The sequence below is a fragment of the Spermophilus citellus genome (assembly GCF_964194105.1).
Source record: "Spermophilus citellus genome assembly, chromosome: 6".
In the NCBI taxonomy this organism is placed as follows: Eukaryota; Metazoa; Chordata; class Mammalia; order Rodentia; family Sciuridae; genus Spermophilus; species Spermophilus citellus.
The window spans coordinates 82,560,481-82,704,659 of record NC_138187.1 but is presented as its reverse complement, the minus strand read 5'-3'; the positions used below and the strand labels follow the sequence as shown (position 1 = coordinate 82,704,659).

Genomic DNA, 144,179 nt, shown 5'->3' with positions numbered 1-144,179 from the left:
TGTCTTTTCCAATCAGATGTGTCTCCTGGAGGCAACATATTGTTGGATTTGTTTTTTTAATCCATGTTACCAGCCTATGTAGCTTTATTGGAGAGTTTAAGCCATTAACGTTTAGAGTTACTATTGATATATGGTTTGTACTGCCAGCCATGTTTGATTATTTATCTTTTTTTTTAAATTTAGTTTGTTTCTCCATGATTAGCTTTCCCCCCCACCCTCTGTCATTACCGAGGCACTTCCCACTGATGGTTTTGGTTACTGTTTTTCATTTCTTCCTCGTGTAGTGTTTTGCTCAAAATGCTTTGCAATGCTGGTTTTCTGGCTGCAAATTCTTTTAACTTTTGTATATCAGGAAAGATTTTTATTTCATTGTCATACCTGAAGCTTAATTTTGCTGGATACAGAATTCTTGGTTGGCATCTATTGTCTTTCAGTGTTTGAAATACATTGTTCCATGACCTTCTTGCTTTCAGCGTCTGTGATGAAAAATCCGTTGTTAACCTTATTGGTTTACCCCTGAATGTAATCTGCCTCCTTTCTTTTGTAGCTTTTAATATTTTCTCTTTGTTCTGTATATTGGATATCTTCATAAAAATGTGTCTTGGCATTGGTCTACTGTGGTTTTGTGTGCTCGATGTCCTGTATGCATCTTCAATTTGTATATCTGTTTCCTTTTTTATTTCTGGAAAGTTTTCTGTAATTATTTCATTCAGCAGGTTACTCATTCCCTTGGTTTGAATCTCTGTACCTTCTTCTATCCCGATGACTTGTAAGTTTTGTTTTTTTATGTTATCCCATAACTCTTGGATGTTTTTCTCGTGATTTTTTACCAGCCTTTCTGAGTTGGCTAGACTCTTTTCAAGATGATATATTTTGTCTTCATTATCTGACGTTCTGGCTTCTACTTGCTCCACTCTGTTAGTGATTCTCTCAATTGAGTTTTTAATTTGGTTTATCATTTCCTTCATTTCTAGAATTTTGTTTGTTTATTTTTTATAATCTCTATCTCCTGATAAAGATGCTTAACTTCTTCTTTTATCTGTTTATGTAATTCATTCTCAATGTGTTCTTTCGCTGCTTGAATTTGCTGTCTTGTATCCTCTTTAAGGTTCCATTCCATCTGTCTAAGGTGTTCCTTGAGTTCTTTATATGACCATTTTTCTGATGACTCTAGGTCCTCCTGAATATTTAGGCTGTCCTGCATTGTTTGTAGTCCTTTTCTTCCTTGCTTTTTGAAGCTGCTCATGTTACTTCTTGTTCTGTTTGACTGCTGAGTTACTGTTTACTCCTATAAATTTATTTGATGCTTGGGAGGAAAGGTATTAGAAGGGAAGGGAAGAAGTCACTAAAGAGAATGAGAGTAAGCAGGTAGAATTCAAGGAAGGGGGAATAAGAAAATTGAAAAGAAATGAAAAGACAAAAGAAGAAAAAAATAAGAAATAAAAAAGAAAAAAATTAAAAAAAATAGTAAAAAAATAAAAATTAAAATTAGAAGAAAAAAAATTTTTTAATTGAAAAAAAAATTAAAAAACAACAAGATAGAAAAATGAAAATGAAAGAAAAAACTCAAATCAAAAAAAAAAACAACAACTAATAAATGTAGTCTTAGAGTTTGATTAACTTCCCTTCCAGTAGCTGGCGCTGTGCCCACCAGGCCAAGTTTCTCCTGTCAATACGCAGGAAGCAATCACTGTGCAGCAGCTCCTCCTCCCAGACTGGGCGGGTCTCCAATCCTGAGTGCCTAGGGCCTCCTCTCGTGTCTAGTCACTTCCCCACTTTTCCTCTAGCCAGGCCCCTCTCACGGGTGCCGCTCACCACAATACCGGTTACACGCCCGGTCTGCTGCTCCTGGGAACCCTGTTTTCACGAACGACTGGGCACACTCTCCCTGTTTGCCATTCCCTCAGACCCTAAGTTTGTAGAGCTTGGGGCTGAGAATCCTCAGCGAATTTTACTTGCCCTCTGGTAGCCACGCCCCCAGTAGCTGCTGCAAGAGACCTCAGTTGTCAGCACTGGTGGGAGCGGTAGCCGGTAGTTCCGTGCCACGGGTCCCGCACCAGGTCTGATTCCCTCGGTCTGGCTATCACGCTCACGGGAGAGCTGGGAGGGGCCCTTATGGGAGAGCTGGTAGGGGCCCTTAAGGTTTCCCGGATGTGTGGAGAGGGAAGGCTAGGGAATTACACACCTGTAGCCGCAGGTTTCAATGAAGTTATCTCCTCCGCCGCAGTCTGGTGACGTCAGTTCTCTGCCATGGTGGTATCTCTTGCAAATGGCGACAGTTTGTTTCCCTTTGCCGGGTGACCAATGCAACGGGTGGGTCCTTACTGTCTCTCCCAAGCCCCGTTTCAAACCTGTGGCCACTACCTATGAAGGCTCGGTTGGCATTTACCTCCGTAGGAAAAGAAGGGCCAACCAGTTGTTTCAGCCGGATGGATTAGTGCTGAGTCACAGCTATTTGTCTTCGGGAAGCAGGCGAACAGGAGCTTGAATTCAGCTGATCCGGGCTCAGTGTGTGTTCTGAGAGGCCCAGACTGTTCGCCCCAGATTCACGTCAGCTCAGCATTGCCTAGTGATCCTGAGCAAACAGAATTTAGATTGTTTACGACTCCCTATGCCCACACAGCTGAAGAGGTCAGAGACTTGATCTCTCCTCGCCCACCGCCATGTTGGAATCCTGAAGTATAAATTTTCAAAATAGTTTTTAATTGTCTTTTGTATTTCAATAGTGTCTGTCATGGTGCTTCTTTTTTCATCACGAATTTTAGTAATTTTAGTTTTCTCTCTCCTTTGCATTAGAAAAGAATTGACTAAAGTTTGTCTAAAGGTTTGCAGAATTGACTAAAGATTTGTCAATTTTATTTAGTTTTTCAAACAACCAGCTTTTTGCTTTGTCAATTTTTTGAATTGTTTCTTTTGTTTCAATTTTATTGATTTGAGCCCTGATTTTAATTATTTCCTGTCTTCTATTACTTTGGTGTTTGTTTGTTTTTCTAGGGCTTTGAGATGTAATGTCAGGTTAAGATGAGTCTCTTGAGATGAGTCTCTTGAAGGCAGCATTTTGTTGTGTCCTTTTTATTTAATCCAATCTGTCAGTCTATGTCTTTTAATTGATGACTTTATACCATTTACATTCAGGGTTATTATTGAAATATGTTTTGTATTCCTGGTCATTTGGTTTATTTTGTTTTTTCACTTGACTTGGGTTCTCCTTTGAAAGGACTTTCCTTTAGTGAAGTTCTTCCCTTTGCAAATTCTCATTGCTGATTTTCATTTCATCCTCATGGAATATTTTGCCAAGAATGTTCTATAGTGCAAATTCTTTTAACTTTTGTTTATCATGAAAGGTTTTCACTTCCTCATTAACTCTGAAGCTTAATTTTTCTGGATATAAGATTCTTAGTTGGCATCCATTTTCTTTCAGAGCTTGGTATATGTTGTTCAAGGATCTTCTGGCCTTGAGGATCTGGGTTAAAAAAAATCTGCTGAGATATGAATTGGTCTCCCCAAATATGTGATCTGATTCCTCTTTCTTTCGACCTTTAAAATTCTATCCTTATTCTGTATGCTAATAATTTTCATTATAATGTGCCTTGGTGTAGATCTGTTGTCATTTTGTACATTTCATGTCCTTTAAGCCTTTTGTATTTGATTTTCCAATTCATTCTACATATTTGGGAAATTTTCTGATATTATTTCATTGAAGAGATTGTGCATTCCTTTTGTTTGAATCACTGTGCCTTCCTCTATCATGAAAAATCTTATATTTGGTCTTTTGATGTTATCCCATTATTCTTGGATATTCTGTTCATGGTTTCTTACCATCTTCACTATGTGTTTGACTTTATTTTCCAGATTATATATTTTGTCTTTATTGTCTAAGGTTTTGTCTTCCAAGTGATCTAGTCTGTTGGTGATGCTTTCTATTGAGTTTTTTTACTTGGTTAATTTTTTCTTCATTTCAAGGATTTCTGGGTTTTTTTTCACAATCTCTATTTCTTTCTTGAATTAATCTTTTGTTACCTGAATTTGCTTTCTTAACTCTTTGTTGGAGTGATCAGTTTTTGCCTGTATTTATTCACTTAAGTCATTCTTTAATTTGTAGATCATTTTAATTATGTATTTTCTGATCTCCTTCTCTGACATTTCATCTACTGCATTGTCAGTGGATTCTATTGTTATAGTATCTTGGTTTGTTTGGGGCATTTTCATCTCTTATTTTTTCATGTTGTCTATATGTCTTCCTCTCTTACAGTGCAGATCTGAGGTATTGCAGTTTCTACCCTATAATCTTGTAGTGTCCCTACATGTTATGAAAACCTCACCTTTTAAGGAGGAGATCAATGTTTACAGCACCCAGTGCAACTAGTATATAGCCATAAATCAATTAGCTTCTATTTAGACAATTACAGTTTTGCTGCTATAAACAGAAATGTATGGTTATCTTCTACTATATATCCAGTAGAAGATAACCATACATTTCTGTTTATAGCAGGAGGAGATCAATGTTTACAGCACCCAGTGCAACTAATATATAGCCATAAATCAATTAGCTTCTATTTAGACAATTACAGTTTTGCTGCTATAAACAGAAATGTATGGTTATCTTCTACCATATAGCCAGTAGGTTTGCATAGGTTTTACAATTTCTATTGGTGGACAGAGAGAGAAGAGGGGGTAGGATGTGATGTTTATGAGTAGGATGTGAGAATATAGATGTATTAGCAGGAGGGAAAAAAAGTGGTAGAAGCAACCCCATGCAAGTCTCCCTGTTGCCTCTGCAACACTATGGTGACTGTTAGCACACTTCGTATGGATGCCTCTGGTGCAACTGGGCCCATAGGAACCTTGGTGATGGTCTTCCAGGTCCTGGTTGTTTTCCCTAGATAGAAGTGGCCAAGTCCCTAGTTGGTGGCAGCAGTAGAGTCAAGTCTATAGGTACCTTTCTCTTGGGCTTCCAGGCCTCAGTTGGTGTCCCAAGATGGAATCTTCCCCAACTAATGGTGGCAGAGGTTGTAGTGGAGGTAACCCAAGATGGTAGGGGAGGTGTCCCAAAGATGGAGGCAGCTGCTTTCACAGTTGGGGTGGAAGGATGAACTGTGAGATGGCGTTGGATGGCCTGTTCAGTGATGGCACATTGTAGTGTGCAGTGCTGCAATGGGCAGCTGCCTCCTAGCCCTGTCCGTTGTTCCATGGTGGAGATGACTATGTGGGAAGGGTGGTGGCTGCAGTGTTCCAAGATGGAGGTGGTTGGGGTGCAGCCACACACTGGTGGATAGGGACTCACAGCAGGCACAGGGCTTCCTCCCCATGTGGGCAGGGGGGTTCTTCTCCAGACTTCATGTGAGGCACTACTTTTATATTCTTTGTATTCATAAGTTCTATCAATTTCATGTGAAAACAAGCAAGCTGCTTACATTCAAGTATTTAGAATGTATCATTTACATTTTAAATCAGATTAAATAATGGTTGTTTTCAGATTAATTTATATTTTTAATAGTACATTTTTTTCTAGAAACTATGTTTCCTGAATTTGGATCTTGTTTGGAAAATGACTTAGATAACATTATATAATTTTTTCCATAAGTATGTGTTTTTAAAAAGCAGTATGATGACAAGACTCCTGTCACATCCAGAAAACAATGTAATTAGCTATCAAGTCACCACAGCTTTCCCCAGTTGTTTTTACATGTTTTAGTAAGTTCATATGCTGATTTAGTTTAATTGTTTTAGTATCATTATAAATAACTGGGGTTTAACATGGTTTCAGTACTATTCTTTTTCTTGTTTGTCACATTTATCCATCTTTGGCCAGTGGGAGCTCCTTTGAATCATCTCATGGGTGAATTGATGAATGGTCAAATTTGCTGCATTTAAAAATCCCTTCAAATAACTTCTCTTGGTGTAGTTAAGCTACCAATTAGATTTATAGATAATTTTAAAAATATTTACATATTTCAAAATCAAGTCTACAATGAATGTTATATTCAGAAAAGTCAAGTTTCAATTTCTGGCCCTTCTCTTCTACCACACATAATCTTTAAATTTATTTAATGGTTTATTCTTTAGAAGTGTAAGTGTATATATGACTGAAAGTCATGTGTTTATTTTTATATTTTCCCCTGTTAGATAAATACCACATCGTGTGTGTGTGTGTGTGTGTGTGTGTGTATAAAAATCTCTATCTTGTCTTTTATACTCAACATTATATTTTGATGATCACTTTAAGTTGTGTATAGAGGTAATCTCCATTCCTTTTATATGGCTCTATGTGTTATAATAGGAAATTTAACTTATAATCTGTTTCTAATTTTGTATTAAATACATTTACATTTAAATTATATAGTCAGTTCTATTTTCTGCAACTGTATTCAAATTAATAAAATATCCTAGAGCAAAATCTCTCATATGCATAAATGAGATGTATGCATAGAGGCATTGTTCATAATGGCAAAAACTGGAAAGAACCTAAATATCCATCAGTAGTAGAAAGGATAAATATTCATAGAATAGCACACTGCACAACAATAAAATCAATAAACTACACTCATGAATTCAAATGGATGGATTTCACAAACACAATATCAAACCAAACAAACAACCTCCCCCCCAAAAAAAATCACCCCAACTTGCAGAATGTGAATGACATCATTTTTAAAGACATGAAATGTGCAAAATTAAAGCAGCTTTTGTACAGGGATATAACCATAGCATTAAAACTATAATTAAAGCAAGGTAATGATAAACACTACTTTAACATGGTGAATTACCAGCAGAAATAGAATGAATGAGGAGGAGGGCAGTGACATTAGACAGGGAACCACCAAGGACTCCAAAAGGACCAGTAATGGTCATGTCTTAATCTAAATGTGTGGTATTTAGTTTTAATTGAATTTTTTCTTTTGCCTGATGAGAAATAACTCATTCATATATTATAAATATTTTTATTCAATATTTAATGTGTTTTTATAGTCAAGGGTAATATTGAGAAATAAAAAATATGCACATATACAATGAACAAAATAATTGACATTGTGCTGTGAATGGTTATTTATGGTTTGAACTAAAGATTCCAGAGCCAGAATCATACCAGAATCATTCATATATATATACACACACACACACACACACACACATACATACACACATATACACATATATATTCAATCATATTATGTGTATGTAATATATATATAATATGTGTATATACACAATATGTGTGTGTGTGTATATATATATATATATATATATATATATATATATATATGAATGATTGAATCTATGATTGAATCTCTCTATATAGTTTGGATCATATATATATATATATTGTATCATACATATATATAGTTTTCTTTGAGACATGGCCTCACTGCTTTGATCTCAAACTTGTGAGTTCAAATGATCTTCCTGCCTCAGCTTCCCAAGTGCTAGGACAACAAGAATTCACCCTCAGCTTGGGCTCATACACATAAAATGTGAATAACAACAGTGTGGTCTGAAAAACTGCTCAGTGACTCCAAAAGTTACTCTAGTGATGGTGAAGATAATGATGTCAAAGGTACATGTTTTCTCTAAAGATTGTACCCAGAGCCTTATATACCCTAGACAAGCACCCTACTATTGAACCACAGCTGCAGCCAGTGTAATTTTTTAATGGAATATGAAAGTGAAAAAAATTTCCTTTCTTAAGTTAAAGGACATTTCAATAATATATAATTAAAATATGTATGTAACTAGGTTAAAATGAAATAATATAGGCAGGCAGACATTTGAGTATTTCATATACATCTTATAATGTCACCCAATGTTGCTTGGTTTTTGAAAGGGCTACTTTTATTCTGAACAACATGAGAAGACACTAAAGGGTTTTCTGACTGTGCTTGATCATGTAGGTCTCTGTAGTTCTTAGTTTCGTGTTCCCAAATTAATGGTTGCCTTCCCATCCTAATGCACTGAATTTTCATAAGATATATTTTTAGACTACTTCATTTTCTCAGAGCCTTTTTAAGTTCCCCTTCTATTTCAACATTCCCATGTTTACTTCCTTTTCTTTGTCTCCTGTCCACTGTATCTTTCACTTTATAGAGTCATCATTTTTCTTTTCCTTATTATCATTTTCTGCAAGTGCTCAACTGAATTTTTTATGTTCGTTAGCCGAATTTTATCATCCAACAATTTATCCATGTGTAATAATACCACATTGTATACCATACTACAAAATATCAATTAAAAATATAAAATACTTTAAAACAAATAAATAAATGGCTCTTGTCTCCTTGTAGATACCCTACACAGGAAATAGGATTCAAGGTCCCCCCTTTTGAATCTGAGCCTGAGATTCAGCTACTGAAAAAGAAGTGGTCATTGCTGGGGAATGGACACACAGGATTGAAACTACGAAGACAGGTCTCAAATGAATTTTTTTTGTATAGTTGAATATTATTCTGAAGCCTCTGTGTGAGTTGGCTTTCTGTTACCATAACAAACACCTGGGAAAAACCTACAAAGAGAACATGTTTATTTGGCTCAGTTTTGAAGGTGTCCAGCTCATGGTCAGCTGACGCTCTTGCTTTTGGGCCTGTGGCAGCCCATCATGGAGGAAGCACAGGAAGAGCAAAACCACTTATCTCATGGCCAGGAGCAAAAGAGAGAAAGACACCAGGGTCTCAAAAATATCCTTCAAGGACATGTCTCCAGTGATCTAAAACTCCCTACTTGGCTCCACCTTCTAAAATTTCCAGCCTGGGCTCTATCACTGAACAGTACCACCAGTTCTAACGTATTGATATTTCTCTTTTCTTAGATTCACTGTTCCATGGGTTTCCAAAACCAGAGCTGATACTAGCAAGTCTGTACTCAAATGACATCTGTTTGGACTGATTTGTTTTCCCTTCTTGAGCAATCAGTACCCATACAGTAGATACATTAAATATTTTATCACTTCTGCCTGTGATACTCAAAATTTCTTCTCCACTGCATTTTTATCTAAAAGTCAGAACTGAATATGGGACAGTTTAAGCATATTTTCAGGGCAAGCAGTTATCAGAATGAAATGTTCTGAAGCTGACGTCACCTCAGCAGAATTGAGGGCCACAGCCACTTGCAGCTTCTTGAATTTCTTCATCGGGTCACTTCCATGACCGGCCAAATTCACGGCAAAAATTGTGAAATAATTTCTCTAAACCTATAGGGGCACTCATGTATACATTAAGTACCTTAAGACAGCCCTGCTGTAGGGCAGCTAGAACTTTCACACTTACAAGCATTACCATAAATCATTTTGTTTCCCCAAGGCATTTCAAAACTGAATTATATATTGTAAGATGTTCTTCTTTTGGAATTCTGCTGCCCCCACTAAAGTTCAGCATGGAATTTTCATTTAAGAAATTCTGCAAGCTTTGGAAAAACAGATGTAGCATTAGCTTTTGTGCCAAGGGCAGCACAATCATAAACGGATTAAGTGCCTAAAGGGAAAACAGTCTGCAGAGCTGAGGAGGTGCGACTCCCCTGGTGAATATATTGCTTGCATGAATTCAGAGCTCTGAGGCCAGGCTCTCTGCACAGTTCTGCATGGAAGCTTCCAGCATCAAAGACCATGAAGCTTTGTTTCCTCCCAGTGGAGACTCAGAGCAGAGATGTATAGAAGCTCAGAGAGTAGCCCAGGAGGCTGGTACAAGGTCCTTTCATAATATGTGGTAGTAAACCTTCTTTAATTTGAAACTATTATGAGGGTGGTATTTTTTAAAATTTTGTTTTTCAGAGAGAAAGCTCAAATATAGGGGTACCTGGTTCAAAACCATACATTTTCCAAGAGGGTAGCTCAGTGGTAGAGAGCTTGTCCAGCATTCATGAGGCCCTGGGTTTGAGCTTCAGCACTGCAACAAAAAACAAACAAACAAAAGAGAATTCCTATTTGGCAAGTATTAAGGTTAAAAACTTTGGTTGTGGAAGGTAAACAGGTTAAGGGAAACAGGGTAAAAGAATGGAAGAGCATAGACTGAAATAGAGGAGACAAACAGGTTAAAGGAAATATCAGAAGGTGGGAAAAAATCATTGAGAGGAAGGAATAGCATCTAACAAGAGTTTTTTTTTTTTTTTAATGATGAATACAAAGAAATAGTGGATTAGGAAGAAAACAAGAGTAAAAAGCAATTGCTTCAAGGTGAGTTCAATGAAGCAATTGAGCAGATGTGAGGGAAATGGAACAAAGATTATAGGAGGGATTTCCCAAAGATGAAGCGCCTCATACTTACTGTTTTAAGCAGGGAGGGTGAAGAGAAGCAGGAGACCAGATAAGAAATGGACTAGTGTCAGAAAAATACTCAGAGGCAACGGCCAAATGATGGGCCTGGAGAAAGATGAAGAGATGGTCAGCAAGAAGACACAGAAACAGTTCTGCCCCAGCAGGGAGCCTCTCCTATACTGGCCTGAGTGTGAAACCAGCCAGCAGGTGGGAAATACAGAGCCTGGTACTGAGCACATTCAGATAGTCTTTCACTGACATTCTTCCTCCTGAAAAGTGGGATTGGTCCCAGTTGAAATGAGTCCATTGGAACCTTTCCACATTAACATGAGATTTTAAAATAGTAGTCTCAATGTAAATTAGTACAGCAGTTATTGAAAACAATATGGGGCTTCCTCGCAAAAGTAAAAATAAAACTACCATATGATCTAGCAATCCTGCTACTGAGTATATATTTTTTAAAAATAAAATTGTTGTATCAAAGAGATATCTATACTTCCATGTTTACTGAGGCACTATTCACAATAGCCCAGATATGGAGTCAACCAGGGTGTCCTTTGATGGATTAAGAAAATGTAGTATATATACACAATAAAATACTATTTGGCCTTAAAAAAAGACAATGAAACCCAATTATTTGTGACAACATGGATGGAACTGGAGGGCGTCATGCTAAGTGAAATAAGCCAGGCACGGAAAGACAAATAACATAGACTGTGGTACATATTTGTCTGCATCAGTTCTGAATAATTTCTCTTCACATCACAAGAGTTTCATGGTGGTGTGTTCACATTTTCTCACTTATTTTGTGGAAGCTGAGACAGTTGGTTGGTAGAAGTGGACCTTAGAACTGTGGTTACAAGAGTCCAAGGTGGAGGGGGAGGGAGAGAGAAAGAGACTAAATAAGGGACTAAATATTGACATCCCAACACAGCCAATAGGAGGAAATTGTTCTTGTGTTCAGCAGAGCAGAGTGAGGATAGACCACAACGATTTATTACATATCTTGAATGATCTAGGAAAGTTCCCCAAATCAGTGAAATGATAAACGTTTGAGGAGATAGACAAACTAATTTTGCTGATTTGGTCATCACACATTGGATACCTGTATCCCACTTTCATTCTTACCCTGTAAATGCATATCAATATTAGGTGTCAGTTAAAGATAAAAATAAAACTGTCATCTCTGATCATTTAAGTGTTAGTAGTGACAGTTGAGAGTGAAATACTCTGATGATTTAACTATATAATTTTAAAATTTATGCTTTAGGAAATTTAGGACTAAGGCATTGAGTTTAAGGTAAGTATTTAAAATTGTGTGAAGTTCTGTCTAGAGTTTATACCCCTGTTTGAACTCATATGATAAAGAAAAATGGGTTATGTTTAGAATTCAGGCTGGCATAAGACTGAAGTGCAAGTTTAAGTGAGAAAGCTTTAAATCAGACTGAGATCGGTGTGTCAGAAATGCTTGTGCCAAGCCTTCCAAGACAAGGAGAGAACAGGGACTTGTCTGCAATTGAATGTGGTGTTGAAAGTGGGATGGGGATCAGATAGACTTGGAACAAATGAGCAGAGCTCTCTCCTGAAGCATCCAGAAAGTGGGGAGGTTTCCCTGAGCCCTTGAGATTTGCCATGGAGGGCCCTGACTCACCTCCCTTACTCCCAATGCTGCACAATATTCCATTGGATGACATTCCATAATTTATTAGACTGATCCAAAACCCTTTCTTTTTCATAGTGTTAATAGTGCCTGGTATTTAATAGGCATTAAATCTTCCCAACAACGAAGGAGGCATTACAGATGAGAAAACTGAAGTTTGGAGAGCATAAGTAACTGATGGGAAGCCTCACAGCTTATAAGAAATAAATCAAACCTGGGGGGGGGGAAGAAATGCTTGTGCCAGTGTAATTGGGAATTTTACAAGAAGTAGCAGCTGATGATTATCTTCAAAGACCTTGGATACAAATTGAACCAGGGGTTTAAGTCTTCTGAAAAACCTCATAGAGGTGTTTAGAAGTATTTCAAAAGGCGAGATAAAGAGCAAGTGTGCAGGATTTTTTTAATGACCTTTCATCTAATAAATTCTGTGAGAAGTATTTCTCATGGATAGGTCTGTCTCACAGAGAGCTCATAAAAATTACAGAATGGTAGAAATGGCAATCATTTTCTTTAATTTTCAGCATTGACGATGGTGACATTGACCATTTTTTTTGTCCATTTGTAGAGTATTTCCTGCTTCCTTATTTAAAATAGTTTTATGTTATATATGTTATAGACTTATTATTTGCTAAGACCTTTCAAAAGAGAGAATGGATGTTTATGGTTTTTAAGCCCATGCACTCCTCTGTAAATGCAGGTGGGAAGTCCAGGAGTGGGGTTCTGTGAATCAGAAAAGTAAAGATAAGAAAGGAAAAAAATTCCTAATTACTGGGTATTTTCCCAAAAAACACCTGGCTGAAGAGCATAGGGCACGTACTCTCAAAGATCTCCACTCAAACTTGTTCATCAACTCCTTGAAAACCTCTCACCTTTCTTTCCCATTTTCCACCATCCTAAACATAGACCCTCTCCCCTGAGACATGCTCTCCCAGAAGCCCTCCATTATTTGGAAAGAGGCATTTGCGCAAAATAGAACTCTTGATTTAGGACACTTTCTTTCTCTCAAACAGCAAACAAACAACAAGGGTAATAAGAATGAATAAACAAGGCTAACATGCTTTTTTCTTTCACTGAGAGAAAGAGTCCTTTTCTTTACCAATTTGACCTCTCTGGGACTTCTTAGACTCACATGTAGGATTCTGACACTCATTTCTTACCCCACAAATATTCCTTTAGGGATGTTATCCATTTTGTTTTGATAGAAGCATTTTTTGGAGAAGTTTTAGATTTACAGAAAATCGAGCAGGAAATAGAATTCCCACATATTCCCTCTCACTCTTTAATCCTCTTTCTATAGTTCCTCCTACTTTAATAGCTTGCATTGGTGTGGTATACGTGTTACAATTGATGAGCCAATGTTGATACATTATTATTAATTAAACTGCATAGTTTTCATTAGGGTTCACTGTACATGTTTACAAGTTTTGACAAATCCATTATGTTATGTATCTACCATTATATTTCATACAGAACAGTGTTACTTCACTAACAGTCTCCTATACTCCACACTCTATACAGTTCTCCATAATGTTGTAGAGTTGGAATATACAAGATACAGCCTTTTCAGACTTAGATCTTTCACTCTGCAATATGTGCTTAAAATTTCTGTCTTTTCATAGCTTGGTAACATTTCTTTTTATTACTGCATAATGTACCATTGGACAGGTGTGTCTGAGTTTGTTTATTCATTCACCTGCTGCTTCCGAGTTTGAGCAATCCTGTATAAAGCTTCTATCAACATGTACTTTTTTTGTGTGAATATAAGTTTCAACTTGTTTGGGTAAATGCCTAGGAATGTGATTGCTTGATCCTATAGTAAGACTATGTTTAGCTTTGTAAAAATTACCAAATGGTCTTTCAAAGTGGCTGTACTATTTTGCAATCTCATCAGCAATCTAATGTCTTTTCCTACCCTTTTGGTCAGTGTGTGGCCACTGACCAAAATTTTGGATGCATATTGAATTGACATTTGTAAATTCTTGGGAGCCGCTATGCCCAAAGACCTAATGGAGTAGTCAGTTGCTTGTATTTGTATGTAGAATCACTGTCAGTGGCAGCTCAGATTGGTGGAGATGAATTATGTTGGTGATATAAATCCCATGCAGTGTTGCCACTCGTGACATGGTTTTCTGAAATATTGACCATTTTTTGATAAATTTTCAAACTAAAGAACATAATTGTCACAGACTGGTATTCCTGGAAAATTCAGTGTATATTAAAAACATGTAAAATTGCTTTATATATACCTAGACTTTAATTTCAGATAATTATATCCAGGTGTTTTGTCTATTTATATATCAGAGGGACAGTTTAAAATTGTTTAGGACTGTGTGGTGCAGGAGGATAGCATGCATTTAGGATGTGTAGAAGTGCTACTGCTCTTTTTTTAAGAGCTGTGGTCTAATGTGAACTGAATGTAGCATGATGCTGGGGCATCCATCTTTCTTTGAAAAACTGTAAGGAGGGCTTCTCTCTCGCTCCATGCTAAGGTGGATGTAGCAGTTGACTGCCACGACATGTGACTAAATCAGGGTCACTCCAGGCGAATTGGGTTGGCACAAAATAATCATACTGAGACAGAAAAAAATACCTTTTTCTTGGAGTTCCTCAGAGATGGCTCCTCTGCTCCCTCCCACAAGGGAGACAAGGGAGGCAGACAAAACATGGAGGAGCACATTCTGAAGCCCTTTTTATTGAGGGGAAGACACTGGAGAAAGTTCCAACCAAACAAGGGAAGGGGTCAGTTTTCAGGGGGTTGAGTCTAGCTTTGTGATGTCTTGCAGTCAGCAGATTGACAGACATCTTGGAAGGTTACACGCATCTCAGGTACTGTGTGGGGTCAAAACAGAGCGAGCAAAAAGGACACACATGTCACCAGCCCAAACAGAGAGGCAACGTCACTCTGGTCCCCTCATGTATTCATGCTCATAGTTCACACACATAGCCCATGGCCCGTGACAGTTGGCCAGCTGCCACCACTGTCTTCTGGACTGTTCACAGGGATACCTTAGATGCAACCAGCATTGCTCCTTGAAATTTGGGTTTGCTTCCTTGAGACCCCACTACACCTGCATTCCCATAATGCATTGTGCCATGTGGGTAGTGCTGTGGCACACAGAAGCTGACATTGCATTCAAGGCATTCTGGCATTTTCTATCAGGCTCCACAAAATTCTTCCAGTCTCTGACCATTGCCCAATTTCAAAGACACTTCTATATTTTAGATATTTGTTTAAGCAGTGCCCGGTTCTCAGTATCACAATTTGTATTAGTTATTTCTATGGTTTCTGTCCTCTCCAAAACTTAAGTGTTACCAATGTGATAATATTCAGAGGTGGGGCATTTAAGAGGTGATGAGGAGTTAGAGGTGTGGTACTTGCCTATCATGTATTAGGTCCTGGATGTGATCCTCACACCCACTAAATAAATAAATATGATTAGGCCATGAGGGGGTCCTCTCTCATGAATGGGATTAGGTGACCTTATAAAAAGGTTTGATGGATGAAGTTCATAACTTTTTGCTCTCTGCCTTCTGCTATATGATGTTCCTCCCCTATGGAGGATTCTATATTCAAGGCGCCATCTTGGAAGCAGAGACTGGAGATCTCAACAATTAATGAACCTGCCCAGTGCCTTGATCTTGGACTTCCCAGTTTCCAGGCTTGGGTGAAATAATTTCTCTTCTTTATAAATTACTCAATCTCAGATATACTGTTATGTAGCAGCATAAGGGACTGATAGCAGTTTTCTATTGCTGTTATAGACAAACTAACTTTGTGGCTTAAAATAACACACATTTGTTAACCTTTAATTCTGGAGGTCAGGAGATTGAAGTTGACTTCACTGAGCTAAAATCAAGGTGTTAGCAGGGCTTCCATCCTCCTGGAGACACTAGGAGAGAATCCATGGCTCCTTCTTCCATCTTTAAGCCAGAGGCTGGCATCTTCAAATCTCTGACTCTGCCTCCTCTTCTGCTTCTCTTCTCCATTTAAGGAAATTTGGATTATATTGGGCCCATTCGGATAATCCAGAATAATCTCTCACATTTAGAGTGAGAACATCAACCTTGATTCTATTTGCAGTTCTTAATTCTTCTTTGCTATGTATCCTAACATAGCCACAGGTTACAGGTAGCAGCACGTAGACATCTTTGGGTATTCTTAGTGTGCCTACAACTTTCTATGTCTTCATATTTATTAGGTGATAAGAAATTTTAAAGTTTTAAATCCAAATTCCCTGGATATTTTCGATGGAGTGACTTCTCTGAGTATATCCTGAAATACGAGTCAGGAGAGAGGAAAACCTAAACATAAACTGTTCCTGAGGATAGTACTACCCTGACACTGCACTGTGATGAAACTCTGTATATACACCAAAGGAGCCCAAGAACAAGAGGTGAGTTCTGTGCCTTCTGGAATTGTGAGAAATGTAACTTCTTTATCACAGCAACTTGCACTGAAAATTTGATAGTTAAGTCTCTGAATATCATTGGAAGGAAAATGCTGAATTTATCAAAATGAGCAGAAATAGCATCTCATTCAAATGCAAATAAACAACTTAATTTCAGATGAATGTTTCCAAGTTGTGATTTTTTTTGATACTTTCAAGAACCATTTCTCTTTAAAAAGGGTCACATCCTTTCAAAAAATGAAGATATGTGTTTTCTTATTTTTAAATCATTTTAAGAGAATCATGTAATTTGCAAAGCTTATGTAGTGAATATGGAAGAGAAATATTAAAAAAACCTGTGCATGTCTACGTTCAAATTTTACCCTTGAGAAAATTAAAACAATGTGCAACTCCTGAACAACAATTAGCATTACCATCTGTTAGTGCAGGCAGATGTCGTCAATAAGCTCGTTTTTGGTTTCCTGATTTTTAAAAATGTTTTTCTTCTGAGTCTATTTTTTTTAAGAGCCCTGAGCCTTACCATACTAGGAAGCCAAAATTCTATTTAAAATATTTCTATAAGTGATCTGAATATAGGAAAAGAAAAACGGCCTAGAAGATTCACATTTGATATTGAATTGGTTGAAACTGAAAGACCATATTAGTTAATTGTACTGATACTATAATATTAAAATACAATTTAAATAGAAATTGAAAAAAATTGAAATATAGTCACCCCCCAAAGGGACAACATTTGGGCTGGAGAAGTTAATCTCTGTCTGATATCTGTCTGATAATATCTGTCTGATAATCTGACTGTCCCCATACCCCTGAGGAGGTTTTCCTTTCTTTGTTGTAGGGGACAGATGAGGCAAGGCACCAAAGACAGCAGGAAATAGTTTTATTTGGCTGCAGCCAGGTTCATAGGATACAGCTTTCCCTGAAATCAATTAATCCCCTGAATCCCAAGTTCAGGTAGTTTCAGAATTTTATACTCAGCATGTAAGGGGAGGGGCTCAGAAGTTCACAGTCAGCAGAAATTTACATAAAAGCAGCTTTTTCTTTCATTGTTTTGGACAATTAACCCTTCAAGGACAACACCTGAGAAGGGGAGAGCTTCTTCTTCCTCTTCTTTCCTCCCCCTGCCAGCTGTTACCATGGAGCCTACTTGGTAACTTCTCTTAGAAATGTAGACATCTCTGTGAAGCTCCAGCTCAAGGCCAGAGGCCTTGTTAAAGGGTTTGTCTTTTTATTATCACATTTTGCATTTGCAAACACACTTCTACAAACTACTATACTAGATAAATGTTTGTGAAAAACTAGTCAAGGGGCATTCAGCACCTGGAGTGCTGATTTCTTCCAGGCCAGTGGCCAAGTAAAATAGAGCAACAGGAAAATAGGAAGATTACCTACATTGAACTTTTTTGTAGAGACTCTTTTGCTTATAGTCCTAAAATCAATTATGGTGAAGATTTCTGGAGAAGCTTAGTTAATGTTTTTTGTGGACAAGAGGGTGCCTCTACACCTTTGATATGACATTGACCCTTGTCCACAATGGGTTGGAATGAAGGTGATCATGGAATCCTCACCAGTCACCCAGATTCTCTCCCAGGGAAATCTGGAATTGCAATATAGAGAATAAGAGAATTTTGCCTCATGTTGTTAAAAAATATTTCTGAGACATGATTTCAGTACTAAAAGTGAATTTTATGAGGAAAAAAAAGAGCAATGAACAATAAAAGTTAAAGGATGGAGCAAAAATATGGAGCCTCACATAGGAAATGGATCTGGAGGGGATTTGATGTGCAGAAAAATAAAGACGAGAGATCACCTCTCCATCCTCTTTATTCCTTTATTCCTCTCATTCATCAGTGGCTATGGACGAGGTTACTGAAGAAGTGGAAGGAAACCCTAAGGCTTGACTACAGGGTGGTCTATGGACAAATTAAGGATTTTGAATTTTTTTCTAGTAATGGATAGAGAATGAGTTGGAGTGAGCAAAGAGTAGGAACAAATGGCCCAGAAAGACAGTAAAGATTGAGGGATGGGTACCAGGGAGAGTCAATTCCTGTTGGATATTACTTCCTGTGTCAACTTCCAGTGTTCTTAAAATAAGCTGCTACTTCTTCGGGCATATTTCAGTTCCTTTTTGTTCAGACACTAAACAATCCAAGTTTTCCAAACAGAATGATAAATAAATATTTATACACAGGTGTCCCAAGGTCACTTCAAAGGTAAGATGAATGTAACTCCAAGCCGACTTCTCCTGGTCCTAGGCTCATTTAGTGAATCTCATAAAACTGAAATTTGTTCTGTTAGCTCCTTTATCCTCTTTATCCCATTAGTATAGTCACTAAGTACTACCATTTTTTCCTCTTAATGCATTTTATTTATTTATTTATTTTTGGTATCAGGGTTTGAACTCAGGCACTGAGCCACATCCCTAGCCCTATGTTGTATTTTATTTAAAGACAGGATCTCACTGAGTTGCTTAGCACCTTACTTTTACTGAGGTTGGCTTTGAATTCATGAACCTCTGGCCTCAGCCTCTCGAGATGCTGGGATTAGAGGCCTGTGCCACCATGCCCTGCCTCTTAATGCATTTTAAGTCTGTGCTCTCTCCCTTTCCTGTATCGTGAGGGCAGTTGCTCTGTCCCTAACCTTTATCATCTCTCTCCTGAACTGCTCTCTGGTCTTGCCACCTCTTGTCTCTTCCACCTTAATCCCCATTTCCTATGGGTAATGAAGGAGTTTTTCAAAATGGAAATTCAAGTGTTCATGTAACTTCCTAATGAAAAAAAATACCTGAAATAAAATTAGCCCAGTTTTCCAGCACAGTCTGACCCTAATGAATTGCCCAACTTTTCCCATTCTCCAAAACAAGCCTTGCAACCCCAATAACTTTTCATTGAACTTGATTTATGTCTTCTTACTCCCTTCCTTTATTCATTCTATTCAGTGGTGAAGCATATTTCCTACCGTGCATGTTTGCTATCCAACTTCTCTCCTTCCTTCAAGGTCAAGAAGAAGAAAAATTATACTAACACTGGAGCATAGAACAAAAATATTAAAAAAATAGAAAATTATTTTTTGGTTATCAGGTACACTAGAGAGCATTTACAAGGTAGAATCCACCTTCAAGACTGTGACCTGGTAAGTAGATAACTTTCCATGTAGTAGAATTTCTTGGAAACTACTTTCTTTATCTTTAAGAAGTAGGTGGATATGTCCCTTAATACACCTGGGCTGTTCTAAAGGCTCCTGTCAAGAGACTCAGAGGCTTCTAGGAAACTGGCCTTTGTTCTGGTTCCCAGTGCCAAGCTCAGAAATGAGCTTGATGCAAGCTAGGGGTGCCTGGGGAGGTGGAGGATGGGGTGCCTGTTCCTGAGGTTGCACTGCTGCTTGTATAACTGGGATGAATGAGGTGATCTCAGAGCAGGTAAGGTCATCCCTAGCATACTCCAGATTAGACCCACCTGGAAGGGGACATTCAGGCTTCTAATGCCATCAACAGTCATGCATGTCCTGCTCAGGACTTTGGGCGTCCAGAAGCCTGAACCTGTTGTTGCCTGGGTGATGTTGTTAATCTCTTTGTTGTGTGTCCTATCTATACTCTGTCCTTTCTTTTTTTTTTTTTTTTTAAGAGAGAGTGAGAGAGGAGAGAGTGAGAGAGGAGAGAGAGAATTTTTAATATTTATTTTTTAGTTCTCGGCGGACACAACATCTTTGTTGGTATGTGGTGCTGAGGATCGAACCCGGGCCACACGCATGCCAGGCGAGCGCGCTACCGCTTGAGCCACATCCCCAGCCCTGTCCTTTCTTTTTGATTTACCTAAGTCCAATCTGTTCCCAAACTATGGAAATCTGTACCAATTATTGAGATTTGTCAGAATGATATCAGTATTATTTATTCCTTTGGATCTTTTCAGATTTTCCTCTTTCTTTCATGGTACTGGAGATTGAATCCAGGAGTCTTCTATCTTTATCTATTATAAGTATGATTCCCATATGTATGTGTGTATATGCATATATATGTATGTGTATACATATGTGTACTATGTCAGTGATATCTATTATCACTGAGCTACATTTCTAGCCCTCCCCCTCACCTTTTGAAAAATTGAGACAGGTCTCACTAAGTTGCTGTGGCTGACTGAGTTTGTGATCCTCCTGCCTTGGCCTCCCGAGTAGCTGGAATTATAAGCATGTTCCATGGCACCCAGCCTGTTCAGAGTTTCTAAAAGCTATGCCTTTCATAAGTACCAAGCCCCAATGTTTTCTTGAATGAATACTTTCAAATATTCAAGAAAGAGATAATTATGAGGTCTTTAAAACCATACCAGAGCATAGAGAAAATCTTTTTGCAAAATCAGCATGTAAACTCTGATTAAAATAGCACAAAAAAGAAAATTATAGACTAATTTCACATGTGAATATCTATGCAAAAATCCTAAATGACAAGGCAAATAAGAATCCAGTAATAAATTAAAAGAATGCACAAAACCAAATGGGGTTTATTCAAGAAAGGCTTAGTATTAGGATATTTGTTAATATAGCTCCCCAACCAGTTTAGGCATCCATCAACAGATGAATGGATAAAGAATATGTGTTATAAATACACAATGGAATTTTATTCATTATAAAGAAAAAAAATTATATCCTTTGAAAGAAAATGGATGGAACTAGAACTATTACATTAAGTGAAATAAGTCAAACTCAGAAGATCAGGGGATGTATATTTTCTCTCATATATAGAAGTTAGGAAAAAGGAGAAGAAAGGTATGAGTAGACCTTATGAAAATCAAGGGAAAATCAGTAGAGGAGAGAGATCAATAGGTGGAAGGTAGGGAGGGAGGGGGAAGTGGTGGGGAGTGATATTGGCCAAATTATATTGTTATATTATATGCATATATAAATATATAACAACAAATCCCATCATTGTGTACAGTTATAATGCACCAATAAAAAATGTGGAAAGAGAAAAAATATAACTCCCCCCATTTATAGTTTAAAAGATAAAAAGATAAGAGTACATTGATAAAAGTCAATGTCTGCTCCTGACTTTAAAGAAGTCATATCAAACAGAACAAATGAATACTTGTGAATATGATGAAAGTAGATCTATCAAACCAAAATGTAGGAGTATACTTATGGCCAAACATTGGAAGCAGTCATATTAAAACCATAAATAAGGGCTGGGGTTGTGGCTCAGTGGCAGAGCACTTGCCTAGCATGTGGCAGGTGCTGGGTTCGGTTCTTAGCACCATGTATAAAATAAATAAAATAAAGTCCATTGACAACTAAATAATATTTTTAAAAACCACAAATAAGACTGAGCTGGTATTATTCCTGCTATTTTACAGTAAAATACAAAAGTGAACAGTTTTCTTGTATCAGCACTAATTAGTTAGGAAATAGAGTGGATAGACAGGTCTTGTTTTCACGAAGGTATTTGTAATCATCCCTACAAAGAGCTTTCAAAGACGGTATTGTACTTGGGGAGAGGAAGCCTCCTTAGACATCAATAATGAATGGGTACTTCAGTAAGAGTCCCCATGCAAAATTATATTTAAAGGGAAATTTATAAAAAAATTCATCCAAAGTTCATCTAGAAAAATAAGTCTGAAAATATTCTGAAAAATTTGGTAGGGTGTCTATGACCTCACTAGGTGATAGGAATTTTTCAGCTCTATTATAATCTTATGGGACCATCATCAGATATTCAGTCCATTGTTTTCCAAAATGTTAGGCAGAGTACGAGCCATTCACACATTCATATGATCCATTCAGTACAGCACACACATTCACTCAAACACAAATACACCTAAAATACAGCATCATAAGTACATATGTATTTCTCAAAATTTACATAGTGTGTTTGCTTCTATGTTCAGACATGCAAGTAAATATAGAAAACATATATAATTTCAAATATTTTATGTATATACATAAAACATTTTTCTGCTTTATAAATCTTTATTTACTTTCAAATGTATAGAAAAATCTCTTCAGAGAGCTTATCTCTAGGGAGTGGCATGTTAAAGGTCTTCCAACTTGCTTTTTACCTTTTTGTATTGGTTGAATTCTCCCTGTCTTATTTTTTTTTTTTTACACTTAGAAATGAAAGCATGTTTGAAAGGACTGTAAAAGGTAAAATGAAGTTTGAAAATACTTCCAGGTTTTCGCCAAAATACTTAAAATGATTTTACCACCATCATATGAATGCTGAATGGCTTCTTGAATTTTGCACTGTCTACTTAAAAACAAACTGTCAAAACAAAAAGACCGTTAAACCAGTAAAATTCAACCTAGTTATTTCAGCAATTCTATAGTAAACAGAAAAAGGGAAAATAAAACAAAAGTAGGGCAGCCTTCAGAACCAGAACAGGTCCCAAGAATTCACACCAACAATGTGATTGGCAGTGTTTATAGAACATGGAAATGAAGTATAGAGACAACTTAATTGACCACAGTTTCATTGGGTCATGGTCACAGAGACTCCTGCAATTAACCAAGGCTCAGTGACTGTAATTAAATTCCATATTTGCTTGGTCTGTTGTGCTTAGTGCAGGGGCCTTGTCCAAGTGAATGGCCTCCTCCAAAATTTTGTTTAACAGAACAAACAGAAGGGACTGGTGACCCTTTCTCCTTAGCAGTGTGAAACATTTACAGGGCTGGTGTGTCCCATGGAGAAAGACAAAGCCCACATCTTCAACCTTTCAGGAGCCCAGGCTAGAGCTGTGGGTCATGCAGCATCTTAACTTTCCTCTCCTTGTTCTTGTTGATATTCTTACTATTTCTTATCATTTTGGGAGGATGGAAGAGAAAAAATATAAAACCTAATATTCTAATGTGCTCCTTCTGTGTGTGTGTGTGTGTGTGTGTGTGTGTGTGAGTGTGTGTACTTCCTAATTTATATTGGTAGGTGTCTATAGTAGACCCCCACAGAAGCAAAAGGTTGCTATTTGTAGACTTGGGCTCTGGGGAGTAATATAACACTTCATATATAGCATGTACTGACTACAGAGCATTTTACTTTTTCCAAGTACTATCAATTGTGATTTGCCAGCTTCAGTATCATACTCATCAGTGTGCTGGCAATGTGGCTCAGAACACCCTTTCTCTCGATTTAAATGTGCTCCGTTCTTGCTCTGCTTGTGAAAGGAAATTGAGGAGTCTAATTATGTATGAAGAATAGATAAATGGCAAAAGAAAAGATTTTCTCTCCCAAGAACCACAATAGAGAATTAGAAATGGAACAGGAGGAAATGGCAAGCATACCAAATAATAATTTTCAATGTGTCCTTAGAAATTGAGGTGAAAAATGTGCACAAGCCAGAAGTTTGCAGATGCTGAGAGAGCTCACAGAAACTGCCAGAGTTCCAGCTCTGCAAAGAAAAATATCATTGTGCTTCTTATTTCCTGCAGTGGGAAAGGAGCTGAAGAAAATAAAAATGAGGACCCAGAATACAGGTTCTATTACACAGGATGACCCGGGCAAAAGGTCCATTTTTTTTTTAAGTGAACGTTGGAGGAAAAGAAAGCAAGTATAAATGCTGTCTGAATTAAAAGGCACATGGGATTTAACCAGAAGGGCAATTATCAAGAATACAAGCAACAATAAATGTTGGTGAGGCTGTGGGGAGAAAAGGTACACTTATACATTGCTGGTGGCACTGCAAATTGATGCAAGCATTATGGAAATCTGTATGGGATTCCTCAGAGAATTTGGAATGGAACTACCATTTGACCCAGCTATCCCCCTCCTCAGTTTATATTCATAGGACTTAAAATCAGTGTGCTATGGTGATGCAGCCACATCAATGTTTATAGCAGCACAATTCACAATAGTTAAACTATGGAACTAACCTAGGTGCCCTTCAACAGATGAAGGGATAAAGAAAATGTAATACACACACACACACACACACACACACACACACACAATGCAATACTACTCAGCTTTAAAGAGAAATGAAATTATGGCCAAAGTTGGGAATATGCATTAATCAGAGAAGACAGCAAATGAATGGAGCTGGAGAATATCATGCTAAGGGAAGTAAGCCAATCCCCCAAAACCAAAGGTCAAATGTTTTCTTTGATTTGCAGATTAATTCTCAATGAGGGGTGGCAAAGTGCTTGCTTAGCATGCGTGAGGAACTGGGTTCAATCCTCAGCACATAAAAATTAACAAATAAAATGAAGGCATTCTGTCCATCTACAACTACAAACAAAAAAAAAAAAAAAAAGAAAAGAAAAAAAATGAAAAACCCTAGTGAGAAGCTTTCTATGAGGAAAAAAATAATGTGCTTTTCTGAAGTACCACTTCCTGGAAAAAGCTAGTGAGGCTCTTTGAAATTTTCTTATAGGGCTTTTAAGAGATGTCAGAATTTGGGGCATAAGAGAAAAGATTGATATATGAGGCAAATCTCAAGTTATTAATAAAAATCATTAAAACATTTCAGAAACATCTTAAATATTCGAGGGTTGCTTCACATAAAATCATGCTGTTTGCTCATTTTAGTGACACCATTAGACACACAGTCTGAGGACAAGTGGAGTGGCAGTTCTTGTTGCAGTTAACATGTTCTGTGGTTTCTCCATGATTCTGAATCTACGCAATGTCTAACAAGTCAGGTTTGGCAAAGCCACAACCTGGGTGCAAATGGGGGTGGAGAGGGAAGGAAGAGATGACAGGGTGTTATGGTTTGGATGTGAGGTGTCCCCCAAAAGCTCACATGTGAGACACTGTAAGAAGGTTCAGAGGAGAAATGACTGGGTTGAGAGAGCCTTAACTCAATCAGTGAGTTAATCCCCTGATAGGGATTAACTGAGGGACAACTGAAGTGGTGGGGTGTGGCTGGAGGAGGTGGGAACTGGGGCATAGCTTTGGGGTATACATTTGTTCCTATCAAGTGGAGACCTCTCTCTCTGCTTCCTGATCACCATGTGAGCTGCTTCCCTCTGCCACAGTTGTTCCTGCCTCACTTGGAACCCTGAGGAATGGAGCCGGCTGTCTATGGATTCAGACCTCTGAAACTGTGAGCCTTTAAATAAACATTTCCATCTCTACAATTGTTCTGGTCAGGTCCTTTAGTCACAGCAGTGAAAAACCTGACTAAAACACAGGGAGAGGGTCAGAATTGCTTTGCACATTGGCAGAGGTAATAAGCCTGTTCACTGTTAACTAAGAGACATTTGGCAGGGATATAGATTGCTGACTGAAATATCCTTTGGAAACAGAAAAAGGATTCTAAGTGGTGGCAGAGAATGGACCAGGGAATCTCACTGAGCAAGCAACAGCTTGCAGCAGAGTCCTGGGTTCCCTTTTATTTAATTTATTTTTTATGTTTATTTTTATTTATTCATTTATTTTTAGGGAAGTGACTTCTTATTATTGTGTAAAGATGTTAGGTAATCTTAGTGCTTCAGATCTTCTATTCCTGTTTCCTTTTGTAATTTGATGAAATTTGATGCAGCAATTAAGGCACCTGGTAACAGTTGGCCACAGTTGGGAATATGCATTAATCAGAGAAGATAGCAATTAGAGAGAAAAACAAAAACAACATATGAATATAATTTTTTAAAAATTGTGATGCTGGGGATTGAAATATTCTTACTAAGTTCTTTAAAATTTAGATTATCTTGAGCTTGCTTTAGTAAACAATAGAAGGTGTTTGGGGGCAAAATAATATGTTTTTAAGAATAAAAAAGACATGAGCTTTGTAATGTTTTGAACAACCAATAAAAAAAAGAGAAAAAAAAAGAATAAAAAAGATGTTTTCAATGAAACAGCTTACAAACTGATATAATGCTTGTCAAACTGTGCCAGATTTGTTCAAAAAAACCTGGGTTAGACAATAGGCAAAAGAAGCAGAAATTTAGGGTGACTGCTAAGGTGTTGAGGATCCTGGCATTCTCCAGGTGAAGGAGAGTGGCAGACCCAAGCCTGTGACCTCCATTAGGGGAGTTCTGCATCTGACATTTCTATCACGGGAATGCTTTTGCCCAAGTCCCTTCTCCAAATGTTTGACCCTACAAACATTTGGCACAAGTGTTATGTTTACTTTCATCACCAATTGTGACAGATTCTAAAATATATTTTTGTGACTGTAATAGTTGTCTGTAGGTGAGGTGAAATATATTTTAATATAGATTTTCAGTGTAATAAAGAAACTAGAAATTTTCTGTGGCTTTGGATGGAATCCATTAATTGAATGGAATCATTTTATATTGCTTATGTGAGTGGCTTTCTCAGTGGATGCAGAATTCATTAAAAAGTAATTGCAAACAGGCACATAATAAGAGGGTTAGCTGAATTATAAAGGCTACTGCTAAATTAATTATCATTCCGAGTATATTAAAGGAATTAGGGCAAGGTTTGGAAAGCTGGTTTAAATTGAACTTCTTAGAAATGACAAAAATGTTTGCTGACTTTGTCTACTTGAGGAAGAGTCAAGCTATTTTGTGTTAGAATCAGTGAGCAAGGTTTTATGCTGGGCACTAATATAAATTTTTTAAATGATTAAGACAGAATCACAGCTCTCAAATTAGAAGGAAGAAGTAAAGACAAAAGAACTTCCAAACTTTCCACTTTAGATGATTAACATCGTTCAGAACTAGCTGGGGTAGTGGGGTACGGAGGGGGAACATAGGAGGAATAGATGAATTCTAGATAGGATAGAGGGGTGGGAGATATTTTACTATAGTTCAGAACTATAGTAAAATATTATTGATATTGTACTATAACAACGTGAAGTCAATTATTGTTCTTTATTCTTTTTTTTTTTTTTTTTTTTGGTGTGTGTGGAGTATACTAAAAATTGAACCCAGGGGCGCTAAAATGCTGGGCCACATCCCTAGTCTTTTTTTATTTTATTATTTTTAAATTAAATTAATTTTTTTTAGTTCTGGTTGGACACAATACCTTTATTTTATTTTATTTTTTATGTTGTTCTGAGGATTGAACCCAGCATCTTGCATGAGCTAGGCAAGCAATGTACAGCTGAGCCACAATCCCAGACCAGTTTTTAAATTTTGAGACAGGGTCTTGCTAAATTGCTCAAGGCCCAAATAAGTTGCTGAGGTTGGCTTTGAACTTGGGATCCTTCTGCATCAGCTTTCCCAGGCTGCTGGGATTGCAGGCATGCACCACAGCACCTGGCTCTGTTCTACATTCTTTATTCCCTTCCCAACTTCATTTTTTAGTGCCTCCTACTGGATTAAGAGATGTTGAACTTTCTTATGTGATTGCTTTGGCCAACAGAATGTTAACAGACAGGACATATACAGAGGCTTGAAATGTGCTTGTCTGATATAACTTGGCCTTTTGTATTTCTGCAGTCCATCATGAAAAAACAAAAACACTCTAGGTAATTGTCAACCATAGGATCAGAGATATGTGAAAGAGCTGAAACCAACCAGAAGCATAGGGCCAAGCCTAATTAATACCTGACAGAAAAGTATTTCGGGGCAAAATAATATGTTTTTTACATTTTTTTATAATTGATTTTATTTTTTAAGTACATGACAGCGGAATGCATTATAATTCTTATTACACATATAGAGCACAATTTTTCATCTCTGGTTGTATATAAAGTATGTTGACACCAATTCATGTCTTCATACATGTACTTTGGATAATGATGTCCATCACATTCCACCATCATTGCTAACCCCATGCCCCCTCCTTTCCCCTCCCACCCCTCTACCCTATCTAGAATTCATCTATTCCTCCTATGTTCCCCCTCCCTACCCCACTATGAGTCAGACTCCTTGTGTCAGAGAAAACATTCGGCATTTACTTATTTATTTATTTTTTGGATTGGCTAACTTCACTTAGCATTATCTTCTCCAACTCCAACCATTTACCTGCAAGTGCCATGATTTTATTCTCTTTTATTGCTGAGTAATATTCCATTGTGTATATATGCCACATTTTTAATTCATTCATCTATTGAAGGACATCTAGGTTAGTTCCACAGTTTAGCTATTGTGAATTGTGCTACTATAAACATTGATGTGGCTATGTCCATGTAGTATGCTGTTTTTAAGTCCTTTGGGTATAGACTGAGGAGAAGAATAGCTGGGTCAAATGGTGGTTCCATTCCCAGTTTTCCAAGGAATCTCCATACTGCTTTCTATATTGGCTTCACCAATTTGCAGTCCCACCAGCAGTGTATGAGTGTACCTTTTTCCCCACAACCTTGCCAACACTTATTGTTTGTCTTCAAATAGTTGCCATTCTGACTGGAATGAAATGATATCTTAGAGTAGTTTTGATTTGCATTTCTCTAATTGCTAGAAATTATGAACATTTTTTCATATATTTTTTGATTGATTGTATATCCTCTTCTGAGAAGTGTCTGTTCATGTCCTTGGCCCATTTATTGATTGGGTTAAACCCCTATCTCTCACCATGCACAAAATTCAACTCAAAATGGATCAAGGACCTAAGAATTAAACCAGAGACTCTGGGTCTATTAGAAGAAAAAGTAGGCCCTAATCTTCATCATGTGGGATTAGGCCCCAATTTCCTTAATAAGACTCCTCTGATGCAAGAATTAAAACCAAGAATCAATAAATGGGATGGACTCAACTAAAAAGTTTCTTCTCAGCAAAAGAAACAATCTGTAAGGTGAATAGAGGGTCTACATCTTGGGAGCAAATTTTTACCCCTCACACATCAGATAGAGCACTAATCTCTAGGGAATATAAAGAACTCAAAAAGCTAAACATTTTTTAAAAAGTTGTCTTGCGTGTCTTGCAGATCTGTGAGCAAGATCTGCCACATCTAATTTCATGTTCCCCAGTTAATGATGTCTTGGCCATGTTCTACCATATTGAAGCTTTAGCACTTAAACTTTTACATTCTGGCATTAATCCTAATTGTACAATAAATGAAATCCCATTTTTGCCTGCAGGTTTTTCCCTCAACCCACCTTTCTGTAGAAGTAAGGTGATCATCAAATCACCTTGATTATCTTTATTATCCTTAATGGCCACAAAAAGAAGTCACAGCATACATACTTCATGTCAGTCCCTTAATTAGACTATCATATCAGAATTTCACATGGAACTTCTTAAAAATATACTTCCCTGGAATCTATCACCAGAAAAGAATGATTCAGCCATGGTCAAGGCTGATTCGTTTGACTTCACTCTTGGAAATAACATGGTTATTATAACATAGGACTCCAATATTTTAATCCATTTGGTACTTAATAAAGTCCAGTTGGGAGAAAGGTTTATGGGGCATTGTCCAGAAGACATATGCACATTTGCTTTTCTGTGTGGTCCAGGATCCATGAATCAAGTTGTACCATCAGGGAAACAATTTTGAAGATATATTCTTTCTTAGTTCTGCATCAAAATGTTTTCATTAGTTGTATTTTGGATTCTCTTACAAGAACTCTATCACTGTTGTTGAATGTGTTGTCCATGTGTCTCTCTCTCTTGTCTTTATTGCCTACTTGTGGGCCTTTAAGGAAACATTTAACAAGTGCCTGAAGGAGAGAGACCTGATATATAGAAACAAAAGTGTTTCTGTTGAACATTTAATTTTTAAAAATACTCTGCCTATATGTTATTCTCTATTTTCAAAAAATTCTATGAAACATACAAGCACATAAATGCACACAATTTTCTTAATCGCTCTTATTTTTAAGATGCATGCTTTTATGATTAAAAGCAACATATTATCTTCATAGCAAATTTTAAAAACGTAAAAAAGTATTAGGAAAAATTCATTATATTTAGCATATAGATTTAACATTTGGTATATTTTCCTCTACCCCTTTCTGCCTGCCTCTGTATCTCTGTCTCAAATTACAGACACATACACATATCATTATGTATATTATAATGGAACTAATAAAAAAACTGGGCTCATACTCATATATGGTTTTGGGTCCTTTTACATAATACATAATATTACATAATATATACATAATATCACGTTATTTTAATGAAAATGTTGTGGCCTCTTGTATGAAGGTGGAAATTTTTTTTTAACTCTTGCCTTATTGTTGGATATTTAGACTATTTTCAGTCATTCACTTATAAATCATGCTTTTATGTGTGTGTGTATGTGTGTGTGTGTGTGTGTGTGTGTGTATACACACACACACATGTATATGTATACCTTTGTGCTTATAAACGAATTGTTTCTGTAAGGCAAATTTCAAGAATTTATATTCTTCAAAATGTTCACATTCCAATTTTCAGTTATACTGAGCCAACTGAAATGGCTTTCTTTAATGCCCTTTCACTCTGGGCATCCATTTCTTATAAAATCCTATTGAATGAGCACAGGATCCTGAACCAATGAGCTGACAGAAGTTTAATGAGCCCATCCATTTGAGGAGGAATTGAGGAAGAAAGTATTCCACTGTTATTCATTGATTGTGCTAGTTATATGGGAAACCTTAACAACGTTTCATCCATTATACTGTTTTCCAATAATTTGATATCTCTATGTATTTACCCTATTCCTTTGAAAAGTACATGACCTAAAAGTAACATTATAAGAATGAAAACCAGTTCATCCTATTAAATGATAGTCTCCATGAGATAAATCCCTAATAACCCATGAGAGATAAAAGGAACAAAAGATGATATTCACCTGCTGAAATAAGAACAGAATGAAATTTAAGAGATGTTCTTAAGATATTTGAATATTAGTTGCTAGTGTGAGCCTTAAGTTTTTATGTAATTTGGATCAACTGAAATTTCAGTACCTATTTTGACTACTGTTATCTGACATGAAGTTTATTTTTGTGGATACGTCTATAACCTTGGAAACTGCTTCTGATTGTCTTCATCTCCAAAATCTTTGGGGTTCTTTGGGTTGACTTGATGTTTCAGTCAACTTTTTCACAGCTGTGACCCAAAGACCTGATAAGAACAATTAGAGTTTATTTGGGGGCTTATGGTTTCAGAGGTCTCAGTCTATAGATGGCTGACTCCATTCATTGGGGCTTGAGGTGAGAGAGAACATCATGGAGGAAGAGTGAGGTGGAGGAAAGCAGGTCAGGACATGGCCACCAAAAAAGCAGAGAAAGAAAGAGACTCTCCTCTTCATGATAGAATATACAATGTGAAGGCACACCCCCACTTACCTACCTCCTCCAGTCAGGAGGTGAATACACTGAATAGGTAAAATCTCTTAACCCAATCCTTTCACATCTAACCTTTCTTGCATGGTCTCACACATGAGCTTTTGGGGGACACCTCATATCTAAATCATAACACTTGGTGTGTGAGACAGATTTTCATTGCTATGACCAAAATGCCTGACAAAAACAATTTAGAGGAAGAAAATCTTATTTTGGCTCAGTTTCAGAAGTTCAGTTCATGGTCATCTGATCCCATTGCTCAGGGCCTCAGGTGAGGCAGAACATCATGGGAAGAATGAAGTGGTGGAAGAAAGCTGCTGAGTTCGTGGCTGTTGGGAATCAGAGAAGGAAGAAGGGAACTGGGATGGATAGAGTTCAAGGCCTTTTCCCCAGTGATCTTCTGCCAGCCCCACCCCATTTGCCTATAATTACCACCCAATAGTCCATCCAGTTATCAGTGGATTAATTCAGAACAGATTTTAGACTCAACTGCAAATAGAGAACTGTCCAAGGAAAGAATAAAATAATAAAATACTTCTTGAATATTTGGAAAATATTCTCCATAATAGAAAGTTTCATGTAACTCATTGACATCACTTCATTCTGATATTGACCACGTGGAGTCTTATGATTCTTTCATAATTTCTAAGAAATCATTTGCTTTGAAAATTTCCTTAGAGAAATGCTTTAAATTTTTGGCAGCAGATTTTGAGTAAGACCAAGGAAAAATGATTGGTGTCACTTTTACAGTTATTAAATTACTGATGGGAGGCTCTTCCAAGTTCTGGTGTTCCCAGAGCTATAATGTTTACATATTAAGGGCTGAACTCTACCAATTTGTGGCAGACAGCTCTAAATCAGACTTATACACAGATGTTTTTTATTGTAGATGTGTGTGGTTTGGACTATTGTAAAAAGTGCAGACTTAAATAGTCTCTGAGAAGAATTTTTGCAGTCAAAGTGAACCTGCCAGCATATAATACATCATCCATGGAGAAAGAGAGAGAGAGAGAGAGAGAGAGAGAGAGAGAGAAGAAGAAGGAGAGAGAGAGAAGAAGAAGGAGAGAGAGAGAGAGAGAGAGAGAGAAGAAGGAGAGAGAGAGAAGAAGAAGGAGAGAGAGAGAGAGAGAGAGAGAGAGAGAGAGAGAGAGAGAGGAGTTGTCAAGGTTGTGGCAGGACAGAAAATGGGAATCCATGCATATATAGAATTATTGGAGCTCAAAGAAGAAATATCTGAGCCACCAATATATCTTTTAAGTACCTTTGAGGATAAGAATAGTCAAGGCCTATCTTAGTCTGTTTTCTGTTGCTATGATGAAATACAGGACAATGTGTAATTTATAAAAATAGGAGTGCCATGAACAAGCTATGCCATTAACATAACCAGACATGTTTGTCTTTCCACAGTATCAGAATTTATTAAATAATAATAAATTCACAAGTTAACTTTTAGCAGTTATGATTCACTGAATATTCATGGGTCACCTGGTAGTCAGAAGCTGGGCAACCAGAAATTCTTTTATCCAATTTTAATCTTGATTTCTAATATCTCTAAGTTTTATATATATATATATATATATATATATATATATATATGACTTTCTCGCATTTATATATATATATGCATATATATATGTATATGTGTGTGTGTGTATATATATATAATCTCACAGAAAGAGCCCTGGAACAGAACCAAAGGTTCGTCACTGTGGTGATTTTCCTGGGTAAATCTCAATATCAAGGCAAATCTCAATATCAAGGCAAGAAACTAGGTGACAGGGTCAGTACCACATTGTCCAGTCCTTGGGTGGGTTCCTCCTTTTATGGGTAATGTCAGGTGAGGTTGATAAGCTCCAGTGACTGGTATTCCTGATATGATTATGTCTGGCCATGTGTCCAGGTGCTCCCGATTTATTTTGATAAGCTGGCACAAATAAGTTATCCATCAATTTATACCTTAAAGATGTGACTTTTTACATGTATGAACAAGGTATGGAGTTGCTCTACCTTGGCACTTGTACTGAAAATGGAGTAACCCAAGACTAACTGCCGCTGTACAAAAATGGAGTAACTTGGGGTTGGGTGAAGCCTGACAACTCCTGTCCTCCACATCGAGGAGTCACTCAGCAGGGCACAGCCTGCTCACAGCATGCCTGGCTTATGATTCTGGAGACTGGGAAGTACAACAGCATGGCACTGGCATCTGCTTGGCATGTGCTGAGGGCTTTATTGTGGCATCATAACATGGCAGAGGGTGTCACATGGTAAGATAGAGCAGGTATGCTAGAATAGGTCTCTATTCCTATTACAAAGATACTAATGCCATCTGGGCAACTCACCTTTATGACCATGTCCTAATGGCCTCCCAAAGGCTAATTCCACATCCATTAATGCATGATTTGGGGGATAAGTTTTCTAGCACATGAGTTCTGGAAGACACACAGTCCACAGTCAGAGCCCTAGCAAATAGCCTTGTAGGAAACACAGCTTCTGGAGGTAACCTTCATGTAGACTGGAATATGAGTGATAATCTTGCAGTTATGCAAAAACGTTCACTCTGACATTTTTGAATTCTAAATAAATGCCTGGCAAGCCAGAGGTAGACATCGAGTCTTCTCTAAATCAATAAGGGGTTTTGTTTGGCCTTTTAAATTTCCCAACAGTGTTGTCAATGCTTTTCTCTCATGAACATTTAGGCCTTCAAGGAGTTTCTGACAGAGTCATGATTGTAATGGGACATTTTAATATCTCTCTCTCTCAAAAATTGGCTTAGCGTGCAGAAAGTCTATGAATTTTTATCATTCAGTCAATAAAAAATGTTTATACCGTGTTCCAGAAATTGTTCTTTGTGTTGAGGGTTGTAGCAAGGAAAAAATAAACAAAACCCCCTTCCCTCATGGTATGAAACAGAAAAATTTACAGTTAGCTTATATCTTTGTATAAATATACAGATACATACATATATATAATCTATGTATATACATAGATTATATATATATATATGTATACATGTATATACACAAGAACCTATCTATCTATATATAAAGCTTGGAAATTATATATGTGTATATATATTAAATGGAAATTTTAAAAGTACATATATATGAATGTATGTATATGTGTATACTAACATAGGCACACATAAAAATCTATAATATTTACAATAATGAATCATGTTCAGTCAGCCCTACGTATCTACAAAATTCATCCATAGACTTAACCAACCACAGATAAAAAAAATTGAAAAAAAGTATCTTTATTGAATATGTATAGGCTTTTTATTTGTCATTGTCCCCTAATAATACATTATAACAGCTATATACAAGGCAAATGATATTAGATATTATAAGTAATCCAGAGATGATTTAAAACATACAGAGGATGTGTATGGGTCGTAGGCAAGTACTTTGCCATTTTATATAAGGGATTTGGGCATCCTTGGGTTTTGCTATCATCCAAGGGGTGTCCTGGAACCAATCCCTACAGATACCAAGGGACAATTTTACTTAGCCAGAAATTTAAATAATTATCATCTCACCTAAAAAACTCACTAAGTTCATAGGGAATTCATCATTTCAAGAGAATTGACAGGAATATTATTCTGCTTTTCAGTAACTAAATCACTTGCAAAAACTGTAAGGTAATTTAGGAATCCAACTGACATTTTATATGATACTATACGTGTCCAGCCTTTTCCTAAAATGATTACATTAAACACATTTCAATTATTCTTTTACTATTCAAAAATCAAATTTTAATTTAGGCCCTATAAATAAAATATAAATTTGAATTTGAAGAAATGAAATGCACTCTGGAAGAAGAACTAAAATATACACGTCAGGTGACAATAATGAAAAAGTAATGACCATGGAGAAGGTGTGCTTGTTTAAGGCACAAGCTTGGAATAAATTCCAGACAAGAGAGGCACAAATTGATCTTATAGTCTTTTAGTGATTCTGGCAGAACTTTAAGTACTTAAACTGTGTCATTTGTGCCTTTCTAACTACCACACTATGATTCTATGTGGAGAAGTGTTAAATGGAAAGAAAGCAGCAACGAAAAGTAAGGTTTGAGTAAACAAGCTTGGCTATGTCCTACATAAAGAAAACCTAAAGGAGGTCTAAATGCAATCACGTGTTCAATTGGATTGGAAATATTGATTGCTGCATGGGTGAGGGGCAGGGAGCACTTTTGAAATCAATGGAAGAAAGTGTGAATTTATGCCAACTTATTTTAAAGTGTTTTAGTCACTAGTGTATTAAAAAATGAGATTTGCTGGTATATGGTGCAAGTGGAGAGCTGGAAAAGATGTAAATAGCCATGCACCCAGAATTCACCTCAATCCTCCTGTGCCCAGATCATCCTTCTCTGAATATCAGATCTCATATGCTGACAATCTCAATTTCAAGAGTGGGAGAAAAAACATTTTCTAAGAAATTTGAGTGACAAATGCAAACAAGGAGTAAAAATAAGACATAGGATTGTAATTAATGAAAACACAGATTAATCTGCTTAAATAGAAATTTAGTAATTGACCCTTGTTTTATTTCTTACCTCAAAAAGTATCTTAATAGTACTTGGAAGGGTCCTGACTAGCAATACCTAAATTGGTATACACAATGCAATGGTCTGTGGCAATAATTCTAGTATTTTTGAGATATAAATCTTTTATCAAAAGAAGACGGACACATGGTAAAAATAAATACCATGTATTTGGGCAACAAAGAGTTGCAGTCTGGGTATACTGCATCAGGTCAGCTCTAAATGGTGTCTTCTAAGGCAAATGCAGGAAGGAGTCCACTCCTCCTCCACATAGGAGATTTCCTCAGCAGTTGTGTGTGGAGGCAGTTCAATGGTGAGCAAAAATCCTGAAATGCAAACCCATTCTGGTTGGTTAGTGAATTAGAGTAGTCCTGGAGGAGAGATGTTAAAGACAGGTAGACCATGACTTCAATGGTTCATCCAAGTCTATTGGAACATTCTGTGTTGATTCTTTAAGGGGCCAGTGCAACCCTCTTGCAATCCCCCAACACCATTTTTGAAAGTTTCTGCCTTAATTACTTCCTTTTCTTTCACAAATTCCTTTGTGATTGAGATTAGAACCATGAGACCCCTGCCTAGGAAAATGTATGTAAACAAAAGATTTTGTGAACAAAATATTTTAATGCACTAGATATTCATTTTCTTTAAAAAAATAAAAAAGCCAGGAATGAAATGAATTGTATTTTGGTACACAGTTCACAAAGTTCCAGAAACTGAATTATCAATCCCAGAGGGGTTGATCATGAAATAAATTTTGATCATGAAATAAATTTTGATTTGAAACTACAAAGAAGCTCAAGTTCAGAGAGAAGGGCCTTTTCCATTCCCAGAGCCTTAACTTTTTAAAGTTAAGAACTTACAAAGTAGAGGGAGCTCTTTGAAGAATCAATGAAGCAGATTCTTAAATTCTATGTGCATCTTAAATTCAGTTGAGCAGTCCTTTTCAATAGTAACTTACACTGCAATGAATATCCTTGCTTACACATGCTTGTACACTGGATTAATTGTTTTCTTAATGTGAACTCTTGAAGCTGACGTTTTTAATTAAACAGTAGGTGCATCTTTAAAGTTTTTAGTATTTACAGCTAGAATTTGCCACAGAAAGTCTCTATCAATTTGTGCTCATGTAAGGAGAGCCTGGAATTGTTCCCACCTTCCAAATTCTCACCAAAGCTTCTTAGATCTTATCCTGTTGCTTTTCTAGTTATTTCATTCATGTTTGCATCCATTTATCATTAATTTTAAGAGATCATGCTGGGAGAACCAAGGTCACAGCGCACTTGACAAGCCAAGGTGGCTGATTGAGGCTATAAACTTCTGAGAAAAATGAATGAGATAATTAGAGAGCTTGGGCATTAGAAAAGAAAGACTAATGAGGATAATTTATACTAGAAAAAGGAGAATCAATACCCCAGACAGAATAAGGCTTTAAAATAAGCCTTAGAACTGTCCATAAAAATATAAGGAATGCTAATAAGAAGAAATAGCCATGAATAAGAAAGCAGCTGGTAACACAGGGTAGTCATAATTATAGTTACAGGAAAGTCTTCAACAGAATAAATTAAAGAATAACTGGATATAGGTGAAGAACCAACCAGGGATCTGGAAGAATTAATTGGTCAAGGCACTGTTCCAGAAACTGTAAGAAAGAATTAAAGACACCAAAATAACAAAAGCAAAGTTAAGAGACATGAAGGGTTCAGGGGCAAGAACCTGAGAATGGACACCAGCATCCCTCACTCATCATGATGTACCAACTCAGTAAAAATGTATCCTCAGTTGCTCCTTCTGCTCTCTTTATAAACACACACACACACACACACACACACACACACACACACACACACACACCCTACATAAATTCATTTTGTGTTTTACTGTTGCTTTAAAAACTAGTTCTAGATGGTGACAAGAAATTCTTAAATATATTTTATTCAATATACTTTTTTAAAGTACACTGTTTAAGAAAATATAGACCACAGGTTTTCTCTTTAATATGTTACCATGAAATCAAGTGCATTTTCAGCATTCTCTTAACTTAATTATTTATAAAGACAAAAGGATATAATTTAAACATTTGGGATAAACGATAACCTCCAAGAGAAAGCAAGAGACATTGCTTTATAGTTTAAAAGAAAATTTTAAACAAATATCTTCTGGTTTTGTAGCATTTTAGTACTTCAGTGAATGTAAATATGCAGATTTTTTTATGTTAAAGAAAAAAAGCCTCTTCAGACAAAAAGTTGTTTTTGTTGTTGTTGTTGTCTCTAAGTATAATTAATCTCTGATTTATTTGATCCAGTACTAAACAGTTAAACAAGCACAAAGGAAATTGTTGTTTCCAGAATTTTTTTTCTTGGAACAAAGAAAATATAGGTATTTCTCTCTTTTTAAAAATTTATTTAAAAATTTTTTTTCTAACCCCAACTTTGTGATTTTTCTCTATTTTTATACTCGGGGTTTCAAATTGGAAATTCATGAACCATGATGTGTGGAGACTAAGGAAAATGCCTATCAAAATCAGCCAAATTTTCTTAAAGAGTTATAGGAACATCACGCTAATGAACAGGATACTAACAGGCCATGTATTTGTGAGGGATTTTCTCCAAGTTGCTGTACTGTCTGGGAGGTAAAGGACATTACTTTCTTCGACTTCCTTATTGATAAATGAGGAAACAAAGAAACAGGAAGACAAACAATGTCACCAAGCCATGGAGGTCCACATATGAACTTAAATCACAGGCCCCAAATTCCCTGGTCATTTCTTGCACCATTATCCATAAAGCTATAGTTTAAGAAATTGATAAATTATACAGATTTGCAAGAAAACAATTATGAAGTCTGAGAAATTTGCAGGGAAAAGAGATAGGCCTGAAAAGGCAGGTGACCAATATATATTCAAGTGATGATGGAGACCAAGGGCTGAGAACACAGCTGGAATGAGGGATGACTTCGCTAAGGTCTAGAAAGTTTCTTCATCCAGGGAAAAGTCTATGGAAGATCCACACAAAAAACCACAGGAAACCAATAAATACCTCTCAAATGTGTATATCTAAGGGTGTATCCAAAGGTAGATTCCCCTGGTTCAGTAGTGGAGAGTAGAGAAGAGCTGACCATGTTAGCCCTTCTGATATTGACTTCCTTTCCTCCTATTCCAACAGCCACCCATCACTCCACCCTTGGTTTCTAACTCCCAGCCATGGACATCACTTTGCATCCTGAAAGAGGTAAGTCTGGTTGACTTCAGAATAGGTCTTGTAAGTGGGTGTGGAATTATCTCAGGGAGTTTCTGTTCCTCTCCAAAGTCTTACTCATTTTCTTGGCTGACACCTGAAATTTCTTCCTCTGGAAATCTCTTTTGCTTTCCCAATGGGAGTGGATGAGAGCATAAAGTGAAAATGACTGATTTTATTAACATATTGGCTGGAGAATGTTTCCTTGAAAATTTATCAAGCAATGACTAATTCTTTCTCTTTTTCTCACTAACTCATCCAATATGTCAGTAACTCTATTGTCTTTATAAAATATAACCCTTTCCAAAGACTTCTCGGCACCACTGCTGGCAATACACAGGTCTCTTTTCACACAAACCACAACAATTACTTTCTCATGCTCCATCTCTGAGTCTTTTCCCCTTTCAGTTCATATTTTTAAAGTTTGTTTTAAAGTTTTGTACTGAGTGGCACTTCCCCCTTTCCCATATGTATTAAAATATTTTCATCGTCATTGACTTCTTGTCTATCATTTTAGTTTTATGCCTCTCTTGAGGCATACTGAATAGTATCCTTAATTTTCATGTGATGACTTATTTTTGACTATCTTCTTGTTTTTATTTTCTGCTTGTAAACAAATATAGTTGAAAATAGAGCATGTAAAATGGAACTGAGTGAAATTACAGTCGGCTAAGCTTAAGCACACAACTTAAGTCTTATATGTCCCTGTATGTCTAAAGGTGAGTAAAGGGAATGGGAAAGTTTGAGGCGAGTATTGTTTTTTTTAAATCAGTGCAGTTAACTTTATTTATCATTCGGACTTGGAATGTCACTCCAAAAGCTTATGTGTTAAAAGCATGGTCCTTGATGTGTCAAGGTTTGGAGGTGGGGCTTTTAGGAAGTGATTAGATTGTGAGAACTGGAACCTCATTCGTGGATTAGTCTGTTTGATTGTTTAATAATTTGAACGGACCACTGGGTGGTAACTGTGGGCAGGATGGGTGTGGCTGAAGGAAGTGGGTCACTGGGGGCATGACCTTGGGCATTGTATCTGTCCTAAGCCCCTTCCTCTGGCTCTCTCTCTTTCGTTCTCAGCTGCCACGAGCTGAGAGCAGCTTCCCTCCTTCATGCCCTCTGCCATGATGTTTGTTCAATGGAGTCAGAGGACCATGGACTCAGGCCTCTGGAACAATGGGGCAAAAAGGTATTTTGGTCACAGAGACAAAAAAGAAAAAAAAAAAAAACTAACAGAGAAATTGGCACTGAGAAGACAAGTGGTTGTTTTTGTGAATATATCTGTTGTACTAGTTAGCTTTTTGCTACTGTGACCAAAATATCTGATAAGAACCACTTAGAGGAGGAAAATTTTATCTTGAGCTTGTGGTTTCAGAAGTTCTGTCCCTGGTCACCTGGCTCCATTGCCTTGGGCATGGGGTGAGGCAAAGTGTCATAGCAGAAGCGCCAGGTGGAGGAAAGCTGCTTAGCTCATGGTAGTTAGAAAGCCGTGGAGGGGGCGAGGTCCAGGGACAGATATGGTTCATGCCACACCCTCAGTGAGCTACTTCCTCTAGCCATGCCCCATCTACCTACAGTTTCTACCCAGTAGTCCATTGAAATTATTAATCCATCAAACAGATTAATCCACTGGCTAGGTTATAGCTTTCATATTTTAAACACTTTACCTCAGAATATTCCTGCCTTGCCTAACACAGGAGCTTTTTGAAAGACATTGAAGAGTCAATCCATAACATTCTGTCCCTGGTCCCAAAAGCTCACGTCCATCTCACAATGCAAAATGCATTTAATCTGTCTCCAACAGTCCCGTAGTCTTAACAGTTCCAGCATTGCCCAAAGTCCAAACAAAATATCTTTTCTGAGACTCAAGACAGACACTTGGTTGTTAGCCCCTGTAAAAGTCAAAAGCACAGAATAAACGTTCCCCATTGCAAAAGAGGGAAATAGGAACATAGAAAGAAGGGGTGGGACCAAAACAAGACTGAAACCCATCAGGGCAAACAAGTCCTAGAGTTCCGTGTCTAGTATCTAGGCACAGGGAGTTGAGATGTGATGCCCAAAGGGCCAGGACATCCCCGTTCTGTGGCCTTGCCAATTGCAGCCCACATGACCTCTCTCTGGCTTGGCTCCACTCACTTCCTGCAGCTTTCCTCAGCAGATGTCTCACTTTCCTGGTATCTCTTAATTTCTGGGTTCTCTGCTGTTGCTCAAAAGACCTCCAGGAGCCGAATCCTATGCAATCACACAAGAGTCTTTATTGCAAGCTCCAGCCTGGACTCACAACTGTTCCCAACGCAGGGGTCCCAGGGAGCGAGTCCCGGTCCTTTGTTCAGTGAGATTTTATAGGTTTTTTTGGGGATACTCTATGTGCCACAACATCACACAGCAAATCATTCCACACCGCAGGAAAATCAAACAACAACTCTTAACATTGATTAGCACATTCATTGGCGGGAACAAGTTGGGTAGGAGTGGTTGGTTAGTACAAGAGGGGGATTCCTTTGAACTGATTGGTTTAGGCCACGAGGGGTGTACGTGCTGAACTACATGGTTTCCCAACATGCTATCAACCACCATAAACTACTGGGAGGTCATCTGGCATCCCAGGTATTTTCCCTGTCTCATGCTGATTGGAGGTTGCTAGGGGGGTTGCTATGGGTCTTCACCTAGCCTGAGTCAGGGACACCTGGTGCCATGGACCTCTCCTGTTATTTACAGACAAACAACTCAGCAGGGTGGGTATGTGCTTAGGAGTGCTCTGTGGGTTTTTTCCAAGGACAAAGGTCACACCCCCTTCCTTGGACAGGCTTTGCTCTGAGATAGAGGCTGGTTTCTCAAAAATGGAGTCACATCAGTTTCTCAGTAGAAGCCTCCACCGAGACAAAAAGACAACAAGTAGACTCAGGAAAATAACATGCTGTTTAATTTTATTAAAGGCTTATCAGCTTTTGTCTAGGCACAAACTTTTTAGCAGCAAGTTAACAGAACAGTGAGTGGTGAAGGTCACTTGGATAGCTGTTTGGGGACATGCACTCAGTTAATTACCCTGATTGCTGACCCCTTCTCACTGCTGCTCTCCTGGTCTGCTGAGTTGGGGTTTAGATGTTGCTGAGATTCTGCCAGGAAGACTGGCTCCTTCCTCTGCTGTAGCTTCTCCTGGGCCAGTTCTAGATTGCTATTTTCTCCACACTGTCCAGTTTCTCAGCTTTTCTTCTTTCACAAACCTGTAATTCTGGTCCATTTGTAATACCCCCTTCTGTTCTTAAGACTGTGTGACTTAATTCCTTACGTTTCCTGTCCTTTTAATGGAATCTGGCTAAAGCAGAAGAAATACATGTATCCCATCTATTATCTCATACTAGAATTTGAATAAAAGATTCTTTTCCATTTTAGAAAAGCAGTGATATTTTCTTCCTCTATCTTCTTTATATCCTCCCCTTATTTGACACAGGATGTATGGGTCCGTGGTTGAATGTGTATCCATATAGCACAATATAGTGGAGTATGACGGACTGGGGAGAAGGAGATGCTCTGGAGATCTAAGGCTCTAGGAACGGTGGACCCTGGCATTTCCTTGTCAGCGGTCACTTCCCTGGTCCAAGAAGTTGTCATGCTCTTCTGAACCATTGTAGTAGCCTCCCAGTGAGTAATGGCTGAAGGAAGGCTCTCCAGTCATTTCTCCACATTATGAAGAGTGTCCTTTCAATATGCAAATCCACCCCACCCTGCTTTCTCTTATCACAAAGGTACAACTTCTTAATATGCTCTCCAGTTCCCCTTGACAAATTCCTTCTGCTCTCCTCTCCTCTTGGAGACCTCACATCAGGTGCCAGTCCCCCTCTAGATGATGGGAGAAAGCAGGAACAAGATAGGTAAAGCTATTAATAATCTCTATGGTTTAGGACCCCCCAGAATTTTTTTCAATTTATTTTCTTCCTTTTTTATTTATTTATTTATTTATTTATTTTTTTGCTAAGTCATGTTCCCTCTTCCTGGAACACCAGTCCTTTCCCTTCTACCTGGGTCATTCTTTTTCATCCTTAAGATCTCAGTTTTCAAGTTAATTTCTCAAGAAAGGGATTTCTTTAGCCTAGGCTCTCATACATCATGTGTATTTCTTTCTGAAGTTGCAATTGTACACTTTTTATTGTCTTCTCTCTACTTAGGAATTTCCTCATAACAACAGGGACTATGCCTGTTTTTGCTTCCCATAATGATATAATGATATATCTAGGTAGGTCCAGATGTAATGGGCACTGAATAAATATTTGTTGGATGCTGGCTAGATGAATGATTTAGAAAATGAATGACATCACCTATGGATAGAGTTGTGGCACATTAAATAACCAATAGCACCTATTGGGGTGCCTGCCAAGCCTATGAAGTCCATGAACCAGACCCCTTTTCCTGACATTTGTTCATGATCTATAAGGGTAGGGCCTGGGGGCCATATTTGCACTATATGATACTATCATTTTGGACATGGCCACCTTGACTTCTGTCAGCTTGGGGTCCTCTGTCTCAGGTGGCAGCTATTCACCCATTAATGGGTGATTATCTTATCTGCCCCTTGTGGGGCCAGTCTAAATAGAATCCAATAAAGTCCTTACAAATGAGTTAAACAGAATACAACCTGATTCCAGTATGCTTAGACCCACAGCTCTTTTTGCAGAAGTACAAAGCCCCAGTTGATGTTTTGTCCCCAAACTCACTCAGTCAGATTCTTCCTTAAGAATTGGGGACAGAGACTGGGAACCTGGGGGCAGATGAGGTTACCGATGGCAGGGCTCCAGAGAGTACAAACATAAGCTCTGTGGCTACAAGTACCAATATCAGCTCTGTAGCCCCCTGGCACTGCCCTTTCCAAGTTCAGAGTTCTCAGGGTTCTTTGAATTCTATGAACTTTTTTACTTTTCTACCAATTTTTCTTGTCCTAAGCTATTTCAAGTTGATTTTTATTGCTTGCAGCCAAAGAACCTTATCTAACTTAGTATTACAAAATTCCAAGTCAGAAATGTGGGCTACAACTTGGATGAATGGCAGGAGTAATAGAGAGGAAGTGATAGGTTTGAAGAAATACACTTGATTTTGATAGAATTTGGTGATAAACTGGGCAAGATTCAATGTCTGAAATGGAAACAAATGGTTTTTAGTATGTTCTGTGGGAAACTACCCAGGAAGTAGTTCATATCCCTGAACATTCATTGTTTCCAATCAAATAGATTTAATCGCATAAAAATTATTTCACTAGATTTTTACTTTCTTAAAATATAATAAATCAAGTGTTTTCTTCCCTCTTTATTAAATGTGCAAGAACGTTTCTTAGAGTTTATGGCACTGATGGATTACTGAGCCTGCAGCTACTTCTAAAACTACTTGTTCTAATATCATCTCTCTGTGGAAAAATATAGTCCCTATAGAAGCAAAAATTTCCACTGCAGACTTCTCTATGTTGATATCCTTGGTAAAGAACCACCATTCTAGGCCTCTACTTTCAAGGTCAAGTGATGTGAAAATTCTCTGACAGGGATGAGCTGGTCTGAGGGGCTACACATCATCCCCACACCAAATAAATGTTTGTGTCACTATCCTTGGACCACTTGAACTCCTCTTACATGCTTCCAGGATAATAGCAATACTAACTTAGATAAGGTTCTTTGATTGTAAGCAACAAAAACCAACTTGAAATAGTTTAGGAAAATAAAAATTGATAGAATACTAGAAAAGTTTATAGAACCCAAGGAACCCTAGGAACTCAGAACTTGCAAAGGGCAGTGTTCAGGGTTCATTAGTTTTAGTGTCTATTAGTCAATGATATGTATTTAGTGCTCTATGGTCTGTAGTTCCCCACTGGGCAAAATGGAGGTCTGGCCCAAGATGATCTTGGGCTGTGAGTGGCTCATTCTCCTAGAGCTCTCCTGCTTGGAGTGGATGGACTTCTATGACTTTTTTCATACTCATCATAAGACCTAGAATGCCCGTCTCCCCTTGGCCCTCTTGGCACACTTTCTTCAAGTCCCAGACTTCTTGGTGCTCTCACAAAGGCATCATCACAAAACCATGAGAATCCATATGATGTTCTGTGTTGATTCACTTCCTGTCTCTCCTGCCACATTGTAAGTTTCTTGAAGCATGAGAGTATAATATATCACCTTTGTCTTCTAGCAGCTAACATTGCAAATACACCAGATTTATCCTGACTTGCTTTTCATTTACTCTTTCAGTAGCTAAGGCATGGGGCCTAGGAGGCAGAGGGCTGGAGAGGGAAAATAAGACCGTGGGCATAGGATGTTTATTATATAGTGTATACAAGTATATGATTGTGTGTGTGTGTGTTTAACATGGGGAAATATATATATATGAATATTTATGTTTCAGTCAGCTTTTTCACTGTGGTGACTAAATGACCTGACAAGGATAATTCAAAGAGAAAAAGTTTATTTTGAGTTCACAGGTTCATAAGTCTCAGTCCATAGATGGCGAACTTCATTCTTTGGGGTCTGAGGTGAGGCAGAACATCATGGTGGAGGAAATTAGTCAAAACATGGGTGCAGGAAAGAGAGGTAGAGGGAGAAAAAGAGGGAGAGAGAGAGAGAGAGAGGCAGAGCTCTGCTTAACAACAAAATAAATAAACAAACAAATAAATAAATAAATAAATAAATAAATAAATAAATAAATAAATAAATCCAGCCCTAGGGACCCACTTCCTCCAGGCTCACCCTGTCTACAGTTACTACTAAATTTATCCCTATCAGGAGATTAATTCTGTGATGGGTTAAAGCTCTGACAACCCAATCATTTCACTTCTAAACCTTCTTGCATTGTCTTACATATAAGGTTTTTGGGGACACCTCGTATCTAAATCATAACTCTCTCTATATAGAGAGATCTTTTACCCCTTAGACTTCATTATGTTTTCCTCCATTCCTGAAGCACATTGTGTGTTATTTAAACCTTCCTTCTGTTTTTCCCTTGGTTGAGCACAGGGAGAATGAAACAATTATGGTTCCCGTGCCAGACAGAAGCTGAAAGGACATGGTCCATCCTTAGGTTGTTCTTGGTTGTCACAGGTCCTTGTGTAAACTCCTGCAAAAGACCCTGGGGAAAGACAGGGAGATCAGCTTCCTCTTGTTTGTGTGTGAGGTGAACAAAGGCAGAATGAGATTCCCGCAGAGCAGCAGCCTGAAGGTGTGAGACGTGGAGACACTGCGTCACTGACTCCATTCCTTGCATGCCAGGCCTTCCATGGCCACATGACCCCGTTTTCTTTGCAGCAAAGGCAGCTGCCCTGGCTTCTGTCAGCTTGGGGTCTTCTGTCTCAGGTGGCAGCTATTCAGCCGTTAATGGGTGATTATCTGATCTGCCCCTTGTGGGGCCTGTCTAAATAGAATCCAATAAAGTCCTTACAAATGAGTTACACAGAATACAACCTGATTCCAGGATGCTCAAACCCACAGCTCTTTTTGCAGATGTACAAAGACCCAGTTGATGTTTTGTGTTGTGAACAACCAATAAAAAAAAAAAAAAAAAAAAAAAAAAAACCCTTAGTTTTCATGAGAAGCTACTCAGGGTAGCAAACAATCCCGTTCATAATGAATTGTTGATCCAGTCAAGTCACCAGCACTAGTTCATTAGGAGGCAGTTCTAATGCCATAGGAAGAGTGATCCCAGGGCACTGGAGGGGAACGAAGGGAACAATTCACTGGCTGTTTATTATTGCCAAGGAACTTGCTAGCATTTTCTCTTTGAATGTTTATAGCCCTCTCTGATAAGTTTCAATAACCCTATTTTATAAGTAGAGAAAGGACACTTGGAATTTATAAAAAGAAGGGACAATATATTGTTGGGCAGTAGAGAATTTTGTCATTAATCTAGGAAGTATCAAAGGGGCTTTGGAATTTTGGAGGAACTGCCTTAGATTCAGGGTGAAGGTAAGGTAAACAATTAGGCCATGACTTTGCAGGTTCATCCCTGAATGTCCTTATCAAATGTTGCTATAATTAATAGATTAATTATGTCAATAGGTCAGGGTCCTTCAGGCATTGGATTTACTCATAGACTAAATAATCTCTTATAATAAATGATTATAGGTCATTATGATAGGAGCAAAGATAATCGCTCAATGTCAGAATTTAATTTCTCACCGATGCCTGATTGTAATTGGTTCATTTTTGATACACATTTTATCTGAAATCCCACACACCCTTCTAAAAAAGTGACGTGAGAGCATGTTTTGTCTTTGCAAAATTTAACAAACACATACACACAGTCAATCAATCTTTCTTTACATCATGGCTGTTAAGTAATATTTGGAATCATCTGTTCTTCCTGAACATGTACCAGCCTCAGCCCAGCCGGCTATGAAGGTACACCATGAGCAATGGTTTTTCCCACTAGAATATATCTCCATAATACACAGGGAGTGAAAAACATATACAACAACTTAAATAAAATGAATAATTGAAACCTTATTCTTTACTATTGAATCATTATATTCCTAAAATGAACATGTAAGGATGTAAAAAGAAGGCAAGATTTCCTTTTAACTGACTAAAATCTGAATTGAGAGAAGTCTCTGATTCTCTCCTTTTTTTTTTTTAAGTTTGTTTGGGTTAGTCAACTTTCTGTCAGTGTGACATAATACTTGAGATCATCTGCTTATAAGGAGGAAGGAATTGTTTTTGCTCATGGCTTCAGAGGCTTCAGACAATGGTGGCTTATTCCTGTTGCTTTGACCCTGTGATGCACACTATATTATGGGGGAAGTAGTTTGTTCAACTCATGGCTGCCAGGAAGCAAAGAGGAACAGGAAGAGGCCTGGGTTCTAATTTCCCCTTCCAGGGCACACCCCCCAGTGGCCTAACTTCCTTCTACTAGGTTTGACCTCTTAAAAGTTCTACCATGTCCCAACAGCACCACCAGCTGGGGACCAAGTCTTTAACACATGGGTCTCTGGAGAACATTCAAGATCCAAATTAGAGTATAATTGAATTTTCTTGGAATTTACAAAGTTACTGTGTTTAAATAAAGAAATTTCTCTTGAAAATTATTTTCTTGCCAACTATAATAAGCTTTTCATTATTTCCCACAACTAGAACCATTGGTTCTCATACTTTAGTGAGGATGGGGCATTTTCCCTCCAATGTGTAATCAATATTCCTGGGAGAGAAGTGGCTGTTCATCCCACTCGGGGCCATAGCTTGTGTTTATCCATGCACCTGCTGTAAGTCAAGGACTCACCATGGGGAAAGCTGACCATCCATTCAGAAAATTTTATGCTCATTTTCTGCTTGTTTGGAGGTGTTGGATACTCTTTTAATGACTCGGGGGAGAACAAGTCACTCCTCCCTCATGGTGTGTCCCCAGTTGTTTCGGTCAGCTTGGTTGTTATGAAAAATAGCAAAGACCGGGTGACTTATAAACAACATATTCCATGGAAGATGGCGGCGAATAGAGTGCATCACCCCTGTGTACCGCATCACTGCGAGGGTGAATGACGAGTTAGAACGGCCAAAAGCTATCTTGTTAGGAATTTCCAGCAAAATTGGGGCACACCGAAACCTAGAGGAAGGATTTCCATCGCTCGAGGATCGGTTACTGGGGCTCATTCACGAGTGAACTGTGCACCCGCAGATTCAGGCTGATTGATCAGTGGCCCACCCCACTGCTAGAGACTGCGGTGCACCGGGAAACAGTGTGCTAGCAACACAGAGGAACAGTGCTGCAGATTCTGTGGGGTCCTGCTGGCTGTGCCCTCACTGTGCTCCAGGCTGAGTTTTGGGTTTGAGATGGGGAAGGAAGCGGTCCACTTCTGTCCTCCACAGTGGACAGCCCACCGAGGAAGCCAGCGGCCACCATCTTGGAGAGCTGACGTCACCATCACCAGTTTTTGACAGATTGCAGCACATTTAGCGATAGGACAGGTGTGTGGCATTTAGCACATCTCCCATACAGCGGGGAAATCGCATAAAATCTCTCCCTGGCTTTCCAGGGGTGTGATTAACAGAGTGAGCATGAATAGAGGTGTGGGGAAAGGTAAAGGCACCTGACCTCCAACTCCCCCCTCCCACCAGCGGCGAAAACGAAACCTGTCTCACCAGCTCTCGGAGGAGGGGCTAGCAGAGGGAATCAAAACAATAGGGGCCCGTTCCCAATAGCCTCACTCCACATCCAGGAAACTGCAGGCCCAGAGTGTAGCTTGAACTGCCGAGAGGTATCACATTAGGGAAGGCCTGGCTGGCAGGAGAAGCGAGGTGACTAGGGACCAGGAATAAACCTAAGCTAACAGGTTTTGAGAGACACCAGGGTGGGGGGAGGAGGGAGCGGCCTCACAAAGATTGTTTCCTACAGCCGGAGGGCAAAATCTTGGCCCAGAAGGCACAGCACCACCTACTGGAAGTGAAGAAAATAGAAGCCTAACAGTGCCCTTTTTTTCCTTTTTTAAATTTTTAAATTTTAATTTTTTTAAATTATTATTTTTTAATTGTAATTTTTTTATTTTACTGCATTTTATTATTTTTTATCATTTCTTTTTCTTTTCTATTCTTTTCTCTTTCTTTCTTCTCTCCCTCTCTCTTTCTTGGTTTTCTTCCTTACCTTTTCCCCATCTTTCCTCTTAAGCATGACCACCCAGATTACATATAACTTACTATATGCAAATAGATGAATACTACAAATAAGTCTATAGTCTGCCTAAGCCCTTAACTACCCCAAGTACTCCTGTCTATTCTCTTGTTAATATCCGCCTGCATTTGAGCAACCCCCCAAAGAAGCTAACATATACTAACCTCCATACCATCAAATCACCTGACTGCAACATAAAATCTTAAGTTCAAACCTCAGTTCTCTATATGCCATCAAAATCTATAGGCCTTTGTCACCCAACACAAAGGAGAGATATTGAAACTATAAAAACCAAAACAAATTTAAAGGAGAAAACAGAAACACAGCAGTCAAACAGAGTTGGAAAGTAACGTGAGCACCATGAAAAAACAAGGGAAAAAACGATTACAAACAATGCAGGACAACTTATATTCACAGGAGAACCTAGAGGCATCAGAAAAATGGACAGAGAAAGAACTCAAGGCATACCTAACTCAGATGGAACGGAATCTTAGAGAAGACATTAGACAGCAAGTCCAAACAATGAAAGTACACTTTGAAAATGAATTACATAAGCAAATTCAAATGCAAAGAATGAGCTCTACCAGGAGATAGAGATTTAAAAAAAAATCAAACAGTAATCCTAGAAATGCAGGAAACCATAAACCAAATTAAAAACTCAAACTAGAATATTACAAATAGACTAGATCAAATAGAAGTCAGACCATCAGATAATGAAGACAAAGTTTATCAACTTGAAAAGAATATAGTCAACACAGAAAGGATCGTAAGACATCACGAGCAATCCATCCAAGAGATATGGGATGTCATAAAAAAAACCAAACTTGAGAGTCATTGGGATAGAAGAAGGTTCAAACCAAAGGAATGAACAATATATTGACTAAATAATCTTAGAAAACTTCCCAGATATGAAAGATGGAATGGATTGCCAAATCCTGGAAGCCTACAGGACCCCAAACATACAAAACTGTAATAGACCATCTCCAAGACACATAATTATGAAGATATCCAACATACAGAACAAGGAGAGAATATTAAAAGCTCCAAGAGAAAGGAGGCAGATTACATTCAGGGTTAAACCAATTAGGTTAACAGCTGATTTTTCATCACAGACGTTGAAAGCGAGAAGATCCTGGAACAACGTATTTCAAACGCTGAAAAATAATAGATTCCAACCAAGAATACTGTACCCAGCAAAATTAAGCTTCAGATTTGACAATGAAATTAAAATATTTCACGATAAACAAAAGTGAAAAGAATTCGCAGCCAGAAAACCAGCACTGCAAGGCATTTTGAGCAAAACACTACAAGAAGAGGAATGAAAAACAGCACCCAAAACTAACAGTGGGAGATAACTCAGTAAAGGGAGGAAAAAAATAACCAAAAAGGAAAAACTAGCCATATTAAAATAAATGAATAAGCATGACTGGAAGTACAAACCATAAATCAATAGTAACCTTAAACGTTAATGGCTTAAATTCATCAATCAAGAGACATAGGCTAGTAACCTGGATTAAAAAAACAAATCCAACAATATGCTGCCTTCAGGAGACTCATATGATAGGAAAAGACTTACACAGGCTGAAGGTGAAAGGTTGGGAAAAATCATACCACTCACATGGTCCTCGGAAGCAAGCAGGAGTGGCCATACTCATATCGAATAAAATCAACTTCAAACCTAAGTTAACAAAAGGGATAAAGAAGGACACTATACACTGTTAAAAGGAACCACCCACCAACAAGACATAACAATTACAATATGTATGCACCAAACAATGGTGCTGCAATGTTCATAAATCAAACTCTCCTCAAGTTCAAGAGTCAAATAGACCACAACACAATAATTATGGGTGACTTCAACACACCTCTCTCTCCATTGGACAGATCCTCCAGACAAAAGCTGAATAAAGAAACTATAGAACTCAATAACAAAATAACCTAGACTTAACCGACATATATAGAATATATCAACCATCATCAAGTGGATACACGTTCTTCTCAGCAGCACATGGATCCTTCTCAAAGATAGACCATATATTCTGCCATAGGGCAACTCTTAGTAAATATAAAGGTGTGGAGATAATACCATGCATCTTATCTGATCATAATGGAATAAAACTGGAAATCAATGATAAAAGAAGGAAGGAAAAATCCTACATCACATGGAAAATGAACAATATGTTACTAAATGATCAATGGGTTACAGAAGACATAAAGGAGGAAATCAAAAAATTCTTAGAGATAAATGAAAATACAGACACAACATATCAGAATCTATGGGACACAATGGAAGCAGTTTTAAGAGGGAAATTCATTGCCTGGAGTTCATTCCTCAAAAAAAGAAAAAAACCAACAAATAAAGGAACTCACACTTCATCTCAAAACCCTAGAAAAGGAAGAGCAAAACAACAGCAAAGGTAGTAGAAGGCAAGAAATAATTAAAATCAGAGCGGAAATCAACGAAATCAAAACAAAAAAAAAACATTGAAAAAATAGATAAAACTAAAAGTTGGTTCTTCGAAAAAATAAATAAGATTGACAGACCCTTAGCCATGCTAAGGAAGAGAAGAAGAGAGAGAACTCAAATTACTAACATGGGATGAAAAAGGCAATATCACAATGGACACTAGAGAAATACAGAATATAATTAGGAATTATTTTGAAAACCTATATTCCAATAAAATAGAAGATAGTGAAGATATTGATAAATTTCTTAAGTCATATGATTTGCCCAGATTGAGTCAGGAAGATACACACAATTTAAACAGACCAATAACAAAGGAGGAAATACAAGAAGCCATCAAAAGACTACCAATCAAGAAAAGCCCTGGACCGGATGGATATACAGCGGAGTTTTACAAAACCTTCAAAGAAGAATTAATACCAATACTTTTCAAGTTATTTCAAGAAATAGAAAAAGAAGGAGCTCTTCCAAATTCATTCTATGAGGCCAACATCACCCTGATCCCGAAACCAGACAAAGACACTTCAAAGAAAGAAAACTACAGACCAATATCTCTAATGAACGTAGATGCAAAAATCCTCAATAAAATCCTGGCGAGTCGAATACAAAAGCATATCAAAAAAATTGTGCACCATGATCAAGTAGGATTCATCCCTGGGATGCAAGGCTGGTTCAATATACAGAAATCAATAAATGTTATTCACCACATCAATAGACTTAAAGATAAGAACCACATGATCATCTCGATAGATGCAGAAAAAGCATTCGACAAAGTACAGCATCCTTTTATGTTCAAAACCTAGAAAAACTAGGGATAACAGGAACTTACCTCAACATTGTAAAAGCTATATATGCTAAGCCTCAGGCTAGCATCATCCTGAATGGAGAAAAACTGAAGGCATTCCCTCTAAAAACTGGAACAAGACAGGGATGCCCTCTCTCACCACTTCTATTCAATTTAGTTCTGGAAATACTAGCCAGAGCAATTAGACAAAAGAAATTAAAGGCATAAAAATAGGAAAAGCAGAACTTAAATTATTACTATTTGTGGATGATATGATACTATATCTAACAGACCCAACGGGTCTACAAAGAAACTACTAGAGCTAATAAATGAATTCAGCAAAGTGGCAGGATATAAAATCAACACGCATAAATCAAAGGCATTCCTGTATATCAGTGACAAATCTTCTGAAATGGAATTGAGGACAACCACCCCATTCACAATATCCTCAAAAAAAATAAAATACTTGGGAATCAACCTAACAAAATAGGTGAAATATTTATATAATGAAAACTACAGAACCCTAAAGAGAGAAATAGAAGAAGACTTTAGAAGATGGAAAAATATACCCTGTTCATGGATAGGAAGAACTAACATCATCAAAATGGCGATATTACCCAAAGTTCTCTATAGGTTTAATGCAATGCCAATCAAAATCCCAACGGCATTTCTTGTAGAAATATATAAAGCAATCATGAAATTCTTATGGAAAAATAAAAGACCCAGAATAGCAAAAGCAATTCTAAGCAGGAAGTATGAATCAGGCGGTATAGCGATACCACATTTCAAATTATATTACAGAGCAATAGTAACAAAAACAGCATGGTACTGGTACCAAAACAGGCGGGTGGACCAATGGTACAGAATAGAGGACACAGAGACCAATCCATAAAATTACAACTTTCTTATATTTGATAAAGGGGCTAAAAGCATGCAATGGAGGAAGGATAGCATCTTCAACAAATGGTGCTGGGAAAACTGGAAATCCATATGCAACAAAATGAAACTGAATCCCTTTCTCTCGCCATGCACAAAAGTTAACTCAAAATGGATCAAGGAGCTTGATATCAAATCAGAGACTCTGCACCTGATAAAAGAAAAAGTTGGCTCCAATCTACATATTGTGGGGTCGGGCTCCAAATTCCTTAATAGGACGCCCATAGCATAAGAGTTAATAACTAGAATCAACAAATGGGACTTACTCAAACTAAAAAGTTTTTTCTCAGCAAGAGAAACAATAAGAGAGGTAAATAGGGAGCCTACATCCTGGGAACAAATTTTTACTCCTCACACTTCAGATAGAGCCCAATAACCAGAGTATACAAAGAACTCAAAAAATTAAACAATAAGATAATAACCCAATCAACAAATGGGCCAAGGACCTGAACAGACACTTCTCAGAGGAGGACATACAATCAATCAACAAGTACATGAAAAAATGCTCACCATCTCTAGCAGTCAGAGAAATTCAAATCAAAACCACCCTAAGATACCATCTCACTCCAGTAAGATTAGCAGCCATTATGAAGTCAAACAACAAGTGCTGGCGAGGATGTGGGGAAAGGGGTACACTTGTACATTGCTAGTGGGACTGCAAATTTGTGCAGCCAATTTGGAAAGCAGTATGGAGATTCCTGAGAAAGCTGGGAATGGAACCACCATTTGACCCAGCTATTGCCCTTCTCAGACTATTCCCTGAAGACCTTAAAAGAGCGTACTACAGGGATACTGCCACATCGATGTTCATAGCAGCACAATTCACAATAGCTAGACTGTGGAACCAACCCAGATGCCCTTCAATAGATGAATGGATAAAAAAAATGTGGCATTTATACACAATGGAGTATTACTCTGCATTAAAAAATGACAAAATTATAGAATTTGCAGGGAAATGGATGGCATTAGAGCAGATTATGCTAAGTGAAACTAGCCAATCCCTAAAAAATAAATACCAAATGTCTTCTTTGATATAATGAGAGCAACTAAGTACAGAGCAGGGAGGAAGAGCAAGAGGAAAAGATTAACATTAAACAGAGACATGAGGTGGGAGGGAAAGGGAGAGAAAAGGAAATTGCATGGAAATGGAAGGAGACCCTCATTGTTATACAAAATTACATATAAGAGGTTGTGAGGGGAAAGGGAAAAAAAAACAAGGGAGAGAATTAAATTACAGCAGATGGGATAGAGAGAGAAGATGGGAGGGGAGGGGAGTGGGGATAGTAGATGATAAGAAAGGTAGCAGAATACAACAGTTACTAATAGGGCATTATGTAAAAATGTGGATGTGTAACCGATGTGATTCTGCAATCTGCATTTGGGGTAAAAATGGGAGTTCATAACCCACTTGAATCTAATGTATGAAATATGATATGTAAAGAGCTTTGTAATGTTTTGAACAACCAATAAAAAAAACAACAACAACATATTCCTCACTGTTTTGAAGGCTGAATGTTGAGATGAGGATGCCTGCATCTTGAGTTCTGGTGCAGGCATCTTCCTGGTTGAGGACTGCTGACTTCTCCTGCATCTGCATTTGGCAGATGGGGTAAGTGATCTCTCTGGGGCTCCTTTTATAAGGGCAGTGATCACCTTCATGAGGGATTCGCCTTTCTAACCTAGACATCTCCCAAATGCCCTGCCTCTAAATACCATCATGTTGAATATTCTTAGGTTTCTACTTATGAGATTTGGGGGGACACAAATGGTACTAGTTTGGACCAATGATTAATTCTCACTGTGTGAAGAGAAGCCAGTAACCATTAAGCAATTGATTGTATTTGCAATTCCAATGAAACCAAAGTCTATATTTCACATCATTTTGCTCTGATAGGTGTCTGTCTAAGAAAGAAATATACCTGGGATAAGGGATCACCAACAGGTACTAGACAAACTAACTTATCTGCTCTTGTTCTTCCTTTTCTTCTCAACTATCCGGTTAGCCCTCTGGGTTGTTCCCTAGTCCCTATTAAAGCTAAGACTAAGGCTGAGACCAGGGCTGCTTCAGTCACTTGCTGATCTCAGGGGTGATGCGTAACCCACAAGGAGATGCTCCTGCTGCTGATCTTTGTGTGTCAGGACATAATCCCCTCTAGGAGAGTTCATGGAGGACGGAGGGCTCACATCTAAATCTGGTCTTCGACAAGCAATTGCAGAGAGAAGCTGCTTGCTGCTCCCAGTAAGTAACTGAACAGGGACATGAAGAACTGATATTTCAAATGACAACCATGTTGCAAAAGGAGGGAAGGAGAAACCAATCATGGGGACCTCCATGAACAGATGACCAAAAGTTCAAATACTTTGATTTAAAAGTATTGCTTTGGAGTCGTCCGCGGCGCCCGCGCCGAGGAGTCCGCGGCGCTCGAGCGGTCCCGAGGTCCCTGGGCGGCTGAGTGTGGTTTCGCTGCCGCCGCCAGGCCCGCACCGCCGGAGCCCCGCGGAGCCGCTGCCTGGGACGGAGCCCAGGCCTGTGATTGAAAACATCAAGTCATGAGCCAAGGTGGAGGGAATCCATCACGACTTCAGCGGGAGCAGTAAGGCTGCAGCCCCAGGTGCACGGCTCTATCGGCCCCATCTCCTTCTCCTCTCCGCCTCTCCGCTTTGCTTCTCCCTAGCTGTCTCTCCTCCCAAGCTCAGTCTCTAAATCTAGATTTCAATTTCTTTCCCCCACCCCGCCCGCTCTCCCGCGTGTCCGGTACCCGGGCCCCGAGGCGCCGCCTCCCCTCCCCCAACCCGCACCCCCTCTCCGGGGTCCCAAAGGCCGCTGCCGCCGCCGCTGCTGCCGCCGCCTCCCACAGAGCACCATAGAGCAGACTCTTCACCACCCGAATGAGCTGCCGAATTAAATGAAACAGCTGATAAGATGAGAGACAATTTAAAATCCAAGTGAACCGAGAACACGCACTGAGCCCTGATCCGCTGAATTCAAACTCCCGGTCACCTGCTTCCTGCAGACAAACAGCGATGACTCGGCATTAATCCATCCGGCTGAAACAACTGGTCAGCCCTTCTCATCATACGAAGGTAAATGCCTACCGAGTCTTCATAAGTAGTGGCCACAGGTTTGAAACGGGGCTTGAGAGAGAAGGACCCACCCGTTGCATTGGTAGCCCAGCAAAGGGAAACAACGTCATCAGACTGCTGTGGAGGAGATAACTTCGTTGAAACCAACAGCTACAGGTGTGTGATCCCACAGCCTTCCCTCTCCACACATCGGGAAAACCTTAAGGGCCACTCCCAGCTCTCCCGTAAGGGCCCCTCCCAGCTCTCCCACGAGTGCTACAGCCAGCCCGAGGGAATCAGAGGTGGTGCGGGTCCCGCGGCGTGGATCTACCGCTCCCACCAGGGCTGACTGCTGAGGTCTCTTGCACCAGCTACGGGGAAGTGGATACCGGAGGGCAAGTAAAATCCGCTGAGGATTCTCAGCCCCAAGCTCTACAAACTTAGGGTCTGAGGGAATGGCAAACTGGAAGAGTGTGCCCAGTCGTTCATGAAAACAGGGCTCCCGGGAGCAGCAGACCTGGCTTGTAGCCAGTATTGTGGTGAGAGGGGCCTGGCTAGAGAAAAAGTGGGAAGTGACTAGACACAAGAGGAGGCCCTAGACACTCAGGATTGGAGACTCGCCCAGTCTGGGAGGAGCTGCTGCACAGTGATTGCTTCCCGCGTATTGACAGGAGAAACTTGGCCTGGTGGACAAAGTGCCACCTACTGGAAGAGAAGTTAATCAAACTCTAAGACAGCATTTATTAGGTTTTTTTTTTTTTTTCCTTTTTCTTTTCTCTTTTTTTTTTTTTTTTTTTTGATTTGGGTTTTTCTTTCAGTTGCATTTTTTTCTTTCCTGTTGTTTAATTAATTTTTTTTTACAAAATATTTTTTTAAAAAATTTTTTTTCTACTAATTTTAATTTAAATTTCTTTTAATTATTATTAGTATTTTTTTAATTATTATTATTTTTTTTAATTATTATTTTTTTTAAATTTTTTTTTCTTTTTTAGTTCCTATTTTTTTCTTCTTTAGTCTTTTCATTTCTCTTATCCCCCCTTTCCTTGAATTCTACCTGCCTACTCTCATTCTCTTTAGTGACTTCACCCCTTCCCTTCAAATACCTTTCCTCCCAAACATCAAATTAATTTATAGGAGTAAACAGTAACCCAGCAGTCAAACAGAACAAGAAGTAACATGAGCAGCTTCAAAAAACAAGGAAGAAAAGGACTACAAACAATGCAGGACAGCCTAAATATTCAGGAGGACCTAGAGTCATCAGAAAAATGGTCATATAAAGAACTCAAGGAACACCTTAGACAGATGGAATGGAACCTTAAGGAGGATACAAGACAGCAAATTCAAGCAGCGAAAGAACACATTGAGAATGAATTTCATAAACAGATAAAAGAAGAAGTTAAGCATCTCTATCAGGAGATAGAGATTATAAAAAATAATCAAACAATAATTCTAGAAATGAAGGAAATGATAAACCAAATTAAAAACTCAATTGAGAGTATCACTAACAGAGTGGAGCAAGTAGAAACCAGAACGTCAGATAATGAAGACAAAATATACCATCTTGAAAAGAGTCTAGCCAACTCAGAAAGGCTGGTAAAAAATCACGAGACAAACATCCAAGAGTTATGGGATAACATGAAGAAACCAAACTTACGAGTCATCGGGATAGAAGAAGGTACAGAGATTCAAACCAAGGGAATGAGTAACCTGCTGGATGAAATAATTACAGAAAACTTTCCAGAAATAAAAAAGGAAACAGATATACAAATTGAAGATGCATACAGGACACCAAGCACACAAAATCACAGTAGACCAACGCCAAGACACATTGTTATGAAGATATCCAATATACAGAACAAAGAGAAAATATTAAAAGCTACAAGAGAAAGGAGACAGATTACATTTAGGGGTAAACCAATACGGTTAACAACGGATTTTTCATCACAGACACTGAAAGCAAGAAGGTCATGGAACAATGTATTTCAAACACTGAAAGACAATGGATGCCAACCAAGAATCCTGTATCCAGCAAAATTAAGCTTCAGGTATGACAACGAAATAAAAATCTTTCATGATAAACAAAAGTTAAAAGAATTTGCAGCCAGAAAACCAGCATTGCAAAGCATTTTGAGAAAAACACTACACGAAGAAGAAATGAAAAACAATAACCAAAACCATCAGTGGGAAGTGCCTCAGTAAAGACAGAGGGCGAGGGGAAAGACAATCATGGTGAAACAAACTAAAATTAAAAAAAAAAAAGAAAAAAAGGATAAACAATCAATCATGGATGGAAGTTCAAACCATATATCAATAGTAACTCTGAATGTTAATGGCTTAAACTCTCCAATAAAGCGACATAGGCTGGTATCATGGATTAAAAAAACAAATCCAACAATATGCTGCCTCCAGGAGACACATCTGATTGGAAAAGACATACACAGGCTAAAGGTGAAAGGATGGGAAAAAATATACCACGCACACGGTCCTCGCAAGCAAGCAGGGGTGGCCATCCTCATATCAAATAAAATCGCCTTCAAGACTAAGTTAATCAAAAGGGATAAAGAAGGTCATTATATACTGTTAAAAGGAACCATTCACCAACAAGACATAACAATTATCAATATTTACGCACCAAATAATGGTGCTGCGACATTCATAAAACAAATTCTTCTCAAATTCAAGAATCAAATAGACCACAACACAATAATTATGGGAGACTTCAACACACCTCTCTCACCATTGGACAGATCCTCCAAACAAAAGTTGAATAAAGAAACTATAGATCTCAATAACACAATCAATAACCTAGACTTAACTGACTTATATAGAATATATCAACCATCATCAAATGGCTATACTTTTTTCTCAGCAGCACATGGATCCTTCTCAAAAATAGACCATATATTATGCCATAGGGCAACCCTCAGTAAATATAAAGGGGTGGAGATAATACCATGCATTTTATCTGATCATAATGGAATGAAACTGGAAATCAATGATAAAAGAAGGAAGGAAAAATCCTACATCACATGGAAAATGAACAATATGTTACTGAATGATCAATGGGTTACAGAAGACATAAAGGAGGAAATCAAAAAATTCTTAGAGATAAACGAAAATACAGACACAACATATCGGAATCTATGGGACACAATGAAAGCAGTTTTAAGAGGAAAATTCATCGCCTGGTGGTCATTCCTCAAAAAAAGAAGAAACCAACAAATAAATGAGCTCACACTCCAACTCAAAGCCCTAGAAAAGGAAGAGCAAAACAACAGCAAATGTAGCAGAAGGCAAGAAATAATTAAAATCAGAGCAGAAATCAATGAAATTGAAACAAAAGAAACTATTGAAAAAATTAACAAAACTAAAAGTTGGTTCTTCGAAAAAATAAATAAGATCGACAGACCTTTAGCCATGCTAACGAAGAGAAGAAGAGAGAGAACTCAAATTACTAACATACGGGATGAAAAAGGCAATATCACAACAGATGCTACAGAAATACAGAAGACAATTAGAAATTATTTTGAAAACCTATATTCCAATAAAATAGAGGATAGTGAAGACATCGATAAATTTCTTAAGTCATATGATTTGCCCAGACTGAGTCAGGAGGATACACACAATCTGAACAGACCAATATCAATGGATGAAATTGAAGAAACCATCAAAAGACTACCAACCAAGAAAAGTCCAGGACCGGATGGGTATACAGCGGAGTTTTACAAAACCTTCAAAGAAGAATTAAAACCAATACTTTTCAAGTTATTTCAGGAAATAGAAAAAGAGGGAGCTCTTCCAAATTCATTCTATGAGGCCAACATCACCCTGATTCCGAAACCAGACAAAGACACCTCAAAGAAAGAAAACTACAGACCAATATCTCTAATGAACCTAGATGCAAAAATCCTCAATAAAATTCTGGCGAATCGAATACAAAAACACATCAAAAAAATAGTGCACCATGATCAAGTAGGATTCATCCCTGGGATGCAAGTATGGTTCAACATACGGAAATCAATAAATGTTATTCACCACATCAATAGACTTAAAGATAAGAACCATATGATCATCTCGATAGATGCAGAGAAAGCATTCGACAAAGTACACCATCCCTTTATGTTCAAAACATTAGAAAAACTAGGGATAACAGGAACTTACCTTAACATTGTAAAAGCTATCTATGCTAAGCCTCAGGCTAGCATTATTCTGAATGGACAAAAGTTGAAGGCATTCCCTCTAAAATCTGGAACAAGACAGGGATGCCCTCTATCACCACTTCTATTCAATATAGTTCTCGAAACACTGGCCAGAGCAATTAGACAGACGAAAGAAATTAAAGGCATAAAAATTGGAAAAGAAGAACTTAAATTATCACTATTTGCAGATGACATGATTCTATACCTAGAAGACCCAAAAGGGTCTACAAAGAAACTACTAGAACTAATAAATGAATTCAGCAAAGTGGCAGGATATAAAATCAACACGCATAAATCAAAGGCATTTCTGTATATCAGCGACAAAACTTCTGAAATGGAAATGAGGAGAAACACTCCATTCACAATATCCTCAAAAAAAATAAAATACTTGGGAATCAACCTAACAAAAGAGGTGAAAGATTTATACAATGAAAACTACAGAACCCTAAAGAGAGAAGTAGAAGAAGATCTTAGAAGATGGAAAAGTATACCCTGTTCATGGATAGGCAGAACTAACATCATCAAAATGGCGATATTACCAAAAGTTCTCTATAGATTTAATGCAATGCCAATCAAAATCCCAACGGCATTTCTTGTAGAAATAGATAAAGCAATCATGAAATTCATATGGAAAAATAAAAGACCCAGAATAGCAAAAGCAATTCTAAGCAGAAAGTGTGAATCAGGCGGTATAGCATTACCAGATTTCAAACTATATTACAGAGCAATAGTGACAAAAACAGCATGGTACTGGTATCAAAACAGACGGGTGGACCAATGGTATAAAATAGAGGACACAGAGACTAATCCACAAAGCTACAACTATCTTATATTTGATAAAGGGGCTATAAGCATGCAATGGAGGAAGGATAGCATCTTCAACAAATGGTGTTGGGAAAACTGGAAATCCATATGCAACAAAATGAAACTGAATCTCTTTCTCTCGCCATGCACAAAAGTTAACTCAAAATGGATCAAGGAGCTTGATATCAAATCAGAAACTCTGCGTCTGATAGAAGAAAAAGTTGGCTCCGATCTACAGATTGTGGGGTCGGGCTCCAAATTCCTTAATAGGACACCCATAGCACAAGAGTTAACAACTAGAATCAACAAATGGGACTTAATTAAACTTAAAAGTTTTTTCTCAGCAAAAGAAACAATAAGAGAGGTAAATAGGGAGCCTACATCCTGGGAACAAATTTTTACTCCTCACACCTCAGATAGAGCCCTAATATCCAGAGTATACAAAGAACTCAAAAAATTAGACAATAAGATAAGAAATAACCCAATCAACAAATGGGCCAAGGACCTGAACAGACACTTCTCAGAGGAGGATATACAATCAATCAACAAGTACATGAAAAAATGCTCTCCATCTCTAGCAGTCAGAGAAATGCAAATCAAAACCACACTAAGATACCATCTCACTCCAGTAAGATTGGGAGCCACTATGAAGTCAAACAACAACAAGTGCTGGCGAGGATGTGGAGAAAAGGGTACACTTGTACATTGCTGGTGGGACTGCAAATTGGTGCGGCCAATTTGGAAAGCATTTTGGAGATTCCTGGGAAAGCTGGGAATGGAACCACCATTTGACCCAGCTATTGCCCTTCTCGGACTATTCCCTGAAGACCTTAAAAAAGCATGCTACAGGGATACTGCCACATCGATGTTCATAGCAGCACAATTCACAATAGCTAGACTGTGGAACCAACCCAGATGCCCTTCAATAGATGAATGGATAAAAAAAATGTGGCATCTATACACAATGGAGTACTATGCAGCAATAAAAAATGACAAAATCATAGAATTTTCAGGGAAATGGATGGCACTAGAGCAGATTATGCTTAGTGAAGCTAGCCAATCCCTAAAAAACAAATACCAAATGTCTTCTTTGATATAATGAGAGCAACTATGAACAGAGTAGGGAGGAAGAACAGGAAGAAAAGAATAAATTTAAACAGAGACATGAGGTGGGAGGGGAAGGGAGAGAAAAGGGAAATTGCATGGAAATGGAGGGAGACCCTCATTGCTATACAAAATTACATATAAGAGGTTGTGAGGGGAATGGGAAAATAAACAAGGAGAGAAATGAACTACAGCAGATGGGGTAGAGAGAGAAGTTGGGAGGGGAGGGGAGGGGGGATAGTAGGGGATAGGAAAGGTAGCAGAATACAACAATTACTAATAGGGCATTTTGTAAAATTGTGGATGTGTAACCGACGTGATTCTGCAATCTGCATTTGGGGTAAAATTGGGGGTTCATAACCCACTTCAATCTAATATATGAAATATGATATGTCAAGAGCTTTGTAATGTTGTGAACAACCAATAAAAAATTAAAAAAAAATAAAAGTATTGCTTTGTAAATGATTGATTTCCATTTCAGAGTTTTCAAACACATTTTTACTGGTGTAATATTGAATATAAGAAAACCATCTACTTTCCATTTTGTGGGGTATATATATAGTGATTTTTTTTTGTTTCTTTCCATGAAAAGGCATTTATCATTTAAGTGGTGAATCCCAAAGGACAAAGATGTGTGTTTCTAGAAAAGTAACATGAAAATATCATGCAAGTAAGAGAGCTGGATAGTGGGTTTCCCATAGTATGGTATCTGGGAGACCAAATTTGTGAGCCGCCTGGTTTATTTTAATATTATCAAGAGCAAGTCAGCTATGTGCCAGAAATGGAATAGAGATATGTATTTCTAAATTAAATAATTTCCAGGTTCTAGAAATGGCCACATCTAGGAAAACATGTTATAATGGGGGGTGGAGGGAAGAAGGAATGAAGAAGAAAGAGAAGCACTGGACTGAAAACTCAATGATGCTTCTAAGATTTCTTCCAAATCTATAATTTTCTGAAATAATATGTCAATCAATAACTGGAATAAAATGTACTAAATAGGCCCAGGATGCCTGCGTAACAGTCTAAGAACTGCTACTAGCTTGGATGTACTTTACAAAGTTCTTCATATCTTTTGTTGCTGGTGTGAATCCCATTCTCACTCTCCAAATTATTTGATAATACTAAAGTGGTGCTATATGCTGAGTATGGTGGTATATACCTGTAGTCTCAGCTACTCAGGAAGCTAAGGCAGGAGAATTTCTCCAGACCAGGAGCTTAAGACCAGCCTGGGCACATAGCAAGACCCTGTTTCAAAACTAACAAAAATAGTGCTATATTAAATACTGCTAAAGTAAGTATTAAATATATAAAAATCTAGTAATTGATGGCTTAATTCTGTGCTATAGGGCTTTATGGCAAAATGAAGTTTATTGTACTCCAGGAATTTGAATTACAGGAAAAAAAATGCAATTTATTGTAAAGAATTTTGACAATATAATTATTTTCCCCTGTTAAATAAAGAAATTATTATCAAAAAAAATAAATCTGGTCTTCACAGGCAGCAGCACAGAATTAAAATGAGATTAACACGAGCTGAATGGTTCACTCATTGTGTTCTAGACATTCAGGCTCTTTTCTCAGCTGAATCCTTACTGTCACTCTGCGAAGCAAGTGATATTTTTGTCTTTGTTTTATAGATGAGAGAACTCAGGTTTGGAGAGGTTAACTGATCTGTTCAGGGCCACCAAACGAATAAATGGAAGAAGCAGCATCTGAGGTCAGACAGTCTGTCTCCAGCCACTGTTCTGGCAGATGGCTCGTGAGAGGAATGAAAACTGAGCGTACAGATCTGACTTCTCCTGGCAAGAGCCTGGACTGCCAAGTGTCACAAACTCAGCCCTTTACAATGCTTCTACTTTAGGCGATTGGAGCACCCATAACACACTATATCAGATTCATGTTCATTGGCCATGGAAGTCCCTGGGAGGAAGTTAAGAGGACTCTGTTCCTCCATAGGTATCAAAAACGAGCAGAAGAACCTCAGCTTCCAGAATTAACATTTGCAATTGGTTATTTTATCACTAAGCAGGTAATTCAAATGCTGGTTGGGTTAGCAAGGTAAGTAGAATCACTTTACTGTTATACATGAGAAAAAATCAGACAAGATGCATCTTTAAAAATCTCACATACTTTGGGATGATATTCTTTTTACAATACCTTTAGTCATTAAATACTCACATATGCATATGATGTAGATGTTTGGTTAAGTGCAGTACGTCAAAGGCCAGAATAAAAGAAACTCTCTAATGTGCTTTTGGAACGAAGAAGTTAAAAATAACAGTGGCTGCTTTGTTTCTCTCTCTCTCTCTCTCTCTTCATATTCATCTCTCTCCCTATATCCTGCTGCAGCTTCCCCTGGGGACTAACTAGGACAGCAAGAAGAAAAAGCACTGAGTTGCTAAAGTCATTTCAAATCAGAGCTTTCTCCGCATAATCAAAGACAGATGTTAAACCAGGTGCTTTTCCTACATGGACATTTTTGAAATATGTTGCTGAGAATTGTCAGTTTTCCACGCAGCAGCCAATGTTGTCAAATGTGTGAATTTGTTTAAATCATGGACAAGAAAATTTTAGGAACATTAAATAAAAAGAAAATTGCCACTCTGCTCACTGGAGCCTGGGAAGCACCTGCGAGATGAGACATCCCTGTATTCCACTCTCTTTTGAAGTAAACCAAGTGAAGCAAAGAGATGGTTTTGGTATTTCATGTTCCCTGCTTCTCATCTGTCTATCAAAGATTAATTTTGAAAGTTTTTGTTTCTTCAAAACATCATGAGAGAACTTAGGTTCTAATGTCATTAAATGAATACCTAGTGGAAAAGTCACACTATTTAGCATTGCCAGAGTGAAGTCAACTATGGCACCTGTCTGGTCAAATTGCAATAAAATGCATATAACCAGGTAGGAGGAGTTCAGTGCCTAGAGATATCTCGGGTGTGTGTGATTTTAAAAATGAAAACATTATAGGTGGATCATTAGCTTCTAATAGCATGCTGGTTATACCGTCCACAGTCTTTCAAAGCTTCCAAATTGACTTGTAAATATTAAAGCCAATTTAAATAGCATTTATTAAAAGCCAATTAAGTGAAGGTTGGAAATGGGGTTGGTGATGAGCATTTGAAATATCTGATGAAATTAGTGGGTCTAAGATTTATGGTCTACATAACCAGTATAATATTTTAAATGCAGAGGTCTAAGAATTGCTCGTTCTTTCTTCAGTCAACTAAAATACCACCACTTTCATTTTATAAATAAAAGGACATTTGATTAACAACAATAAAATATAACCAGAACATAATCTGACTTAGAGAGTCAGGGAAGAAGAGAAGAGACTGCCTGTCCAATTGAATAGATTTGGCTTTATAAATTCAAATTTTGTCCTGGGCTTCTCATTTTGCCAGATTGAGAAATCTTCATTCTGCCTGGATCCAAAGACCAGAGTTTGGGAAACTCTGGATGAGACAACTGTGGGAAAACTCTGAACTAGATGATCATTCAGCGTCTCTCCAGGTCTCTTGGTCTATGTCTGGAGGGCATGTCTCTGCCATCAAACAAACTGGAGAGTAAATTTACAGATGAGAAAGAGGAAGAACCACTCTAAGGCAACGGATGTAAGTAGTGACATGGACTAATCATGTGAAAGCAAACCGTATTTGTTAAGGGTAGATGAGGAAGGCTTTGTGGGGTGGGTGAAACTGTTAGGCCCCCCCAGAATTTTCTTCTGTGGATGGATGTAGCAAGTGAGAGCAGTTGCTGCTTCTGCTAATGCAGAAAGGACTGTAGCATCCCCGGCTAATAAGCCCAAGGTAAAGATCTCACTTACGTGGTCTTGGGTCTATGTCTGTTCACCCTCTCTCTCCACCCTACGTCAGAAGTTTTATTCCATCTTTCAGAATCACCCATCTTCTCTTCCTGTAGGAAAACATCCATCAGTAGCTACTTTACCCTTTTAAAGCAATTTTTATTTTACACTTCCCCCAGAGATGGCTGGTGTAACTGTCGAGAGCCATCCGTGGACTATGTGGTGGACCGAATCAGCCTGGAAGCCCATCGAATAGGGAAATCTGATATTTGGGAACATCCAGTGGCAATCTTGCTGGTAAGATCACTCAGATATATGTGAGTCCTAGTCAGCTCTGCCAGGTCCCACACAGCACCAGAGATGGGATGACCTGCTGTAGCCACACAGCTTTTCAGAGATAGGTGTAGCCTGGCAAGATGCCAATACACCTGTTGACTGCAAAACACCATGAACCAAGACTCCATCCCTGACACCTTATCCCTTCCTTTGATACCCCCACTTAATAAATCACCAGAGCCGTTTTCTAATTGTTCAGCTCCAGTTCTTTTGTGGCCTGGACATCAGGCACTCTGCATTTAAAACTATTTTTCTGACTTTGTTTGATTTCTTCATTAATTATTTCAGACTCTATTTTCTCAGGTGGCTTATCCCCTCCTGGCCAGGAGAAATCACCCTGGTAAGGTACTGGTCACCTTACGATATGTAACAGTAGTTTCAGGGCTGGGAGAGCAAGAAGAGGAAATGGCAGAGCAGACTGGTGGTGAAGATGCACAGAGCTACTCCCCGGATATTGCTGTTCCCCTCAACTACTCTGCTCTGGTCTTCTCTCTGCTCCAATCCTTACATTTTATAGATATAGACAAAATGCATCCCCTTTTTGGGGGGGGTGGTACTGGGAATTGAACTCAGTAGCATTCAAACACTGAACCACATCCCCAGCCCTTTTTTGTATTTTATTTAGAGACAGGGTTTCACTGAGTTGATTAGTGCCTCTCTGTTGCTGAGGCTGGCTTTGAACTTGCAACCCTCCTGTCTTAGCCTCCCAAGCTAAGGAATTAAATTAAAAGAATTAAAGTAATTAAAGGAATTACAGGCATTTACCTCCACGCCTGGCTACAAAATGCCTTTTAACATACTAAATACTCAATGTGTTTTAATAGTACCATTGTTTAATTCTGGAGAAAATGATCTCTCTGATTCTCTTTGAACTTGAGCTATTGATCATTTGGTGTTTGTTCCTCTTTTTTTAATCAACAACTAAAATAAAGTTAAAAATTTATTGATGAGGGGCTGAGGATGTGGCTCAAGTGGTATCGCGCTTGCCTGGCATGCGTGCGGCCCGGGTTCGATCCCCATCACCACATACCAACAAAGATGTTGTGTCCGCCAAAAACTAAAAAAAAATAAATATTAAAAAATCCTCTCTCTCTCTCTCTCAGTCTCTCTTTTAAAAAAAATTTATCGATGAACCACTAAGGTCATTAGATGATGGTGGATGTGTGTGTGTGTGTGTGTGTGTGTGTGCAGGTGCACTTTTATCCACATACCTATAGATAGTATATTTAAGTATGTGTGTGTGTATGCATGTATTTGTGTATGTGTGTTTTGATAAGCAAATAAATTCGAAGAGCTCAAGGAGCAAGACTGCTATTGCTGTCCCTGTTAATGGAAAATGCATGTGGAAACTCAGGATGGTTCCATATGGTTAAAAACTGAGTTCAGCTGGGCCTGGTGGCACACGCCTGTAATCGCATTGGCGTGGGAGGCTGAGGCAGGAGTTCAAAGCCAACCTCAGCAAAAGTGAGGTGCTAAGCAACTCAGTGAGACCCTATCTCTAAATAAAATACAACATAGGATTGGGGATGTGGCTCAGTGGTTAAGTGCCTCTGAGTTCAACCCCTGGTACCAAAACCAAAACAAAACAGAACAAAAAAATTAAACTGAACATTGCTTTGGTTCAATGTTGAGCTAGATATATTTACCTAACTGTTGTAGCAGCCATTCTTCAAGCCAGCTCAAATGATAAAACAAACAAAAAAAAATCTAATTCATAGAAGCAGAGTGTAAGAAGCCCAAGTTAAAGTGTGAAGAAGGATGTAACAGCAAATTTTAAGCTCTAATTGAGGTGCAGGTGATCAGAGAAAGTTAGTTAGGGAAGGACACTACTAAAAAGCCTTTAGTAATTGCATAATATGAGGATGTTAGACAGGGACATATTCTTCCTCTGGTTGTGCCTGCAGAGGACAGAAAAGATTCCTCACCCACTACAAGGTTTATGACTGAAGCAGATAGACTGAATCTTATTGGACAATCACACACAAGTACAACTGGAGAACAAAGGACATGATCTAAAGGTAATAAAGTGGGGGACTTAGCAAGCCTGTTTGTTCAGATTCTTCTTTGCATCCCTCTGTTTTCAGAGATAAGCACATTCCTTTCTTTGGGGTGTAGGGAGGACCCTTCTGGAATGACAATCTTATGATCTACTTCTAGGAAAGATCAGCTAAGTTTTATGGCCTGCTGCAGGGAAGAAGGTGTGCAGGGAATTCTTTCTAGTTTTTATGGTTTGCTTTAGTAGAAACGGTGAGGGAGAGAAGGTCAGAGACCTTCCTGCTTCTGTGGTTTCTTCAAATGCAAGGTGCTGTATTTTGGAACAGTGGACCTTGAGCACCATCACATATATGCTTGAATTTTCTTATTTTTGACAATTATAGTCTGAGAAAATTTACTGATTTTAATCATAAATTTCATAGATGGGCAATCATTTGGATTGTCATTCAAACAACTGAGGGAACATTGAATATGTGAAAAATAAATTATGCAGAAAACAAAATGCACAAACATGATAGATAGTAAGGAAATTGGGGAAGGTCTGACAGAAGAGGTGGTAGTGGAACTAAGCCCAACTGAGAAGAAGGAATTGGTTGTAGAAAATTCTGGGAGCATCAAGAGTAAAGACCCACTGCCATAAGACATGGGGAAGAGTTGTAGCAGGGTAGATTGGATAAAACCAAGCAGTCCAGAATGTCTGGATCATGTACTGAGGCTTCACCAGCTCATCCAAAATTCATATACTATGAATTCTCTGTTTGACAGGAAAATCACTAAATTTTCAGAGATTTAATTTTCCCATCTCTAAAATGAGGATGCTGGATTAATATATGGAAGCTCCTCTAGATGGGCAAGATCTATAAGCCTGTAATGTCAAACCATCTTCTACCTACATTGTTCCTTGGAGATCAAGTGGCCTCACCCCCCCATTCCTCAGCTGAGAAGCCCGGGGATGTTAATGGGCTTGGCCAAGTTCATGCCATGCACCAGGGGAGGATCCATGGACCTACATAGATAGAGGACTACCCATAGTACACTACAGAGACCAAGGAGAATCCTATTAGGGCTGTGTGTTGTCGGAGGGAGGTGAGAAGAGAGGGGAACTAAGATGGGAAGATAAGAAACAGATGTTGTTTATAATAAACAGAAGGCAAGTAAAGCAGAAGACAATGCAAAAGATGACATTCTCAGTCTGAACTTGTTGGGTAGATATCCAATGAACTCTACTAACCAAGAGTAAGTAGTTGGGGAGTTCCCAGAAGGATGGGGTTTAAGGAGGTGGCATGAGCTGACTTATAGAATTCATATATCATTATCATCACTGCCGATGGGCAGTGCAAGAACAAGACTCGTTAAGCACTTATTGAGTGTCAAGAGCCATGCTGTGTCATATGTACATTTTATCCAATCCAACAAAAACCTTATAAAGGAGGTTACTGTTCCAAAACTGGAAAACAGAGTCAGGGAGTTTAGTTGATGTGCTTAGGGGCTCCCAGATGGTCAGTAGTAGGGCTGTAATTTATCCCAGGTAATCTGGCTCCTAAGCCTGTACTCTAACACTCATGATATACTGCTCCCCAGATCAAAGAGGAATGGAAATTCTTTTTTAGGCCCAGGGAATAATGTGAACAAAGGCAGGAATGCACAGCAGCTTCTCTTTAGTTGGTAATTTTCTACCGGTTTCCCTATGAGCTCCATTGCAGTTAGCTAGAAAATCTTGTAACCTCCCCCCCCCTTATGTCCTTCCTCACCCCCACATCTGTTTGAAATAGTATCTCTTTACTCCAGCACTCTATCATTAAGGGTATCTCAGATTTTTGGGAGTAGCCTGGCCCCCCAAAAGCACATCCATCTATTAAATCCCTATGGTTTTTTAGCTTTTACTTACCCACACACATATGACCTCCAACACTTATACACCACAGAGGTCTGGAAATAAACTTACCACAGAAAATACACATCATAATCACAGCCTATTTGCATATGGCGCTCTATTGTATGCCTGAACTGGATATCCCCGCCATTCAAAAACATGTGACCTCTCTGAGTTTTCTGAGTCATGGGGTTTTCTATGGAACTGAGAATGGGGGAAATAATATTACTTGATATTTTATATTATTATGGAATATGATTATAGTTTTAGCTGCAACAATATTACTGGCAATTTTTAAGAGTCCTTATTTTTCACAGATTCATACCAAGATAATGTGGTATGAGGAGAAAATGGGATGGAGGAACGAATGAACCAAGTTTCAGACTCTGAATCACTAAATGTTGAAGCTGAGTGAAGGCTACACAGGAGTTTATTACACTATTTCCCCACTTTTTTATGTATGTGAAATTTCCATAATAAAATGTTTTTTGAAAGATTGCATCTGATTGACGAAGGAACCATAGTTGTACAAACAATATCCTCCAGAAGTTCCAGAAAAGAGTGGATGAAGAGGTATGACCCCCAAACACCCTGAACTCCAGGACAAGGGAAAGGTCTTTTCCCCAAGAAATTCATTGAAAATTATCTCTACTACACGACAGAGTCAGAAATAATCATCCACTGCTTGAGAGGTATCCACATTTACACATTTATTTGGGTTTAGAGAGACAACACAGATAAAATACTTTGATCATACACAAGTTTACATTTAGTAAGAAGAACAGGTTACCACATGTTTGTATATTTTATTTTTTAAATTTTTTTTATGTCTTTAGTAATGGAGTGATGCTGCGGAAATGTCGACATCATTCAGAAACACCAGTTGGGAACAGTATTTTGGCACACATGACTAATAGATACACAGTTTGCATTTAGCACTTAAAACAGAAGAGCACGTGCAAGATGATTCCCAGTTTGAGGTTCCTCGATCCTTTGCCCTGCTACTATATGTACACCTGTGCTTTCTTGGTCCATAATCTGAGGAGTAGCACCTACTCCAAGACCCAGAAGTCAACACCTGCAATGTTGGCTGTTTGTGACACTCCATAATTGGCTTCTTTTATTCCTAGAGATGAAGTAGTGTTCACCTTGCATTTTCTGAAATCACACAGTTCTCAAAGGAGATTTCTCAGGAGGGGACTTAGCTGAGGGCAGGTTCTCTATTAGAGCTGATGTGGAGGGCGTACAGTTTATTTTGGCAGGGGAGGATGAGAGAGGGGAGAGAAAGAACAGGAACACAAGCAAGTGCAGTTCTCATAATATCAAAGTTCAATACAGCTACCACACAGAAGAAAACATACCAATAATATATTGTACAAGCTTTTACAGCAACACATGTTGATTTGCGACACTGTACAGTTCAGATATAAAGTGCACAACCCCAATCTGAGGTGACAAGACAGTACTATCAATGTAATAAAGGCAACACAGTCACACACACTCAATTTCCTTTTCTTGCCTTACATCCTGTGACAGTACGTGAAGTCCATACCATTTGTAGGTCTCAGATAAAGACATACTGTACTTTTTTTCAAGTATTTTAAATAATTAACACAATATTGCTGTATAAATAAAAATGGCCATGTCAATTATGATTAAAGCTAAAACCAAACGTTTCTAAGATTTTTAAAGAATGGTCCCACATAAAGATTTCTGGCACTGGGAATTTGGGTTAATGTTCAAAACATTCTCTCTTCTTTTTTTTCCCCTTGGTTCCTTTGTTCCTTCCTTCTTCCCTTCCTCCTTCCATCTTGTGAGGACTACAGATCTACCTTAAAAAGTATTTATTAAATTACTGGGAGCTATTAGGCTTTAATTTGCCTCCTTTCCTGGGCTATGGGTGGTAAAGATTTCCCTGGACAGGCCTGGGCAAGTTTCCCAGCAAATCTGAGAAAAGATCTAGAAGGACCTAGAAAGGGCAGAGGTGGGAGAGAGAAGAAACCTTATTGGTAAAAATTATTTGGCTGGAATTTCATACACAGGTACAAATTCTCCTTTTAAATTCCACCATGCCATCAAGCTAAAAACAGGTTCTGCTGTAGGATCTGTCCTCTGAGTGCTAAGCATGCTGGGGAGAGAGAGATTGGTCGAACAGGGTACAGGGCCCTGTCATCTTCTCCAAGCAAAACAGCGGGTTTGATAGAGTCTCTGTCTCTGAAATGAGACCTTTGGGCTTGAGGCTCAAGATGGATGGGCAATGGTGTGCTTATTCTCAGGAGTCAATTCTAGAAAGGAGAGGGATGCTTGCCCAATAGAGAAAGTCTGCAATGTCGATAAAGTTGTTTCTTTCTTTCTTTTTTTTTTTTCCTAGTTGCCATAGGGCATCCATTTGCTTTCTAGACAGAAAAGCCCAAAGCCATATCAAGTCTGAATATTATATATGACCTGGGAGAAATAAGGTAGGGGCAAACTCATGAAGATTTTAGATGGCTACATCCTGGTTATATTATGGGGTATTTCTATGTGTGAAAGGACAGAGCCCTATTTCTTCTGTACCAGTAGTAGCCTTTCTGACTATTGAACTTCCCAGTCCACAGGAAGAATGTGGCTAGATTTGTATCTGCACTCTGTATAGCCGAGGCTGCAGTTCTCCTACCAGCTCTTGGAATCAGACATTCTATGGCCCCATAAATATCTATGGGAGCTTTGCTAGTCTCTCCATCAGGTTTGCAGAGGAAGATAGATTTTTAAAAAAATATTGTTCTAATTTTAATACTTTCTTCATATTCTGGTTACTTTGGCTTTTGATGGGAGACATATGATGAAAAGGTCTTCATATATCTCAAAATCTAAGGTGAAGAGCTTATTTCGTGAAAGAAAAATAACCACTCATTGGAATATTAATTCATTATTTAGGATCTAAGTGAGAGAGAGTCTAGCAGGAGAACTTTTTGTATACAGGAATGGGTAGGGGATGGGGATAAGTAATTACTCAGGAGGTAAATGACTCCTTCCAGGGATGGTAGCAATATGGCATCCAGGGTGATGTCATTGTCTCACAGGGCTCTCTTCTCCCAAGGCTGAATTTAACATTATGGGCTCACCACATTCTGGGAAAGTGTTTCATTCCCTTTTGCTCAGGCTGATTAGGTTTTATTTTTATTTTTTCTAATTAATCCAAATGACCTCATAAAAGAATACGGTTTGGGAAGATGCTTCAAGAATCAGCATCAACCTTCTGTCCAAAACAGGTCCAACTAGATAATAGAATAGATGCCTACCCTAATTTAATCTCGGATGAAACGTAACTTGTCATGCTTACAGGGTGGGTCTGCTAAGGGAAAACTGGGTGAGAAATTTAAATGGGAATAGAATATTAATTGCTGATCTGATCAATCAGTTTTATAAGCTTGCAATATTCTTTTTTGTTGGCTTTGAACTACTAACTTTAGAGATGTGATAAGCCATAACATGTTCTGAAAGAAGGTCTTATATACCCTCTAAGAATTTTGTGGGCCTATGTGTTAAAATAACCTTGCTAAGTGTTTTGTTGTGCCTTCATTAAAAGAAAGAGAGAGAAAAAAAAATCTGGCTTAGGTTTCATATCTGCCCCTGCAGTTTGTATAACCCATATAAAATAAAAATCTATATGTTACAAAATAGGATTTCTTTTTAATATATATATTTTCCTTTTGTAAAATTATATGTATTTAAATACATTTGAAATGTTGCTATAGGTAAATTAGAAATCTTTTTCTAATACTATGAAAAAGGCAAGAGTTTTTATTGTCAACATACAGTTTATATTTACTTTATCCTTTTTACTGCACCCCAAAGAACCTTTTAGGATTCAGGGGCAATTTGGCACTATTCAATCCTACTACTCTGACATGAAAATAAATAAATTGATTTGCACACTATATTAAAAGTAAGGGAAGTATTTATAACAATTTTAAGCTTTTCCTTATTGATTAGAACACAGCCGTTTGTCACTAATTATTAGAGAGGTATTCTGAACTTAAGAAAGGGTTTTTAAAAGGAGCAATTTTTAAACTGTTACTCTACTCTGACACCACAATATAGAAATAGATTTACTTTGGAACAAACTACAAATACATTTACACCGTTTGTGACAACTTAATTGTCTACTTAGAGAATTGAAACAGCTTAGTGAGTTAAGTTATTATAAATCTTGCCCAAGGCGTTCTATTTCTTCAATCAGGAAGTCAATGTCTTGGTGAGTTGCTGCAGGATTTGAGATGACCATGCGGAAGAAATTGACTTTGTCTCCCAAGGGTTGGTAGCTGACCATAGTGGTCCCATACTCCATCATTCTGGCTTTGATCACTGGAGCCACCTGTGGGAGAGACCATATCAGCATGGTGGTCCTTTCCTCTGGGGACAATCCTTTTGCCAAGGAACCCACTAGCAAGAAGCATTTTTATTCTTTAACTCAGCAGAACATATTCGTTCTCTCTTGAAGGAATTGCCTCCAAGTTTTCATGGGATCAGAGCACCTGAACAATTTAATCCACTCAAGATCCTGAAGCTGATAAGAATAATAATAGGAGGTTCTCAGGCACTTGCTACCTGAGTCTTGACTTTCTAGTTAGTGTGTTGGGAGAATGAGAAGGATCTGGTTTGGATCCCAAGGTGGAGTGGTTCAGCAGTACAAATCTAGAGGAGGTTCCCTGAGCCACTCGCCAGCTAGAAATTATAAAATCATTGGAAATAAAACATAATTCAGAGAACTGTTACCAAGAGGTGAGCCTCAGTATCTAGTGATGTATGAAAATAATAGACTTTTGGCAACTTTCCTGAGACCTTAAACTGTTCTAGTTTCTTTTTACTTTCTTTTGGCATTGCCTCTATTTGTAAGATATTTTGAAAGGTAGCCATTAATAGCATGAAGAACTGGCTGGGATAGAAAACTGAACCCATAAGGACTTTAAGACAGGAACATATCCCAGGCCAAGATTTTACAGGATTTTTTGCCAGGCTGCTCCTAACAGCCTTAGTTCTCTGTGGGTTATAAAATGAAATTTATGCTCTTTAGCTTGGCACAAAGGCCTTTGTCATCCAGCTCTGAGACACCATCTTCCTCTGCTCACCAATATGAGTCTTCAAGTCTGACAAGACTAATTTTTACAGATATCCTTGGATGTACCACCCATATTTTCATCTTTCCATACAGTCATCCATCTAACCATGTCATGCATATTCACTTTGCTTAGAATCTCTTTCTCTTTCAGGTCACATCCTGCATAGGCTGCAGGACTCTGCCATGATCCTACAACAGCTATAAAGCCTTTCCCATCTTCTCTAGTCCATTAGTATCTTTCTTCTAGGTTGTAATTACATGATTCCTACCCAGAGATTCCAACTACATGCTAATTTTCTATTGACCTGCTACTGATGAGCAAATACATTTTACCTCTCTACCTCATCTGTACACTCCTGGAGGGCAGGTGCAGTGTCTTTTGCTTCTTTTGTTTTTCAGTATAGTGCTGGATACATGTTGAGGGCTTTCTGAATTTTAATTGACTATAAAGAGTAGCAATAATAGCAACAGCTATCTAGGAAGACATATACATTTAAGGTGATCCCAATTGGATGTATGATCTGTCCAATTTACTGTTGGAATTTGTAAATATAATGTCTGATCTTTTAAGTTCATTGCTGCAAATATATAACCAGGAATGGTAGAAGTCAAAGAAGGCCTAGTCTTATTTGAGATATACATGATTAGAAACTCAGCTGAAAATGGTTACCATATCTTATACCACACTGGACTTCACTTTCAATGAAAGTTAGATTCAAATGGAATGCCCTTGAGAGTCAACTTGTAAGTAATCATTGCTTTACAACAATGCTTTCATCTTCCATGTACTCAATGAACAAAGGTTCAACTATGCATTGGTTACCAAAAAAAGACAAGGGAGACAGGTAGGATTCACCTTCATCTTCACTTCACATTCTAAAAACAGTTTCCTCATCTAAAAATAAATGTGGATAATGATTCCAGCACTAATATTTTCTGACTCTAGATTAAAGAGTTCTTATATCCCTTCCTGCCTCTTCCTTGTTCCATGGGGGTGATATAAAGAGGAAAGCTTCTGTTGGATGAATCCTTTCACCTAAAGGGTTAATGATGTACACAGAGCACTGGGCTCATCCCAGGGAATAAATATTTTTAAAAAATTTAAATATCTTAAGTCTGGAATTAAGTTCTGAAAGTAGATCTAGTAGAATATTCTAGCATAAGGACATGAAATTTGAGAGGCATCACAAGTCACTGTGTTCTGGGAAGAAAAATCTTAAATTAGAAAAAGAATTCCAAATCCACATGGCTACAGAAATTCAAGGGGAAAAAGTCACACAACCATCCCTCAGTTTTATTTGTACAAGACATTCTTGATCTTTAGTATTGGTAAAACAATGGTAATGCTTGACTAAAGCAATTTGAACTCTCAATTCATTTTCACGGGCAACCCATGCAAAAACACATAAGAATGGCAGTGGGAATAATCTTTAACCTCTCAGATGAATGTAAATCAAAGGTCAAAAGATTAATGCAACAGATTTTGACATAAAGTGAAATTGAATCCCCTCAGTTCCTGAAGCAAGCTGAGTTGGCAGGAATCACAGCTATTTAAAAACATAAGTTTTGGTTGTTTCCAGAAAATACTGATGAACTAAAATTAGCTGGAACATGGAATATCTACCTCATTGCATTTTCACTAATTGCAAGTTAAAAAGAATATTAAGAGTCCTGTGGTTCTGATAGAGAGTTTTCTTTTATTTCTCAATTTTGAAAGTCAGATTCTTGATTTTCTGAATAAAGAAAGTGAATTGGGAAAGACAGTGGCTACATTTTGAAGAAGTCACTAAAGACCTAATCTGTAAGAGATTTGGGGGGCTGTTTTAAGAGATATAGGGTGCTCTTCTCTTCATTGTGCCATTAACTTTTTTCAGTCCTTTAGCAAGCAGTAGCCAGGGAGCTTTTCTGTAATTTAAATCCACATTTGTTTCTTCCTAAGAGGGGGCATCTTCACCATGAAATAGAAGCTATTTCAAGCTATCAAATATATTTTTCATTATGTGTTAGAAAGCCCTCTGGTTTTTAAATCTTAGAAACCTGATAAATTTTTGAAAAATGAGAAAGCAAAGTAGTTATGTTCTGAAATGTTAGAATTTCATCCATTAGATCTTCCATTACACTTACATTGAGTTATCTTAAATATGAGGCCAGATTACATCCTTAACAATTTATTATTAGAGATTCATAGTTGGTATTTAAAAGCTGACAAATAGTTTAGAACTATAAAAGCTGATAGAAGAGATGCAGATAAAGATCAAGAAAAATTACAATTAAAATAAAGGGAGGGGCTGGGTCTGGTGGCACATTCTTGTAATCCTAGAGACTCTGAAGGCTTAGACAAGAGATTGCAAATCAAAGCCAGCCTCAGCAATTTATTGAGGCCCTAAGCAATTTAGAGAGACCTTGTCTCAAAATTAAAAATAAGAAGACTGGGGATGTAGTTCAGTGATAAAATCCTCCTGGGATCAATTCACAGTACAAAAAACGAAAAAAAAAAAAAAAAAAAAAAAAAGAAAAGAAAGAGGGCCTGGGAGTATGACTTAGTGGTAAAACATTTGCCTAGCATTGCAAAGTACTGGATTCAATCCCTAGTATCACCAAAAACAAAACAAACAAAACAAAACAATGAAAAGAAGAACCAGAAATTAGGGTCAGGAGTGTAATTCAATGGTAAAGACTTCCCAAGCCCACTTGAGGCCCTGAGCTCCATCCCTGGTACCTTAAAAAGGAAAATTAAAAATAGACCAGCTTTTGGGTTGTAGCTCAGTGTTGAGCACTTGCCTCACATGTTTGAGGCACTGAGTTTGATCTTCATCACCACATTAAAAAATAAATAAATAAACTAGAGATATTTTTTAAAAAATAGACTAGCTTTTTCATTCTTTTTAAATAAATTTTTGCCTGGAATCTACTTGATACCCCTTCCCTGTGTCTAAGGTGTGTGTTTGGGAGCTGTCCTATAGGGCCCCAAGCATTCTTGATCTACTCTGCTTGGGTATACGCCACCTGCACCCTCCTGGGCAGCAGGAAATATACTGATCATGCTCATCTTTATCTCCTAATGAGGATGTGACAACCTGTGATAGTAAGAACTACTTGTCATCTAGCTATCTGTCCCTAAGTCTGTGTATTCTGGGAAAAGGCCTATGATCCACTATTAGGTTTCCTAAATGCTGTTCCCCTTCTTTATTATAGAATGTGCAAAAGGTGCTTGTTATAGTCTGAACGTGTCCCTTCAAATTCGTATGTTGAAATCTTAACCTCCAAAGTGATGGGATTAGGAAGTGGGGGTCTTTGGAAGCCTCTGCCTTCATGAATGGGAAAAACCTTATAAATGTGACCCCAGAGAGCTCCTCTACCCTCTTTCTGCCACGTGAGGACACATATCAGAAAAGGGGTGTCTATGAACCAGAAAGTGGGTCTTCAGCTTGTGCAGAATCCACCAGCATCTTGATCTGGGACTTCCCAGCTTCCAGAACTGTGAGAAGTAAATTTCTGTTGTTTATAAAACACTCAGTCTATGGTAATCCAAAAAGCCTAAGATGGGGCTTTACTCAGCAAATGACTTTTGAATGTTTTTCATGCTGAAGCCCTGTATCAGGCATGTAGACACAAAGAGTACTTTCTGTACTTGGCCTTGTGTTGTCTGGAATTGAACTTTGTTCTCTTGTTACCCACATACTATACCGAAGACTCCATGTCTCCTCCCATTTTGGATCTATGACAGCTCTAGGAGAAATAAGAGAATGTTTCTTGTCTGCTCTATCTATGACAGCCACAAGTCACAGTTGGGCACTTGTGGCCAGTATGTCTGAAGAGCCAAACTTCTAGTTGAATTTAATTTTAACTAATTTAAATTTAAATGCAAATAGACGTACCTGTGGGTATTACTATTATACTAGACATTATGGATTATTTTACCTCAGCTCTCTCCTAAGTGTGTGAGATTTTACTGGTTCCTATACATTATAATTTAAGGGTTTTATACTTAATTAGGGAAGTTTTCTGAAACTCAGAAACATTACTGAAAAAGATGGACAAAAGCTAACCTCAATATTTCATGTGATTCTATTTTCATTTCCAAATCGGAATTCTCTGTATTATAGTCATGAAAATTGAGTCACAGCTGAGAGAAAAATCAGAATTTGTTTTGCCATTCTCAGAGACTTTCAGATTTGAATGATTAATAGTATAAACACGGTCTACTAATACAGATTGTAATCACCGTCTTCAGGAAGTAATTTCCATTTGTAACACAGATTACATGATAAGCTCAAGTCCAAGAGTCATTTGAAGGGTTGTATTTAAATGCATTAGCCTCAGAATTGGACTTTTTCTCAGAAAATAAAGAAAAAGAACTTTCGGGTCTATATTCCTATCTTGCCCCCTCAGTGCAGTGCTAATGAACTGAATGAACAAATGACATCAGCTGAACCACTCTGGAATCTCTATGTGGTTAGTGGGTTTATTAAAGAAACAAAGGGCAACAAGAATGGAAAAGTCTAAATTTTTAACTAACTTCTAACTAACAAGCTAATAAAAGAAAATTAGTCATTATTAAGATAATTTACAATATGGAAAAGCAACACCATAAAACTCTAGGCTTCTCTCTCAAATGACTGTCAACCCCAGTTGCTTTTGTTTGTAAGTTTTAACCTGTGGTTATTGTCTAGTCTAATGTGACCTCTCTACTCCCTCCCTCCCGCCTCTTGGGCTTGATTTCTTGAGATGAATCAATTCAATATAGCTGCAGCCTCTGCCAACCTAGATACATGTCCCAGGGATCCAGGTTCTACATGCTTACTTCCATGTTCTCAGCCTGGCTTCACATGGAATCAACTGGAGAACTTTTAGAACCACTCCCACCACCATCCAAGAGTAATTGGGTTAAATTCCCAGGGTAAGATCTGGTTATCCTGGATGTAAAGCTTCTGGATGATTCTAACTTCGGTTAGAAACCACTACTCTAAAGGCTGAAGACCTCAGCAGCATGTAAATTTCTTCCTCATGAGGAGTTTGATTCTGGGTCCCTTAAGGATAGATGTTTTAAGCTTTTCAGAGGCCTTTACAATTATAAAAAATTCCATTCTTTACATCTTTCTTTACATTTCTAAACAAAGTGTTCTGAAAGGTCAATAAGTTGGTGCAGCTCCTTAAAAGCCGGGGAGCAGGCCTGTCTAGCTCCTGGAAGTGACTGGAGGAGGGTCCTTCTTCTATGGTAAATGAAGAAACCCCAAAACTAACAGATGCTCAGAGATGCAAATACATATGATCATCCCTAGTTCCTATTTTTACAGAGCCACGGGAGATGGGTCCTGCATTTGTCTCCCCAGGTGAGCATTGTAAACCATGTTTGCCCAATGTGTAAATGCTGGGGAAAGGTATGAAAAATAATTAAAGATAAAAGGCAGCTTACTGACCAGAGTAGAATCTGAAGTTCAAGCCTCAGGCTCTAGAGTCAGACTGTTTTCATGATTTTGGGAAACTGGCTTTTTCTCTCTGTTCTTCAGTTCCTCCATCAGTAAAATGGGTGACAGCAGTACTTCCCCACATCAACCCACACCAGTCTGCTGTGAGACTTTAAGTGACTTAATGCCCAAATCACGTTTCCCTGGGACTAATACATACACTAAATAGTGGCTGTTATTTTATTTCTGATTATTATTATTTTCTGGGGCAAGCTTAACCTTGGCCTCTCCAGAGGGTCAGCAGCAGCTCTGATTTTTAAAGATTCTGGCACTTGAAGTCTCTTTTGTGCTCATAACTGAGTACCAGTTTTGCTTGGAAAATCAGTGAACATCAACAAAGTTTCTTGCAGCTTTCTGAATGCCAGTAAATGTTATCACCTAATCGCTTATTTTAAGATATCCGAAACTCTCTCTCAAAAAAACAAAAACAAAAACAAGAAACAGGTATGTGGAAAGTCTAGATATATTGGCTCTGTGGGAGCCACAGAATGGGGGGAGGTCCTTGCACTAAGGTGGGATTTCTCATAAAGATACACATATGTCATAAAGCCCATAAGCATATGACAGGGCCAATATGCACACATATCAAAGCAACTCAGCACTTACCTTTGAGAGGCGGCTCATTCTCTCTTCATTGTCTTCCAGAGTACGCAAACTGGGAGGTATATACCAGAAGCAGACATTTGTGTGCTGAGGCTACAAAGAGGAGAGTAAAATTCACATGTAGCCCAAACTGGCCATGTTGAAAATTCCACAGGCATTTCAAATCTGCTTACCTGTCAGTTTCAGAGTACAATTCCTACTTTTAAATCAGTAGTGGTCTTTGGAGTGCCTCATTTTCACATTACATAGAGTTATTTGCGAGTCTGGTCTTTATACCAGCCCAGAAGAGCTACCCTGCATCCCCTACTTCCCCTTTGTAATGATCCCACTTAGCTGGACAGCACATTATGTATATCAGAAAATATCAGTGATAAGAATTGGAATCCACCAAACTTTGGGGATTGTGGAACTCTGAATACATACCTTTCCATCAAACACCATTTCATATCCTTCTCGGTTTTTTATGATATTGTATAAATACTCTGCCAGCTCCAAACACTTATCAATGTGTGCTTCAAATCCAGTAGTCCCCTAAGGATGAGAAGAACAAAGCCCATTAGGCAGGTTGAGGATGTCAGTATAGTTTTTAAGCAGAGATGTGGGACAGAAGTGAGCCCCCTGGAAACTGATGGTGATTCTTAGTGCTGTACTGCTACTTTCTTTACACAAAACTATTTCTAGAGGCTTTTTTTTCTTCAATTATTTCCCCTTTAATGCTGTCCCCATCAGGTGTTTTTGTTCCCTTTCATTAGTGTTCTCCACAGCTGACTCCTTTTCTTCCTAAGCCTCCATTCCCCAGGCAATTATTTTGATTACTCGAGGGGAAAATTTGCCTTGTAGTTCATAGAAGTAATCATGGAAGCCATTAATAACAGAAGGGCTGGGCTGGTCCCTTCCTGCAGATAAGAAGCATCATCAGAGACCCCTCTCCCTGTCACCAGGATGCCTGCTGCGGCCCCACCACCACCATGTAAATTTTCCATTCCCAGACCCCATATTTGATCACTAATGTACCCTCATTATAGAACAAATGGGGTAGGCACTCACTGAATGTAAGTTGAACAAATGAATGAATGAATCTTAGGGTGCATGCAGATGCTTTGTGAGCCTGTCATTCTGCCAGGCTCCTTAGATTGCTCCTTTGTTGGTGGATAAATGACTTGCATGTCTGTGGTGGGTGAATAGTGATTGATACAGAGGTCTTTTCATTTTCAGCTCTGGAAGCCTTGGATCTGGACTTATGTAAGACAACATGAGTGCCTAGGATAGGGGTGGTTTGATGTCAGGACACATGAGGGAATTACTTTTCAAAATGCTTCTCCTCTGATCTCTCCTTCAGCATTTCCTAAATGCAAACAGAAAGCTTAGAAAAACAGCTAGTGCTCATCCTGGGAGCTTTTAGAACTGGCCCATCAGGAATTAAGCCAACATGGAAACTCCAGGGAGTAATTGTAATGGAGATAAGATGGACTGACTTTTCCTGTTCACATGTGGTCTCATGATCTCATTATAATGGGGACCCAGCATAGCCCTGGGTTGCAAAATCCAAAGCATGTTTAAGAACAAGCTTCACTGAAGGAATCTAATGGTTTCAGTAATCTTTGAAGATTGCTCTCCCAAGCTGATTGGCTCAAGATATCTGTCTGTTCTGATGACCTCTAAGAAGGGCTTGGACTCATACTCAAATGCTCAGCTCAGCATCTGTACCATGAGCTCCATCGGCCTGTGGGTACTAATAAACTTAGATTGGTTTAGCTTAGCCTGACAGCTTGGGTCCACTTGGAATGAACTCTGACTCTGTAGGAACTTACAGAAAGAGTGGCCTCAGTACCAAGATCTGATTTCTCCTAAATGACACTTTTGAAACACCTACAGAATCTCTTGCTGCCATTTCCATTTTGCTGCTGCCACCCTCGTTCAGGCCCCATTGCTTTTCATCCTAGCTCCCTAACCACCCTTCAGTCAATTTGGACTCTCTACTACTCTCAGAATATGCACTTGAAGTCCATATTTGCCCTTCGTGGAGTATCCTCTCAGCTCTTTTGCTTGAAATCCTATTTATTCTATCTATTCTGTTCAAATCCCAACCCAAAGTTTGTCTCTTAATACAGCTTTCTTGGTTCTCAAACTACGAAGGAGCTCTCCATTCTTTAAATCCTTTATTTGTGTTTCTTTTATGACCAGTTGTATTGTGTTTTATATGAAGATATCTCTGCACTAATCTGATCCTGCCTGGAAAATAATAACTTCCTTATCTCATCCTGTACAGCCCCAGGCACGAAAACAGATACTCAATAGCTACTTATTAAAATTAATTAATATTTTATTAGAGATAAAGTGAAATTTCAGTTACTTGGCAAAGAATGGCAGACAATAATCTCCCTTTAAATAATTTTCCTTCAGCCATTTGCCAGTCCCTTTGTTATCCATATTTTCAATTAGAGAGTCTGATCATGAGAAACCTTAAGGAAACCTGCCAATTTGCATAATCACATGCAAACTGCCCTCTGCAGTTACATATTAAGTCATCCTTGCATATATTTAAAAAAGGGGGGGGTAAATTTTTAGGTAGGTTTATTTATTTATGTATGTATGTATTTATGCCTGTTAACCACTGAGGAAAATAATCATAAGGCCTAGGATTCTGTAATAAAGTGCAGATGAAATAAAAACCCTACTCAATAGAAGAGGTTTAACGTGGATTTTTATCGTGGTGAATACTTCTTTAACATTCCACATCAAGAGGCTCATATTTTTTGCATAAATTTACTAATGAACTTATCTTGGACTTAATTTGAGGGCTGTCATCAGCTTTCTTGATCATGAACAGATTAGTTTGAATAAGAGTAATTTTTTTTAAACTTAGGTTACTATTTTTCATGTGGTTTAACTCATTAAAGAGAAGATGCAGATTAATTTGAGCATCATAGTCTTCAGGCACATCTAATAACAGAGGACTTAATATTCCACTAACACTCTACTCTTTCTCCTTCTCTGTATTCTCTTCCAGATCATTTCCTCATTCCTGTGGGAATACAAACTAGACCCTCAGAGCCAACTCTTCCATGGGTTTTCTTCCAGGGAGAAGACTGCTCCTTCCAAGGATGGCATGAGTAGGGAGTTTTTGATGGGATAATTATCCTGACTTCTGGTTTAGGGTGTAGGATTGAGCCTATTACTTTCATAATTTTTATCACCTCATGTTGCAAAAAAAAAAATGCATCTTTTAGGTTGAAAATCAAATGCAAGTTTTTGCCATTTAGATGTCTAGATATTTGAAGTTCTGCATAAGCAATTAAAAACATCTGTACTCCTACAAAATGCAGCTTCTGTGATTTTTCTTTTTTTGCCCCCTCTCTGGGGGCCCTCATTTCTGTACTTTAAAAACGGCTCCCGTGCCTTCATTTCAGGCCTCACCTCCTACTGTTTGACACACATCTGATGTCCTCCAACTTATTTCTCTGAGAAACAACCAGCTGCCCCATGCTGGATAGGAGGCTTCAGATGGAAAAGGAGCAGCAGGAACTGATGAACCGTGACAGGAACAATTTTGTGTAAATATAGCTGATGATCATCTTAATACAAACACCACAGGAAAAACAGACAAAAAGGATGATGCTCAAGATAAGAAGGATCTTGCTCACTGCTTAGAGACCAGTTTTCCTCAGCTTGCTCGCTGATATGTACAGTCATCACTCTGCTGTTCTTTCACTGCAATAAAAACCTGCTCATTTTGAAGCCGATTGAGAATACACCGACAATCTATACCCTTGATTTTTTCCCCCCGAAGGAAAGCATTGTGCACAACAGAATGAGCCTCATGTTGGGTAGAAGAGACCAGTTACACATCCTTATCAGGTTCTCAACTTTCAAAAGGGGAAAGGAGTCCCTGCCCACTGCAAGGGACTGGAACCCACTATATTACCTGTATCAGGCATCACGGAAAAGTGACTATATATGATTGCCCGATATTTAGGAATATTTGGGGAAATCTGCCTGGCGTAAATACTATAATAGAAATTTGCCTGAAGGGTATGTAGTCTAGTTATATCTGGTATCTATGAGTTATTTCTGTATTAAGAAAAACTGTGTCGGGTGCGGCAGTGCACACCTATAATCCCAGCGGCTTGACTGAGTTCAAAGCCAGCCTCAGCCACTTAGCCAGGCCCTAAGCAACTCAGCGAGATCCTGAATCTATTTTTTTAATTTTTAATTTTTTTGGATACCAGGGATTGAATTCATGGGCACTTGACCACTGAGCCACATCCCCAGCCCTGTTTTGTATTTATTTAGAGATAGGGTCTCTCTGAGTTGCGTAGTGCCTCGCTTTTGCTGAGGCTGACTTTGAACTTGCAATCTTCCTGCCTCAGCCTCCCAAGCCACTGGGATTACAGGTGTGCACCACCACACTCAGCAAGACCCTGTCTCTAAATAAAATTAAGTGTAAAAAGGACTGAGGATGTGGCTCAGAGGTTAAGTGTTCTTGGGTTCAATCCCCAGTACCAAAAAAGAAAAAAAAAAAAAAAGACTAACTTTCTACTTAAACTGCCTCTTTTGTCCAGAAGAGATTTAAAGAAGATTCTGTTAAATACTTGTGTTTTGCATTGTTTCTCTTCCAAGACCCCTCCTTTTCTTGTCAGCCATCCCACTCCCCTCTGAACTGCTTTAAAGCATCTATGTTTACTAGAAAAAGTTCCACGAATAACAGTCTATGGAATTTGTCGCTGGGAACATGTCTCCTATCCCCGTACACTTTGCAGAAGGAGCTAAGCCCTGGTTTTATGTTTGTTTACCTCACTCCTGCTGACCAAATTGTTTGCTGGTTCCTAAGTGACTAAATCTGTTACCTCTGTGTGCTGGCTACCAACAAAGCTTAGAGCCAAGCATGCAGGACCTCAGGGCATACCAGCTTCCTTTCATTTTCCCCTTTCTCATTTCCTTCATCAGATTTTCCTGGAATAGTCTTTTTAAAGTTGAATGTTTATACTATATAGACAGCTTTGGCCATTGCCTGGAGATAAATGAAATCTGGTGGAAATGACTGATTTGTGATCTGTAAGTTGAGAATCTGGTCAAAATTAAAAGTGAAATCTTTGACCTTTCCAGCCTGCTTTCATTTAATATAAATCTATTCTCTTGGAAGGCAATAGTGAGATCCAGCCAGTTCTGCACACCATTAGTTACAGAGTTTATCCTACAGGGAGAGGAGAGACCACTTACAGGTGAACTCTAAGCTAAACAGAACCCATACAGAAGGAGGTAGTTAAGTACTTCTGGAGCTTTAAAAAGAGCCCTGTCATTAGAGGTTATGCTTTGAAATGTCAAAAACAAGTTATCATGGTGGAACAACCCTTTTTTATTTTCCAAACATATACTTTCAGAATGCATTCAACTACCTAGATGATCCACCAGTGGGTACAAGCCAAGAGTAGGTGATAAAATAAATTCAAGAAAAATGATGATGACAATAAGAAGAAATATCTCTCAAAAATCAAGATGTTCTGGCATGTGTATCAAAATTGATTTGTTTTCTAGATGAGTGTGGGCATTAAAATAATTGGGCCGAAAAGGAAACAAACAATGGGTTTGATTATACTCTTGCCCATGTAGAATGTTGTAGATATAGGATTAAAGAAACTCTATCTTGAGTGAGTGATTTTCAGTTTGATAATCAGTTCCTTAACACAGATAAGGTCCCCCCCCCAACCTCTAGTTGACATTCAGCTGGTCTGCACCCACTCACCTTTGCCCTCCACATTAGCCATAGTTTAAAAACATCAACATGGCGTCCACACTGCAAGGCCTTGTCTCCAGTGTCATAGGACAGGTCGTAGTGTTTATCTTGCTGGAAGAGGTAGGAGGCATGCATCTGGTTGCAACTCTGCATCAATCCCTAAAAGAAAAAAAAGAGGAGGTTTAGGAAACGCTACTGATTATCCATTAGCTTTACGCTGTGGTAGGAATTATTAAGAGAAAAGTAAACAAAAGGGATGTTGTATGTCTTGTAAAAAGAAAACAATAAGAATAAGAAAGAGAGAGATTAAGAAAAGATGGGGCCAACTTCTGAACAGGACTGTCCAGGCAGGCTACTGTCATAGGTTAACTCTGGGATAAAAAGCTCAGGATTGAATGTTACCAAAACTAACAAGGATGTATATTTCTACTCTTCCTTTTAAGAGAAGGCATTTTTATAGGAAGGAAGGAAGGAAGGAAGGAAGGAAGGAAGGAAGGAAGGAAGGAAGGAAGGAAGGAAGGAAGGAAGGAAGGGCGAGCGAGCAGTCAGTGTAATGCTCATTCTTTGGGAAAACATTCTGATGTTCTGAATAATTAATTATAATTAGAATATTTTGTAAATTATCCAATTCTGTAAACTACTGTTAGTGTGGTTTTTATAGCACTTCCATCTATATCTAGTTGAAGGATTTTATCATGTAGCTCAAGTTGTTTTTGAAAACCATAAGGTTTTATTGCTGTTATTGTATGTGCTAAAATCTCAAAAAGCAAAGACATTGCAATTCTGAGATGAATTTAAGTAACCAATCTTTCCCATGTCATGTTCCATCTCAGTGGTCAGGGTTCTTTGTGGAAGTTGCAAAGGAAAATTTCATTGTCCGTGATCATGAATTTGCCCGGGTACCATGGCTCTGCCACAGAAATGAGTGACAAAGTGATCAAACATTCCCAAGAACAGTGCATGAATCATGCTTTCTGACTAAAATAGCATTGCCAGTCTCCTCCCTGGAAACCCCACCACGTTTCAATTTGTCACGAACTACTGGAAGCCTGTGACTCTTGTTTTCTACCATGTAATTGTGATTTTATAAAAGCTTTGGCATTTGGATTTTGCTTCTAGTGTGACTCATGACAAGGGAAGAAAAGACTACCATGTGATCACTGAGTTGAAGTTAGAAATGGGAACTCATTTTTAAAAATATCCTAACTAAGACACTGTGAAATGCAACCAAAAGTTCAACCAGGTTTTGAAAGACAGAGTGCCCCAGTGGTAGAAAAGAGAACTGGACTTTACCTGGTACTTCCTATTCATGGAATCCACCAGTTACTTTGTGAATAAGAAAAATTAAATATGACGTATTTATATTGGATCAGTAGAAAGACATTGAATTCACAAAAGAAAATTTACTTGGAGACAAATAAGACGTGAAAATTACAATATGTGCTTCCATCTTGATTCATTCACAGAAACTTTGTATGGTTCTTTCTCTGGCCATGTAAACTCACAGATTAGATGCCATTGAAACTAAGGGGGACCATCTCAGAGAGTGTGGAAGGGTGGATGGATCAGACAGATCCTCCCAAGATAGATGGATCAGACCAAGATCCACCTAAGAAAAAACGACTCAAAGCGCTTAACTCTAAATGCTGGGCCACACCAGTCTTACTCTATGCAAAAGAACAAAGAAAGGTGATGATAATATCCATGCATAAGTCTCTAATGAGCAAACTACCTGGTTCTGGGCCACAAAAAAGCTATCAACCATCATTTTGTACAGTTGCTATACAAAATGGAGTTCTCAAACTCAAATAAATTTAGGAAACTCTGCATCATAAATCCCTCTTTTTCAGGCACTGTATGAAAGTCTTCAATAACTCCAGAAATATTAAAACTTGTTTTAACTCTAATTCAAAATATCTCCATCTTTTTTAAGCAGAGATCTCTATAACCACAGAAAAATTATTGCCATCTTATAAGATGCTATTATTTCTTGGACCCAAGGAAAAAAAATAAGCTGTTTATGAGAGCATTATAAACTCCTGGATTTGGAAGGGAGTTTAGAGCTCATTTAATCTATTTCTATCCAATTAAGGAATCCTACCTATTGTGTTACTCACATGTGGTTGTCCAATCCATATTCATTCATCTCTCCTGATGATTAGCTTATTCCTACTATCAAAAAGCTTACTTTAAAAAAGTATTGCTTTTATCAACCCCAAGTCAAACTTAAAATCCACTGTGTATTATGATTTTTGCCACCAAATTTGTGTCACCCGGTGTTATTAACCCATCCCCCTTCACAAATCCTTGGGAAAACAAAGCAAAATGAATCTCTTTCACTTGAGAGTCCCAAACTGTGAAAGTGCCTCTCCCCTTCTCAGCTCTTTACTTACGTTTGTTTTCTTTTTCTTCTCCCTAGGGTAAATCTTTGAGCCATTCCCCTTTGCATGTTCATCAATGGTTCCTCTATGTTGGAATTCTTGCTTGATGAGGTCCCATATAAGATTTGGCACAGAGCTAAGCAAAGCACTGCAAGCCCTGGTTTAACCAGAGGGCATGGGACCCTACCACATCTCTCTGCTGAAAGTTGACTTCTTTTATCTCATTCATAGTCATTTGAGGGCTGGGCATAGAGCTCAGTTGATAGAGTGCTTGCCTTGTATACACAAGGCCCTGGGTTCAATCCCCAGCATCACACACACACAGAAGCCATAGTTATTTGGATAATTTTATTTTTATTATTATTCCTGGTTGATCTTGAAGAGTATAACCTAAAGTCCTACATCTTTTATTTACACAAGTCCAACAATTTAGCTATGTGTGAGACAAGCCTGCTATGTTCAGTCAAAATAATCACCCATCCTTGGACCTAAGGGCAGAGCTTTGCAATGATTCCCATGAACAACTTCCCTTTCTTAACTGTGGCTTGCAGGACCAGTCTGTAAAACTCATCTTGTATTCTGATTCTGTCACTACACTTATCTCCTTTCTCTTCCAGCTTCTTCTCATCTGAAACTAAAATAAACTTCTGTGTTTTACTCAAACCATCAATGAATATTTTGAATGGAAGAGGGTTAGATGCCAAGCCACGAGTCTCTCCTGGAGAACAAATATTAAATTACCTATCAGCAGGTCTTTCCCATGCAGTCATCTAATCACTTCCGAATCTGCCTATTGGCTGACATTACACTTTGAATCTATGGTGATAGATCTAAGGGAGCCACTGTCAAACATCTGTCTGAAATCTAAGTAACAAAAACTTGTTTTTCAGGCTGAGGTTGTGGCGCAGTGGTAGAGTGCTTGCCTAGCATGCACGAGGCACTGGGTTAGATCCTCAGCACCACATAAAAAAATGTAAAATAAAGATATTGTGTCCACCTAAAACTTAAGGATAAATATTAAACAAACAAACAAACAAACTTGTTTTTCCCTTCAGGTAATACAGCTGGAGTATGCATGAGCTAGAATTGACGAGAATATATCACACTGGATGTTTACTTGATGAACAACCAGTTTGAAAGGTTTTTTTCAATGCATTCATCTTGTTTTGGAAGGGCAGTCTGTCTTCAATCCTGTGTCAAAATTTTAATTTATTTGATGCAGACAGAAGGCACATTGCTGAAATTTGCAGTTGCCAAGAGGAGGAATTAAGAACCATAGAAATAATATGCCTTGACCTAGCAATTCCACTCTGAAGAATCTACTTTAAGAAAATAATCAGGAATGTGATCAAAGATACATGTTTAAGGATTTTATCAAACCATTATGTCTCATGAAATAGGATATATTGAGGCCATGAAAAATCACATTATGGAATATCATGTTTATAATATGATATTAAGTATAAAAAGAAAAATGTATATATGATGTGGATGATAGCAATGCTACTTAATATATGCATTTATTATAAATACATATATAAACATATGATACATATATTCCTAGAACATTGTAGGAGAAAATATTTTAAGACAGTAAATAACTTTTATCTTCAAATGACAGAATTTTGGCCAACTCTAAATTCTATTTTCTGTCCTGCCCAAATTTTCTTAAATAATTATACATCGAGTTTATAATAGAAAAACAAAATATTTTAAAGCAAGTAAAGATAAATACTTAAAAGTCTCTTCAATGTGAGGTTGCCTTATTGATTCTAACAAAATAAAAACTCTTTATTTGATGGGTCTTATCAACAAAATAAGCATAGGAGTGAGCTGTGGTTTCTGCCTCCTTTCTCCCTCATACGAGGGAGACACAGAGGCGCAGTAAATATCTGCACAGTGACTTTAGACTTTATTCATAGAAGAATCTTTAATAAAAATGGTCTTTGCTTATTCTCTCCTTTGCTGATTAATACATATATACATATGCAGATGCCTTACATTCCCATTGTGGTATTAAATATTAAATCAAATAAGATAGAATTATTTGATATATAATACACTAATCCTATATCATGCATATTTTCCTTATGGTAAAAACTATAATTTTTCTTTTTTTCTTATGGTTAAAAAATGGCTTCTTCTCATATTCTAGAAGAAAACTGGAAATTTAATTTTCTAAGAGAGTAGCATGGAGGGTCTCTGGGTCAGGGACACCAAGTGTAGCTGAGGAAAGGAGGCTTATACTGAAAGCATGGAGATTAGTCTGAAGTTTCTATTCTGAAGGTTTAGGTCTCCTGAGCCTTTTTGGACCTCCTGACATCTGCTGCCCACCCTCCCGACAGCAGTTTGGAGGAGTGCTTTCTGGAGAGTGTGAGCCACTCAGGAAGGAAGACCTAAAGATCCTGATGGTTCCAAAGAAAGTCCTCTCTGCAAAGAACGCCAAACCCCACCCAAGGGCTGGGACACAGAATCAGGGAAGACCTACCTCTTCTCTAACCAGGAAGGCGGAGCACTGCAGAGGGACTCCCATCATCTTGTGTGGATTCCATGTCACAGAGTTGGCCCTAAGACAAACACATTAGGTAAGCAGGTGGCACCCGTGTCAGGCGCAGATTGCTGAGGCTCTGCACAGGGGCTGTGAGCTTCAGTGTGCTGGCACCACCTCTGCCACTCCAGGATGACACCACGGTCACAAAACTGAGATGCACTCCTAACTGTATGAGTGTTCTGTCCAAGGACATGGCAGGTGAGGGCATGGTTCTCCATGTGTCTCCTCTCCCAAGCCCCAGGCAAACCTGAGTTCTGCCTCCAAGGTGGTCTCAGCCTCAAAGAGACCAGGGTCACAGAGCTCAGGGTCCTGCCCTTGGTCACTGGTGATCAGTACCTTGTGTACCTCCACTGCTCCTGTGCTGTCACTGTGGCTGTGGCCTGCAGCTCAGAGGGGACACTCCTTCCACTGCACAATATACCTGTTTCCTGTACCTACTTTCTCCTTCTTATTGATCAGTGACCAGACTTCTCAAAGGTGTCCTTTTGTAGGACATTCTGCCTCATCCCCTGCATCCATGTCTTCTCTAACCTGTCTTTCCAGCCCCTGGGTGAGCCGTGCTGTGGCTCCCACAGCAGAGACTTTTAATCTTTCCTGAGATTAAATCACTGAGCGGTGCAGTGTTTCTCACACAATGGTGGTGCCCGGCTCAGGGGCTTATGCTGTTTGAAAAGCCTGAACCATAGTCCTGATTCAGATTTCTTTAATAAGAATTATTGTTATTTTAATCTGGTGTCTTAGCTGCCTCTTTCTTCTACCTGGTATCAGAATTATCTTCTAGCTGTTTATTGCTCTCTTTTCTTTTTCTTCTTCTTCTTTTATTATTATTATTATTATTACTATTACTATCATTATTATGATGATGATGATGATGCTGGGGATTGAACCCAAGGCCTTGCACATGCTAGGCAAACACTGTACCACCAAGCTACATCTCAAGTCTCTGAACTCTCTTAATCGTTGGTGGCTCCCTGTTGCCTTCAGCCCAAATTCCAAACTGTAAGGCATGGTTCATGATGCCCCCAGAGTGAGCTCTGATAATGTGTGTTCAGGCTTGTGTCCCTTCGCTTTATCTATTTTCATTACGCCAGATTATATTTTGTTCCCAGAAAATTATATTCCTGTGCTCCCAGGTCCTTTAATGTTATCTCCTTGTCCTAGAATGTTGTCTTCCTTGGCTTCACTGGGTTGGTTAACTCTTACTTGTTCTTTAAGTTCTCAGATTCTTGAAGTATTATCTCTGCAGCCCCATTCAACTTCCTTCAAGGAATTAAGGTTTCATTACTTCCTAGCTGTGTGACCTTGAACAAGTTACTTAATCTCTCTGTACCTAGATGGCTCCTCTGTAAGAGAAGAAATAGTAGTAAATAGTATGGGTAAGAGTTTTGTAGCTGTAAGCATTAAATATGGTTGGATCTTGCTATTGATTTCATCCCTGTCATTCATAAGCTTTGTGACAATGGGTACATGCATGCCATCATTCTATAACAATTTATAGCTATCTGTCTAATCCTGATGAACTTTGCATTATCAATAAAGATGCCTGCTAGGACAACAAAACCTCAGTTTCATTCCTGTGATAGTGAGTATTTATTTGCATGCATGGCCTATTTGTCTTTTTGGGACAGAAGCTTCCAAGGTGCACAACCACTTGTCTCTTAATTCTGTCTTGCCTTTCTCTCCAAGGCATAAAGATGTCTCATAAAGATGACAAAAAGCTGCACAGAATGATTCGATGACATGGCCTTAGTTTATTTGAGAAATGTTGGCAATTTACGTAAAACAGCCTCAAGTTCATTGCAAAATGCTCTGCGGTGGGATTTGGCTATGTGGCTTCTGTAGTTTTCCCTAAGTTCCATAAGAACTGAATCCTCCAGGGCTGTTTTAAGACAGACCCTTGTTCCTCTGTCTATACCTCAAATCAGCAGCTCCCAAATGAACCCAGTAGCTTCCTACAGCTCAGCCTTTCAGAGCTATTCTCTCTTCTCTAGATCCTGGTTCCTGGCACCACTTTCTTTCTTGGCTTTCAGCCCCCAAACTTCAGTACTGGTTTGGTTTCACTCTCCCCTCCTCTCCTGATGTCACCCTTTGTGGTTTCACTTTCCTTTCCTGGGCCATCCACTCACCCCTCTCCAGTTGCTACTGCAGCCAATGTCAGCTGCTCTCACCTCCCGCACCTGGATGGGCAGGTGCTGTCTCACAGATCTAGTGCCCAGCTTCCATCTGCTCCCTAATGCGCAGCTGTCTTTCCAAACACAAGTGAGGCATCCCTCCTCTGCTCAAAACCTGGCTATGGATCCTACAGCTCAGGGTTTCCATCTTTTTTGTCCCGACTGGAGGACAAAAACACATTACCTTGATTTCCAGCTGAGGGGTCTAGTTATGTGGACAGCACCCCCTGGACAGGACTCTGCACTTTCCATCAGTCTCCTCCTAACCACTGCCATGGATCTACCTCTTCCTTCAACTAAATTTGTCTTAAATTTCTCCAAGGACCCTATGAACTTTTAAACTTTTGGGTCTCTGCTCTTCAGCCTGAAGACATTTTTTCATTTCTACTTATCCCTCACGGCATATTTCCAAGCTCCAATGCTGATGCTTGATGGACATTCCCTATAAAAATGCTGCCTAGGTCTTTCCTTCTCCCTTGCTCTCCAGTCAGCTCACTTGCCTGTCTCTTGAGACTTTACTGCCACTGCCTTGAATTTTAATCCATTGTTAATTGTCAGTCTTTCCTACTGGATTTGAAGCTCCTTCAAGATAGGCTTCATCTCATACTCATCTTGGGTCTGCAACTGTTGAATGAATGTCTGGGCCCTCGGTTCTCAGCTGGGAATGAGGGCAGCTGGTCATGCAGCAGCTGCAGCCCTGGTTCCTTCTGCTGGGCCTTAAAGCCTTGAGAGTGGACTTGAGAATGGCAAAGGACTCTTACAGGCAAGGGGCTTCCCAGAGGAGGGGGACTAGAGGAATATTGGTGAACAATGTAGCAACACGCTCGGGAGAGGCAGGGCTTGTGGCATGCCCCCCAGATACACCAGTTCTAGCAATTTTGACAGAACTAGGAAGGATGAGAGCCATCTTATGAGGATTCGGTTGGTTCTGAAAGGGGTTACCAGGCAGGACTCCAGGGCTTTGCCATCTTGGAGGATGCCATTTGGGGATCTCCGTGACCACGAGAAAGAGCTGGATTTGGGTACAGAAATTAACCATAGATTTTCCCTTCACTTGTAGGATGAGTTCTTTAGCTTAGTTTGTGATGCTCGGGAAAGAGTAATTTCCTCAAGTGAGGCAATTCCTAAACTCAAGCCCCTGCACATGAGGCCCCAGTAGATTACACTGGTCCTGCAGCCTTAATTCACCAAAGAAGAGTGTGCCTCATGCTAAGAAGTCAGCAAGATGTACCCTTTCAGGTAAATGTAACTAAGGGAGTCCTGCTTGAAGCAGAACACTGACAATTCCCTTACTTTAGGCTCCGTATCTGTTTATTCCGTTAGTATATTTAATTATAACAAGTATCAGGAATTGTGGTAATAAGAACATAGAGGACTCTGTGTTCCATGATGAACATTCCAAGCTTTGCTTTCAAATAATAGTCTTCAGTACAAAAGTGTGTGGGTGTTTATTTTTCTGAGGCTTTGGATAGGTAATTTAGAGAGCCTTCAAGGGGAGGATGCCTCCATAGTTTCCAGATTTGCAGCCATGGGTGGCATTAGAGGTAAAATATAAGTGCTCACCTTTTGTTCTAGTCAGAAAGAAACTCACAGAAAAGAAAGTACTGTACATAGGCTGAAAGTACTTGGATTTAGTGTGTGTGTGTGTGTGTGTGTGTGTGTGTGTGTGTGTGTGTGTGTGTGTAAGGGTGATTTGAATCATGGTCTCTGATTGTGACACTGTGGTGACACCCTGTTCAAAGGAGTTTCCATGCTTGCCACGGAACTATCAGTCTTGACCCTGAGATCAAACATCAGCTGCTGGGGATAAAGAATTATGAGTGCAAAGTTGATAATTATAATTGGGCTGCCCAGAAGTTCATCTTCTGTCCTATATGCTTTAAATAAACTTCCACACACACACACAAAATCCTTTTGATGTTAAAATAATAATAATATAATAAATGTGCTGAGCTAGCTTGGGTCATTATATCTCTATCAGGGTGTAATGACTATTGGGCCCCAGATTTTTCTATGTGTACCTTTTCTCCATCCGCCATTGCCTTTCACTGGTTTCTGAATTAACAGCCACGCAGGTCGAGGTGTGTGTGTGTGTGTGTGTGTGTGTGTGTGTGTGTGTTTGTGTGTATGTATGTGTGTGTGTGTGTTGCTGGGGATTTAACCATGGCTTCAAGCATGCTAGGCAAATACTCTACCACTGAGTCACACCCATAGCTCTGAATTTAATTATTCTCAGCATTGGGCAGCACCTTTCAAGCTCTCTCTCTCTCTCTCTCTCTCTCTCTCTCTCTCTCTCTTCATTGTCTCTCCTTGTTTAGTTCATTGTACCTTTCTTAAGATATTAGACTTGGAAGAAGCCCAAAGGGCCAGGAGCAGAGCCCTAGAACTGATAGACTGTGGGAGGATGATGATCCCTGCCGATATTCCTCCTCATTTAATATGTCCTGCCATTCAAACATGGGCAGCTCTAGTGCCTTAACTCAGAAATGCCTAGGCCAGACTTTACTTTAATGAGCAGATCTGGGACAGTCACCCTGTGACATGGGGTTTGGTTGGTCTGTCCCAATCCTTCCCTAATCTTTTTTTCTACTAATTTAGCAGGGAATACATGTCCATCTCCACATTGAGTTCTCTGCACATGGTAGGTCTGCCTGACACACAACACACTCTGCACATTCCCTCTGGCCTGGGTGTCACACAGCATACTCCACACATTCTCTCTGGCCTGAGTGATTGTATGACCAATGCTGACAGATGCTCTAAAACTTCATCAGCCTTTCTCCTTGCCCTGGAACAGAAATTGTGCCAAGATGTCTGGGGGCAGAGCCAGTGTGAACCTTTTCCTGGGTAGCATCTGGCTACTTGGCAGGGCATGGTGGGCATTTGGCAGCCTCTAATGAATTCAGGCTTTCTCAGTGTCAGAGAGAGTGTCAGAGCTCACAACTGTGGTTGACCTGGCTGACTGGCCATGTCGTGATGGGAAAACTCTACTCCCTTTGCACATGGTCCAGAACCAGAGCCTGCGGCTGTAGCTTACATTCTGCATTCCCCCCCTTGGACCTGAATGTGCTTCATGCTAATCAGATATGACCTCCTTTGTGTTTTTCAGCTTTTCTCAATGTTCTACTGCTTAGTCTCTAAATAAAAGCTACTTTCCAGCATCAATCAGAACTATGCAAGAAAAGGGTTACTATGGGATGAAGCCATGACATGAGGTTATCTAGAGCATGCCTCACTTTAAGTTAACTGACTATATTTAATTCCAAATCTGGACTTTCAACATTGATAACTTCCAAGGTGCTTATTTGGTGTGAAAAATTTATTTACAGCCTTCTGGAAAGCAGTGCATGTTATCTGTTTAAGGAACTTGAAAGCTATAGAATCTCTTCCTTCCTAGAAAAATATGGACTACTTGAAGATTTTAAATGATACTGGTAGTTGGTTCAGAGATCTCGGGAATGGAGCCCAAGTAAGAATTTTTATGCCTGAGAACTGTTCTATTGAGGTCACTCAATATGGGATTTCATTTTATTTATTTTTGTAGCTTATACATAGTATTCCTGAGTGTGATTCACACAAGGTGAGGCACATGAGAATGGAGCAGAGGGGGCTCAGCTACATCCTAAAGATACTGAAAATGCGATGCATTTGCTTTTCACGTTTATCTTTCAATGCTTTATGTTGTTAACAAGAGAAAATGCACGTACCTCTCCACGCCACTCAGCTTCCACTTATGTTTCCGGGACATCAGTAATCCCCCACCCCAAGCTGCCTGAAAAGGATCAGACAAAGGAAAAGGTAGCCGTTTTTAATGACCTAGATATCTATAGTTTGGTATCTTACAGATGAAAAGTCTCATAGTATGAAAATGATCTGCTTGACCCCAGGCAAATGAAGGGAGCAGACCATTAAAGTTTGAGTTAGAGAAACATCCTAAGGTCTCAGATTTTTTCCTACACTTATGTGAGTATAAGAAGCCAAATTTTGGGGCACAATTCAGTTTACATGAGAAGGAGATAGATCCTTCCCCCACCCCTATCACTGAGAAACACTAAGGTCACCCATCACTACAGTTAAAGTAGAGAAGGTGAACTGGCAAGCCAAAATGATCCCAGACCCACAGCAGCATAAGGATCTTGCACCAGAATATATATATCAACTTACAACTTTCTTTATTGAGAGAGTTTACAATGAAAACAAAACAAGGAAACTAAACATTGTGATTAGTGATGGTTTGGCACTCTCTTTACCTCATCATGGATCATTTTAGCAAACAATTTGCAGATAACAGCTGATCTTCAAGCCAGCCTTTGTGTAAAAAGGATCTAAACTTAAATCCCTTCAATTCATCCTTCTAAAAATTGACTCTTTTTTTTTTATTTGAAAAAGGTGGTATGCTTCCATTATTTTTTTGTGTGTGATTAAATCTGGAATCAAAACATCTCAAATATAATTCAGCTTCTTTGAGAGACTGGAAATCTGATAGTCTGTATTTCCTACTAAGTTGTCAAACTTGCTTTCTGCCCCAAATATACAAATACTTAACTTGGGCCGAAGTCATTCTTTGAATTTCCTATATAAATGAATTTTTTTTTACTTTTTTATTCTTTTAAGGAAGGAAGAGCTGCATGCACCTGACTGAGCAGGCTATGTTCCTCCAAGGCATTATGGCTCAAAGAATTGAGAACCCTGATCAGTTTGAGCACTGACCATAGAAATAAGAATATCTTCATGTTGGGAAATTTAAAGCAGAATCACCTCAGGCTGCTTTGAGCAAATTCTGTATGGCATATCAGTTGTGTGTTAATTTGCCTGCGAAACTGTGAAAAGCTTAAATACCATATTCTGAAAATAAAGCTGCATAAGTTAAAAAAAAGAAATTATATTCCATGAGACCCAGATGAAAAATGTGCAAGGACATTTTACTGGCCAGTCCCTGAGGGATACTTACATCCACGTGCATCCAGATCTTATACTTTTTGCAAATGTCAGCAACTGCCAAGAGGGGATCAAATGCTCCATACACAGTGGTTCCAGCTGTGGCACTCACAAGGAAAGGAACATATCCCTGCACAAATGAGAGAGCCCCAAATAATGTAATTAGGGGTTCAAAGTTTCTTCTAAAAGCTGATTTAAAATCAATGGAACCCCATCCCCTCTCATACTCCTTTGTCCTTTTGAAACCCTCAGAAGGGTTATCACCCCCCTGAAGCTTGGTACAAATCAATGTCCACTCCACAGAATCCAGGTCATTCTGCTGGTCCTGACCATTGTCTTGTGAAAACAGACATTCTGTTCCTCAAAGAGGCTAAGTGGAACCCAAGGTTGTGAGTGGTGTCCACAAGCCATTTGTGTGCTCCAGGTGGACTTTCTGGCTCCCTTTACTCTCTTTGCTAATTTTCTAGTCTTCCATTTGCACCGCGGGGGGGCTTTGAACTTAATACATCTCCCAGCATGAGCAAGCAGAAGGAAGAGAAGGAACCCTGACTAGCCTGTTTGGAAAATGCTATTTGGAAAATGCTCCAATAATTTATGTGGAGCCTTTCAGAAGGGATGGTTCACATGGAGCTAAACAATAAGCCAGGGCTTTCATCCATCTAAGTATCCCTCAGTCTGTCTGGCCATTGATGGAAATAAGAGGCTGTGGCTGAAGGCATCCTATTGCCACAAATAGGATCAGTCTAGACACTCATCCTATGACTGTGTCCTGTTGATTTATAGAACATGATGTTACAGAATCGGTCTTTAGGTGGCAGCAAAGGTTTAATTTTATGGTTTATGTGACTGGAAGTATTCTGGCGCAAAAATCAGGTTGTAGGGAGAAAAGTATACGGAAAATAATTATTTCTGAGTTCTTAATAATAAAATGCACAAATATTGTACTGAATCAGGAACCATAGATTATATTGACTCAAAGTTAAACAGAGAATTCTAAAACCAAACTCTCTGACTTACAAACCAATCCAGGGAGGGGATGACTTTCCAGAGCTTTGTGGTGATTCTTCAGAACTTGTTAACTTCTAAAAAGACTTCTAAATGGCTGCCAGTAAAATGAGATATATGGAGCACCAATCATCTAGGCATGTGCTGAGGGTAGGAAAACGCATTCTGCTGCTTCCTACTTGTGAAGATGATCTTCCAAATGTGTGTCTGCTTAATGCCAACCCTCAGCACACAGTGAGACAAAAGCTTTGGGAACTCTGACAGTATTTCTGTGCAAATATTTTATTCAGGAACTTAAGCTTCTCTAAAGCAGAGCCTATACATAACTCAGAGACACAGGCTGGATGCAGAATTCCAGATTCTCATTAAAGCTGGGAGTTTGGGATTGGATCCCGTTTTAAAAATAAAAGATAAATGAGTTCTCCTCATTACAAATTTGGATCCTCGATTTGTTACGGGCTAGATAAAGATCTCTACAAAAACTTACTTTCTGTTTTGCTTCAAGGATTCTTCTTTCAAGATCAGATGGGATCATTTTCCCTCTGAAAGAAAAAAATATATATATATATATTATAGGTTTGTTTAGAATAATTTACTTTCATGACAATGATGTAAGCAGCCACATGAGGGTAAAATTGAGCCCTATATTGTTGATTACAATGCTCAGTTAAAACAATTCCTTGGCAGTTTCCAAGAAAACAAAACAAAACACATTTACTTCTCTTGAGTGACATCAGAGTACAATTTCTTAGCACATGTGGGAGACTCCTGACCATGCTGTGTTGTTCTTGGTAGAATGGTCAAGGGGTCCCTCTACTCTGCTTTCTAACTCATCCTCTTAATTCACTTAAAACAAGTCTGATTCAGAGAGAGCATTTGGCAATGAATGGAGAGTGTACAAAGAAAATTTTTATTCCAAAATGTCTAGTGAATGGATCTGCAATTCATATAAAGATAAAATGCCAAGAAGAATCGATTCTGAAACATTCATATGAAAATATTAAGTCCAAAAGCCCTCTAAGTAGATTCCCAGTGCTAAAAGCAAAAAATAGGCCAGCGACTCCTGGGCTCAAATTTCAATCAGTTAAGTAAAATGACATTGGAACAGGAACATCATTTCATTCCCCAAATGTTTCTTTTTTATGATAGAAACATAGATAGAGTTTGGCTGATTTTTATGATAATTGGAGATGATTTCTAGAAAGCTAGAAATGGCTGGGAGTGTGAACTTACTAAAATTTCTTAATTTTCTTTGCCAAATATCCCTGGAAAATAACAGCGAGTTATGAGAATTAAATAAGTTAACAAATGTGAAATGATTTAAAAGGACTTGGCATATGGTAAGCATTCAATAAATGTTAGTTTCAATTGTCCAGATTGTTTGTTCGTAGTGTGCCATTCCTACTTCAAGACTTCAAGTAGAAGAAAATAACAAACAAAAACCAGAGTAGTTACAAGGTGCTTCAAGCAGTGAAACAGTCACTAAGGTTACTAAGATTTTCATATCAGGATCATAAAGAATTTGGAAAAATAAGGTGTACTGGGCGACTTTATTACATCTTATGGTGTTGTCTTGCCTAAGCTTTAACATATTGAAATATGTTATTTTATTACAAATTACTTCTCCAATTTTTTTTCTTTTGGTATCAGGGATTGAACCCTGGGGTATTTCGCCATTGAAGCACATCCCCAGACCTTTTCTATATTTTATTTAGAGACAGGGCTCACTAAGTTGCTTAGGGCCTTGCTAAATTGTTGAGGCTGGCTTTGAACTCCTGGTCCTCCTGCTGCTGGGATTCCTGGTGTGAGCCACTGTTCCCAGCTACTTTTCTTCATTTTTAAAAATAATTTGGGCATTATACAGTGAGTATTGAGTAGGTATATTGTGTACCATTTTTATTTCAGACTAATAAAGGAGGTGTGACAAAATAATTAGAATATAAAGCAGGCAGTAAACCTCAAAGCATTGAGAATCATTGATTTAGGTGAAATTGTTTTCCAAAGCAAAGCAATTCACATGTAATTACCTGGGCAATGGTAATGGACGAGTTAGTAGTGATTAGTTTGTTGGGCTGGAATCAGACAAAGGGCATTACAGATACATTTGGTGCAAAGGGTATGGGCTCAGATTCAGAGCGGCCCACCTTTGGGGAATTCCCAGGAGACTTGGGAGAAGAGGGAGGGTGTCTTGCTCCCTATATTTTTGCTATCCTTCATAGCTGGGGGGGCAACCTGTGCAAAGCAGTGACATTCAACCTTTCCAAGACCAGGTGATGTTCTGGTCCTGCTATCAACATTGTGAACTCTGTTCACCTTTCAGAGGAAATTTGGGCATTATATCAATCCTTTAACAAACAGTTCTGAGCACATTAGTATTGTCATAGTAATTTCATAAGTAAACATGGAACTCGAGAGAAGAATTCTTAGAAATTGTTTTACAAATCTTGAAATTTACCTAGTTTGCCAGAAACTTGGAGAATTTTGAGTAGACAAGCTTGACGATCATTATTTTCTCATCAAATCCCATCAGATCATTTTGTTAACTGTAAGGCAGTGAAGTATCACTGAGAAGCCAGAGGTTAGAGAACACCTGAATTGGAAGAGGCTCCAGACATGATACTAGTCAAACCTCATTTTTTCCAAACAAGAAATGGGTTGAGAGGTACAGTGACTGTCAAAGTCAAGTCACCTACCCAAGACAAGTTGCTGATGGTTAAAGATGGGCTGGAACTAGACATAAAATGCCAAGCTTCCATAATAAACTTGAAGGGGCCTTCTGGAAAGATTGGATTCCTTCAGGATAAGATAGTATCTGATTTTGGTGAATGAGAGGTGTCATCTAAGCTTGTCTGGAAACAGTAATGAACACATAGTGTGTTTCATTTTCTATCAATGAGCTTTGGGCAGGGGGAGGGAGCTTGTTCAATAATCAACTGAGTGTTTGCCTCTGGCTTAGTGGAGAGAGGTGGGAGTGGACCTAGTCTTTCCTAGACATTCTGTCTTCCAAGCCCATTTGTGTCTTGTCCCTGAGAAACCTAGAGCCTGGCATAAGCAGAGGGTAGACAGACATTTGTCTCAGGTATAGAGAAGGAAAAGTTTAGCCCTAGGATATTAAAATGTTTATTATACCTTAATATCTGACCAGACAGTGAATATGGGGGGCCTCTGAAAATAATGCCTTTTCTTTCTTGATCTTAGGATTAACTGAACTACTTTGGAACACTAGTTCCTGCAACTTAGTATATACAACAATCAAATAAATACTTGTCTAAGGTGCAGATTCTGGACTCCATTCCTGGGATTTTAATTCAGCAGGTCAGTATAGGCTTGTGGAGTTACTTTGTTTATTGAACGCTTACTATGAGCTGACAATTTTTAGAATCTGGTGTATTAGGATAAACAGACCAGTTTCTACTCCGTGGGTCTTCTTACATGCTCAAAAGGGAGACAATAAACTGATAAATAGACGATATGCTTAGGAATCTGCATTTCTGACAAGCACTCAGGTGACTCTGATGCAAGTAGATCCATGTTTGCATGTTGAGAAATACTATTTAGAAATGGAAATTTTAGCCTGGGACATATTTAAATAATTGTGTAATATACTAGTTAAGTATTCTTCATATGACCCAGGGTTTGGAGCCATTATGGCTGCAGGGCAGCAAGCAGAAGGCACTCCAGATGTAGCATTGCACGTTCTCTGCCTGCCCGTATATTGTGGGGTGAGAGAACATTGGGTGACAACCAGCAGGCTCATGTAAGGATTAGAAGCTGTCTGTCCAGTCCTGGCTTTTCCTTTGGTGCATGGGAGGCATGGAAGACCGTGCTGTACCTACTATGTCTGGTCTGAAAGTATTTCTATAGCATAAATGCGTATCTTGAACATTTACACATCCAGCCTTTAAGCTCACAGGTAACAGTCACTGGTGCTTTCTAACACTGGCCTCAGTTAGTTGTTGTGCTTAGGAAGGGATTGCCACCAAAGTGATGCTGTTGCTTTGGATGTGACCAGAGGCCCATATTTGCATTGGGATTCTTGGTTACCAGTATCTTTTAAAAAGTCATTTGATGCTATTGGGCCAGATAACTTTAAAATGTTGTCTGGCAAAATCCCAGGCAGCATGCCTTGTAGAACTACCAGAGAGAAAGATCTTCTCTTTGTAGGAAGAAAAAGATTACACTGTGGACTGTGGGTTCAGACCCATGTCTGTGCTCCTGTGGCTCCAAAGGAAAGAAATGACTATCTTATCTACAGGTACATTACTGGAGTGTGTGTACTTCTAGGCAGGCTCCCATTGGCTGACCCTGCCCAAACCATTGAAATTCTACCAGACTTTCCTAAGTTAGTAGAGTTTGACTCGGTTCATAGCATATGTGTTCAAAGAAGAAAGGATGGCGAATGCTTCCTACCAGACACTGACCAAGTCTTAAATCACTACTAATAGTGGCTTCACCAACAGAGTTGGTGAATAACCAGTCTTAGAAGCTATGCCTTACTACGTGATCCCTGATTCTCCTGACAAACTTACAAGAAAGTTTTTTATTGTACTTACCTTGTCGATAGGGAGACAGATGTTCAGAAAGGCAGCTGAATGTGACTAAAAGCTTAGAAAATGGAGTTGAAATAACTGAATACCTGCCCCAGATTCAATGCCAACTAAATGTACTAGAAGAATTAGCTTCTTTCTTCATGAGGTTTGTATGAGGATTAAATGAGAGTAAGTATAAACACCATAAAACCCTGAGTATAACACTCTTGGAAATGATAAGCACTCAATACAGGTTAGATATTCTCAGTAGTAGTACAAGAATCATGTGGATGCCAGAATATCATAAAGCTAGTAGGAGGCAGATTTCAAATCTACAGCTGTCTGATATCAAAATTCAGGTTCCTAGCCCTACATAACAGTATTGACTTAACTTGAAACTTTTCAAGTTCAGCTCTAGAACTGCAGTGATTTATGAAAATTTCCCATTTGGTTTCCTGAAAGTTCCCTGAATTGAATAGTTCCTTGACCTTGACTCTTACTGCTATAGACACTGGCTAGTAAATAAGAAAGACATATAACTTCACTCCAAAACATAGTATTTTATCATCCTTTGATGATGTTCTTTCCAGTGCAGCACCCAAATGCCACAGGAATAAGAGAAAATCTACTGGCTTTTTGTTTTGTTTTTGAATTAGTCAATACTAAGCAAATCCAGGACCCTTACATGATTGCAATATGTAGATGGGAAGGGGAATTCAAGACCCAAGTGAATTTTTGAACTGATCAGACTGCCTGGTCACTAGAGAAATCGCACAGACTGACTTAGGGAAAGATTATTGACAATGAAGCGCAGAACAGTGGTGAAGTGATCAGAGTATTTCCCTGGGGAAAAGGGCTGCTTGTGTCTTTGCACGACTGTCACTAACATGGGCAGCCTGTCTTAGGAAAGGTCCCTAAGAGAAATGAACAAACAGAAATCAAAAGAGATCATTTAAGAAGTATTAGCATTACAAAAACCAACCTCTTTGTCAAGAATTTTATCATACTTCTAAAGTGTGGAATTTCTTCATCCCTTTGATATATACTTTGATTTGGGGGAAAAATGAACTATAATGATTAACTATATTTTTCCCTTTGAGATTTGTTTTCCAATACGGACAATGGGTTCAGTTCACACATGGTCAGATTATGGGAGTAGGATTTTTTTGTTGTTGTTATTTTATGTAAGTCTGTAAAATGTGTCCTTTCTGTTGACTTTATCCAAAAGCACTTATTAATACACACCACTGTCACTACACAAGGATCCAAGTATGAGCACCTAGGGACCCCAGCCACGATGTGGGAAGGAACCATGCACCTTTTCACATGAAACTTCCCATTTGCTGACACTGAGGGCTAGAATGAGATCTGGTAAGGAAGTCAGTAGTGAAGGATAGTGTCGGTGTGGGCAAGGAGTGCTGACCATCTCATACCTCTTCCCAAACTACCATCCCTCTTCCCTGAAAGTGTCTATAGACAGAAGGGTCATGACAAAAGTTTCAATTTGCCATGCAAGAAATCATTTTGGCTATTATATATAAATTTTGAGGTCAGGAGAAAATAAAAATGGCAATTACAGAACATTAAAAGGTAGTGACATGACAATACTACATATAAAAATATGGGAAGGATACTGAATCATTCTCAGAGAACAATGTACAGTCCTAAATATTTTTTTAAAAAATAAACAGAAAAAAATAATGAAATATTTAATTCAAGAAGCTTGAGAAACAATACCAAATAATGTAGACAGAAGTAAAAGCGGAAATACTGGGGAATGATATTGGCCAAATTGTATTGTTTTTTGTGTGCATGTAGGCATGTGTAACAATGAATCCTACCATTATATACAACTATAATGCACCAATACAAAGGTCATAGAAGAAAAAATGTAGGCAGAAAGAAAGAATAAATTTTTCAATGAATTAGAAAACTTAAAGTTGACTTAATTTAAAACTTAAAAACTGTGACATCGAGGAAAGATGGTGGAATGAATCTGACATAACTTTCCTATGAATATTTGAAGACACCACAGTAAATCTCACCATCATGCACATCCACAAAAAGGGGTCCTATTAGAATAAGATATATTCATGCTTGTACAATTATATCAAAATGGAATCTACTGTCATTATTAAACTAAAATGAACCAATAAAAAATAAATTAAAAATAAAAATAAAAGTGTGACATTGAAAAGACCAATAGATAAATAAATATCTGATTAGTCTAATAAAAAAGAAAGAAAATGCAGTATTTGAAATGAGAAAGGAGGTTATTGATAAATATATTTTCCCCACATTTTTATTGGTGCATTCTATTTGTACATAATGATGGGATGTGTTGTTACATATTTTACATTCACACAATATAACTATATAATTTGGCCAATATCACCACCCAGGACTTTCCTCCTCCTTCCCTGACTCCCACTTCTTAGTCCCTTTACTCTACTGATTTGCCTTTGATTGTCATGAGATAGACCCCCCCATCTTTTCCTTTTTCCTCTCTAGTTTTCACATATGAGAGCAAGCATATCACCCTTAACGTTCTGAGTTTCACTTATTTCGCTTAACACTATGGTCTCTAGTTCCATCCATTTTCCTGCAAATGACATAATTTTATTTTTCTTTGTGGTTGAACAAAATTCTATTATGTGTGTGTGTCTGTATGTATAGAGTGTATGTATGTGTGTGTGTGTATCACATTTTCTATATCTACTCATCCAATAAATATATTTGAATACTATAAAAGAACTATGTGTAACTATTTATGTTAACTTATTTTTTGAGGTTATACATATTTCCCCCAAGAAAATGTAAATAATAAGAATTGATGAAACAATATAGAAAATTTGAAAAAAAATTAATTTCCAAGAAATAACTAGAAAGAAAGTTCCCTGAAATCTACTCCACTCCTCAACAAAAATATCAGGCTCCTATGTTTTGCTGGAGAACTTTAATCAGTATACTATTAGCAAATAATGTGTTTTAAACTCATAGAGAAGACAAGGGGAAGCGAAGAATTCACTTTCTGAAACAAAAATGTGTTAAATATATCCCAGAAAAGCATAAAAGTGTATTTTACAAATACAGCTACAAAAGACCCTGAACTTAATATTAGAAAATATAATCCAGAAGGAAATTAAATATTAGCATAGGACAATGTGGAACTTGTTGCAAGAATGCAAATAAAACCTTTTTAGCACAAGTCATCCAACTGGTAGACCAAAGTGAGAAAATTATGACCAAAGTGAGAAAATTATAGTGTCTTTTCAATTGATGAATAAAAGGCATTTTAAGAAAGTCATCATCTATTTCAGAAGAGGAGAAAGGGAGGAGAGAAGAACAGGAGAGAGAAAACGTGAAAATAGAAAAAGAAGAAACAATTTTTGGTGAATAAAGCAAAAAAGGGCACTTCTTTGACACAGTGAGGAACATCCATTTCAAATCCAAAATTAATATCATATCTAGGAGCTGGGGTTATGGCTCAGCAGTAGAGCGCTTGCCAAGCATGTGGGAGGCCCTGGGTTTGATCCTCAACACCACATAAAAACAAATAAATAAAATAAAGGTCTTGTGTTCAACTACAACGAAAAGAAATATTTTTTTTAAAACATCATATTTAATGAAAAATCCTAGATCCATTTCCATTAAATTTAGGAATAAGAATGTTCTTCTTAAAGGAATAAAAAATTCAAACATTAACTAGTAAGGAAATTAAATCAGCAGCCAAAAATCTTCCATTAAAAAAAACAAAAAACCAGGATCTAATTGCTTCTCTGGTGAGCTTTATCAAACACACAAACACTTAAAGAAGGACTAATAACAATGCTTCCCAAATTCTTTCATATAATTGAAGAGGAAGGAAAACTTTCAAACTTATTCCACAAGACCAGAATTATTCTGATAACAAAGCCAGAAAAAGGGCATTACAAGAAAAGAAAATTATAGGCTGATATCTTTGAAGGATACCAAAGTTAAAATCTTCAAAGATTACCAGCAAGATTAAGTCAACAGCACTTTTAGAAGGATCATAAACACTAACCACCTGGGATTTATCCTTGGGATATAAAGATAAATCAACACATTTGAATCAGTAAATGTGATACACTATATTAACAACATAGAAGATAAAAACTATATGATCAGCTGGGTGCCATGATGCATGCCTATAATCAAGCTACCTGGGAGACTCAGGCAGGAGGATTGATGGTTCAAGGCCAGCCTTGGCAATTTAGCAGAACCCTGTCTTGAAATAATAATTTCAAAAGGGTTGAGGATGTAACTCAGTGACAGAGTGTCCCTGGGTTTAATCCCTAGTATTGAAAAAAGAAAAGGAAAAAAACCCATATGATCATTTCAAGAGATGTAGAAAAGCGCTTGACAAGATTCAATAGCCCCTCATGATAAACTCTCAACAAATTAGGCATGGAGGGAATCTACCTCAGTGCAATCAGGCCATATATGACAAGCTCTCAAACACATCACATTCAATGGTGAAACACTGAAAGCTATTCCTCTAAGGTGAGGAGCAAGTCAAGGATGCCATCTCTTGGCACATTTACCAGGCACGTTATAGGAAGTCTTAGCCAGATAGATTAGACAAGAAAAATAAACAAAAGATATCCAAAACAGACTGGAAAAAGTTATCTCTGTTTTCAGAAGCTGTGATGTGATATATAGAAAATCCTACAGACTCCACCAAAAAGTCATTTTGAACTAATAAACAAACTATATAAAGTTGCAAGATACAAAAATCAGCACATAAAAATCAGCTGCATAACTATATTCTAAGGTGAACTGTCCAAAAAATTAAGAAAACAATTTCATTTATAAGAGCATTGAAGATAATTAAATACTTAGGAGAAAATTTAACAAAGGAAGTAAAAGATATGTGCAATGAAAGCTATAAAACATTGGCAAAAGAAATTGAAGAAACTGAAGAAGGAAAAAAATTAACACAAATAATGGAAAGATATCCTGGGTTTATGAATTGGAAAAATCAATATTGTCAAAATTTCCATACTCCTCAAAGCATTCTATGGATTCAATGAAGTCCCTATTAAAATTCCAATGTTTTTTTCCCCACAGAAATAGAGAAATGATTCAAAAAATTATGTGGAAACACAAAAATTGAGAATAGCTATAGAAATTCAGAGCAAGAAGAACAAAACTAGATATATCACATTCCCTGATTTCAAATTAAATTTCAAAGCTATAGTAATAAAAAAATATGAGACTGTTGTAAAAACACACAAACCAACAGAACAAAATAGAAAGTCCAGAGATAAATCCATGCATAAGTGGTCAACTAATTGCCTCTGAAGGTTGTAACAATGCACAATGGGGTAAGGACAGTCTCTTAAATAAATAATGCCTGGAAAACTGGGTATCTGCAGCAAAACAATGAAATTGGGTCCTTATTTTGCCCTACACACAAAAATTAACTTCACATGGATTGAAGACACATAAATATAAGACCTAAAACTATATAACTCCTAGAAGGAAACAGGGGCATTGGTCTTGGCAATGATTTTTTTTTTTAATGTGACACTAAAACTACAGACAATAAAACGCAAAAACCAAATGAGACTATGTCGAACTAAAAATTCCTGCACAGCAAAGGAAACAGTTAAGAAAAGGAAAAAAGCAATCTATGGAACAGGAAAATATATTTGCAAACAAATGTTAGATAAGAGGTCAATACCCAAAATATAAAAAGAATTCAAGCAACTATATAGCAAAGACCTCCCCCGCCAAGTAATTTGATTGAAAAATTGATCTTTCAATTTTAATTGATTGAAAAATGGGCAAAGAATCTGAATTGACATTTTTCAAAGAAGACATGGACATGGCCATCAGGTAAGTATATGAAAAGGTGTTCAATATCACTTAATCATTAGGGAAATGCAAATTAAAACCATAATAAGATACAGCTTCACAGTGTTAGGATGGTTATTATCAAAATTAAAAACTTCTGTGCACCAAAAGACACTGTCAACAGGATAAGAAGGTAACCCACAAACTGGGAGAAAATATTTACAAAAAAATCATATATCTGATAAACAATTAATACCCAGAATATTCACAGATAACTCCTAAAACTAACAACAAGAATAACAAAACAGCCCAATTCAAAAATAAGCAAAGGACTTAAATACACGTATTTTCCAATGAAGTTGAACAGATGGTGAATATGCACGTGAAAAGATGCCCATCATCACTAGTTGTTAGGTCAATAGGATCTCACCTATTAGAATGGCTACTTACAAACAAAAAGCATTGGTGAGGATGTGCAGAAACTGGCCTTCTGTGCTCTGCTGGTGGGAATGTAAAATATAGAAGAAAATATAGGAGGAGAAAACTTTCATGACATTGGATTTGCCAATGATTTCTTGATTATGATACCAAGGCAAGACAAGAAAGAAAAGAAAAGCCAAATTGGACTTCAGAAAAATTAAAAACTTCTGTGCACCAAAAGACACTTTCAACAGGATAAGTACAGCATTTGTGAAAAGCAATATGGGGATTCCTTAAAAAGTTAAAAATAGAATTATCATAAGACCCAACAATTCCCCTGCTAGGCAACACCCAAAATAAGTGAAGTTGAGTCTTGAAGAGGTAATTGTACACCCATGTTCTTAGCAGCATTCTTCACAACAGCCAAAATGTTCATGGATGGATGGATGAATCAACAAATGTGGTATGAACATATACAAGGGAATATTCTTCAGTTTTAAAAAGGAAGAAATTCTGACATATTACAGTATGATAAACTATTATGCTAAGTGTAACACACCAGTCACAAAAAGCCAAATATTTTGATTATATGAGTGAGATACTAGAGTAGCCAAATCCATCAAGACAGAAAGCATAATGGCGGTTGCCAGGGGCTGGGAAGAGGGAGTGATGGGAGTTATTATTTAATGGGCAGAGAGTTTCAGTTTTGCAAGATTAAAAGATTAAAGAGTGATTAAACCGTCATGGTGATGGTTGTACAACTATGTGAGAGTACTTAGCACCCCTGAAATGTGCACTTATAGATAGTTAAAATGGTAAATTCTTTGCTATGTGTATTTTGCCACAATTTTTAAAATTGTAAAGAGGGGAGGCATGTTTAGCTGGCAAATGCTAGTTCTCTTCTGAGTCTCAGTCCTCCCAGTGAACAAGCATTATGATCTTGGACATGGCACCTGTGAGGTGTTGAGTCAAATGGAGAAAGGAAAACTTGCCATACTGCTTATATTTGTTGCGTATATGGAAACCCTTCATAAACTATGTTAGCACCAGATAAATAAATGTAAGGGAATAACTCTGTTGTGTCTCCAATGAAATGCATTACTTCATTTGTATAAAGTGCCTTGGACTGTGCCTTGCATATGAAAAACACTATGAGTACCAGCTATTGTTATTTTAAATCTGTTCTCACAGAGGTTTAATGAAGCACACACACCACTAGTGCCCAAGTTCTCTGCATCTAAACTCTTAGGAAATCTGACACTCAGAGAGCTCCCTGCCACACTGTTTGATAATAATTGATTTGGTGTCTCTTCAAAGCCTATTCTATTGCAGGGCTCTCCACAGCTCCCCAGGGACCTGAAAGAGTGAATGAGCATCCTTAACTACCTTCAGGCACGGGCCACTGTAGACTATTTATATTTTGAATAGTCTAAATCAATTATATGATAAAATGTGATAATTATCAAATACAGAGAAATGTAATCGAATTGTGATTTATAAAGCTAGTGATTTTCTTTTAAAAAAGACTAAAATGTACACAAAACACAAGTAGTTAATTTGTGGTGTAAAAGCATTCATTAAAACAACAGAATTTTTATAGTAGGAGATAGGATAGCCAATGACTCTTCTAGTCCTATGCCAACCAGATAGCATATGTTTTTGTCAGATTTGTTTTCTGTAAGGTTCCAGCAAATTATTAGCACATCAGAGAATGTAAAGGGAATCCTGAAGGGAGGAGAAAGAGATGGAGAAATGGAAGAGAGAGCAGAGAGCAAGAGAGAGTGTAAGAGAGTATGAATTCTAAAAGTACCCACGAGTCCCCTGTGAGTCCACATTGATAATAAATGAGAAAGAACAAGCCCACATACATGAAAAAAGGGATAGGCCTTCCCCACAGTGGAATGCAGGAACTAATAAATAGGAAGAAATGATGGAGTTAGAAAATCACTATTTTGCAATCATCATAACTATAATTCAGACAAGAATCATGAATAGATGCTAAACTATGGGTGAATGTTTCAGGAGAACAGGATATTTACAGTCCCAAGGACTCTGCTACAAGACACTTCTTAGCTGTAGAGGAAATAATAGACATTTTATAGTGGGGAAACCTGGCAGGCAGCATCTTAACCAAACAGTCAAAGCGAAGGTTACTGATAAAGGGACAAATCTCCCGAGGAGATGCACAGGAAGGAGAAAGACAGGCATCAGCTCTCTGAAAGTCCTGCCCAGGTGCATCATGGGAGTCTAGCCATGAGGAAGTATCAGCCAATCCAAACTAACCACAACATAAATGGTCTACGCTCTCCAAAAATATCAATGTCAAAGGAAGGTGAGGAAATGCTCCAGACTAAAGGAAACTAAGGAGACAACTGAAGGACATGTGTGGAAAAAAATAACAACAACAACAAAAATGCTCTGAAGAATGTTATTGGAACAATTGATGAAATTTGAATAAGGTATGTAGATTTAATGTTAGCAGTGTTGGTGTCAAATTTCCTGATTCTGCTAATTGCCTGTGATTGTGTAAGTGAACATCCTTGTTCTAGTAAATACATATTAACGTGTTAAGGGGTAATGGGACATGATGCCTGCAAGGAATTCTCAGATGGTTCAGAAAAATATAGGTATGTATATATGTATAATGTAATTATAATGTAATATTTATTATATTCAATATGGAATATTGAATCACAGACACATGGCAAAGAAGAGAGGGAAAAAGTAAATGTGTCTGAATGTTTAAAGTTGGTGAATCTGGGGTATAGGGAATATAGGAATTCTTGTTACTATTGCAATTTTTATGTTTGAAATTATTTGAAAAATTCAAAATAAAAAAAAAAGGTCAGATGAGTTAACATCTAAGAACCTTTCCAACTCTAAGGGGGATCTGGTTAGAAATCTGTTAGCGAATGTTTTTGCAGTCTAAGGCAGGGCCTGTCCTCCTCATACTGTTTCCCTTCCAGTTTTATAATGTGAGATAATTTCAGAATAAGCTCCTTAGATGAAGATCCTACACAATTTTAGCCAAAAAATAAGGAATTCGGGGTTGGGGTTATGGCTCAGCAGTAGAGCTCTCACATCACACGTGCGAGGCCCTGGGTTTGATCCTCAGCACCACATATAAATAAATAAAATAAAGTTATTGTGTCCAACTACAACTACAAAAAATAAATATTAAAAAATTGTGAAAGTTAAAAAAAAAGAATAAGGAACTCCACTGTGCTATAGAACACTACATCTAATTTCTAATTTCTCCCATTCAATTATTATCTATTCCTCCATAAACACATACAAATACACATCAATATTTTTTAAAAGGATAAATTACTCAATAAGATACCTGTCTACTTCACCCCCATTTTTCACATAATTTATATTTCCTCTCTAGCATGTCCTTCACCTTACAGTGACAAAGACCTTAACCTTCCGCTTAAGACAAGAAAACCATTGATACACTATATACACGTATCAAAATATAACACCATACCCCATAAATCTATATAATTAAAATATGAAAATTGTAAAAATAAATCATTATTGATATTATGGTCTACTATTCACCAATTTATCAGCTGAATTGTCTTTTTATTGTTACATATCATTTCTAAATCATATTTACAACATCTTTAAGAAAAAAAAAGATTGAGTTTCTTTAATGTTTGTATTTTCCATGGGGCCTATCACTGTACATATAGTAAATGTTCAATAAATACTTACCTATTTATTAAATGAAAACAAATAAACAAGACCACAATAAAACCCAAAACCCTTTTGGATTGAACATTCCTTTTTACTACCTGTGCTATCCATGAAAATGGACAACCAAGAATCAGCAAAACCTAGATTGAATGCTCCCCTCCAGCTTCTGCCCTATCCTCCCCTTCACAGCTCAATTTCCAGGGAACCTATCCTGTGTTTTCTCCCTCTTTCCTCATCTACCTCTCACCCATCAACCCACTGCAAACTGCCTTCATCCTTCTGTTGAAATGACTCTTGCCCACTTCACCAGACTCCTCCTTATAAGGAAAGGCAGTGGACAGTTGGTGGCTCTCATTTCACCTAGTGGTAACATCTGAAAATTCACCACAGAAATATTCTCATTTCCTAAAGAAATATTCTCATAACCCTTGTGGACCTGGTTCCTGAATCTTCTCTGACAACTCTGGCTGTTTCTTCTTACTCTACCTGTCCCTGAAACATGGAGTTCTTCCATTTATCTCCTGAGCACTAGGCTCATATTTCCAAGTGCCTATTTCCCCCTCTTGCTTGAATATCTAATAAGCTCTTCAAACTCAATATCTTGCACATCTGAATATGCCACGCAGGCCAGGGTGACTTAGAGAACAGCCCTGCATGGACTTAGCTGCCAAGCCAGAAGCCTGGCATTCACCCTTGACTCCTCGCTCAACCTGTGCACCACTCAGTCAACACTTCCCGCTACCCAGCACCCCATCTCCTCTGTTCTACGCCCAGTCAGCCCACCATCCACCACCTTCCATTCTTATCTCTACAACAGCCACCGACTGGCAGTCTCTAACCCACATGCCACTCTGCATTTAAAAATGCTCTAACAAGAAACTTCAATGTTGCCCTCCTGCTGAAAACCCTTAAGAGATGTCCCATGTCTTCTAACCAAAAGTTAAACAGCTCGCTATGGCTCAGAAGGCCTTTCATGACAAGGACATCCTGACCACACCTTTCCAGCACTTGTTCCTGTTCTTTGAACAAGCCAAATATGCTTGCTTCCCCCCAACCCCCATTCCACCACTCCACCCCTTCTCTCGGTTTACAATGTGCTGTGACTCTTCCTGGAACATTCTTTCCTTTCCTCTTCATCTGGCTAACTCTCATGATCCTCTAGATGTAGAATTAATGAATATCAGTAACTTCTCCTTCCATAATGATTATTTTCCTCAAGTGTTATTGCTTGTTTCACAGTAGACTAAGTTTCATTGTGTCTGTGACTATGTCCATCTTGTCTGTCTGGGCTCCATCCAAGGACACTGCCTAGAGCCAAAGGAACCCTGCTGCTATCATACAGGAATTTCATATTCTTTCAAATTATCATCCATATGATAGATAGTTCCTTTCTTCTTCTCTGAGTGAATCTTTGGGAAACATCTTTTTCCTCAGTGGTCTAATCCAGTTCTCAAAATATCACTCAGTTTTCTTTCCTCTAAACATTAATTCACTCTTCTTCTCTATCAGTACATCATTGATTTGGATTCTACTAATTAAAATTTTACAAGTATTGGACCCAATGACATTAGAGTAAAAATTTATTAATCCTGTCACTGTGAATATTCAATATTTTTGCTAACAGGGAAAGAAAACTCCTAGATCAGGATTTATGAAATCCAGGATTTACTTTACACATTTCCCCCTTTTAAATTTAATAGGTCATTTTTAGAAAACAGTACTTCACATTGAAATGTAAGTCATGTTGAACAGAAGTCTTGTTTTACCATATCTTATTCTACTTATTGAAAAAAAAAAAAATATATATATATATATATATGTATGTATATAATAAAATTAAAGTGCTTTTTGATTTTCAGCTCTGAAAGAACCTAGGCCAAACAAACGAGGATTTAATATACATTTTTCTTTTTTCATTTTAACTGACAACTGTGTTTCTCTTTGAAGAAAAGAGTCACTGAAGTAAGCCCCTGTGACTGCTAACGAAGGGAGATTTCTTCTGGTATCTTCCATCATGTGTGGCTTTGTGTTTGCCACTAGAAAGGCACAGACTATTTCCCTTCAGTTGTGAACCTTATGGAATAACAAGATAATACCCGTCTCCCCACTGTCAGACTAACATGCAGAGTCGGAAAGAGTGAATACAAGAAATGAAAGCCCCAGATAGCAAGTCCAGGTTTGTGTTTGAAGAGAACCTAGAAGAACTTTCTAAGGCACCTGAGGGAAAAGAAGCACAGGGGGACAGCTTGACAGCTTGAGCCATCCAAACTGCATGTCTGTCCCCCAGGGAAACAAAAACAAAATGGCTGCCCGGTGTTTTAACTGATTCTGACTGGAGTGGTGACTACAAATGCCTGTCCAAGGCCTTCTTCACTGCCAACCACACACACTCAGGATCTTTGTCTTAACCTCATACAAAACAAAGCATGTGAATTAACAATGTAGAATTAAAGAGTGAATGTAGATATTAACTCAGCTCTCATTTCCCCCCCAACCTACTCAGGTACAATACTGTTAGGGGGATAAATGGGTGAAGGCTTTTGAAAGGCAATTGGTATTATAAATCCCTTTCCTTAAAAGCATCCATATAATTTAAGCTAGTATTTATAATGAAGAAATAGTCCAAATAGAGAAATCTTGGAACAAAGGATTCTCACTGATGGATAGAAAGGTTATTTATAATAGTAATTTCAGAAATAAGAACATACACAGTAGCAGATTGATATTTTGCGCTTACCCCATTCTTTCTGCATTTTATGTTTGTCATTATAACAATCCTATGAAGCAGATGCCATGACCTTTTTCCTTTGTTCAGATAAAGAAACTGACGCACGTAGAGGCACTTGCCCAAGCTACTGCTGTAGTTGAGACTTGAAATCAAACCGTCCAGCTCCAGGACCCAACTCTGTACAACACTCCGATTACCTTCTGACATGATATAGTTAAGTGTGTTTGTGTTTGTAATGAGGTGGGAAAATATTTATGTTATCCTGTATAGTTAGAAAAAAGAAACATGATCACAAATATATAAAAAGAAAAGAAGAATGGACTTGTAAGTTTGAAAAAGGAGATTCAAAGGTTTAGATGCCATAATGGTATTAGTAATGATCTTGGGGTGGCAAAACTATTTTTTTCCTATTATTTTCAATTTTTTTAAGAGGGTAAGGCAGGAGGATTGTAAGTTCAAGATGCGCCTTAGCAACCTGGTGAGAACCTGTCTCAAAATAAAAATAAGAAACAAACAAATTTTTAAAAAGAGGGTAGGGATGTAGCTCAGTGGTAGAGCACTCCTGGGTTCAATTCCTAGTATCACAAACAAAACAAAAGATAGGAATTATTTCTTCAAGATGTGTTTGCTTCATACCAATCCTTTATAACTTCATGCCTCTCTTATTGTTTATGTCTTTTACGGGTCTAATGATCAGAGACCCTTCCCCTTCCTTGCTTCCTGAAGGGGGGCTTCATTCATATTCTACTTGGATAAAAATGCTTTCAACCTTGCTTCCAGGTCTATAAAGATCAAATGATAAATTTAGCTCCTCCTCCCCTAAAGGAAAAATACATCTTTTTTGGTTTTACCTGATTGTAAAAACAATGTGTTCAGAGCTATTGATCAAACAAAATCAGCCAATACATAAAGGTGTAAGCAAGAAAGTGCTAATCCTCTTTAATCTCACCACCAAAAGGTAGATGTAGTGACTAATCTGCTGGGTTTTTAGAGCTTTTAAAGTCCCACGTGGTAAACTGCATCTGCCATGATTGTTCTCTTCCACCTGCCTCTGGTCAGGCCTCCTCCTTGAGCCCCCCAGGTGCTTATTCCTATTTCTTCTGAAGGTTTGCCTCTGCTACTCAACCTTTTGTGATTGCTTCTGCCTTTCCTACTACCCATTCAACTCATTGCTAATTTGAAAAATTCAGCAAGTCCCCCGTGCTGCATGAAGCTTTCGATGTCTTCCCGACATGCGACTATGTACTCTGTGTCACAAGACTGAACCATACAATTATCACCTTCTGATGCTACTGACATCTCCCCACTTAGATGACATCCTGTCAGGGAACTGAGATGTGCCTTGTGCTTTTCTAGAACCTGGTGTCACGCTGGGAAATTTGTACACAGCTTTCTGATACGTATATATGAATAAATAAATGGTTAATTGAGTAGCTTTCTTTTCATTAGTCAAAGTTCTTACTGAATCCTTTAGAAACTGAACCTATTTTTTGTCGGTTTCTCAGGCTTATTGACAGGTAATATTTTACACAGATATTCTGAAAATGCCTTTAAAGCTATCCTGCAAAGCACCACACCTAATCCCCATGTACCTCTGGAATTTGGGTGACAATTAAGACAGGGATTTTCCTGCAAGAGAGCTCTTTGATCCCAGCATAAAGTTGCTGAGTCAGCAACAACTAACATTATTTACTTCCTGCTCACTAAACGTCCTGCTCACTAAACTGTCCCCCACAGTGCCTCAAGTGATGATCCCTTATACATCAGTGTTCCAATTACCAGTTGTCACTAAAGCACCCAGGTGATAAATGTCCTTCTGCACCATCTTGGTAAAGAATATTTTGATTGATTTACCAAAGTTTCTGATTGAGTCAAGAGCTGTGAGAGATTTCGTGGTAGAGAGGCACAGCATCTGTGGACTCCAAGCAGGAGCCCATGTGAAAAGAAACAGTGAAGGTCAGTGGCTGGGTGACAGCAGGTTTCCTGCCTGGTAGTCATCACCCGTGTGCACACCAAGGGGTATTTGTGTGGATTTGCAAATTGCCAACCTACAAGGGTTGCAGATTCATGCTCACCTCTCATCACATTTAATCAGAATCACACTGTCTGTTCCAATTCCTAAGGCTGCGGCTCCCTTCTTGAGAGAAAAATGACTCTGTAAAAAAAAAGTATATTTGTAATTAGTTTCATACAAGGCCAAGATCCATTCCCACTGCTGGTTTTTAAAATCTTTTTCTTGGTGTCCTTTCATTTCTCCAAAATGAGCTGCTAAAAAAAAGGTGGCATCCTTCACTTGCCCCCTTTTAAAATATGGTGGTGAAATATGCAAAACTTAAATATATATAACTTAAATACCGTCTTAGCCATTTTTTTAAAAAATTTAAATTTGTTTTAATTAGTTCTACATACAGTAGAATGCACCTTGATACATCATATATAATGGCGTATGATTCATCTTTGCCACTTTTTAGTTATGCCATTCCAGTGGCCTTAAGTCTTTTCAGATTGTTGTACAACCAGTACCACCATCCATCCCCAGAACTCTTTCCATCTTGGAAAACTAAAACTGTGTCACCAAACAACCATTTCTCTTTCTCTCATCCCAAGCCCTGGCAGCCATCATTCTATATTCTGTCTGTGTGAATTTGACTACTCTAGATACCTGACATAAGTCAAATCAATCAATATTTGAATTTTTTTGATGGGTTTATTTCACCTTGCATAATGTTGTAAAGGTCCATCAGTGCAGTAGCATGTGCCAGAATGTCCTTTTTTTTTAAGACTGAATAATATTACACGTGTGTATAAACCATATTTTATTTATTTAAACATTCTTCCATTTCTAGGCAGTTGGGTTACTTTCACATTCTGGCTTTTTTGAATAATGCTGTTAGAAACATGGGCACACAAATATTTCTTTGAGACTCTACTTTCAATTGTTTTGAGTGGATACCCAGAAGTAGAACTGCTGGACCATTCTGTTTTTAATTTTTTGAAGAACTACGATGCTACATTTCACAACTACTACACCCTTTTACATTTCTACCAGCAACACACAAAGGCTCCCATATTCCCACATCCTCACCAACATTTGTAATGTCTTTTTGTTTTATTTTATTGAGGCAGGGTCTTGCTGTGTTGCACAGGTTGATCTCAAACTCCTTGGACTCTGCGTCAGACTCCAGAGTAGCCGAACTATAGGAATATGCCACTGTGTCTGGTGATTTTCTATTTTTTTGATAATAATTATCCTACAAAATGTGAGGCAGTCACTCATTGTGACTTTGATTTGCATTTTTCTTAATGAGGGATGTTGAACATCTTTTCATACGCCTATTGGCTGTCTGTACATTTCCTTTGGAGAAATGTCTATTCAAGTCCTCAAATTCTCTGCCCACTTTTTTTTTTTTGGTACTGGAGATTAAACTCAGGGGTCCTTGACCACTGAGCCACACCCCCAGCCCTATTTTGTATTTTCTTTAGAGACAAGGTCTCACTGAGTTGTTTAGTGCCTCTCTTTTGCTGAGGTTAGCTTTGAATTCCCCATCCTCCTGCCTCAGCCTCCGGAGCCATTGGGATTACAGGCATGTGCCACCATGCCCGGCTGGCTCCTTTGTTCACTTTTCAATGGTATTGTTTGTTGTTGTTGAATCCGCTTTTTATTCATTTATTTATTTATTTTAGGGAAAGATGAAAAGATGCTGGCAATTGTAACTGGATCTGATACCCCAGGACACATAAACGCCAAGCCAATTTTACATAAAAGGCATAACTATATACCAGCTGTCTCTAGGCGTTATTATGTATTGCGTAGCCCTCAGCCTTTTCTGGCTACCAAGAGATCACACTCAGTTTTTCCCCAAGTTCAGTAAAACTTTGTGCACTCAGGTAAGAGGAGAAGTTAGTCCTAAATCCAGCACTCTTCATTTCCGAGTTCCCAGAGGGGCTCTTTGTTCAGGCAACTACTAGTCTGGGGCAGACTCAGGAAGGTGACATAAGTTACTGGAGCAGGATAACTTGTTTGTGTGGAGAACAGGCCACCCTGACACCCAACCGCCCAATCTTTGCACTTTGGGTTGCTGACTCTGGATTAGGATTTCGTGTCTCAATGGCTGTAATCACTGTGCCATTTGGATAGCTGGAAAGGCTAACCTAAGCCCAGCTGGACTGCATCTGCCCATCAGCCTCTTACCATTAACTACAGATCATTAAGCTGTCCAAAGGAGAGAAGAGAGCTGCTTCCGCAATTTACATCTCCAAAGGGCTGATGACTGGAATTTTAAGTGATGGTCCCGAAGAGTGTATATTTGTTCTCTTCTTCAAATGCCCACTTTTGACTCATTGGAATTCTTAAATATGCAGCACAAGAGTTCTTAACACACTTATTTTTAGGGGGTATTTCAATAAGCCAGAAGGAATCCCATTTACAACAGCAGCAAATAACATCAACCCATAAAGGAGACAGTCTGAAGGGAAGAGTTTTAAAAGCCCAGTGTAGCTAGAAATAATGAGAAAGGGTCATTAGACTCATTTTACAACCTCAGAGTGATTGTTACAAAGGTACCTAGGAAATAGGAGAAAGAGAAAAGCTTACTTGGAGCAGAGTTTGTAAAGATGAATGACTCCCCCACCAAAAAAAAACAATGCTTTCTCTTTTGTATTTAGCAGAGGTTGGTTGGCCCCAAAGAGAAGGAGTGCAGAGGAAAACAGAAGGGTCCAGAACAGAGGAGCCAGCTGCCCCCCTGAGCAAACTCAAGCTCCTCAAATTATACCCCTCTCTAAATGAGCGCTTGAGCACTAAACTGCAAAATGTCACAGTGGGGCTAAGTAAGAGATTTGGTGCACCTGGTCAATGAGAGGACGAATTCCTTTCTGGTCTTTAGTGAGAAAGAATAGGGATTCTTAAATGAGGAGCAATTAGCCAGCATAATTGATCACTGTACCAAATGCCACCGATTTACAGAAAAGCACATGCCCAAATAGAGCACTTAAAGATGGGGAACAAAGGTGAAATGAAGCATGAAAAAGAAAAATTAGGTACCAAACATTGAGTCTGTTTATATTTTCCGGAAAAGGGAGTAGAGAAATAGCTAAATGGTGTCCCAGGGAGAGGAGGGAGTTTAACTGGGTTGGGGAGATACTACTTAATGAAGAAGAAACGGTGAAGACAGCTTAAATGGCATGTCTCTCCGTGCTGGTGAGACGACACACAGGGAATCTTTAAATCCTTGGCACCGAGTTTAATGGAACCATTTGCAGATGAACTAGAGGAGAAAAGCATCCAAAAACCAACTACCAAAAGGCTGAGGAGCCTGGGAAACAGGTGTCTAAAGAGAACTGGGAGGATACTTCATCAAGAGCAGAGGGCATTAGGGACGTGGTATAGGTGACTTTCAAATCTGAAAGGCTGTGCCAGTGTGGGGCTGGGGAATACATTGCTCTGAGTTGCATCTGAACAAAACTGGGAAGATGCAAGAATCCAAATTTGTCCGTAATTAACAATCAAGACTCTTATAGCTGGATGCAGTGGTGCACACCTATAATCCCAGCAACTCGGAAGGCTGAGGCAGGAGGATCAGAAGTTTGAGAATAGCCTCAGTAATTTAACAAGCCCCTGTCTCAAAATAAAATAAATAAATAAATAAATAAATAGGGCTGGGGATATAGCTCAGTGGTAAAGTACCCTGGGTTCCATCTTTAGTACCAGTGTGTGTTGGCGGGGGCGGGGGGGGGGGAGAGAATGAAAGAGAACAAGAGTGCATTGGGCTGGAGGAGGGGCCCAGCTCAACCATTCCATTCAGCCCTATGACCAGTAGGTGCAACATGAGCTCCTTTACTCTCAATGGGGACATCCTTTGGGAATGATGGGAGAGTAAGCTGAATAATAGAAAGCTCTGAGACAAACCAGCTCAGAATCTTTGCATGTCAGTTTCTCTTCCTCCATTAGAGTTCAGATGAGAAGATGAAAAACTTCATTAATGCTTTCAAGCCATTATTAGTCATCCAAGTATTTAACTGAGACTCAGGTTTCTCTGCCTAGCAGATCACAAAGCTTCAGGTACAGCTTCTGCTAGGCTGGGAGTACATGAAGACAATTAAGACAATATTCAGTATCCACCTAACCCCCTTTTTAAGCACCGCCTCTCCATTTGCTCTCTCTACCTGGTGGTTCTGGCCATCCTGGTCTTCTATGAGCTTGTATCACTTGTTCTTGCCTTTGTACTTGCTATTCAATTTTCTGGAAAACTCTCTCTTGGTACTCACCCAAGAAGACTTAAGATGGGATCCTTCCTAAGCAGCAGGCAGCTATGGATCTTTCTACCTAGACCAGCTGTGTGGGGTGAAGTAAGAGTCATCCCAGAGACTTCAAATAATGTTCGAGAAAGGACCCACTAGTCTGGGAATCAGCTCTTAACTCTTATAGTATTCCATCAAGTGTTCTACCTTTGCTCTATCCATTGTCCTTGGACTTGATCCTTTTGTACAGTACTCCTCCCCTGGAGTGTGGAGGAACAATGAGCAGAGGTGAGTGAGATCATTACACATTGGAGATCCCCAACACTAGATCTCGAAGCTCAACCTATGAATGAGCTGATCTGCTTCTCTGACCCTTCCCCAAGCCTTGGAGTGCCTTACCAGCTCAGTGACTGCAGTACCAAGAGAATTCCCCTTGACCTCCTCCCTATTCACGCCCCTCCCACATACCCATTGGTTTGCCTCCTAGACCTCCTAAGATTGGAGGGAAATGGAATCTTCATCTCTTACACCTGATCATCAACTGGCCTAAAAGAGATTCTGATTTCCAAGACATCTGATGAACAAAGAATCCTGGACTCCTTGAGACCACCTTATTGATTTCTAATTATCATTATTGTAGAGGAGGAGATCACTCAGCTATATGTTTGGAAAGTCTATGTGACTCAGAAGGCATTTCTGTGAAGCTGCTCCCTTACTATTTATACCCAATTCTAATTATTCATTTAAGGTCAGGCAATTGCAGTCAATTGTGAGATGTATTAAAATATGTATTAAAAGAAAGAAAGAATGTGTACTCTTCACACTGGTTTGGAAATCTCTTTAACAGGAAATAGATGTAAGGATGATATATGGTTGTAAATGCAAACATTAGTACTGAGCCTGCATTCTGGCATTTGAGGCACTCAATGAACAATTCATTTCCTTGATTTGGGGATTCTGAGAGGAGTGAATGAAACTATGTGATGGAAAGAGGTAACATGAGGCAAAGTGATCTGATTTTGTCATCTGGTTCTATTTAGACAAATTAATTTCTGATTCTGAGCTACTGTTTGCTGAGCAACAATAACGATTTCTTCTCTCGAGCAGAATTGTTATGGGAAATGTAGATATCATACGTGAGGTGCCTATGGATCATCCAGCACTCAATGGGTGATCCCAAGGGTGTATCCATCCCTTTTTAGTCACATATCCTCTACTTGATGTGACAAAATCCTCAGGTTTTACTAGTTAGCCTGAATGGAATTTTGAAACCTTCAAACAAAATTGATTTTATTTCTTAAAATAAACAATTCACTTTATTTCTTAAAATATATTGTGCAGGGGGAGTAAAGGGAGGGGCTGTGGGGATGGGAAGGACAGTAGAATGAGAGACATCATTACCCTCTATACACATGTATGATATACATATATGATTACACTATTGGTGTGACTCTGCACCATATTCAGCCAGAGAAAGTTGTGCTCCATTTGTGCACAATATGTCAAAATGCATTCTACTGTCATGTATAACTAATTAGAACAAATAAAAAATAATATATATACACACATATATGTCATATAGAGTACATAGGGAATCTCAAAATTCTACAAGTAACAATAGAGAATCTAACTATCTCAATCTTGAGTATTGCTCTGGTATTTGGGGACATAATTTAAGGAAATAATCTGACATGTCCCTGAATCACTGCTTTCTCTGTTGCCTCCAGTTTGGTACCTGGATGGGCTCAGTTCTTTCTTCTTGTGGGACACCAGTGGGTGGCTGGTTATAATAACAATGTTGGCTACTTTCTATGGAGTGCTCACGATGCTGGGCACTGTGCATATATGTATCGTTGCACTTCATCCTCCCCAAAACTATGTAGCTAGGAATCATCACTCCCACCTTACAAACAAGGAGGAAATTGCCAGGCATGGTGGTGCATGCCTGTAATCCCAACAGTTCGGGAGGCTGACAAAGGAGGATACGAATTCAAAGCCAGACTCAGCAACAATGAGGTGCTAAGCAATTCAGTGAGAGCCTGTAGAGACTGTAAAAATACAAAGAAAAGTTGGGCTGGGGATGTGGTTCAGTGGTTGAGTGCCCCTGAGTTCAAGTTTAATCCCCAGTACCAAAAAAAAAAAAAAAAAATGGAGAAAATGAAATCAGTATTCCACATTCATGCCCTGGGAGGTGGCAGAAAAGGGCTTGTCACCATTTCTGGTCAACTCCAAAGCTCATGGACTTTAATCTACTGATCTAAAGAAATACAAGTCTGTCACTTTTAACTTGACCTTGGAGCAAGGAGGAGTCAATCAGTCACCTGGTGTGACCTTGGGGGCACTGAGAAAGGTGACTGCCCCTCTAGACCCTCTCTCTTTCCTCTTTTCCCCAGGACAACACATGTTCCCCGAGACCAGGCACTGGATCTGTGCTGTTCATTGGTGTCTCCACAGTGCGAGTCAGAGCAGCACTGAATGGGTGAAGAAAGGAACCAGGAAAATGTCTCACTGCACAATCCTTTGTCATCCATTGTAATGGAGACGCCACCAGGAGAGGCAATACTTGGTTCCTAATCATTTACACCTCTGCATGGCTTTCAGGTTCTTTTCTGAGAGTGTGGTTTGATGGGACTGGATGGAGCATGGGAGCAATGGGCATTCTGAAATGAAAAGGGAGTAGGTGTGCCAAGCAGAGCAGGTGTGTTGAACTTAGCTCACATTTTCACTTGTCGTCCATTCTGTCAGGCTAAGTTTTTGCCTAATGGAGAGAATTACATTTTTTGTGTGAGTTGGTTTTTTCAAAGCTTCCTGGGTCACTTTTTTTAAAAAAATTTTTATGTTTTTGTATTTTGTTGTTGCTTTTGAGATCTACCCTTGGAATTGAAACCCCCTCAGCATATGTGAAAACCATCTTTCTGAAGCACCTGTGAGAATTCTCCATGGAAGAGGCCCAAGGCCAGGAGGGACAAGGGTAAGATACTGATGATCAGTTCTGCAAGATGCAGACATGAGCTATGTTTGGTGTGTGAAGACCGGAGTGAGTTAGTTATGGTGATTTGCCTAAGAAATCCCATTGTCTGTTATGATTATGAAGAACATTTTCCCTAGATGATAATATACTGTTTCATGAAAGCTATCTCTGGAAGAGATTATGTCACACTAGCAAATAGAGGAATGTGAAATTAAGCTCATGGTTTAGGCTTTCAAAGGATTCAAAGCTACAGATGTGAACTATTGAGCTGGGAACTTAACTTCCCTCTAAACCTACTTTCAAGAAAAGACTTAGGATTCCTCAGTTTAATTTTTGCCAAGCCTTTCTATCGTTGAAGAATCAGGGAAATTCCAGAAAAGGATGAGGGTGGGATCAAATGATCTTTAAGACCTCTTTCAGTTTTTGTTGGGAGATTTTGTGGTTCTGTAATTTGGAGGAAAGTACTCTTAGGACTTCTCAGTCTTGGGCTAAATATGAGCTCTTATTTCAACTTAGTGATTTGTTTACTTCTCCTAATAGTCTTATTGGCTATATTATTTAAGTTAGTTCTATTCAAGTTTTATAAGAAAACAGTGGATCTTAACAAATAGAAAAATGTAACACTTTGCCCTCCTTATCAGTTAGGTGAAGTTTTTTTCAAAATTGGTGGCCAGAAAATTGGTTACCTACCCTGATGTATGACTGAGACAGAGTAAAGTGTCACTTAGAAAAGAGATGACTCTTCCCTTCCTGAAGCTTCTGGTTGGGTGCAGTAGACTACAGAGTGTGTCAACATCATTTCCATCTCTATGGTTCTAGGCATGCCAAGTTATAAATTCAGTGCTCAGAATAAAAAAAAAAAAAGATCAGTTACTTGATCTGCTTCAATAGATCAAGAAATTATATTAGCACTAGAATAACCAACATGGAGATAATAGAATTTGGGACAAGATGCTACAAGTGAATTTAGAGCAGCCAGCTATAGGAGGCATTTGGTCCTCCAGCCCGGTAGTTGGGTTGGATGAGTGGGAAGTTGAGGCTGTAGGTCTGATTCTGCCATGGACTGACTGTGAAACCTGGAGCAAAGCATTCCCCATCTCCGAGGCTTAGTTACTTCGATCTAGAAAACAAGGTCATTTTTTAAAGGTACCTAATATTGATGTAGAGTTTTTTATGTCTCTGGCACTGAGGCAAGGACATGTTTTCTATGGCTCTCCTTGATTTTCCAAAAGTCCTGGGTTCTGGAAGCCTCTCAAAGAACAGGAAGAAAGATACCTACAGCAACCCTTCCTCATCCACTGGCCCCCCCCCCCATGTCCTCACTGGATTAACGTAGCAGCCCTTCCCCTTCCGGTACCCTTCTCCCTATGAGAAAGGATCTCCCCCACCACACAAGGACTGACATCATGTAGTCTAAAAAAAAAAAAAGGCATTTGAGAAAAGATTTGGTAATATTCTATTGTTAGCCTATAGAGAGCTATTTCTGGGACAGGTGGAAATAAAATTATTGTAAAATTGAAAAAGACCAAAGGAATATGTGCCTTTGGCCTGAAGCCAGAAAGAGCTACGCTGAATAATTAATTGAACACAAAAACCTGAGATACAGAGCCCAAAGGAACTAGAGATTGCAATCGTGTGACTTCCGAACCTAGCACTTTAAGGAAAGGACACACTGGTAAGCACTCATTTGTCCAGAACGTATGGGTTAGCCTTCAAGGTGACATGGAAGCACTTCAGATGAGCTCTGAAAGTGCCCCTCCCCCCACAGTCCAGACCTAGGAGATAAAGAGGATGATTTCTTTTGGTAGGGAGAGGGAATAAAAATAATACCTTCACATTAAGAAAAAAGATCATGGAGGAAATTTGATTAGGGATCAAGGTCAATTGATGAGACTGTTGTATATAAAACTCTGATCTTTGAGTTTAGTTTTTACAGCAGTAGTCGGGGCAAGGGCTTCAACAGTCTGGGAATTGAGAAATCCCATTTAATTCTGGATCTACCCACCCGGCTAACTTCAGCTTCTTCAATTTAAAAATGCTCGTAACAATACCTGCCCCACAAGGTTAGGAGAATCAAACAAGTTTATAATATTGGAAGTATTTGGAGACTGTGAAATAGTAATCAGATATAAGGTATTAATCATGGAATTAATTAAACAATCATTAATTCCATGGCTACTGAGATGGTAGTGAATTGTATCCATTGGCTATCAGTCTGTACTTTCCTTTTGTTTCCCCGATATGAACACACAGACACATCCCCCACTTGAAATAGAAAGAAGAAACAGCCTGTAGTATACCTGCGACCTGTTATGGCTCCTAGCTTCTTCCCACCAACATCTCCTTGCAGAAGCCCTTAGTCTTCTTACAGACTTCTCTCTGTCCTCCCTCTCTCCAATTTCCCCAGCTATTAGAGGGCTTTTGGGTCTTTTTTGAGGCAGTTGTTGCAGTACTTTAAGGCAGAGGTCATTAAGGAACAGTGTGATGAATTGCTTGGCAGCTAATGCTTATCTGACACCTGTCAAGGAATGAAGCTCTGGTTGACTGCAGGGTCTGTGTGGCAGGAGGGTTGGGGAACAGCTATAGTGTGGCTGGCAACTTGCTTTCTGCTTGACCCTAGCATGTGAGAGAGAGAGGGAGAGAGAAATAGAGGAAGAGAAAGAGGAGGAAGAAAGAGAAAGAGGGAGGCGGAGAGAGGTGTGAGGAGGGAAGGATGGGTTTGGATGGTTGACAGGCAGGCTAAAGCCCTTTAGTTATGTGATCAGATTGGGTCACGTTTTTCGTTGCCAAAGTGGATGTAGGAAGAATGGCATGAACTCTTTGAAGGCCATGGAAAGACTGTGAAGTTCAATGCCACAGCATTCCACAAGGAAGACCAGAGTTCTTGGCCTCTGCTTGGCCAGCATCCAGGTGATAGGCAGGAGCCTGTGCTTGGTTGAGAAGGAGCTGGTCCAAAGATCAGAAATGACAGACCTCTATGCTATTTTTTTTTTCATGATAATAAAACCTCTGGTCAAGTCAATCAAAGACTAACATTAAATGGCTCAAGGCACCATGATGGTAGACTATCTATCCAATCAGCTGACAGAAAGACATATCAATAGGGTTCTGGGGAGTTTTGATTTAAGAGCACAGCCCAGATGATTCAAAGAGTTCACAGTCACTCTACCTTCCTCCTCCTCCCCTTCCCCCAACACACAACATCATTACAGTGAAGCAAAGGATGGGAACCAGAGATAAAAACATTCTGCTCTATCTTCACATTTTTCTTGAATTTTAGAGACAAGGAGGATACTCTATTGTACCACTCAGCTGTTTGCTCCCCCTCATTCTCTCCCAAGAAGTATCTTCCAGAAAGAGAATCTCTGGGATTTATGCATTTTTAGCTGTGATTCCTTCAACTGAGCTTTTTATGGAATATAACCTCAACTTGGAAAGAACAGAAACACATACATGCTCCGACGTGAAGGCAATGAGCCGGGGGACAGCAGCCATTCCTTTCTCCTTGACTTCTGGGAACATCTTAAAGCGAGCAATCAGCATGGCATACATGTTAGATATAGCGCCACCTACAGGGCACAGCAAGACACAGTGACTTTTTCTGTTCATTACCATCAACACCTCATGCGCAAACAACATCCCTTATTTTCACTGTCCTCCTTAGATGTAGGAGAAAACCTTATTGCTTGTCCCTTGAACTGAATCCTCACATTCAAAGGCTCTAACAAGAGGGTTCAGAAAAGGCACATTTGGCCTGAGAATAGTTATTGCTTTTCATTTCAGTTCATGCTGAGACAGACCTTCCCCAAAGGTCAGATCTGATGGACCTCTATGCTATTTCTTTGTTGCACTAAAATCCTTGGTCAAGTCAGTTAAAGATTAAAGTTAAATGGCTCAGGCTGGGGTTGTAGCTCAGTGATAGTGCGCTTGCCTCGCATGCGTGAGGCCCAGGGTTCAATCCTCAGCACCACAGAAAAATAAAATAAATAAAAATAAAGATATTATGTCCATCTACAACTAAAAAGATAGTTTTTAAAAAAGTTAAATGATTCAAAGTGCCATGACGGTACAATATTTATAAGATCAGCCGACTGAACACCTCATCAGAAAGATGGTATCAAGAGGGCACTGTGGATTTTTTTTTTTTTTAACATAGAACACAGCTTCAGTGGTCCCAGTGAATTCATGGCCACTTATGTTTGAGACAAATAAGCTGCTGTTAACAATGTGGACTTTAAATTGATTTCTTAGAGAATTCAGGATAGACATCCAAGTCTGTATCATAGTCATGTATTCATATCTCAAAACAGTTCTTTACTCTTAAAGATAATGTAGAAATATAATAGTATTAGTTAACAAAGTCTCATTTCATAATTATAGGAAAATACACAACTAAGAAAGGTTAAGCCCATATGGAACTACTTTTCTTATGTCGTTCTAAGACTGTCAGGAATTGCATAAGACAAGGTTTGTATCTTATAAGTAGGATTTCAATTGACAGGCAAAGAAAAGTGAGTTTTCCCCAGAGCTGTGGGGGAAGCTTCGAAGTTTTGTCATCCAGGAAATAGACAGATTGTTATGAATGCAAATGAATATGCTGGCATGAGGCATGAGACTGTCAGGCAGAGTGAAGGTAGTGCCCCCCCACCCAAAGGGAGACACCCCCAGGTCCAGCCATGATGTGAATGCTTTGAGTTGCCTTTTGTCCTGGTGGCTGAGGAGCAGGAGGGCTCCATGCCAGGTTAATGGCCCATGCAGGGCTGTGACCTTTGTCTCACCAGCCCTGGGCTCTGACCCAGACAGGCCACCTGGGATGGAACAGTCATCACCCAAATCCTGGCTTTCTACCAGTCAGAACGAGGGCAGGTCTGGACCCCAGAGACACAGGAGAAGCAGAATCCGGGTCAGACCTGCACTGAGCAGATAACCCTTTCTAAAAGGCTAACTGTGGGATGCTGGACAGGGAGGCCAGCTGTCAAAGAAATTTTCAGTCTATCTCATGGTTTCTCAATCCTGGAACTTGCTGATATTTTGTGCTACAAAATTCTTTGTGATGAGGGTTGTCCTGGGGAATATAGGTTATTTAGCATCGTCCTGGCCTCTACCCACCAGGTACCAGTGGCATCCCCATCCCCAGTTATGACAACCAAATATGCCTATAGACAATGCCAAGTGTTCCTTGGCAGGGGAAGGAGAGCCTCCCAGTTGAGAACTGCTGTTGCTAGTCATTCTTCTCAAAGAGTCTGGGGGAGGAAGAGAGGGAGAGGAGAAAGGGGAATATGTAGATGAAGAAGGTGATCTTCACACTGCAGTTATCCAAGAAATGCCCTTGCTTTTATTCACTCCTTTTTGTAGCTCAGTCATCCTCAGGCTTTGCAGCCCTGAGTGGATATAGAGCCTGTGTGCAAAATAGGCAGGAGACAGATACACAAACTCTACATACTCTTATCTCCTATGATAGGAAAAGTTGTAGCTAAGCAAAGCTTTCTGTTTCCCCCCCTTAGTTCTTGTCCTTCAAAACCTACTGAGCAGCCAAGAACACTCCAGTTCTCTCTGGTTCACAAAGAGATCACATAAGCACGTTTCTTCTAGGAGTCCTAAGCCTCTGGGTGTTATAGATGGGGGTGTAAGATCAATTGAGCTGAGTTCTGTATGCAAGTTCACAGACCTAACTTTTTACATTTAGTCCAAGGAGTGGGACTTTGAGATCACAGCCACAAAGGGATGGGTGATTTTCTCTATCCCTACTGCTTAAATCATAAGATGCTTTGAACCCCAGGAACAAGGCTAGATGCTACTTAGTAAAGCATCCATTAGCAAATAAGGATGCTATGAACTGCCTCTCTTCTGTGATGTGTAAGAAGTAGAGGAGAAACATGTTTTTTCCATTGGTTTCTCTGTTGACACTGCCCCTTCAACTTTGGAATATCTATGGTACACTATAGCATGACCTCTATGACTTCCATCTTGGGTGAGAGCAATATGGATCTTAAGTCTCCAGGGGAGAGACTATATGATCAAGCTTCAGTTTTCTTCCTAATAATTCCCCATTATCCATGAGGATGGAAGGGTGAGTCCTAAGTCCATACTTAGCCTAGTGTAACTGTCAAAGAGAAGTCTTTCTTTGGGTGTGTTTTCTATGACCAACCAGGTTAATTAGACCTGACTCTCTGTCAAATTAGTCAAATTTTCAGGGTCAACAGGTGCAGTTATTCTTTCCTGACTCCTTGGAGCTATTAAAATGGAGATGAGGATGCCGGCTCAGGGACGGCTCAGTCTTACAACCAAACATGTAAGGGAAGGAGAAATCAAGATAGAAATGATGTTGATCTCCTAATCCTACTGAGTTCCCTATGAAAAATGCCTTCAGCATCAATTTCAAGCAATGATGGCAAAGGTAAAAACTTAGTACCAAAGAAAAATTACTAAATTCCCTATAAAATAAAAGTCAGCATAAAATTCATCACAGCTGGTATTCAATGACATTTTTTTAAAAAGGCTAATTTTCCTTTCCATTTAACTAACACATTTTCCTTTAGCACCTAAAAAAATGCTCTATATACTTAAAAACATAAAATAGCAGATCTGAACTTGCAGGCAAACATGAAACATGTTTAATTTAAGCCTGGGCCTGGGGGAGGCCACTGTTGCTTATCTGTCATTTCTTCTTTTCCCTTTTTCTTTCTTCCCCTCCCCACTTCTCTCTCATCGTCCACTTGCCTTTGAAGATTTGCTGAAGGGAGATCAGGACTTGGCCTTTGCTATGTTGGACACCATGGCTCCAGCCTCTTCCCCTCTGCTGTCTCAGCCTACTGATGCCCTCCAACCCTGTCACCGATTAGGTGATGCTCTGCACACCAGGTTTCTTTTCCCTGGGTCAGTAACTCTCTCTTCCCACTGCCTTTCTATTTCTTTTCTGTATCCAACCAAGGTCACACTCGTGAGCCAAGGGCACAGCTTGTTGTTTCAGGTTGGTTCTCTGGGCTGGGAGAGGTGTAAACATTGGAGCTTAGAATGCAGTGGCTGGTTATAAAAAGCAAGATGGAAAAGACTGAACGGCATGATAATGAAGAAAAGGAATGAGAAACCTCTTGAAGAAATCATCATCCCCCTTTTTTTAGCTCTAAGAAATGATCTCACCAGGCACTGTCTGCCCCCCTTGAAATTAATGTAAATCAGCTTCCCTCCTAGTTATTTCAAAGACTACAGCAGTACATATGCTCTACTGAATAGATCTGCCTTGTTATGCACCCTCGAATAGTGAAGGTATTATTGAATGAGGCTACCCTTTCTATTTCACTAACTCTGAGAAGAGCATCAAAGAATGAATTCCCTTATTAGAATCTTTATTTCTTTTTTCCATATTATCCATACATCTTGAATGTAGGATGATGGGAAGAAGTACTGGGTAATATCATCTCTGCTTGTGCTTCTTTTGAACATAAGTAACTAATATTAAAACACAGAGTGTAGTTTGCACGGAGGCAGGTTCAATGGTCCTGTGCATTTAGCCATATTTCCTTCTTTTGGTCAACACAGACCCTATGTAACCTAATCAGAAATATGAACCAGGTATTTAATTTCTTAGGTTTATAACAAGGCATATCAGGAGGAAAAAAAAACACAAAGAAAAGGTGGAATATCATATACCAGGAGAAAATATCCCATCGCCAGAGCCCCCTGGCCAGCCAATTATTTCTCTCATTTTCTTTAGTGTGACATATTCCAATAGCACAAATACTGGGGCAATCTCATAGGTGAACCTGAAATGTAGAAATGGCCACATTTTATGTATGTATCTCAAAGAAATAATTCACCATTACAATATCTACAGAATGATGTCCCTCTTCAAATATTACATTCACAGAATATTATGATTATAACATTAAGTGGAGAAAAAATTATTTTAAAAACTTATTCCAAAAGGTTCGCTCATTTTTCTGTAGCCCCAATGTTAAGAACTTTAATTACTGGCATAATGTACAAGGGTGGTTTATCATATTGAATGAAGAACAGTACAGAATCATACTATGTAAAATACAACATCTGGTCTCATTTCTCTTTCACACTGTACGTAATTATAAATCCCAAACACCGAAATAAGTCCCTTTTGTATTTTAAAATACATGTATAGTTTGCATCAAGATATATCAGACTTTTTATTAAGCAAGAGTGAAAATACTCATACTTCTGAAGTTGGTATCACTATTTTAGAGGCTACCTAATAAAAGGAGATTTTCACATAAGAAGTTAAGATGATGGACTCTCACTAATAATTATCCTGGATTACACAAAGCCACATTTATCTACTTACATGTTAGTGTTAGCTGTTGATGTCAGCCAGTCTGCTGCTAATCCAACTATATCCAATCCAGTGGAAAGTTGATTGAAGTATCTGGGGTGCCCTGAGTAAAATGGAATAGCAGAATCAAGATGGCATCCATTGAAAATAAAGACTTCTCAAGTTTGTAATTTTTCTGACTAAAGAACCTTGAAAGATCTTTTAGTAACAGGAAATGCACATTCAGAGACCCAGGATGCGCACACGTGTATGTGCTCACATACATATACATGCACACAAAGGACACTGCCTCCAACCACAGAGGCCACTTTGGATTTTAGTATTTTTTAAAACACACTCTAAAAAATTTCCTTTAATCATGCCCTATAAAAAACAATAATGTGGCTTGCCATGTGAACACTAAATATTGTCCTACCATGTTTTCTACATATTTGCAAACTAAAATGTCATTGCAGCCCAAAGCAAGTCAGAAACGGAGTGTTCTTATTCTCATTCATGCTGCTGAAGGTCCTATTTTTGTTGAATTCTGAGAATTGGTCATACCATGACATCTGCCAGGCATGCCAACATTCATAATAATATCAGTGACAAATGGCTGATGATTACAAAAGACAGGGCAAAAATGAGAAAATAGAACACACTGCTGAGTAATTTGCCCTGGATGCAAAAGGTGATGAGCATAGAAAGATGGCACAGACAAAGCTCATTCTTGTCAATTCTTCCCTGTCTGAATATTTGATTATAAACAACAGAGGTCTCTCATAGTTGAGATTTAAAATAAAGCTGGATGCAGTCAACATCACTGTCTTGTCAACAAGATATATAAAGATGTATTCAAGGGACTGATTAGTCCATTAGCAGAGGCTTATCTAATTAACTTCTGGATTTCTCTAAAATTCTCTAAATGGGTTGATATCCATATACTCCTGAGGCTATTATTTAAAATATAATTATAAAATTTTCATTAGGATTGTGTTTCCTCGTCATGTCTCATAAAAAGCCTATCAATAAGTCTGCTTTGCTTAGCAACAAAAATTTTGGAAGATGAACAATTATGGAAATAGCATCTGATTAAAAGGTATCTGCCACTTACTGGACACCTATCTGATGCCTGAGGATGTGGTAGTCTCTCATCACCAGTGCAGGCAAAACAAGATAAAGGAAGGCAATGGGGAAAGCAGGGACAAAAGTCAACACATAGCTTATCTCCTGGACAGAGTGCATTCTTATCAGCCCAGGCATGAGGCTGGAGAGTTAGACACAGGGAGAAGATAGGAGCTGAGAAAGAGCACATTTAGAAAGACTGGGATTTGAGCATCTCTTGTTCATTCTGCAACATTGTGGGGTTTTTTTTTTAAACCTCTTTTAAAGCCTCATGAGGCACCCTTCCATCTTTTCTGCTCTTTTCCAGGCCCTTTGATGCTGAGCCCATCGGTTTACCCTTTCAGGAGAGGCGAAAAGTCTTTCTGTGATGCTGCTGACATCTGGAACAACCCCCCACTCCTCTCTGCCTCATTGACTCCCCGTTTCATTACAGCTCACAGCTGAAATCACAGCCTATTTCTCCCTCCGGATGCCCCTCTATTTCTTTGTCCCTGAGTCATTTTTTTAAGTAAGGAAATTATTAAAGATTAGCTAATCTATCCATTAATCTACTTCTCAGCTCAGGCATTTCCTAGATGAGCCTGGTGACTATTATCACACAGCAATCAACTGTATGGAAAATTTGGCATGAAAATCTCTGCATAAGTCTGAAAAAAATTCCAAGGTATGTGCTGTGGATTGGATATCAGAAGACCAATCCACCCAGATGACCACTGTGAATACAAGTTTGATGCTTCAATCACTAGCTTTCTGTCCCTGTATATATTATTTGACCTTGGCCTGCTATTTCACCTGAATCTCTCCTGCCCCCAGTTTCTCATTAATAATGTGAAAACATGAGGGATATAGTTTGACAGGTGAGAACTGCATGCCCTTTTGATTTCTGGCAGAAATATTCCCCTGATGACATTTGCTCACCACCTGCGGCCCCTACAGGCAGCCTCTTAGGGCTGCCTAGTGAATCCAGACAGGACTCTCCGCAAGTGTGAGAGACCTGCCTCTGAACCGGTGGGCTGTCCCAAGCAGCCCTGGGTGTCCAGCTGCACCATCAGCGGCATGCAACCTGAGCTAGGTCTGGCTGCACAGGAGAATCTGGTGGCCACTCACTGCTTGGGCAGCTAGGGAGACAGCAGCCATTTGTGACAGGAGATTAGGATTGCTCCAGGCGCTGCTGGAACATTCCCTACAGATCAGCAAATGAGCTCAAAAGGATGCACAGACTCTTCGAACTACCAGCCTCTGGCAACTCGGATTTGGTGTTCACAATCAGTTGGGGAGGGGCCAAAGACATCCAAACTGCTCTTTGTTTTTTTTTTTTTTTTCCTAAATATTTATTTTTTATTTGTAGTTGGGCACAATAGCTTTATTTTATTTATTTATTTTTATGTGGTGCTGAGGATAGAACCAATGCTAGGCAAGTGCTCTACTGCTGAGCCATAACCTCAGCCCCCACATACTGCTCTTTGTGTAGTAGTGACCCAAACAAGGACAGCATCATTTACTGATATTTCACTTCCCTTTGTCTGATGGCTCAATTGAAGAGTCGAGGATATATTAGTCCCTACTACCCCCCTCTTACTACCTCTACCCCCACCAAATCTAATAATCCTTGCAAACACTAACTATTCCAGAATCCTATCATTCACTGAAGTTTCCTATTGCAACATTCATAAAAAAAAAAAAAAAAAAAAAAAAAAAAAAAAAAAAAAAAAAAACCTCAACACATGCAGACTTCATTTTAATGAATTTCCCCACTGTGCCTACCTCCTCTTTAAGCTTGGAGCCCAAGTGAAAGTCAACTAAGGACTCTCAGTGGAAACCAGGTGATAACAAGCATTTTCTAAAGGAATTGCCCAAGGATTATGAAAATGCAGGATGGTAGCAGGCAAGGTAACTACTTTGATGGAGACCCTAAATAGTACTGGTTGACAAATATGCCGAAGCATAAATATCTGTAAACTTACCAGTTGAAGAGAGAAGGTGCCTATTGTTAAATTTCTAAAATACTATTTGGGACAAGAAGGCCAGAATACTACATATGATAGAAATATTGTTGAGATATTATATTAGTATTGATATGCTTTACTTAGAAATCCAATTACATCAGATATTTGTCTAAACTTTAAATAAAAAGTAATAGAGCAACACTTGATGAACAGTTTCATGTGCATTATGGCAAAATCTAAGTATTGAATTGGCCCATTTTTTTCCTGATGCTAAATGGAACATTGATAGACAGAACTATTACTTTTATTGACTTGCATTGCCATTATCTCAACCCTTTAAATTGCATTTCAAATACCACCAGCTTTCAAGGATGAAGATGTAAAACATTTTATACATTCTTTTTGGTTTGGTGTCAATAGACTCCAATTTACTATCAACATTTAAATATTAGGTAAGGGGCATGGGTAAAACAAAAATGATTTAAAATATTGCTCAGGTTTGCATCTATAGGTATATTAAAAGCTGGTGGGGGAGAAACATCTTTTAATGACTGGTGTATATACATCTTGTGTGTTCTTCAGGAATGTTAATTGATTGATATCTAATAAACCTTTGAAAACCACACTCCACAGTCTGATGGAAGTCAACAAGTTAATTTTTTTCCCTCTGTGTATCTTCTTCTAAATCTCTAGTTTCACAAAAGTGGGAAATAATACAATAAATCAATTTTCCAAGGCTTTGTCTGTGCATACCTTTCTTTGTTGGTACAAAGAATGTGCAAAATAAATAAATGAAAAAAGCTGAAAATCTCCCACCAAACATTCTTCAACTGGTTGTCATTGATTAGGACAATATTGATAATTCATCAAGAAAAATTGCAATATAAAATATGCCATGTCTATGATAATTAATGTTTATATAATATTTCACATTTTTTATTTGTAAGTAAATCTTTTTAAAGCTATAAATCAATTTAGATACAGTAGGTCTTTTCTCTCCCCAGAAATTCATTTGCATTTATTTTTGTTGCTTTAATGAAGTGCCACACTAACCTGTATCAGGATGAGAGGAGACAATGTAGGAAAAAAGAAGGGTAATCAGGCCCTGGGTTGATTAACAATTGATTTTGTATAGATAAAAAGAAAGGTTGGAATGTACCCAAATAAATGTTACACCTGGAACTATAAAATGGATGGACAATAAAGAATACTGCTCAAATCTAGGCTACAAAATACATTTTTAAAAATGTGCTCCTAAGGATATCAGTTTTGCCCACCCTCACCCATCCCCGAACTTGCCTTTCTTTATCTTTTTACACAATGCCCATGAAGGACACATCCTTATATCCTCATATATTATGACTGAATTGCTAAGCTAGTGTATATAGTGTGTTTGTGTTTGTGTGTGTGTGTGTGTGTGCGCGCGTGCACGCACTTCTTTAAAAAATAGGAGAAAACCTGATATTCAAATCTGAAGTCCCAGCTAATTGAGTCAATGCCACAACATTATAACTCCAGCTCAATAGTTACATAACATGGTTAGGTCCCTGACTAGTTCTATGCCTGGAAATTACCAGCACCATACTGGAATTCAGGCTTTTGTTTGGATGCCTTTGAGCTTTCATTTCCATATTCCCTTTCTTTTTCTATTTTTGGGTCAAATCTACTGTCCTCTGCTGACAAACAGTTGCTTCTACATCAGTGGTTAATCTCCATGGTCAAAGGCATGCAATGTAAATGCTGACAGTTTATGCTAAGATGATATTTCTTATATTATCAACTTCAGATGCATTAACAACAGAAAATGCTTTTGATTTGAGTCATTTGAATCATTACTATTTTTAAATGATGAAAATAGCTTTACAATTTTGAAAATATCAGTAACTCCATAAAACAAAACATTTTATAGAAAAAAATAAAAATTCTAAAAGAAAAAAAGAGCTTTATTATTTCTGATAGGACAATACCTGTTTTAATTGCATACTTTAGAGTTGTTTGGCAATGCATCAAAATTTCCTCCAAATTTTGTGGCTGGTCTGACAATTCCCAATTATACTCTTGAAGAAGCTCATTAGGATAATGGAAATCAATCACTTTGGTTGATCTATCGAAACTTTTCACCACATACTGAAGCAAAATGTCCATAACATCTTGCAGAAATGTCAAAGTGGGCCTTTCTCCTTCACACGCTGGCAGTAGGTCTAAAGAATGGAATTAAAACGACACCATTTTACTATGGAAATATTCAGGCGAGATCTCCACCGGGCAACCAATGTATCTTTGAATCCAGAGATTTTACATTAAACAAACAACAACAACAATAAAAACTTTTGGAAAGGCAGAGCATTTTCTTTAAAGGAGAGGCATTTTTCAAAGGGAATGAATGAGAGCAATTATGATTTCTCCTCTTCCCGGAAAAAACTCTTGCATTTTAGTTCACAACATTGTTTGCTTTCTTTCTTTCTTTTTCTTTTTCAGAAATTGTGCCTCCATTTATCTGATCACAGGACCTTGTCCTAAAACATTTAAAATGTTTATGGAAATATCTCACTTCCAAAGTCTTTGCGAAATGCCTTTGGGCAAACCAGGCATAGTGGAATGGGCCTGTTAAAGATCCGCTGTTCCCCAAGTCAGTGTGTGTGTGTGTGTGTGTGTGTGTGTGTGTGTGTGTATGCGCGTGTTTGCGAGACTGAGGGTATAAGCCCACAGGGTAAAATTTAGCGGGTAGGTCTCACTCGTACAAAATCTTTCCCCTGTGAAATTACAGCTACACGTTATTCCTTCGATCTAGTCTAAAGATCTAAAATATCTCAGCAATTTTGAATTCTCCCGCAGGACATCTAGAAATTGAATCCCACCCGAGGACCCCAGCAACCTAGCGAAGACCACAATGATCCACAGAGCGCCAGGCCCCTCGGCCACCCGCAGCTCCGGCCAGTGCTGGGGCAAGGGCGTTGCAGCGCAAGAGACTGGGACTCCATCAAGCTTTTCTCGCGTACAGTTGAAGATTCTTACAGGGCCAGCCTCTGGGAATCACCACTCTACTCCCGAAAACTCCCAGCGCAATGGGTGTCGCCCAGGCCGAGTTGGGCGGGGTAGAGCAAGTGGCAGGGGGGCCCTGGGGTCCAGTGAGACTCCTTTACCTGTTGAGTGTAGAAAAGCGTAGTTGACATCCGCTTTGGGGCAGTTGCAAGGTTTCTGGTCACAGGTGCAGGCGACCTTCCGGGAGGCGGCCCGCGAGAGCACGTTCCCGGTGCTCTCCGCTGGCTTCTCAGCATCTCCGTAGAGCAAAGCTGGATAAGAACACAGATCGCGGGCCTAGGTCAACGGCCTGACAGGCCCAGCTCTCTCACCCTCGCCCATCGCGGCCAATACACCCCTACTCTAAGATCGGGTGCAGAGGTGAAAAGACGTTTTTTGCTCCCGCGGGCCGCGAGCACCAGACTTTGCCAGCTCCCCTTCCCTGGGCCCCAGCACGTACCGCACAGCTTGTTTCCGATGCCGCCTGTGAACTTTTGGGCCACCTGGCACCAGGCTCTCGCTGCAAAGAAAGACAGGCAGGAGGACAGAGAACCATAAAGAGATCAGCTGATAGACGTGTGAAATTTTGTTCTAAGTGAACAACCTTAGTAAGCTAGGGATGTGGGAAAGGGCCGCCTGGGACAGTACGCAGACAGGTACGAGGAGCGAGAGCGGTCCGAACAACCCCGACCAACCCTCAGGACACTGATTTGTTTTCAAAGGAGAAGCCCACACTGCGGCCCTTTGTACTTGCCTTCCAGGTGCGGATGGGTTCTGAAAAACTCTCCTACGTGCCTCGCTTGAGCTAGTTTTTCTAGTCAATGAACTGTCCATTTCCTTGCAAGCTCTCTTTTCAGACCAACAATTCTCTCCCCTTCCCATTTTCCCCTTCCCCACCGCCACTCCGTCCCAGACCAGAATCTAGACACCAAGATGCAGTGTCCTAGGTCCACGAATTTGTTGTTCTGGAGATGCCCCCGCGTTTGAGGAGCTCTCCTAACCTCAGGAGGAAAGGATCTGGGATTCTTTGGTCATCTTCCAAGGGAGAAAAGGGCTGTGGGGGTCTTGGGTTCTCGGGCGGACCAGGACTTAACATGAGAGCAGGGCAAAGCATTCTAAGAAGTTTCCTGTTGCAGGTGGTAAAACCTCCTTCGTCTTCTCAGGAGCCCTGCAAAACCCCGGGCCACCTACAAAGCTCGCCAGCTGCAGATCCCCACTCTCCTACCTGTACCGGGGTTCTCAGGATCCCCGGAGCCATCTTCAGACCCGAAGGACCAAAAGCTGGAGCCCGGAGATGCCATCTGCGCTGCGAGACTGGAGCAGGTCTTGAGTGCGGGCTGCGGGGCGAGCAGCCTTAGGCTCGGCCCTGCGCGCGCGTGCTTGCGAGTGTGTGGCGGGAGGAGGGCACTGCGCGGGGACTGGTACGGACGCGCGACGAGGGTGGGTGTCACACAGGGACAGGAAACGTGCGTGTCTGAGTGTGGGCGCGTGTGTTAGAGTTGGGGTTTAGGGATGTGGTAACGCTGTGGAAGCCGCAGAGGTTAAATGGGGAAGGGGTCCGAAGGCTCCTCACATACTAGGTATTAAAAAGCGCAAAGCGCCAGAGAGATTTTCAAGGACAGGGAGCCTAGAGGGGATGGATGAGGAGGCGAAGGAGGGAAAAATGGGAGAGAGATAGGGAGCTGAATCCTTACGGTGTGAGGCAGACAGTACACTTAAGCTGGAGACGGAATGGGGCGTGCACGCGCGCCCCAGAAGAGCCAGCGTCTTGTGGTGGTAGCTGCCCACTGCTGCCCAGGCGCGCTGTCCAGGGTCCTACTGCGATCGACCGTGCGCTAGCCTTAGAGCGGGGCGGACCTGGGAGAATGTATTGTTTGAGGTCTGGCTCTGGCTTCTGGGAAGGAAACCTGGTTCCCTGGCCCTCTCCCTCCAAGCGGGTGAGGAGGTCGCTGCGACCTCAAGAGCTCTAGCCGTCAGGCCATAATCAGGCGCAATTCAGAAGCTGGGAAGGGTATAATGGGGGAAGGGCGTCTAAGCGCAGAAGGGCTCATTTCAGCTCCTAAGTAGAACCTAATGCGTGCCTACTGAGCCGTGCTGGCCCTGGAGCATGCCATTCCTGCGCAGCCAAGCGCTGGACCCACCGTCCAGGTTTTGAGTGACGGCTAGGGAGAAAGACTGCTGATTGAGGCAATTAAAATCCACGCTGAAGTCTATCACTGAGGACCTCGGGCTGGGGAAAAAAATAAATAAAACGAACGGAAACCTCTTGGAAGGGTGCGGGGAGAGCA

At 38.9% G+C, this 144,179-nt stretch overlaps 1 protein-coding gene across 1 annotated transcript; it reads right to left on the bottom strand.

Moving 5' to 3' along the window:
- Window positions 1-75,342: 75,342 nt before the first annotated feature.
- On the bottom strand, window positions 75,343-143,192 carry GAD2 (glutamate decarboxylase 2; the record flags this gene model as incomplete). Its single annotated transcript, XM_081299766.1, has 16 exons — window positions 75,343-75,516; window positions 82,335-82,424; window positions 82,755-82,862; window positions 88,075-88,224; window positions 92,935-93,013; window positions 98,876-98,940; window positions 100,120-100,236; window positions 101,599-101,653; window positions 120,386-120,465; window positions 130,972-131,087; window positions 135,169-135,281; window positions 135,833-135,923; window positions 140,838-141,071; window positions 142,014-142,163; window positions 142,352-142,411; window positions 143,117-143,192. 16 exons carry the CDS (start codon window positions 143,190-143,192, stop codon window positions 75,343-75,345), a joined length of 1,758 nt encoding a protein of 585 aa, XP_081155892.1.
- Window positions 143,193-144,179: the final 987 nt, after the last annotated feature.